Here is a 115,567-nt window from a genome sequence, read left to right on the forward strand (position 1 = left end):
CAGAAGAGCGGAGGCTGTTATAGCAGCAAAGGGGGGCCCATTTTGGATTTTGGAATAAGATGATCAACGAGCAGGTGTCCACATACTTTTGGTCATCAGTGTATGTTGATGTTGGGGTGGTGCATAAGAAGTTGATATAATTGTACAATTTCCCTTTAAGGGTTTCCAAGAAAACACCCATAAATCTAGTTGTTTCAACTAATTATTATGAATTAACTTTTTCCACAGCCATTTTTTCCACTTACTTTTCGGTCCAATTGTTCCAACAACAACAAAAAGAATCCTAAATAATAATTTATAGTATGAGACAAGTTGAGCAAACATTGTTTTCAATTGACTGAGTTTTTGCCAAAGTTCTCTCAAGTTTGGGCCAACTAAAAGTTTAGGTAACACTGGGACCAAAATATTTTAGAAACAAAAAAAGTCTGTAGAACCAGTTAATTAATAATATTTAGTCGAAACAACTAGATTTTCTTCACAATGTTGTGCGTATGACTTTGTCAGTGGTGGGAATGGCTGGTCTCATCTTTCAACGTCAATTTGCCAGACGGTTTTGATATCCGTTCATCATGATCCATTACACCTCAAACCTTTTCAGTCGTGAGTTCCAAATATCTCTAACCATCACCCCTGCGGCAGTTGTTTCACGATGTCAGAATGTTCTCATTGTTGCGGATACTTTATGTTTGAGGCTTTACTGAGCTGGACAAACACTTCCCCAGAGGTTCCCAAGATCACGTATGAAGACATTGCTCATCTCTAGTCAGAACAGGCACAAATATGTTTTTTCCGAGCACATTTTGTGGCTGGTATGCTGGCCCTCCACTTCATCTCGGGCCTAACAATACCTGTACCAATATATCGTCCAAACACCGGCTTCTTGGGCATTATCACTTAATTAGAATTTTCAAATGTCATGCTTTTTGAGCCCATAAAAAAGGAAGTAAGGTATTCGAATATTGAAGCAGAACCAGATATGTGAAACTCATAGATTTTGGTGGGTAGTCCCTAAATACGTTTTTACAGTGTATAGATGCTGGATCAGTGTTCAATTTGAAACGGTTTAACCCTGGAGAATTTGCTGTGCAGAATCTCATCAGTACCGTGTCATGAAAGCATCCTTCTTTACAATCTTAATATTCTCAGCTGACATTTGTATCACTAATTAAAATGTAATTAAGTAGTGCCTCTCTTCACTTTATTTTGATTTTTATAAAAATTGTACTGAAAAAAATGCAAGATTATAGTCACATAATGTCCTCACTCGCTTCCAGTAAAGAGACACAACAACTTCATTTTGAGTTATGGACAAACTACATCTATTTTAACCTCCCCATGAGGAAAACATCTTTTGATTAGTGAACCAAGGTCGATATTGAATTTTTTAACTCGCTCCCCTCACTTAAAAAAAAAAAATCAATATGTTCAACATTAAATAGAATTTTATGGCCTTATTTAATCTAACTGATTTATGAGGATAACTACAGTACAAAGTATATATATATTTTTAACTAACCCCTTTCAACCTAATATCGGTATGGAATACACAAGACTAGAATCATTACACAAAGCAGATCTCTGACTCCTGCTTGATGGACACACATTGAATATTCTATTACTTGGGTTTCTGCCTCGAACTGCAGTAGAATTGATATCCATCCAATCAGAATAACGCACTTACACTTTAATGATAATTGCCTACAACCTTTACAGTCCTCAAACTCAACTCTGACCCTGGAAGCCAGCTCCACTGCATTTTGAAACTTGTTCCCCTGTAATCAGGGACTGATTTAGACCTGGGACACCAGGTGTGTGCAATTAATTAACAGGTAGAACAGAAAACCAGCAGGCTCCGGACCTCGTAGGGTAAGAGTTGAATACCCCTGCTCTAGAGCAAAAAGCCATCTCATCTGAATATAAATTAACCATGCATCTGGGATTAACATGACATTATTTATGCCTGTGGTTTAGACAAAACCGCAATGCTGTACAAAAGACTTCCTTACATTTGAATTGTATTGATTTGGGCATAGAAGACCCTAGGTGCCAGCAAGCCTGCAAGTGAGTCATGGTTATCCACCATTCAGTAAAGCCTAGTAAGAGGTCGCTCTCACACGTAACAGTAATTGGGGACATCTTCTACAGCCAGAGGCGTCTTTGCGCTACAGGGAGACAGACTTCAGCAGTTGAAGTTTGGAGGCTTGGATGTTTAACACTAGAGCGAGGTGAGCTGTGCATTGAAGTGGGGTGGGCATTCTGGCATAATTTGCATGGTACGGGCGCGCACACACAAACACAGAGTATGCATACACACACACTCTGTTAAAGTGCTTGGAAAACTATGAAGGAGCCTTTACCTAGCAGTAGCTTGGGGAAGTTGGAGGTCTCGATGTTGTGGTAGTAGATGATGGAGGTGATCCCCGCCATGAAGGCCAGGCCTGCAGGCATGTACAGATGCAGGTGGAGGGACTGGGTGAACCTGGGAGTACATACACAGGACAGAAGGGGTTTAATGCACACACAGATGCACACAAACATGCACAGCTGCACACACACACACACACACACACACATCCCAATTGGATAAGTTAAAATCATTCTATACACACACTCAATGCCGTATAAAAGCTGCAAGCAGACATTGTGCTATAGTGAATGGTATTCTAGGGCGAAAGTGCAAGAGGAGAGCTCTTCCAATCAATTCACAAACGCATAGGAGAAGCTCTCAGCGCCGACAGGCAATCCAACAGTAATCATGTGTAGGGGACTATAGGAGACACGCGTGGGCAATCAACGTGAGACGAGGAGAACATACAAGGACACATAGGAGAAGCTCTCAGCGCCGACAGGCAATCCTACAGTAATCATGTGTAGGGGACTATAGGAGACACGCGTGGGCAATCGACGTGACAGGAGGAGAACATACAAGGACACATAGGAGAAGCTCTCAGCGCCGACAGGCAATCCAACAGTAATCATGTGTAGGGGACTATAGGAGGACATACAAGGACAGAAGAGAAAGCGAAGAGGTGAAAGCCAGAGAGAAAGAGAGAGAGAGAGAGACACACACACACACAAGACAAGATGAGAGAGAGAGAGACACACACACAAGACAAGATGAGAGAGAGAAAGACAGAGCGAGAGAAAGAGAGAGAGAGAGAGAGAGAGAGGCAAGGGAATGCAAAGGCTCCGATTGACTTCCTGTAATTATTTAACCTATGACCTACATTTGTGAATCACACACTATTGGATTGTGGAGTGAGAAGAGGGGGAGACCAATAAGTTGAAGACTAAATGGAGAAAGTTGACAGTCCCCATAAGGGTAGGTAAGGCTAGAAGTGCAGAGGAGGAAGAGAACCTAGTGACCTAGGTGGGGGAGAGCGGGGACAGTTATGAAAAGAGTACAGTCTACAGCAGAAGCAGTCATTGAGAGGAGCAGAGGAGTTGAGAAGTCCGATGACACTGCTAGCTTTGCTAAAGATCCACTCTTGTTCAATGTTATGGAGGTGTACGGTCGTTGCAATGTCCTGGGGAGTCGGTGATGTCAAACATGGGCCGTGATTCCAGCGGAAGAGCAGGGGGAACGGACTCACCCATCGGAGACGACGCCCTCTGCGATCTCACAGACCAGGACGAAGAGGAGGACGAAGGTGAGGAGCCAGCGCAGGTTGTGACCAGGGAAGTGCAGCCAGGTGCTGTGGTGGATGTGCACCTTGGAGCTCTGGCTGCCCCAGCCTTTCAGAACACAGCAAACACAACAACAACACAGGAAACAGGATATTAGCTTCAGAGAACAGCGTGACATTTATCTGATCTGTTGGGCCAGTGAGAGTCAATTCCCAACTAAGCATCCGCAATAATATTATACATTTTACTTGTCTATGGCCGGGATTCATTCCGATCAAGCTCTTTCAGAAATGCACATCCTAAAGGTCAATGTTTCATAGTTCGCGTAGGCCTCATTCATGGTAAACACTACAAAATGTTGGCTCAATCAAAATGTACACTTAATTGGCAAGCGTGCGATAAGGTGGATCTACCGCTGATCAGATGAAATACCGGCCTAAAAGAAGACACCACAGGCGGCTGGTGGCACCTTAATTGGGGAGGACGGGCTCGTGGTAATGGCTGGAACGGAATGGTGTCAAATACGTCAGAACCACGGGTTCCACGTGTCTGATGCCACTCCTTTCCAGACATTATTATGAGCCGTCCTCCCCTCAGCAGCCTCCACTGGAAGACAATTCAGACTATTGATTCCCGTAGAGACTATGGAGGGGACACACAAAGTCCACTTCGGGTGTATTACAATTCATGACCTTGGCTTAAGAGCGGATAGGATCAATTCTACAGACTCCCCGGTACAACCTTGAAAAACGGTGAGCCTAACAAGAAAGTTGTCCCTGCGAGTCACAGGAGTAGGACTCGATGAAAAGGTCATCAAAGGGGAGTCAGTGGTGAGTCTGTCAAGGTCCTCACTGTGAGGTGGGTCACCCCCCCAGGGGCCTGCAGCTAGGCGTGTCTAGATAGAGAGAGAGCAAAGCTACTGGACCCTGCCTGAGACCGCCATTCCAGTTAGCTCTGAAAAGCTATAATGAAGTAAATTTACTCACACACCTTACGCGCTGCTAGGTGCACGGAGAAAAATGTAGCTTGATAAAAAGAAACTCCAGCACATTGGTGATCTAGATGTTTCCGACATTTAATGAATCCCAATGTTTCGGTCAAACAACCTGCTTCAGAAGGCATCTAGACCACTGGTGTTGTTGGTTACAGTGAGCTACTAAAACCTCACACCTCTCTCAACCTGCTTCAGGAGGCATCTAGACCACCGGTGTTGTTGGTTACAGTGAGCTACTAAAACCTCACACCTCTCTCAACCTGCTTCAGGAGGCATCTAGACCACCGGTGTTGTTGGTTACAGTGAGCTACTAAAACCTCACACCTCTCTCAACCTGCTTCAGGAGGCATCTAGACCACTGGTGTTGTTGGTTAGTGAGCTACTAAAACCTCACACCTCTCTCAACCTGCTTCAGGAGGCATCTAGACCACCGGTGTTGTTGGTTACAGTGAGCTACTAAAACCTCACACCTCTCTCAACCTGCTTCAGGAGGCATCTAGACCACTGGTGTTGTTGGTTACAGTGAGCTACTAAAACCTCACACCTCTCTCAACCTGCTTCAGGAGGCATCTAGACCACTGGTGTTGTTGGTTACAGTGAGCTACTAAAACCTCACACCTCTCTCAACCTGCTTCAGGAGGCATCTAGACCACTGGTGTTGTTGGTTAGTGAGCTACTAAAACCTCACACCTCTCTCAACCTGCTTCAGGAGGCATCTAGACCACCGGTGTTGTTGGTTACAGTGAGCTACTAAAACCTCACACCTCTCTCAACCTGCTTCAGGAGGCATCTAGACCACTGGTGTTGTTGGTTACAGTGAGCTACTAAAACCTCACACCTCTCTCAACCTGCTTCAGGAGGCATCTAGACCACTGGTGTTGTTGGTTACAGTGAGCTACTAAAACCTCACACCTCTCTCAACCTGCTTCAGGAGGCATCTAGACCACTGGTGTTGTTGGTTACAGTGAGCTACTAAAACCTCACACCTCTCTCAACCTGCTTCAGGAGGCATCTAGACCACCGGTGTTGTTGGTTACAGTGAGCTACTAAAACCTCACACCTCTCTCAACCTGCTTCAGGAGGCATCTAGACCACCGGTGTTGTTGGTTACAGTGAGCTACTAAAACCTCACACCTCTCTCAACCTGCTTCAGGAGGCATCTAGACCACCGGTGTTGTTGGTTACAGTGAGCTACTAAAACCTCACACCTCTCTCAACCTGCTTCAGGAGACATCTAGACCACCGGTGTTGTTGGTTACAGTGAGCTACTAAAACCTCACACCTCTCTCAACCTGCTTCAGGAGGCATCTAGACCACTGGTGTTGTTGGTTACAGTGAGCTACTAAAACCTCACACCTCTCTCAACCTGCTTCAGGAGGCATCTAGACCACTGGTGTTGTTGGTTACAGTGAGCTACTAAAACCTCACACCTCTCTCAACCTGCTTCAGGAGGCATCTAGACCACTGGTGTTGTTGGTTACAGTGAGCTACTAAAATCTCACACCTCTCTCAACCTGCTTCAGGAGGCATCTAGACCACTGGTGTTGTTGGTTACAGTGAGCTACCAAAACCTCACACCTCTCTCAACCTGCTTCAGGAGGCATCTAGACCACTGGTGTTGTTGGTTACAGTGAGCTACTAAAACCTCACACCTCTCTCAACCTGCTTCAGGAGGCATCTAGACCACTGGTGTTGTTGGTTACAGTGAGCTACTAAAACCTCACACCTCTCTCAACCTGCTTCAGGAGGCATCTAGACCACTGGTGTTGTTGGTTACAGTGAGCTACTAAAATCTCACACCTCTCTCAACCTGCTTCAGGAGGCATCTAGACCACTGGTGTTGTTGGTTACAGTGAGCTACTAAAACCTCACACCTCTCTCAACCTGCTTAAGGAGGCATCTAGACCACTGGTGTTGTTGGTTACAGTGAGCTACTAAAACCTCACACCTCTCTCAACCTGCTTCAGGAGGCATCTAGACCACTGGTGTTGTTGGTTACAGTGAGCTACTAAAACCTCACACCTCTCTCAACCTGCTTCAGGAGGCATCTAGACCACTGGTGTTGTTGGTTACAGTGAGCTACTAAAACCTCACACCTCTCTCAACCTGCTTCAGGAGGCATCTAGACCACTGGTGTTGTTGGTTACAGTGAGCTACTAAAACCTCACACCTCTCTCAACCTGCTTCAGGAGGCATCTAGACCACCGGTGTTGTTGGTTACAGTGAGCTACTAAAACCTCACACCTCTCTCAACCTGCTTCAGGAGGCATCTAGACCACTGGTGTTGTTGGTTACAGTGAGCTACTAAAACCTCACACCTCTCTCAACCTGCTTCAGGAGGCATCTAGACCACTGGTGTTGTTGGTTACAGTGAGCTACTAAAACCTCACACCTCTCTCAACCTGCTTCAGGAGGCATCTAGACCACTGGTGTTGTTGGTTACAGTGAGCTACTAAAACCTCACACCTCTCTCAACCTGCTTCAGGAGGCATCTAGACCACTGGTGTTGTTGGTTACAGTGAGCTACTAAAACCTCACACCTCTCTCAACCTGCTTCAGGAGGCATCTAGACCACCGGTGTTGTTGGTTACAGTGAGCTACTAAAACCTCACACCTCTCTCAACCTGCTTCAGGAGGCATCTAGACCACTGGTGTTGTTGGTTACAGTGAGCTACTAAAACCTCACACCTCTCTCAACCTGCTTCAGGAGGCATCTAGACCACTGGTGTTGTTGGTTACAGTGAGCTACTAAAACCTCACACCTCTCTCAACCTGCTTCAGGAGGCATCTAGACCACTGGTGTTGTTGGTTACAGTGAGCTACTAAAACCTCACACCTCTCTCAACCTGCTTCAGGAGGCATCTAGACCACCGGTGTTGTTGGTTACAGTGAGCTACTAAAACCTCACACCTCTCTCAACCTGCTTCAGGAGGCATCTAGACCACCGGTGTTGTTGGTTACAGTGAGCTACTAAAACCTCACACCTCTCTCAACCTGCTTCAGGAGGCATCTAGACCACTGGTGTTGTTGGTTACAGTGAGCTACTAAAACCTCACACCTCTCTCAACCTGCTTCAGGAGGCATCTAGACCACTGGTGTTGTTGGTTACAGTGAGCTACTAAAACCTCACACCTCTCTCAACCTGCTTCAGGAGGCATCTAGACCACTGGTGTTGTTAGAGTATGTATTTTTATTACAGTGAGCTACTACACCTCTCTCAACTGGCTACTGTGGTGTTGAGCCAGGCAGTACCCGCCGGTCAGTTACATCTGCGTTTAAAAAGGAGCGTAACAGCTTATTTCGCTGTCGCCCTGGGTTATTAAACACCACGCCTGGTCCTAACTGACCAAATGCTTATATCCTTAAACTGACATAACAATCTAATTGCTATGGGTTTCCTTAGCAATGCATCCAACTGCTGCTCCCGACAACACCTCCCTACTAATTACATTATAATATCTGTTGGGGAGGTTAAGTTAATTAGTCAGCACTGCTGGCATGCATGCGCGCGCACGCACACACACACACACACATTAGTATTCTGTGTGTGTAACTGAAGCTCTGCAAACATTACGACGCCCATGGCTGAGCGGGAGATTAATCTCTCAGGGTCACTAGGCACCTTCCCTCTGACCTTCTCATCCAATTGGTTTTGAGGAGGTGAGAGGGTGCAAAGGGATCAAGGAAATGCAATTGAGATTCTCCCACAGGCTCAAGGTGACAGGGAGGATGAATGAGGGAGAGGATTTTCTCTTTTAGTCGTCCTTTGGAGCTAATCTTCCAAGAGTCCTTAAACATTCAAATACAATCACATAACACTGTAACAAACAGGCATAATACACGGACATATTGGTTCCTTCATCTGCCATAGTCCTGCACAAACTTCCAATTTATTATATTTAAAATGGTTCTAAAGTACTGTTTGCATTTATATATTGAGATATTTCTGGTTAGCTCAGATAAATTATTCAATTTCTTTATTGCTCCAAGTCTAAATGTTATTTTTTCTGTCTGGATAATACATGCTAATACTTAAATGTCTGTCTCTTACCAACTGAATACTGCTGTGAATAGGGCCGTAATAAATGATGTACTGTATATTGTGAAATAAAATAAGCATGTTTTTTTTCAATTATCTTGTTGAGCATACCTAAAACAGAAGGACCATATCTCCACCTTAAAACAATCCTTTGTTCTGTGCATTCTGCAGCCTCCTAATTTAACATGCTGATGCATTTCCCCAGACCACAGAACAGTAGTTCACCTGACTCTCAATTCATTTTTGGGTTGTTTGCTTAAGAATCTTCCCTGGTAAATATTTAGCTATCCTTCCGATCATGCCATGCCATAGAAAATGTTTTTTTTTTTTACATAGATTATTTATTTGAGGCGACCATGATAAGCAGGTGTCTAGCAGCACTCCTAAGTAGTGTGGTTTCTGCCACTTCCTCAATTTGTACTCCCCCCATACTTAATTGTATCCCATGCTGTGTTGGCCTTTTCCTGGTGGAACAGACCAACATAACCTTGTTTTTTTTGGTGTTTGAAACAAGTTGGTTCAGACAAACCCACTCCTTGATATTTCCCAGATCAACTTGTAGAGCATGCTGTACCTATTGAAACTATTGTCTTGCTGTATAAACTGTAGTATCATCCGCAAATATAGTAGCTTGAGTTTCAGATGAGGGCTAATGAAAGCCGTTGGTATATATTAAGTAAAGAAGTGGCCCAAGGCAGCTGCTCTGCGGTATTCCACAGTTTAACGTATGAAGGGAAGAAAACGACCCATTGATACATACATTGATCATACATACAATACATTGGTACACTGATCCCTGTCAGTTAGATATGACTGTACCCAATTCAATGCTGCCTCCCAAAAAATATTGAATGATCCACTAAATCAAATGCTGCGCTAAAATCTAAAAATAATACAATAGCATTGAGCCACTGGTCAGTCATGTCAACCAAGGCAGTGGTAGTGGAATGCTTTTTAAAATAAGCATGCTGATTGGCTGTGATAAGATCATCATTTTCCATATACTCCCATATTTGTCTACTCATAATACCCTCCAATATCTTACTGAGGGAAGGGAGTAGACTGATTGGTCGACTGTTGGCAGGAGTAATGGGTTCTTTGCGGTCTTGGATTGGATTAGCATGCTTCCATATATTTACAAATGTCCCCTTTTCCAGTGACCAACTAAATATGTATTTCAATGGAGCTGCAATCTGGGGAAGCAGCATAGCGAAGTAAAAAATTGTCCATAAGACCATAACCTGTAGATTTACCATTGGGTAATGACTTCAACAGGTTTAACACCTCCTCTACTGACACCATTTCTAGACGAAAAGAGCAGGTTTCTCACTCATAATATGATCATCAATCCATTGGACAATAGCTTGTTTGGAAGAATGGGTGTTTACAGTATCGCGCAGTAAATAAATGTTCTTGGTTAAAAAAAATACATATATGGAAAATGATTGGCCTGTGGGTATCAAGGATGTGTTATCAACTGGTTTTGTTATTGTTCATCCGTCAACCTCCACACTAGATGGCCATGATGAGATGGATGTACCAAGGAAGCCCTTAACTGTGTTCCATACCTTTTTACAATCATTTTTTGTAAAATAGATATTTTCTTATGATTTAATTTAACTGCATAATTACATAGTGTTCTATAATTCTGTTAATACATTTGTAGTTTAGATTTGGCTGCCGAAAGGTGACCTGACTTCGTAGATGAGCTAGTAGTATCATTAACCATTTGTTTCAAACCACAGCTCTCGGGCATATCTCATTAATTGAGTTATATTTGAATTATTATGATCCTTCCAATTTATATTAAAACCACACATCTCTTTTACTATCTGTGGCCTGGTCAAACCCAGATAGGACACCTTAGAGCTAGGAGGTCTATACACACACCCTACCAATATGGCTGCCTGGTGAGGCAGATGTACTTGAGCCCATAGTGCCTCTATCTGACATACATTAAGGTCATCCCTTCTCTTAAAAGGTATATGATTCTGAATGTACAGTGCTATACCCGCACCATTCCTATTCCTGTCTCTTCTCAGTAGACTATATCCATGAATGTTAATTTGCCCATCATTTACAGATGCATCAAAATGTGTTTCGGTCAAAGCTAAAATATGAATATTATATATGTTGACCATGTTAAAAACCTGATGTGTTTTTGTTAGGAAGGCTACATACATTAACCTGAGCTATATGCAACCCTTCCCTTGTCAAGTGAAGATCAGTAGAGCATGTATTTCTTACAGATTTGAATATTGGATTAAAATAGCCATGGAGTTACTCTAGAGTCCTGATACAGTTGTCCGTTGATATAAAGTTTATCCGTCACCGTGGAGACTCGTTGCTCGGGCAACGCTTTTCCTTCATGATGGGATATGGTTTATTTTCTCCTTTCATTGATCTCCGTGGGGAAGTGATCACTCATTCCAAAATCTCGGCATTTACTTTTGCTTAAAATGTTCAAAACATGCAATAACAGCCTGTGGCCAGAGGTCTTGCCCATTCTATGGACCCCGAGAAAGAGACATTGCGCACGACATCAGTGGGCAGTTTCAGTTGAGTTGATGTAAAGTCTCGGACTGTGTCCTCACAGCCTCCGCTGTTGTCATTCTCCGGTATCCCTGTAAAGATTAGATTGTCCCGCATTGATCGACGTTGTACATCAAGCAAGGTTTATTTGAAGTTGTTTGTTCTCCCTCTGCACCACCTCCACCTTGCCAGGAATAGAGTCTACAGTACCTTTCAGCGCCGTGTTCTCTTTCCTTACGTCATCAATCTGACGTTGGCTGGATTCTAGACTGGCACGTAATGCATTGATGTCCTCTCGTAGTATAACCAAGATATCAAGTTTGGCAAGCCTTTCATTGATGGATTTCAACAAGTCAACATCCATAAACCCCCTTCTCCACGCGTGCCCTCTTGCTTGGAGTTGGTTTGATAGCGCATGGCCAACTTGGTTTTCGTTTGTTTCGTTGATTGGGTTGGGTTGGTTGTCCTTAACACCGCTAGAATCCTCCGAAACCAGCGACATGTTTCCTTGAGTATCTCTCGTTAATCACTTTGGGGCGGCAGGGTAGCCTAGTGGTTAGAGTGTTGGACTAGTAACTGGAAGGTTGCAAGTTCAAACCCCCGAGCTGACAAGGTACAAATCTGTTGTTCTGCTCCTGAACAGGCAGTTAACCCACTGTTCCTAGGCCGTCATTGAAAATAAGAATTGGTTCTTAACTGACTTGCCTAGTTAAATGAAGGAAAAAAATGAATGAATCATTTGAGCTCTTTCTCAGCTCCCCCTCTTATTTATATATTTCTCTCTCTCTCACTTTGTACTAGCTCCATCTTTTATCTTCCTTCTAGCTAATGGGTTTATCCCAGTCCTTAATAGTGTCGGGGTAAATCTGGCATGGCACCCTATTATCTTTAGAATGCACATATTTTTTCCCAGAGCCAGTGTAGCACTGTAAAGGGAATAGGGTTGGATTTCAGATGTAATGTAGCCTCTCTCTAACAGTGTCGCAGGGACGTAGAGACTTGGTCAGTCACACACTGATGACACATGGCCAAGCACGTAAGAGTCACTTCACCAGCAGTCACAGGGACACAAAATGGGTCTAGGAATGATAACAGCTGAAGAAAGTCACCGCACATTACAAAACGGGGATGGGGACACAGTGAACTTGTCACACATTGATGACGCAGAGGTGGCCAGCCGGTCACACGGTGATGATGACACCAGTGGAATTGGAGGGGGTAGCCAGGTGGAACAGACTGGCAGGCGAGCAGGGTTGTGCAACCCGACCCTACAGTAGATTCTGGTTCCAGCTCCTGCTCGCGAGGTCTAAATTCCAGCAGAAAGGTCACATTTGTTTGTCAAAAATAAAAATGCTTCCCACAACGAGGGGTTTCTTGGAATATGTCCCAACCAGCCTCCCACCCCCACCATGCTTCACCTAGGGTCATGTTCCCATTAGAATGTTAATGGTTTGATCATAGGGGACACACTGTTAGTTGATGATGGCGCTTGCAAAGCCAGGATTATAGGTTCAAATCCCGGGGCCACCAATACGTCAAATGTATGCACACATGACTGTAAGTCACTTTGGATAAAAAGCTTCTGCTAAATGGCATTTATTATAAACTGTACCGCGGACTATATATTCCTGTGCAAAATGAATTCATGCATAGTCAGTTAAACAAAGCAAAGTAGCTACAGCTCGGTACACTCCCTCTAGCATATGCTGACACCATCACTGATTACAGATCATTTCATTGCAACATAAAGCACCAAGTAACGGAGTGAATGGCTCAGTAATGAGCTACCATAGGACAGTTATGCTTGAGCGCGCGTGTGCGTGCGTCCGTCAACATATTTTCCCGCTCTTGTGGTTGTGAGGCCGTGTGGCTCTCACCTCGTGGTAACACTCACCGATGAAGAGGATGGGGAAGGTGATGAAGAGCAGGAAGATGTGCGGCACCACGTTGAGAGCGTCCAGGAAGCAGCCGTTGTTGAGAACGCCGCTGTCCACGTTGTACGCCAACGAGTTGTTCTCGTTCCCACAGAACGCCAAGGACATGTTGGAACCGGGACTCTACAGGGGGGAAACTCACCACAGGAATGGAGGAGGAAAAAAGAGGAAAAAGAGGAGGACAACAAGAAAAAAGGAGAGAGAATCTCTCAGAGCATGTTGTTTCTTTTGTAGGACACTGATGTATTTCCAGCGGCAGGTCTCGATGAGTTTGAACGTGAGCTCCGCTCTCGTAGTTCCTCTCTTTCACATCCTGGCTCCCAATACCAGATCCAGAGAGAAAGAAGGGAGAGGGAGAAGAAAGGAGAGAGGAGGAGGGTAATTACACTCCAGTTAAAGGGAAAAAGCTGCACTCTTCGCGTTCCTGAGAAGCAGCATTGCCAGCGGAAAGCTCGCTGGTAACAAATTCCTGCATCCTGTTCCCCTGCGGTCTCCAAAACACATCCTTGATACCCACGTCTGATTGCCAGGCCAGCTTTGTCTGTTCGCTCTCACGTGCAAAACGCTGCACAGCTCCTCTGGAACACACACCACAAAGACACAAAACACACACCGACGCCTCACACACACACACACACACACGCACGCACGAGAGTGGAGTCCTCCTGCGGTGCACCTGCTATTCCTATCTCTGTAAATGAGATTTCAGAGTCGACCTTGCAAGACGACAACTGAGGGTGAATGTGAGACAGTTTGTTCGTACAGAAGAGACGACCTGCTAGAGGTGGCACGGAGAAAGGGAGTGAGAGAGAGCGAGAGATAATGGGAAGGAGAGAGAGCAAGAGAAAGAGAGAGAGAAAGGTGAGGGGTGAACAAGACAGAGGAAAGACAGAGGGGGTAATCAAAGAAGAGGAGGGGTGAACATGAATGAAATAAAGAGAGAGAGAGAGAGACAGACAGACAGAGCGAGAGAGAGGTACCAATGCTGACATTCCAGAGGAGAGTTAGGCTACGTGAGAGGCATCTGGAAGCATGCAAAATCCCAAACCCAATTATTTCCAGGAATTACATAATGATATCCCTTCATTTATTCATTGGCTTTCTACATATTCACCTGTGTTCAAGCACTCAGGGACAGAAAGAACAAAATGGTGACAGAACAACTAGATTGCTGTAGTGGCACAGACATGCAGTACCAGTCAAACGTTTGGACACACCTACTCATTAAAGGTTTTTCTTTACTATGAAATAACACATGGAATCATGTAGCAACCAAAAAAGTGTTATACAAATTAAAATATATTTTATATTTGAGATTCTTCAAAGTAGCCACCCTTTGCCTTGATGACAACTTTTCCTTGTTAAAAGTTCATTTGAGATTTTTGGTTCCAACCGCCGTGTCTTTGTGAGACGCAGAGTAGGTGAACGGATGATCTCCGCATGTGTGGTTCCCACCGTGAAGCATGGAGGAGGAGGTGTGATGGTGCTTTGCTGGTGACACTCAATTATTTATTTAGAATTCAAGGCATACTTAACTAGCATGGCTACCACAGCATTCTGCAGTGATACGCCATACCATCTGGTTTGTGCTTAGTGTTACTATCATTTGTTTTTCAACAGGACAATGACCCAACACACCTCCAGGCTGCGTAAGGGCTATTTGACCAAGGAGAGTGATGGAGTGCTGCATCAGATGACCTGGCCTCCACAATCCCCTGACCGCAACCCAATTGAGATGGTTTAGGATGAATTGGACCGCAGAGTGAAGGAAAAGCAGCCAACAAGACTGTTGGAAAATTATTCCTCATGAAGCTGGTTGAGAGAATGTATTTCATAGTTTTAATGTCGTCACTATTATTCTACAATGTAGAAAATAGTCCAAATAAAGAAAAACCCTTGAATGAGAAGGTGTGTCCAAACTGTTGACTGGTACTGTGTATATTGCTGTAACGAGTACGCTAGGAGTCGGGAGTGAATTTAATAATAAATGAAACATGGAACAAAACAAGAAACAGGAGTAGCGTACAGACATGAAACACAGGAACAGAATCAATATAGCCTGGGGGAAGAACCAAAGGGACCGACAGATATACTGTAGGGGAGGTAATCAGGATATGAAGCACAGGTGCGCGTAACGATGGCGGCAGGTGTGAGTAATAATGAACCAAACTGGCGACAAACGAGCGCCAGAGAGGGGGAGCGGGAGTAGACGTGACAACTGTCTAAAAACACAGGAACATAAAATATGAATGGCATCCTAAAAAAAAAAAGACTACGGTATGTTATGCTGTTTTGTTGTCAGGATTATACTCTATGGATCCCAATGACATTCTGCTCATTCACGCAGGTCATCAACCCAAGGTACAGAATGCACAGAGTAAATTCACACTTTTTTAAAATAATTGATGTGTAGATCAAATACAGTAATCTGGGCGATGCCCAGCTCAGCTGTCAGGGGTGAGAGGTGACAACTGGGCCACGTTCAGTTGCAAAATGTTCCAAATAGAAATACCATGAATAGAGCCGACGTGATTCCTTATTCTACATGTCAGAGAGGCATGTTGGTTCCACATAGCATATTTCTAGCTGAATGATCAAAAACAGCGCGCTCTACTGAACGCACCTCTGATGCTAGAGGGAGGTGCAGGGAGGGAGGGGAACAGAGTGAAGATGCACGGCTGGTCGTCGAGACACGATACCTGATACCTCCCTCGACACCCACGCCGTGTTCAGCAGGATGCAACTTTTTGGAACATGGAGATAGAAATATGCTATGTAGAACAAAACATGCCTTTCTGACGTAGAAGGAATCACGTCAGCTCTATTCATGGAATTTCTATCTGCAACGTTCTAGAACATTTTGGAACTGAACGTGGCCCCCGGGGGAATGCAACATCTGTAACTCTGTACCCTCACTTCCTATCCTGCACCAAAATACCTCTCCACGTGGGAACGAAGAAGTTGGCATGAGGGAGATATCCAGTAGCTTCCACAAACATCTCTAGGAAGAACTTTTAAATACATATACACTAAATGTAGATATTTTCTAGCTTTTCTATATACTGACATATATTGACATGTGCAACAGACATGTTGAATTTGAGTGTTTTCTTTAGTCTCTCTGGAGTGTCACGTTGCCAGGGTTTTGCACTTTTCTGACTTTTCTATTCGTTACGTAGCAACAGGCAAGCTCAATCAAGCACTGATAAAGTATTTGAAATCATTTCAAGAGCATTTGACCTAGGTCTGATGTGCAACAATCAACAATCTCCAACCTACTTGTGTTTTTTCTTTTTAAATTGCTCCTCTGTATTTACGTGTGTGGCCAGCTTTAGCTGTGTTAAACCGTCGTGTCCTCAATTTGAGATTACCACCGTCCATTGTGGGATTATTCCCCAGGGAGAGTTTAAAACGTCAACCGTCAGAATTAAAAGGGGGGGGGGGGGGGGGGGCAGAACAGATGCTTTAACAGCGGCTCAGAGGAACATTTTGATCCTCTCATGTTGGAACGTTCCAGAACGGAACTCACGTCAGAAGTTCTTGAAACCTTCAGTAAAATCACTGACCAGTGGCTACAGAGACCACTGACTGACTGACTTTCCTACCTTTCAGCTGCTCCAGTTGTGCATAGGTATGTAATTGGTTTCAAATCTCTATTGGCAGCCTTTCAGGACCGGAACTAAAGCGTTACGACTAATGGCCATGTGGCCAAAGAGACAGACAGACCTACTCACTGACAGACAACCGTCTCAGCTGTTCACAGTAGTCCACCGCTATGTATTTAGTGTATTCTCTGTGAACCTAAGAGGTATCTGAACATTCATCAGGACCTTTTGAAGAATATCTGACTCCAATGGGTGTATTCTGGGTTACTGTGGTTCAACACAACATGAGAGAAAAGTAGATCGCCTACCTGTGCAGCTAGGGGAGAGCTCTATCACTGGGAAACAACCGTTCGTTTCTGAGTCATTCTCTCACTTAAAATATTGAGATCTGGTGGATAATAGAGAGAGAGAGATCCAACTCGAAATGTACATGGTTTTAGAGTGAAGTACAATGGAAATATCGAAATGTACATGGTTTTAGAGTGAAGTACAATGGAAATATCGAAATGTACATGGTTTTAGAGTGAAGTACATTGGAAATATCGAAATGTACATGGTTTTAGAGTGAAGTACATTGGAAATATCGAAATGTACATGGTTTTAGAGTGAAGTACAATGGAAATATCGAAATGTACATGGTTTTAGAGTGAAGTACAATGGAAATATCGAAATGTACATGGTTTTAGAGTGAAGTACAATGGAAATATCGAAATGTACATGGTTTTAGAGTGAAGTACATTGGAAAAAGCAAACGGAAAACTGCACGACTGAATGGGAGACGAAACAAGCAGCAAACGATGATGAGCTTGTGTAAAAGTATATTTTATATAAAATTGTGCAGTTATCTTAGCTAGCTGGATTGTTACAAGTTGTTATGGACTCTCCTAAAAGAAGCTAGCTAACAAAACATAGCTAGTTAACAACAGAAAGACAAAAGGACAAATGACAAAGGATACCAAAGTAAAACAGTTCTTTAAAGACACTAGGGACAACTGCATTGATACAAGGCAATGATTCTCAAAAGCCTGGAGGCTTGAATGTGTTTGCTACCCTAAAAGTAGAAGCTGACCCCAACAGCCTCTGTGACCCAGCAAGAAGCTCTCTGTGTCCTTCTATCTACCTCACCTGCAGCAGACAGAGCCAAGGACATGCCTACAACACCAAGAACACCTGCTATGCAACGTTTCCACAACACTCTCTCCCTAGTTGAAGCAGAGGTCATAGAGAGAACAAGCTTCAAGTGGAGGACACAGTCCAAAAACTAAAAGAAGAGATGAAACAGTTCAGGGAGGAGAGCAGAGCATCTTTTGCTAAATTAGAAAGCAGAATGGACAAACTGAGTCAGATGATGACCTCCGAGACCATCGGAGCACAACAAGAGAGGATGTAATTATCAATTCAAATGGGACGTTCTTGGTCCAGTAAAGATTACTCCCTTGACACCAGGTGTATAACTTCTGAATAAGATTGACATCCCTGTAACGGCTCTCTTCTATCTCCTCCTCTGACGAAGAGGTAGAACAAGGATCGGACCAAAATACAGCGTGATGATGATTCATGATATATTTTAATGAAGGAAAACCTATACATACAGAAACTACAAAACTAACGAAATGCAATAATGAAAACCGAAACAGCCCTATCTGGTGCAAACACAAAGACAGGAACAATCACCCACAAAAACACTCACAGAATATGGCTGCCTAAATATGGTTCCCAATCAGAGACAACGATAATCACCTGACTCTGATTGAGAACCGCCTCAGGCAGCCCTAGACTACTTAGACACCCCACAAAACCCCTAAGACAAAAACACACCACAATAACCCTAAGACAAAAACACACCACAATAACCCATGTCACACCCTGGCCTGACCAAATAATTAAAGAAAACACAAAATACTAAGACCAATGCGTGACAATCCCCAACAAATGACCTTCGTGCCAAAGGTGAAAATGTATCTGGGGCAGTGAGAAGAGTGGCAGAGCGTTCCCAACAATCAATATGTTGTGTCCACCCTCCTACCAAGAAAACACATCCCGGGACAGTTGATGGACAAAATAAAGCCGATCACTGTGGACTGTGCCTCACTGCTCAACATCACAATGGCATCCCACTCGGACATGCGAACACTTACAATGCCTTTGGATTGACACTGCTGACACTTAAATAATGTGCCATAGATTTCTGTGGCACCCCACAAACTGCGCTGCAGTTCGCCTTTAAAGGAGGAACCACTGTGAGTGTTCAGACCCTTTACTCAGTACTTTGTTGAAGCACCGTTGGCAGCGATTACAGCCTTGAGTCTGCTTGGATATGAAGCTACCTGTTTTCGCATTGTCAGTACGAGTTATTATGTGTAGATTGCTGAGGAAAATGTTTTTATTTAATCGATTTTAGAATATGGCTGTAACGTAATAAAATGTGGAAAAAGCCAAGGGGTCTGAATACTTTCCGAAGGCACTGTATACCATAATGTACACCTTGATCAGGACAGTTTCGGAACCTTTGCTAAGGACCTAAAGGATGCAACACTTCACCCCAGCAGCAGAGGCCCCACGTGGAATCATCCTTTGGCATAAGCAGGACTTGGCACTAAATGTAATTTTAAGAAAGGTACTAACCACACTTGGCTAAAACTTAACAAAAAGGTACAATCTATTGTGACAATGATGTATACATATGTGCAGCTTATGCTCCTTCAGATTCATCATATCATGATGATCAATTTTTTGACAATCTCCATACAGAAATCATTCAATTTCAGGCAGAGTGCTTATTTGTGGAGATTACAATGAACGGGTTCTGAGCCTGACTACACTGCTGTGGGAGGTAACCACTGCATATATTTGGAAACCTCTCCTTGTACACCTCCTTGTACCCCTCCTTGTGCAGAGAGCCACATGAATTCACAGAAATACTAATTAGAAATGTTGATGAAAATACAATTTTTAGACATGGAAATATAGATAGACCTTAAAACCTGTTACGGCTAGACGATCCGCTAGCGGAACACAAGTGCAATACACCAAAATAAAGCTTTAAAAACAGCAAGGGACAGGACATCATAATCCTACTGGGAACATAGTGTCATGGAGACATTGATATTCAGTGTCCCTCAAGGCTATAGAGAAGGTTTTACTACCATCAATCAAACATAGAAATGTTAAACGGGGCCGGGACTCAGGTGGAATCATGACAATGATGTATACATGATGATCAATCTCCATACAGAAATCATTCCATTTCGGACAGAGTGCTTATTTGTGGAGATTACAATGAACAGGTTCTGAGCCTGACTACACTGCTGCGGGAGGTAACCACTGCATATGTTATATATCATTATAAATAATGAGAAACAGTCCTGACCGAATACTGAACAAAAACATGAAGGAGTTAGTGCATCTCTATTGAACCTTAGGCCTGTACATGCTTGTGTAACAGTTTAACTTTAGTCCGTCCCCTCGCCCCTACCCGGGTTCAAACCAGGCACCCTTTGCACACACCGACAACAGTCAGACCTTGCAGAGCAAGGGGAACCACTACTTCAAGGTCTCAGAGTGAGTGACGCCACAGATCGAAACGCTATTAGCGCGCACCACCGCTAACTCGCTAGCCATTTCACATCGGTTACACTTAATGGTCGAATCAGATGGGAATCTTTAGGTCGGTTTACTTACTGCTCAGCTCTCGGGATAAGAGTAGTCGATTATGCCATTACATGGACCCTTCCTCCATTAGTGCATTCACTGTCAGACCACAGCCACCATTGTCAGGTCACAGTCAGATTAACGTGTTTCTGAAGAAATTAACCACCAATAAATGAACCAATCATACAGATGCGCTCCAAAAAGTGCAGAGAAATTCATTGAAACATTGAACTCAAATGAAATGAACTCTATACAGGTCTTCACTCGAAACATCAACTGCATATTCCAAAAAGCAGCATCAAAAGCAAATTTGAGAAAACCAAAGAACAGAAACAAAAAACTAGACGTCTGAAAAATGGTTTGATAACGAATGTTTAAACAATTACAAAACACCTAAATGTCAAATGAAAAAACCAGCAACATGGGAAAGGTTTTCTGTAGCATTTTCAATTCAAGAATCCAAACCTTTCTTCAAGGAAATTTTTTTATAAGTAAATGTCAAATTGGCCCTTGTACTACTGACCATATACAGTGGCTAGCGAAAGTATTCACCCCCCCTTGGCATTTTTCCTATTTTGTTGCCTTACGACCTGGAATTTTTGTATCCTTTGATTTACATAACATGCCTACCACTTTGAAAATGCAATTTTATTTATTTATTGTGAAACAAACAAGACAAACACAGAAAACTTGAGCATGCATAACTATTCACCTCCCCCACAAAGTCAATACTTTGTAGAGCCACTTTTTGCAGCAATTACAGCCGCAAGTCACTAGGATTTTTGCTCATTCTTCAAGACAAAACTCCTCCAGCTCCTTCAAGTTGGATGGGTTCCGCTGGTGTACAGCAATCTTAAAGTCATACCACAGATTCTCAATTGGATTAAGGTCTGGGCTTTGACTAGGCCATTCCAAAACATTTACATGTTTCCCCTTAAACCAATTGAGTGTTGGAAGGTGAACCTCTGTCCCACTCTCAAATCTCTGAAACAGGTTTACCTCAAGAATTTCCCTGTATTCAGCGCAATCCATCATTCCTTCAATTCTGAACAGTTTCCCCGCTGATAAAAAAACATCCCCCCAGCTTGATGCTGCCACCACCATGCTTCACTGTGGGGGTGGTGTTCTCTGGGTGATGGGAGGTGTTGGATTTGCGCCAGACATAGCATTTTCCTTGATGGCCAAAAAGGTCAATTTTACTCTCATCTGACCAGACCACCTTCTTCCATATGTTTGGGGAGTCTCCCACATGCCTTTTGGTGAACACCAAACGTGTTGCTTATTTTATTCTTTAAACAAAGCTTTTTTCTGGCCACTCTTCTGTAAAGCCCAGCTCTGTGGAGTGTACGGCTTAAAGTGGTCCTATGGACAGCCACTCTTCCATAAAGCCCAGCTCTGTGGAGTGTACGGCTTAAAGTGGTCCTATGGACAGATACTCCAATCTCTGCTGTGGAGCTTTGCAGCTCCTTCAGGGTTATGTTTGGTCTCTTTGTTGCCTCTCTGATTAATGCCCTCCTTACCTGGTCTGTGAGTTTTGGTGGGTGGCCCTCTCTTGACAGGTTTGTTATGATGCCATATTTTTTTCTATTTTTTTCTCATGTATTTAATGGTGCTCCGTGGGATGTTCAACGTTTTGGATATTTCTTTATTACCCTGATCTGTTTGGAGAGCTCCTTGGTCTTCATGGTGTCGCTTGCTTGTTGGTGCCCCTTGCTTAGTGGTGTTGCAGACTCTGGGGCCTTTCAGAATAGGTGTGTGTGTATATATATATATATATATATATATATATATATATAGACCCTTTGCTGTTGTTCTGGGATTGATTTGCACTTTATGTTCATCTCTAGGAGACAGAACGTGTCTTCTTCCTGAGCGGTATGACGGCTGTGTGGTCCCATGGTGTTTATACTTGCGTACTATTGTTTGTACAGCTGAACGTGGTACCTTCAGGCGTTTGGAAATTGCTCTCAAGGATGAACCAGACTTGTGGTCTTGGCTGATTTCTTTTGATTTTCCCTTGATGTCAAGCAAAGAGGCATTGAGTTTGAAGGCAGGCCTTGAAATACATCCACAAGTACACCTTCAATTGACTCAAATGATGTCAATTAGCCTATCAGAAGCCTCTAAAGCCATGACATCATTTTCTGGAATTTTCAAGCTGTTTATAGGCACAGTCAACTTAGTGAATGTAAACTTCTGACCCACTGGAATTGTCATACAGTGAATTAGAAGTTAAATAATTGGTCTGTAAACAGTTGTTGGAAAAATGACTTGTGTCATGCACAAAGTAGATGACCTAACCGACTTGCAAAAACTATAGTTTGGTAACAAGAAATTTGTAGAGCGGTTGAAAAACGAGTTTTAATGACTCCAACGTAAGTGTATGTAAACTTCCCGACTTCAACTGTATCTACATTGGGAAACTTTAATATAGCAGTGATTGCCAGCAGAGCATTGTACGCAATAAAAACAACATTATTCAAAATCAACATCCCAATTCGACACTTATTTACAACATTGGAAAAACGAAACAAAATCCCAAAACCGACTAAATTGCTATCTGACCCTAAACAGGGAATATGAATTGGCTGATTATCTCTACTCTGTCAGAGATACGAAGCAGAGACAGATCCTTACCAAGTACAGGCTGAGTGACCACCGATTGGCAATAAAAACCGGCAGACATAAAAAGACATGGTTCCCCAAAGAGGAGCGTGTATGTGGTCACTGCACGACAGGGGAGGTAGAAACAGAGATGCACTTTCTCCTTCACTGTGAGAAATATATCTCACCAAGAGATTCATTATTCACAGAAATTACTATATTTATTTCTAATTTAAATGTATTAAACCCAGAGGAAAAGCCAAAAATACTAATGGGCGAAGGAGCAAGGGCTCCTCTTGCAGCCAAATATGTACAGCACCAGTCAAAGGTTTGGACACACCTACTCATTACCCTTAAAGTACAATACCAGTGTAATACTGTGTATGTACAGCACCAGTCAAAGGTTTGGACACACCTACTCATTACCCTTAAAGTACAATTCCACCACTTTTCAACCTCATTTCCCATCTCCAGCACAATACCAGTGTAATACTGTGTATTACCAGTCAAAGGTTTGGACACACCTACTCATTACCCTTAAAGTACAATTCCACCACTTTTCAACCTCATTTCCCATCTCCAGCACAATACCAGTGTAATACTGTGTATTACCAGTCAAATGTTTGGACACACCTACTCATTACCCTTAAAGTACAATTCCACCACTTTTCAACCTCATTTCCCATTCTCCAGCACAATACCAGTGTAATACTGTGTATTACCAGTCAAAGGTTTGGACACACCTACTCATTACCCTTAAAGTACAATTCCACCACTTTTCAACCTCATTTCCCATTCTCCAGCACAATACCAGTGTAATACTGTGTATTACCAGTCAAAGGTTTGGACACACCTACTCATTACCCTTAAAGTACAATTCCACCACTTTTCAACCTCATTTCCCATCTCCAGCACAATACCAGTGTAATACTGTGTATTACCAGTCAAAGGTTTGGACACACCTACTCATTACCCTTAAAGTACAATTCCACCACTTTTCAACCTCATTTCCCATCTCCAGCACAATACCAGTGTAATACTGTGTATGTACAGCACCAGACAAAGGTTTGGACACACCTACTCATTACCCTTAAAGTACAATTCCACCACTTTTCAACCTCATTTCCCATCTCCAGCACAATACCAGTGTAATACTGTGTATGTACAGCACCAGACAAAGGTTTGGACACACCTACTCATTACCCTTAAAGTACAATTCCACCACTTTTCAACCTCATTTCCCATCTCCAGCACAATACCAGTGTAATACTGTGTATGTACAGCACCAGACAAAGGTTTGGACACATCTACTCATTAAAGGGTTTTCTTTCTTTCTTTTTTTACTATGTTCTACATTGTAGAATAATAATGAAGACATCAAAACTATGAAACAACACATATGGAATCATGTAGTAACCAAAAAAACAAAAAAAAAGTGTTTCAGATTCTTCAAAGTAGCCACCCCTTGCCTTGATGACAGCTTGTGTTGGCTTTGACAATATTGACGCAATGTTTTTCATGCCAATAAAGCAGCTTGAATTTGAGAGAGAAAGACAGAGAAGATTAGAGGCAAAGGCATGTAAAGTGTGTGTCTCGGTAGTACTCTGAATGATGTAGTGATGGTCATACATAATTTAGTGACAGAGAGAGGTCTCTCTCTCCCTGGAAAGCAATAACATATAACACATGTGAAGGAGACATCAAACAAACCATCTTGACACCGAGCACAGTCCAGCGAGATATATAGGCCAGATATATATGACTCAATTGGAGTTGACTACATGGCCCGGCCAAACACTATGCCACGCCCACTCACAGACCCTTCACTGAATGCGAACACATTCGGGCCCGTCTGATTAGTCCAAAAACCGATGGGTTTGGCCAGAGCATAAGCACACACATGCACTCATCATTTGCTGCTTCTACTCTGTTCTTTATTTTACTCCTATTATTATTATTATTATTATTATTATTATTATTATTATTATTATTATTATTATTATTATTATTATTAGGGATGCAATATATATCGGTGAACATATCAGAATCGGCCGACATTAGCTAATAATGCCAACATCAGTATTGGCCGATGTCTGGTTTAACCTCTAGTTTAATTTAGTCAAATTCTAGTCAAATTTGACGTGCATATACGTGCAACTGTCACGACTTCCGCCGAAGTCGGTCCCTCTCCTTGTTCGGGCGGTGTTCGACGTCACCAGCCATCTAGCCATCGCCGATCCACTTTTCATTTTCATTTGGTTTTGTCTTTGTTTTACACACCTGGTTTCCCCAATTACATGTTCATTATTTAACCCTCTGTTTTCCCCATGGTTTTAGGGCGTGATTGTTTTATGTATGTTCGGTCCGTTATTGTGGGCTCGGTATTACGACATGTTATTTGGAATATTTGAGTAAATTTACTTGTTTTACTCATCTCTGCTGTCCTGCGCCTGACTCCTCTGCACCAGCTACACCCAGACACATTGCTAGCTACTGTACTTTACTTACCACAGCCTGCCAAGTCAGCTAGCTACTGTACTTTATTTACCACAGCCAGCCAAGTCAGCTAGCTACTGTACTTTATTTACCACAGCCTGCCAAGTCAGCCAGCTACTGTACTTTATTTACCACAGCCTGCCAAGTCAGCCAGCTACTGTACTTTATTTACCACAGCCTGCCAAGTCAGCCAGCTACTGTACTTTATTTACCACAGCCTGCCAAGTCAGCTAGCTACTGTACTTTATTTACCACAGCCTGCCAAGTCAGCTAGCTACTGTACTTTATTTACCACAGCCTGCCCAGTCAGCCAGCTACTGTACTTTATTTACCACAGCCTGCCAAGTCAGCCAGCTACTGTACTTTATTTACCACAGCCTGCCAAGTCAGCTAGCTACTGTACTTTATTTACCACAGCCAGCCAAGTCAGCTAGTTACTGTACTTTATTTACCACAGCCTGCCAAGTCAGCCAGCTACTGTACTTTATTTACCACAGCCTGCCAAGTCAGCTAGCTACTGTACTTTATTTACCACAGCCTGCCAAGTCAGCCAGCTACTGTACTTTATTTACCACAGCCTGCCAAGTCAGCCAGCTACTGTACTTTATTTACCACAGCCTGCCAAGTCAGCTAGCTACTGTACTTTATTTACCACAGCCTGCCAAGTCAGCCAGCTACTGTACTTTATTTACCACAGCCTGCCAAGTCAGCCAGCTACTGTACTTTATTTACCACAGCCTGCCAAGTCAGCCAGCTACTGTACTTTATTTACCACAGCCTGCCAAGTCAGCTAGCTACTGTACTTTATTTACCACAGCCTGCCAAGTCAGCTAGCTACTGTACTTTATTTACCACAGCCTGCCAAGTCAGCTAGCTACTGTACTTTATTTACCACAGCCTGCCAAGTCAGCTAGCTACTGTACTTTATTTACCACAGCCTGCCAAGTCAGCTAGCTACAGTACTTTATTTACCACAGCCTGCCAAGTCAGCCAGCTACTGTACTTTATTTACCACAGCCTGCCAAGTCAGCTAGCTACTGTACTTTATTTACCACAGCCTGCCAAGTCAGCTAGCTACTGTACTTTATTTACCACAGCCTACCAAGTCAGCTAGCTACTGTACTTTATTTACCACAGTCAGCCAGCTACTGTACTTTATTTACCACAGTCAGCCAGCTACTGTACTTTATTTACCACAGTCAGCCAGCTACTGTACTTTATTTACCACAGCCTGCCAAGTCAGCTAGCTACTGTACTTTATTTACCACAGTCAGTCAGCTAGCTACTGTACTTTATTTACCACAGTCAGCTAGCTACTGTACTTTATTTACCACAGTCAGCTAGCTACTGTACTTTATTTACCACAGCCAGTCAGCTAGCTACTGTACTTTATTTACCACAGCCTGCTAGCTACTGTACTTTATTTACCACAGTCAGTCAGCTAGCTACTGTACTTTATTTACCACAGCCAGCTAGCTACTGTACTTTATTTACCACAGTCAGCCAGCTACTGTACTTTATTTACCACAGCCTGCCAGCTACTGTACTTTATTTACCACAGTCAGCCAGCTACTGTACTTTATTTACCACAGCCTGCCAGCTACTGTACTTTATTTACCACAGCCAGTCAGCTAGCTACTGTACTTTATTTACCACAGTCAGCCAGCTACAGTACTTTATTTACCACAGCCAGTCAGCTACTGTACTTTATTTACCACAGCCAGTCAGCTAGCTACTGTACTTTATTTACCACAGCCAGCCAGCTAGCTACTGTACTTTATTTACCACAGCCAGCCAGCTAGCTACTGTACTTTATTTACCACAGCCAGCCAGCTACTGTACTTTATTTACCACAGCCAGCCAGCTAGCTACTGTACTTTATTTACCACAGCCAGCCAGCTAGCTACTGTACTTTATTTACCACAGCCAGCCAGCTAGCTACTGTACTTTATTTACCACAGCCAGCCAGCTACTGTACTTTATTTACCACAGCCTGCCAAGTCAGCCAGCTACTGTACTTTATTTACCACAGCCAGCCAGCTAGCTACTGTACTTTATTTACCACAGCCAGCCAGCTAGCTACTGTACTTTATTTACCACAGCCTGCCAGCTAGCTACTGTACTTTATTTACCACAGCCAGTCAGCTACTGTACTTTATTTACCACAGCCAGCCAGCTAGCTACTGTACTTTATTTACCACAGCCAGCCAGCTAGCTACTGTACTTTATTTACCACAGCCAGCTAGCTACAGTACTTTATTTACCACAGCCAGCCTGCCAGCTACTGTACTTTATTTACCACAGCCAGTCAGCTACTGTACTTTATTTACCACAGCCAGTCAGCTACTGTACTTTATTTACCACAGCCAGCCAGCTACTGTACTTTATTTACCACAGCCAGCTAGCTACAGTACTTTATTTACCACAGCCAGCCTGCCAGCTACTGTACTTTATTTACCACAGCCAGTCAGCTACTGTACTTTATTTACCACAGCCAGTCAGCTACTGTACTTTATTTACCACAGCCAGCCAGCTACTGTACTTTATTTACCACAGCCAGCCAGCTACTGTACTTTATTTACCACAGCCAGTCAGCTAGCTACTGTACTTTATTTACCACAGCCAGTCAGCTACTGTACTTTATTTACCACAGCCAGCCAGCTACTGTACTTTATTTACCACAGCCAGTCAGCTACTGTACTTTATTTACCACAGCCAGCCAGCTACTGTACTTTATTTACCACAGCCAGTCAGCTACTGTACTTTATTTACCACAGCCAGCCAGCTACTGTACTTTATTTACCACAGCCAGTCAGCTACTGTACTTTATTTACCACAGCCAGTCAGCTAGCTACTGTACTTTATTTACCACAGCCAGTCAGCTACTGTACTTTATTTACCACAGCCAGTCAGCAACTGTACTTTATTTACCACAGCCAGTCAGCTACTGTACTTTATTTACCACAGCCAGCCAGCTACTGTACTTTATTTACCACAGCCAGTCAGCTACTGTACTTTATTTACCACAGCCAGTCAGCTACAGTACTTTATTTACCACAGCCAGCCAGCTAGCTACTGTACTTTATTTACCACAGCCAGCCAGCCAGCTACTGTACTTTATTTACCACAGCCAGCTAGCTACAGTACTTTATTTACCACAGCCAGCCAGCTACTGTACTTTATTTACCACAGCCAGTCAGCTACTGTACTTTATTTACCACAGCCAGCCAGCTACTGTACTTTATTTACCACAGCCAGCTAGCTACAGTACTTTATTTACCACAGCCAGCCTGCCAGCTACTGTACTTTATTTACCACAGCCAGTCAGCTACTGTACTTTATTTACCACAGCCAGTCAGCTAGCTACTGTACTTTATTTACCACAGCCAGTCAGCTACTGTACTTTATTTACCACAGCCAGTCAGCTACTGTACTTTATTTACCACAGCCAGTCAGCTACTGTACTTTATTTACCACAGCCAGCCAGCTACTGTACTTTATTTACCACAGCCAGTCAGCTACTGTACTTTATTTACCACAGCCAGTCAGCTACAGTACTTTATTTACCACAGCCAGCCAGCTAGCTACTGTACTTTATTTACCACAGCCAGCCAGCCAGCTACTGTACTTTATTTACCACAGCCAGTCAGCTACAGTACTTTATTTACCACAGCCAGTCAGCTACTGTACTTTATTTACCACAGCCAGTCAGCTACAGTACTTTATTTACCACAGCCAGTCAGCTACTGTACTTTATTTACCACAGCCAGCCAGCTACTGTACTTTATTTACCACAGCCAGCTAGCTACAGTACTTTATTTACCACAGCCAGCCTGCCAGCTACTGTACTTTATTTACCACAGCCAGTCAGCTACTGTACTTTATTTACCACAGCCAGTCAGCTACTGTACTTTATTTACCACAGCCAGCCAGCTACTGTACTTTATTTACCACAGCCAGCCAGCTACTGTACTTTATTTACCACAGCCAGTCAGCTAGCTACTGTACTTTATTTACCACAGCCAGTCAGCTACTGTACTTTATTTACCACAGCCAGCCAGCTACTGTACTTTATTTACCACAGCCAGTCAGCTACTGTACTTTATTTACCACAGCCAGCCAGCTACTGTACTTTATTTACCACAGCCAGCCAGCTACTGTACTTTATTTACCACAGCCAGCCAGCTACTGTACTTTATTTACCACAGCCAGTCAGCTACTGTACTTTATTTACCACAGCCAGTCAGCTAGCTACTGTACTTTATTTACCACAGCCAGTCAGCTACTGTACTTTATTTACCACAGCCAGTCAGCTACTGTACTTTATTTACCACAGCCAGTCAGCTACTGTACTTTATTTACCACAGCCAGCCAGCTACTGTACTTTATTTACCACAGCCAGTCAGCTACTGTACTTTATTTACCACAGCCAGTCAGCTACAGTACTTTATTTACCACAGCCAGCCAGCTAGCTACTGTACTTTATTTACCACAGCCAGCCAGCCAGCTACTGTACTTTATTTACCACAGCCAGTCAGCTACAGTACTTTATTTACCACAGCCAGTCAGCTACTGTACTTTATTTACCACAGCCAGTCAGCTACAGTACTTTATTTACCACAGCCATTCAGCTACTGTACTTTATTTACCATAGCCAGTCAGCTACTGTACTTTATTTACCACAGCCAGTCAGCTACTGTACTTTATTTACCACAGCCAGCCAGCTACAGTACTTTATTTACCACAGCCAGTCAGCTACTGTACTTTATTTACCACAGCCAGCCAGCTACTGTACTTTATTTACCACAGTCAGCCAGCCAGCTACTGTACTTTATTTACCACAGTCAGCCAGCTAGCTACTGTACTTTATTTACCACAGTCAGCCAGTCAGCTGTAGCTGCTTTTGATGTGTATTATTGTTGAAATAAAAAATACATTTGACAAAAATCCCTCAAAAATAAAAGCTCTTCAATGACATCCCTCAGATGTCCTTTTATCTTTCCAACCAGACGCAGTACTATAAAGGCACCACTGATTTCGACAAGAGGAGCAACAGAGATATTCACAATTATATTAGATAACTGGACAGATTTAGCTATGTACAACCATTTTTCAACAACCATTTTCCATCTAGCTAGTTGGTCAGCTGGTTGCTAGCTATACATATAGTTTAGTGGATGCTGCTGAGGGGATGATGGCTCATAATAATTTCTGGAATGGAGTAAATGGAATGGTATCAAACACGTAGTTTCCATTTAGTTGATACCATTTCATTAACTCCATTCCAGACATTATTATGAACCATCTTCCCCTCAGCAGCCTCAACTGATATAGTTATGTCTGTCAAATTGCGGTATCTAGCTATAAGCTAAACCTGATCAATCAAAGGGTTAGGTGTAAGCAATTATGGTAATTACAAATGCCCTTAACTTGGTGTCTTCCCTTAACAGACACTGAGAAAGAAAGGATGAAAGTGAGAGAGGGAGAGAGAGGTGGGAAGAGAGTGGAAGACAGACAGAGAGATGGAGAGAAAGAAACTGAGAAAGACAGCAGTGCAAATGTACTTAGACTAGAGTATTTCAGCAACTCTTATCTTATCAATCATATGTACCTACGGGGGAAGGATGGCCAGCCACACAGGAGGGTGATTTTTACTAAGGAGGAGGCCGTGCTGACCGAGATGCATGCTGGCCATTTCGGAGTGAAGAGCATGATTGCCAAAATCAACCTACGCTTCTTCTGACGGGGAATTGTGAAGGAGATGGACAGCTGGGCAAGTGAAATAACATTTTGTTTATTAATCATATTCTATTATATCTGAAATTATTATGATTTCAATGAATGTCATATCAGAGAGCACACAATTTTTCAATTTGTCACTTTTTGCTTAAAGATCAGTTCCCGGCCTAGCCTGCCAGAAGTTTGAGAGGTTGAAGACTGTGGCGCCCGGAGTTGAAGCCCATCAAAGTTGTTTCACCACATGATCGGTAAGTGTCACACTGGGGCGGCAGGGTAGCCTAGTGGTTAGAGCGTTGGACTAGTAACCGGAAGGTTGCAAGTTCACCCCCCAAGCTGACAAGGTACAAATCTGTTGTTCTGCCCCTGAACAGGCAGTTAACCCACTGTTCCAAGGCCGTCATTGAAAATAAGAATTTGTTCGTAACTGACTTGCCTAGTTAAATAAAAGGTCAAATAAAAAAAGGGTCCCAATTCAAATTTTGTCCTGATAAGTTGTTTTGTAATGGTTGCTTTATTTGACCACAGCAGAGTTCCATATTGTAGAATTGTGTGTGTCAGTATCCTTACAAAATGTGAAAATCTGCATACTGTGTGACACAGATACGGGTAAGAATGAAGTCATCATCTAAAGTGTTAGAGAGATGTCAGGGGTGGACGTCATCGGTGTCTGACGGCGACCGATCACTTTGCCAAGCGGGTGGAGACAATACCCATTAAGGTCAGTAAATGAAGAGTACGTGCTTAACTCTACATTCCCTTCTGTAACCCATTCAAATGGATGCTTGGAACAAAAATAGATTTTTTTTCGTTTTGTATGATACCCATCAAGGACGAGACTGGCGAGGCCACCTCCCAAGGCGATGATGACACCCACGGTTCTCCCGAGGTCATCTTTGAGTGACTGATGTCATGAACACTGGGACAAGGTACGGATGTTAAGTTATATTCTGTCACCAATGGTTTGTTTAATTTGTTGTTTTACTATTTGTTTTTCACCATGGTACATAAAATCGGACATATTTCAATATCCTACATTGTCAATAGATATCGTTTTTCCAACCCCCTCCTCAAGGTTTGGTGAATGGACCAACCAGACCCTCATCCAGACCCTATAACGTACTTTCAGACCACTGAAACCCCACCTGATGTGGTGGAAGTTGTCGAACCAGATCAGAATGCCTTCGAGGACCACCTTCAAGGACCACCTTCGAGGACCACCTTCAGGCACGGCTTTGACCAGGTAAAAATGGATTGTCCTCTGTTCATATATTTTCTGGCCCTCCAAGGGATATGTAAGAAATGTATTTGTAATGAAATATAAATTGTATTTCTTCCTGTTATTTAATCAAGATGAGACTGAACATCGACAAGGAGAAACAGAAGGACAGCTACTGGAGCAGAATCAAGAAGGGGACCAAGTGCAACGGTATCCGGCCGAATAACTTGTTTTGGAAGAAGGATGAAAGGAAGACGAAACCTGGGAAACCACGCAGCTCTTTTGCTTCTAGCTGGGGTCACCATCTGTTAAGGTGAATTTTTTTATTTTTTATCTCATAACTTTGCATTTGCACACAAAATAACCTGAAGCTAGTTTTAGTTTCCCTAACTCTGATATTTGTCTTCGTAGGGTTACCTCGATGGAAGCTAACAATCTTCTCCAGATGGAGCAGTTGGACAGTCGACCACTGGAAGCACTGACACACTTCACTTCGGTGAAACGGACAAAGTATGTTACGCTTTGGTTGGCATTTGAGGAAGCAAAAAATGGCAGTTAGGCAGAGCTTATAAAAATGGCAGTTAGGCAGAGCTTATAAAAATGGCAGTTAGGCAGAGCTTATAAAAATGGCAGTTAGGCAGAGCTTATAAAAATGGCAGTTAGGCAGAGCTTATAAAAATGGCAGTTAGGCAGAGCTTATAAAAATGGCAGTTAGGCTGAGCTTATAAAAATGGCAGTTAGGCTGAGCTTATAAAAATGGCAGTTAGGCTGAGCTTATAAAAATGGCAGTTAGGCAGAGCTTATAAAAATGGCAGTTAGGCTGAGCTTATAAAAATGGCAGTTAGGCTGAGCTTATAAAAATGGCAGTTAGGCTGAGCTTATAAAAATGGCAGTTAGGCAGAGCTTATAAAAATGGCAGTTAGGCTGAGCTTATAAAAATGTACCTCTTCAATTTACCTCTCTAACTAAATGACTTTAGGACCATCGACTGTCCAAGCCCCCAGGAGGTATCCCATCCACCAGAACCAGTGAGTTCGGATCAGTCTGATTCGCTGCGCTCTTAGTCGGGGGAGGTCCAGCTTGAGGTAGGCTATACCTTCCAAAAGTACATATCTCCCATTTATAACACTGTACTAATCCATCACATTTTCTCACAATAAAGTGTATCCTGTGTGTTTGCTTGTTTACGTCCCTGTCTCCTATTTCCTTTAACTCTGCTCTTGTTCTCCAGGACCTAGGGGTTCTGCCCAACACCCAGACGTGGATCCACCTGATGTCCTACATTACCAACCACCCTCCAAACTTTTCCTTATTTCATATACTGTTATTGTTATTGTCATTATCTGCTAAGAAGGTTTTCTATCATACTGGGCACATAATGTGAGATACACAGACTAACTAAAACACTAGCACTGCAAACACTCAGAAGAGAGCAGCAGTGCCTGGACTTTGCAGTCTCTCTCTTCAAGTCCCCCTTCCAAGACTGGCTGCCTGTTGAGAACAAGTGACAGGCAGAACCTCCCACCCACACAGCAACCACACACCATAATTCAGTATTTTAGTCTGATTGTTTATTTTTGTACACTCACATGGCAATCTGTGAAAATAAATGAATGACATAACTGTACCATAAAATATCACACTTTTTGCCCACAAGGACACGGGGGAACACAAGGACACAGGGGAACATTATTTGGCATGACAGCCCAGATGTATTTTTTTTGTTACCCGAGCTACAGATGGCTACTAATACAGGACTCGTAAAGGCCCAGTGCACTACTACACTACTTTTGTGATTTTTTTAAAGGGGGTGCTGCAGCACCCCTGCTTCCTACGGATAAGCAAGGAATACTTTTATACCCTATAGCTGTGCCCTGGTGATAAACTGTGTAGGCTATTGTACCACTTGGATTATAGGACCTGGCACAGGACTCTAAGGTAACGTGATGTGGGGAGGATGAAGAGAATAAGATGAAGTTGAGACAATGACCTCGGGTCATTTTTTGCATTTGATTTTGCCAGAGGACTACCAGGTGCTGAATGTAAAGGGATGCCTGGCTCTGGCTTAAATTTACTTACCGAGACATCAATAGGCCCATAGTTTTAGAAGGATGGTCACGTTTTTCGATTACTTTCTGACTAAATAATCCACTGGGCAAAAACGCAATGAATCGACGTTATTTGTACGTCATTTCAACCAAAAATAATATATGTGATGACGCTGAAGTAATGTGGAAAACTGATTGGATTTGGGGGGAAAAAGTCATCACCGTAAGGGAATTACGTATTTTTTCCGTAACTTTCCATTTAAATCCAATGACATGGTGACATTGTTTGTTGATTTCACGTTAGTTCACTACTCAACCAAATCATAACTGGACATTGAACTGCTGACATATATGCCCAGTGGGAAACAACTGAATAATAAACTTTTTTGAAAGACAAAAAAAAAATCGATGGTGAGTCATGTTGAACGAAATATAAAAAACACATACCTTTTCACTGGAGTTTTTATTTCTCCAATTGTGCGCACGAGATAACTGTTTCGACCAACAACCAAACAGTAGCACCCACACATGCAAAAAACTTACCGGTTTGTATCGTGAGATCATTACTTTCAAAGAGCGACGGTTGTGGACTCCAGTCCTCGAGTGCAACAAAAAGCCAACATAGACAGATAACAGGTTGATTATTTTACAAGTGGACCACAAAAAAATCTCAGGGACTATGCATCCTCTCTCTTGTTCATCTTGTCTTGACTGAGCATCCAACCAACTAAAAAAATAAAAACACTCGGAAAGAAACAAACAATTAGTCACATCTGTTCTGGTTTTAAACGCAGCTAGAGTCCATCACGTCCGCAAACAAAGGGAACTTGGTTAAACTGACTGAAACGATTGATGGATGCCGTGACCGTCTGGGCAAAGACAGTACACTATAAAGATAGGCAGAAACTGCTTCTCCAATAGAAATTCCCGATCACGCTTGTAGGGGATGTCATAGCGACGTTGGCTAATTAAGCACATGCGCAGAAAAGGTCGCGCGAATTGCGCATGTGCAGGCCGTCAAATGAATGGCACTTCTTCGATATAACGTTGTTTTTGACGAAAATGAAAACGTGTCAGTTTGTTACTTTCACGAGGTTGGAGTAATAACATGTTAACATACTTAAGACATTGGCTCGACTCTAGGTTGTGGCTTTTCGATTTCGAGAAAATGAACAACTAGGGAAGAATGTTTCACTTTTCTTATTGACTTCTCTAACCGCAAACCCCAGCCCGGTCTGCTTCGCAAGCGTTCACGCAAGTCTGTTGCGCCTCTGGGTTTAGCAACTCTGTGATTTGGGAGTCTGACTCTTCTTTTACCAGGATCTGGCCAGTGGCCACATTCCTGAAACTGTGTACAGAGGAAGCAGCGCGAGACACAATTTCAAGGCTACCTTCTGCTTTAGCATGAGCCGTCGACTAATGTACAAAAACCGGTCGATCTGATGCATACACACAAGATGCTCTGCAGTTACGTAGCCTATGCCAGCCCACCACATTTTAGAATAAACTGAACGTCATTGCCTGAGCGTTGCTATTACATCATCGCCTGGTGAGCAAGCATGCAATCCTACATGAACTACTTAATTTGCAGACGCAATTAACTGTAGAAGCGAATTCATATAGCCTACAATAATCATGATGAATACTTTATTAATCAAAATCAGTGGATGATTGAACATTTGCTCATACAATATTTTAACTAAACTACACAGTCTGAATAGACAGATTGAATTAGGTTTAGGCAAGGGTCTGCGTGCTCCCGCATTGTAAATGGCACAAGACAAGTGTTCAATTAATCCATTGAAAGAGACCTTAACAATTAGTCCGACTGTGATTCAATAATGTCAGGAAATCCACTTTAGACGAGAAGACCCTCGCCACGGAACTAGGTCGACCCCGCCTACCACAGGCTTCCCAGACAGACAAGCGATGGGCAGAGCGGGGTTTGTATAGACTTTAGCTCAGTGGGTTCACCTGGACGTGTCCAGTACAAAAACGTTTGGAACGTTGCAGATAGAAATGCCATGAATAGAACTGACATGATTCCTTAAAATCAGAGAAGCATGTTTGTTCTACATAATCAGTGGTGATTCTAGCATGTACATCTTGGTGGGGCAAATTCATTTCTTTTGGTTGATGCATGGCAGCAAAGCCACTACACAACAGAATTCAAGAAACAATACATTAATTGCACTATAACGGTGACCACAAACTGTTAGGGCCTACACAAAGCTGTCCCAACAACAGAGCTTTCTTTTCAGCACCATGGAGTGAGTCCTTACCACTGCTACACCTGGCAATCAGTGGAACCTGGTCTGGCAACATTGCTGATATGGCTGACTTGCTTAAACAAATCTGATTTTGACTGACAATTGGGATGTACAAACTATGGCATAAGGGGACGACGAGCATACAGTTGAAGTCGGAAGTGTACATACACCTTAGCCAAATACATTTAAGGTCCATTTTTCACAATTCCTGACATTTAATCCAAGTAAAAATTCCCTGTCTTAGGTCGGTTAGTATCACCACTTTATTTTAAGAATGTGAAATGTCAGAATAAGAGTTGAGAGAATTATTTATTTCAGCTTTTATTTCTTTCATCACATTCCCAGTGGGTCAGAAGTTTACATAAACTCAATTAGTATTTGGTAGCATTGCCTTTAAATTGTTTAACTTGGGTCAAATGTTTTGGGTAGCCTTCCACAAACTTCCCACAATAAGTTGGGTGAATTTTGGCCCATTCCTCCTGACAGAACAACTACCTAATACACACAAATCTAAAGGGGTGAATGCGAATATGTACATTTATGTATATGAATTAGCGATGGCCGAGCGGCATAGGCAAGGTGCAATATATGGTATAAAATACAGTATATACATGTGATAGGAGTAATGTAAGATATGTAAACATTATTTAAAGTGGCATTATTTAAAGTGGCATTGTTTAAAGTGGCATTATTTAAAGTGGCATTATTTAAAGTGGCATTGTTTAAAGTGACTAGTGATCCATTTATTAAAGGGTCTCAATGTGGGCAGCAGCCTCTCTGAGTTAGTGGTGGCTGTTTAACAGTCTGATGGCCTTGAGATAGAAGCTGTTTTTCAGTCTCTCGGTCCCCGCTTTGATACACCTGTACTGACCTGGCCTTCTGGATGATAGCGGGGTGAACAGGCAGTGGCTCGGGTGGTTGGTGATCTTTTGGACCTTCCTGTGACATCGGGTGCTGTAGGTGTCACATACTACTTGAATAGTATATTGTAGTTCATTTCTTTATCAATTGTTGTATGTTATCATTTTCCATTTTCTATTACAATCCCTACCATGGAAAGTGTTGGGTGATCCATTATTCACACCTTCTATGGGAAGTATTATTTAGAACAGCCATGGAGTAGTCTTAGTGGCTCAGAACAGATGGTTGTCAATGTACAGCATCTAACTGCTTTCATGAAGTGGAAGCTGCATTCATGTAGTTGATGTCGCAATAGTCTAGGACTGATAGGAACACCGACTGAATAATCTGCTTTCTATTTTAGCGAGAGGCAGGACCTATTTCTATAGAAGAAGCCCATTTCTATTTTCAGCTTATTAACTAAAAGACAGATTTTCATCTATCTAGAATCCCAGATATTTGTAAGCAGGGACACTATCAATATGGACACCATCCAAAGTGCATACGCTTAAATCATCACAGTTTTTGCTCTAGAGAACAACATATTCTTTGTTTTACTTGCAATCAATACTAATTTCACTTCTATAGAGTTGTTCTGTAATACCATGAAGGCAGACTGTAGTTCAGAAGGAGCCGGGTCAACAGCATACACAACAGTATAATCAGCAGACAAGTGCAGGTTACAACTTCAATCAATACTAATTTCACTTCTATAGAGTTGTTCTGTAATACCATGAAGGCAGACTGTAGTTCAGAAGGAGCAACAGGTCAACAGCATACACAACAGTATAATCAGCATACAAGTGCAGGTTACAACTTCTTGGGGCTAGGCGTCCCGCTGTCGACAACATCCGGTGAAATTGGAGGGCGCGCAATTCAAATAAATAATCACAAAAATTATGGATATTTAACATTTAGGTACTATACATACTGTACAAGTGTCTTATATCGGTTAAAAGCTTAAATTCTTGTTAATCTAACTGCATTGTCCGATTTACAATGGGTTTTACACGAAAGCAAGCCATGCGATTTTTTGAGTATGGCGCCCCACATCAACATATTTTTCCACCGGCACAGGCTCATAAAATCACAAATAGCAATTAAATATTCACTTACTTTTTGAAAATCTTCCTCTGATTTGTCATCCAAAGGGTCCCAGCTATAACATGCAGTGTCGTTTTGATGGATAAAATCCTTCTTTATATCCCAAAAAGTCTGTTTAGTTGGCGCCATCGATTTGAGTAATCCACTCGTTCAACATGCAGAGAAAGGAATCCAAAAAGCTACGCTAAACTTTGTTAAAACAAGTCAAAATACATTTCTTTAAATCCTTAGGTACCCTATAATGTAATTGAACTTGAATATTTCATTCCATAGAGAAGTATGTTCAATAGGAAAACAATATTAGTAGGTGCGCGCACAGACAGATTTCCAACTCTGAGTCCCAGTACTAAAACTCATAATTCTTCCTCGTTTTGGAAGAAACAAGCCTGAAACCTTGAACAAAGACTGTTGACATCTAGTGGAAGCCATAGGAATTGCAATCTGGGAGCTGGATTTGGATATGCCCCTATACTTTCCATTGCAAGAGCATGGACTCTCAAAAATAAAACATTTCCGGTTGGTTTTCCTTTGGATTTTCTCCTACCATATCTATTGTTTTAATAGTCCCATACATTATTTTAACATTTCTACAAACTTCAAAGTGTTTCCTATCCAATGGTACCAATCATAAGCATATCCTGGCTTCTGGGCCCGTGTAACAGGCAGTTTACTTTGGGCACGTCAGTCAGACAGGAAGTGGAGAAAAATAGACCCTATTATCCTGATTAACAGACAAGTCGATATTGTTAATGTAAATAGTGAAAAGGACAGGACCCAGACTCGACCCCTGCAGGGCACCTTGCGTAATATCCAGGAAACCTGATTTAACACCATCAATACAGTGGTTCCTCCTTTAAAAGTTGTGAGCTTGCACCGTGGGACTTAGAGGTACCCAGTGTCACGGCTTCATTGCTCCAGACCACCACAAGGGGGAGGTAGAGCACTCACTATGCATTTGGGTCCCAAGGTTTTTATATGACCAATACTATAGAGTGGTTCCAATGACACATTTTGACACGAGCCACCCTTGCCTTGTGGCATCAACAAAGATGGCTGACAAAACATTACGGCGGAACCAAATGTAAGTTATTATTACCTCATAACGAGTCAAGCAAAAAAATTACAATTGAGAGGAATATGTTAGTTAATGTAAAGACAAACGTTTGTGCATATTTTTTTGTCATAAAGTTAATTTACGAAAATCGCTATTTAGCAAGTTATCTGACTAGCCAGCTAGCTAGTGTTAGGAGATGTATTTTGTCATTTGTGTTGTTTAATGTTTTAGGGACTCCTCAGAAAACCAGGCTGTCGTCATGTGAAACAGTGGATGTAAAGAATCTAGCTAGCTAAAGCATTTACTGCTAATTGGATGTACAATTGTGTAAGCTTTCCTTGCAATGCAGCTAAAGTAACATAGCTAGCTATCTATTTACTTGCTTATTGTGTAGTGGAGGATAAAAATAACTGTATGCCTATGGATGTGTAGCTAGCTACAGTATGTAGCCGATCTGTGTATGGACCCTAAAACGTTTGGTATGATTATTAGTTCAGAACCTATCTATGATCCCCAGCTATCATAGTTGTATCAACTTCAAGTCTGAATTACATTTTTGTAATTATTTTATTTGTACCTTTATTTAACTAGGCAAGTCAGTTAAGAACAAACTCTTATTTTCAATGACTGCCTAGGAACAGTGGGTTCAGGGGCAGAACGACAGATTTTTACCTTATCAGCTCAGGGATTCGATCTTGCAACCTTCCAGTTACTAGTCCAACGCTCCAACCACTAGGCTACCTACCACATTAATGAAGCCCACGGATAGAGTAGAATATAATAACTTTATTGTGCCAAGGATGCAAGTCCAATATACACATGTACTGTAGTTATTACCACGCATGATATTCCCACATTGTAGCCTGTACATTGAATATGTTCACTGATCATGTACTCTTCCTTGGCAAATAAAGGTGCGGTTCAGGTACGAAACTTGTAGACATTATTTTTCAGTCATTTCAAACTCCATTATTTGAATGATGCCGTGTCTGCATATATGTATTGACAATTATATGGGGCAGCAGGGGAGCCTAGTGGTTAGAGCGTTGGACTAGTAACCGGAAGAGTTCAAACCTCCGAGCTGACAAGGTAAATAAAGGTAATTCTGCCCCTGAACAGGCAGTTAACCCACTGTTCCTAGACCAGTTAACCCACTGTTCCTCTGAACAAGGCAATTAACCCACTGTTCCTAGACCAGTTAACCCACTGTTCCTAGACCAGTTAACCCACTGTTCCTCTGAACAAGGCAATTAACCCACTGTTCCTAGACCAGTTAACCCACTGTTCCTAGACCAGTTAACCCACTGTTCCTAGACCAGTTAACCCACTGTTCCTAGACCAGTTAACCCACTGTTCCTCTGAACAAGGCAGTTAACCCACTGTTCCTAGACCAGTTAACCCACTGTTCCTAGACCAGTTAACCCACTGTTCCTAGACCAGTTAACCCACTGTTCCTAGACCAGTTAACCCACTGTTCCTAGACCAGTTAACCCACTGTTCCTAGACCAGTTAACCCACTGTTCCTAGACCAGTTTAACCCACTGTTCCTCTGAACAAGGCAGTTAACCCACTGTTCCTAGACCAGTTAACCCACTGTTCCTAGACCAGTTAACCCACTGTTCCTCTGAACAGGCAGTTAACCCACTGTTCCTAGACCAGTTAACCCACTGTTCCTAGACCAGTTAACCCACTGTTCCTCTGAACAAGGCAGTTAACCCACTGTTCCTAGACCAGTTAACCCACTGTTCCTAGACCAGTTTAACCCACTGTTCCTCTGAACAAGGCAGTTAACCCACTGTTCCTAGACCAGTTAACCCACTGTTCCTAGACCAGTTAACCCACTGTTCCTCTGAACAGGCAGTTAACCCACTGTTCCTAGACCAGTTAACCCACTGTTCCTAGACCAGTTAACCCACTGTTCCTAGACCAGTTAACCCACTGTTCCTCTGAACAGGCAGTTAACCCACTGTTCCTAGACCAGTTAACCCACTGTTCCTAGACCAGTTAACCCACTGTTCCTCTGAACAGGCAGTTAACCCACTGTTCCTAGACCAGTTAACCCACTGTTCCTAGACCAGTTAACCCACTGTTCCTCTGAACAGGCAGTTAACCCACTGTTCCTAGACCAGTTAACCCACTGTTCCTCTGAACAGGCAGTTAACCCACTGTTCCTAGACCAGTTAACCCACTGTTCCTAGACCAGTTAACCCACTGTTCCTCTGAACAGGCAGTTAACCCACTGTTCCTAGACCAGTTAACCCACTGTTCCTCTGAACAGGCAGTTAACCCACTGTTCCTAGACCAGTTAACCCACTGTTCCTAGACCAGTTAACCCACTGTTCCTCTGAACAGGCAGTTAACCCACTGTTCCTAGGCAGTCATTGAAAATAAGAAAAAAACGATGCATATCTAACTCCCTTCATCTGCATTAATCTGAGGACACAGGATAGTATTTCAATGAGATACTTAATTTCAACCAGTGGGGAATGTGAAACGCTTTAATGAAAGAATTTCATTATCCAGGTGTTATAAATACATATGCATTATAATTATGGTAATTGTAATATATTATAAATACAAGTTCAATCTGTACTTCAATGCACATATGGTGTGCATGATCAAATGAGGAAGAAAGACGAGGTGGGGAGAGAGGTGTAGAAGACAGAAAGAGAAAGAGGTAAGAACAGCGGCAGACAGCATATGATTCATGAATTACAGTGCCACCCTAATATTCTCTCAGTTCATCACAATTGCGGTGTCGCCTAACCAGCCTTGGGCCCCCAGTTGGCCCGAAGGTTATCTTAAGAGCGGGTGAGGTGGCGATGACCGGACTGGCTTCCTCTCTCACATCAAAACACACCTGCAGACGAGTAACAAATGGATAGAGAGAGAGCATGATTAAGCCTTGGTTTTCTATTCTAACACGGTCAGTCATCTTATATCAGGAGGTGAAATGCAAAACTGACCTTGGATCATTAACTCTGGTACTACTACATCTGTCTGTATTTCAATGTAAAGCATCTCTTTAATAATACTTCCTGTTGACCCAACCAAGTGACATCTCACCTATGATCATGCTGTGCCCTCTGTCAGCCAGTTCTGATGCGGGAGGGGTTCACCAGAACAGCTGATATAACCTAGAGGATTTAGGGAGAAGGGGGAGAGGGATGAAGTGAAGAAGAGAGACTGCTATTGTGTGTGTGTGGTCTCACCTGGTGTCCCCACTAAAGTGGCTACAGAGTACTTTATGCTGGAAAACAGACACGTGAGGACAAACAATAGAAGATAATGTCAATAGAAGATACTGTATGTGATGCAGACACGTATCGGAGCGTACCTGAAACATTTAAAAATAGATGGCTATGTGTCTCACCACTTGGTTATTGCAAGGCTAACCCCCAGGGAAATCATGATTTGGCAGCAACAGATAGTCCAGTGAAAATGTCTGGATTTATGTGGTGTAAATCTGAAAATTAGCAGCTGACATCTTATTTTTTTTTATTAATGCATGTGTGACAGGTTCAATGTACTTGGTTTCTCAAATGACTGCCTCGCCTGGTACACCAACTACAGAGTTCAGTGTGTCAAATCTGAAGGCCTGTTGTCCGGACCTCTGGCAGTCACTATGGGGGTGCCACAGGGTTCAATTCTCGGGCCGACTCTTTTCTCTGTATACATCAATGATGTCGCTCTTGCTGCTGGTGATTCTCTGATCCACCTCTACGCAGACGACACCATTCTGTATACCTCTGGCCCTTGTTTGGACACTGTGTTAACTAACCTCCAGACCAGCTTCAATGCCATACAACTTTCCTTCCGTGGCCTCCAACTGCTCTTAAATGCAAGTAAAACTAAATGCACCCTCTTCAGCAAATCGCTACCAGCGCCTGCTCGCCCGTCCAGCATCACTACTCTGGAGGCTTCTGACTTAGAATATGTGGACATATACAAATAGGTGTCTGGTTAGACTGTAAACTCTCCTTCCAGACTCACATTAAGCATCTCCAATCAAAATTAAATCTGCGTCCTATTTCGCAACAAAACATCTTTCACTCATGCTGCCAAACACACCCTTGTAAAACTGACTATCCTACCGATCCTTGACTTCGGCGATGTCATTTACAAAATAGCCTCCAACACTCTACTCACAAAATTGGATGCAGTCTATCACAGTGCCATCCGTTTTGTCACCAAAGCCCCATATACTACCCACCACTACGACCTGTATGCTCTCATTGGCTGGCCCTCGCTTCATATTCGTCGCCAAACCCATTGGCTCCAGGTCATCTATAAGTCTTTGCTAGGTGAAGTCCCGCCTTATCTCAGCTCACTGGTCACCACCCACCCATAGCCTGCACTCCAACAGGTATATTTCACTGGTCACCCCCAAAGCCAATTCCTCCTTTGGCCGCCTTTCCTTCCAGTTCTTTGCTGTCAATGACTGGAACGAATTGCAAAAATCACTGAAGCTGGAAACTCATATCTCCCTCACTAAATTTAAGCACCAGCTGTCAGAGCAGCTCACAGATCACTGCACCTGTACATAGCCCATCTGTAAATAGCCCATCCAACTACCTCATCCCCATACTCTTATTATTATTTTTTGCTCCTTTACACCCCAGTATCTGTACTTGCACATTCATCTTCTGCACATATGTCACTCCAGTGTTTAATTGCTAAATTGTAATTATTTTGCCACTATGGCCTATTTATTGCCTCACCTCCCTTATCTTACCTCATTTGCACATGATGTATATAGACATTTTTCCTACTGTATGTTTGTTTATTCCATGTGTAACACTGTGTTGTTGTATGTGTCGAACTGCTTTGCTTTATCTTGGCCAGATCGTAGTTGTCAATGAGAACTTGTTCTCAACTAGCCTACCTGGTTAAATAAAGGTGAAATAAAAAATAAAAAACAAGACAGGCAGAGATGGAGAAGAACACAGAACAGTTTAATTACTTCTGGTTATGGACACAATAAAGCCAGCAGTAAAGCTTCCACAGCCTGTTCCTCACACAGTGAACATCTGGCAATATCTACATTTTCAACCCCTTGATCAGCTCGCTCTCTGAACGTAAAGAAAACAGCTTATTTTTATTGATATGAAAAACAATAACGGTTATATTACTGTTCAATCTAAAGCAGCAGATGTCATTTTTAGGATACGTAAATACAGCCCAGTGCTGCTTACCTGAGAGGCCATCTTCTTAGGTGTCTGCTTTGACTTCCTTTGTGTTGGAAAAAAGTTGCTTTTCAGAACAATTATTTTTGATTGAAAATAAAAAAAGATCTCCGAGCGAGTGACGTCACCGATTGAAACGCTATTAGCGCGCACCCTGCTAACTAGCTAGCCATTTCACACCGGTTACACCCGACTTGAAAAACATTTGGCAAAATAGACAGACATGCCTATATTTCCCCCATAGGAAACAATGGGAAGACCGCAGAGTTCCAATATTATCTTTGTTGTTTACATTTTAACTATAAAACAATGTGAGCAGGTTTCATTGCCAACAATAGCGAAGCAGGCATTGTGACGTTGAACAATAATCTGGGAATTGAACGTTCGGAAGGCGAGTTGGTGCTCAATAGATCTAATAGGAAGGAGCTGGCAGGGTGAAAAATGCATTAAAACAAGGCCTGTCTTTTTGCGATTACTTCAAAACGACAGTAAGCAGCTGGCAAATATGGTCATATTATGAAACTGGGCTCCAAGGCGGATACAATGAACTAGTTTTTTTATCAGAAAACAACGTTGTTAAAAATGTCATGTGTCCAGCCTACTATCTACACGGATTTCAGAGCACTCTCATCTGAGTGTACCAGAGCGCAGAATAATTACTTTACCAGCGCTCAACACCCATTGAATATGGCCAGTGTCAGTAAACGTCAGAAAAAAAGCATAATTAAATTGTATCCAGCAGCACATTTATAGTCACCAAAGCTCTGATTAACACAAAAACTGCCTTACTAGCTCTGCTAGGGCGAGTAAAATGGTCAGAGTGGTCTCATTTGTGTCTGGAAGTAGCTAGCAAGCTAGCCAACATTAGCTTAGGTGCTTGACTGCCATTGTAAGGCCAGAACTCTGAAATCAACCCTACTCCTTCGGCCCGAACGTCCAGTGTGCGCTCCGAGAGCAAAACGGTCTGAACTTACAAACTGACAATTTTTCTCTGAATGGAAAAAACATAATATTAATCAAATTAATTAAGCCAAATTTCTTCAAATCAATCCGATATACTATGCTATTACATAAAAGGGTTTTACATTTTCTGGTAATGCCAATACGGAATACTATCAAATGCTTCTCAAAGATGCCCTCTGGTGGTCAAACTAGCAATAACTTGCAGTAGTAGAAGAATGAAGTACCACAAAATGACATACCACAGAATGCTACAGCAACACGCAGGCTGTGCCGCAGTATGGGGCAACTTTTAAAGGAGGAACCATTGTAGATACACATTGAGTTCTATCCGTCAAGTCATTTTTACACCAGTTACAAGGAGCCTGGTCTAGGCCAATTGAGGAAAGCCCCTGAATTAGCAGTGAGTGATCAACAGTATCGAAAGCCTTTAACAGGTCAATGAAGAGGGAAGCACAATGTTGCCTTTTATACATACAGTTAACCACATAATTTGGAACTAAGGATGCCACAGCGATAGTGCTATGACCTCGTACCTCTATTACATACCATGGGACAATGATCACTGAGATCACATGAAAGTAATCCACTAGACAAATATTTATGGGGGTTATAAGTAAGAATTATATCAATCAATGAGGAGTTAACCAGGTTGTTCACATTTAGCCGTATCCATTTTAAGACCAATTGAGTCAGATTAAAATCAATGCATATGCTCTTAAATTGATCTGAGGCCGGGGATAGACAATCCAGATTCAAATCCCCTAAAATGACCAACTCCGAGAAAATAAAAAAGGTTAAACACTCAGATATAGCAACCGCCATAGCAGCTGTAAATCCCAGCAACAAATACGTGTGTATTCTGGTTTATGGACACATCTACAACTAGGAGCTCAAACGTCTTGGGAACAAAACATTTTTATTATTGGGACTAATGAGATTGAACATATATCGCCAATTCTTCCCCCTTCTGTAATTGGTCACATCTAAATACATTATAATCATTTACTTCAGTGTTTTTATCAGAGATAGAACCATTTAACCATGTTTCCGAGAGAACCAGAATGTCGGGACATGAGTCCTGTACCCAAATGTCAGTTGTGTCCGTTTTCTAAATCCTACTTCGCACATTAAGGTGCATTAGCCCAAGCCCCCTATGAGATTTCAAGTCGGAGGGGGGGATTCAGCTCACTCCTATAAAAGCTAACAGGCATAAGGTCATCTGCAGCTATTTGTTGAGTGAGCTGAGACTTTCCAAAGATCCCTGGCCAACCACGTGAGAGCATTTGGCAGACCTCCCTCAAGTTGCTGGATGCAGGGGCTCGGGCGTGAACTGGAAGAGCAGTGTTGGCAGAGCTCAATCCACCCGGACGAAGCTACCGCCAAAGGAGTGGAGCTGCTGCAGGGGACTATAGTGGCTGCCAATGCTCCATTCTGGGTGTGGCTCCTGTTGCATGGTTGGGACTGCCATGGGGGGTAGGAGTAGGGAGGTTAACCAAAACTAGCCTGGGAGGGAGGTTGTGGGGGAAATTGAGGAAGCTGGCAAAGCTCCAAACTCTCAGCATATGAGGGCTGATGATGTGAATGATACATGGTGTGGACTGCATCCTGTGGTGCAATACCCTGAAGAGGGTTTTGGCCTAGGGAAGTGGTCGGTGCTGTGTAGAGCTGGGCTGAGTTGATGTGGGCCTGGTCTTGTACAGCTGTGTTGGGCCCGTCTGGTAGATCTATGCTGTGATGGGCCTGGTCTTGTACAGCTGTGTTGGGCCCGTCTGGTAGATCTATGCTGTGATGGGCCTGGTCTTGTACAGCTGTGTTGGGCCCGTCTGGTAGATCTATGCTGTGATGGGCCTGGTATTGTACAGCTGTGTTGGGCCCGTCTGGTAGATCTATGCTGTGATGGGCCGGGTCTGGTAGAGCTGTGCTGATGCGGGCCGGTTCTAGTAGAGCTGTGCTATGATGGGCCAGGTCTTGTTGAGCTATGCTGTGATGGGCCAGGTCTGGTTGAGTTGTGCTGTGATGGGCCGGTTCTGGTAGAGCTGTGTTGATGCGGGCCGGGTCTAGTAGAGCTGTGCTGTGATGGGCCGGCCCTGGTCTGGCAGCATGGGAGGGAGGTTGTAGGGGGAATTGAAGAGGCTGGCGATGCTCCAAACTCTGCGCTGGGCCTCTGTGACTGCGTATGGCATTGCTCAGTGTATCTGCATGCAGTTCCTGGGAGAGAAGTGGTGAAGGGTGGTATGAGGGGTAGCGTTTCTACTTGTTCTCCAGTCTCTTTGAGGCACCACTGGATGCAAGTCTATAGGAGCATCTGATTTGTCTCACAGAGTTGGTGGCTGGTCTGCTGCTCCTGTGGGGTGAGGTGGACTGGCCAACATTCTTTAACGTCCTGGCGAAGGTGGGGACTGTATCTTTGTACAGGTGTACATTGTCGTACAGACTGTCCAGGCTGAGGGTGGGATGGCAGGCCAGGTGTACGTTGAGCCATAACACACAGTCCTGAGAAGCTGGCATTTACCCGATGGATGGTGGCAGGGTGAACATCTCTCCTCTGGAGCAGGGTATACATTACAATCTTTGCAAGGGGGAAGATGGTGGAGGCCCTCTCCATCACTCCCCTTAGTGACGTGGTCACTCTCTCCTGTTGGGCACGCAGGTCATTGGTCCCTGTGTGAATGAGGATATGGCTGGGGGAGCCAAGCTGGGCCACAGTCAAGAGCTCCATACCTCACTCTGTTGTGGGGCACCATTACTTTGCCACCACTTTAAGTAGGAAAAGTTTATTGTATAATACGGTGTCTCTCACTGCTCTAATATAAACTTTCCATTGGAGTCAATCATTAATATAGTGTTTGGTTTCTCATCAGGTTTGTGGAGGATGGCAGGAGTGATGGGAGCAATTACAGGCAGTGAGATCGGGATGGAGGGGTTCAGCTGTGTTGGTGCATTGGTTGGTTGAGTTGGTGCTGATTCAGCTGTTGGCTTGGTCCTGGGTTTTTGTGGGACTCTTTGTAGAGCTAACACACCATAAACATGCATAAAAAGTATTTACAGTCAACAGAAATGATTAACACACAAATAGACTAGATAATAATTATCTTTATAGTTAGACATGACTGTAAACATACGATGGTAGCCAGCTAGCTTAGAGTGGCAAGCTAGCCGATCAGTTACATGTAGGTGCATATGTATCACCACGCTCGTGTCGAGCTGATGAACACGACGTTAATCATTTCACATGGCTGAGTAAGACTTTTCATCTTAATATCCACAACAGTAGCTATGTTTCCATCAACTTGTCCAGTGATATATTTGTCGACATTGTGGAAGTTTGCATAGAAAATAGATGTGACAATTGCCTGAAAGTAATCGTCACACCAATTAAAAAAAATATATAAAATAATTACACAACCTACAGTGTCGAATAAAAATGAAGTATTACCATTACCCATTAGGCAAATTGCACATGAATAAATTGGTGACAGCATGTATGCCAATTTGTTTCATGTCTCAGGTAGTCCACGAAAGCCAGCAGGGTTAGAATGCAATAATTGACCAATATTTGCCATATTTGAATAATTCTCATGTGCCGACATATCACCACTGTCCGTGCCATGGTGAAACTTGTTCTCCTGTAGATCTGAAATTATTGGATGGTGAAAAGCAAGGCCAAGCAATTGAGGTATTCTTGAAAGTCAGGACAGTCCTTGCCCTGCAAAGAAAGTTTATTTTTATTTTTTACAGTTAAGCAGTAGACATTTAGAATTAAATGTGGAGTGGAGCTTCATAGTTACGCAATGACATTACGTGCCCCACGTACCTTCGAAATTATTCGGTAATCATCATTTATTGGGAAAACACAGTTTCCATCATAATTTGTTCCAATAAAGAAAGTTAAACAGAAGAAAGTTCCTCCCTTGTCAAAGGGTTACAATTTTCTCGATTTTTAGAAAATGTCTCCTATATCTGTCCTTTCCATTACACGTCGTGAAGGTTTTGTTTGCGACAGTAAGCTAGGTTTGGCGACAGGTTTTCATGCAAATATTCTAAAATCTGCATAAAGAACATATGTTAATTTCCCCACCAAACTTTTTTGCGGTTGAAATCAGTGTGTGATGATTTGGAACGTACAAATGTATTTTTTCTATTAAAGTTTTCATGTACCGAATACAAATATAATGTTCAATGTGTTCCCATCGCATTTTTTCAATTCTACCAATTCTACCGATAGTTTTAAGCACATACCTTTATTGATTCTGAGAGCATTGATTTCAAATAGGGACATTGATTACATCACAGTGTGCCTGCCTGCATGGCTGCTCCTGCTGCTGATTACATACTCTAACTGAATACAGATAAGCTCTAACACCTTTCATTGGAGATTTAGGAGTGTAATTTCACCTATAACGAGGGGGCTTATGGCATACTAGAAGCTCATTAAGATGCACTTAGCATTTAACTAAACTCAAGAGGATCAAAACATGTTGACACCGATGCGCCTCAGCATCAGAGTTCAGTTTTTCACAACTGTGTTCCTATGCTGTAGTGTACTAGAATGAGACGAATGGGGAACATCGCTATGTAATTAGTTGGGACATTGAGATTTCTGCATTAGGATGCATTTACATGACAAATCAAAATGATATGGCAACCATGTTAGCGACCCATTAAAGTAACTGTCCAGTGAACATCTCACTTTTTAAAGTTCATATTCTGTTTGCTCATACCCAAATAATGTTGTTGACTCATCCTGTACTTGTACGTGGCCAAAGCATAAATTGGAGAAAAAACACAAACTTGTATCTCAAACAGACAGTTTCTAAAATGCTTGCTACTTCCTCATAAAGTATGAGGTCATCCTCCTGAGGAGAATGAGCTGGCCAATCAGCCCTCTACTCACGTTAATATTTTTAATGACAGGTTGGGGTACCTGTTGGGGTACGCCCACACTATTCCAACACAGAAAAGCTGTTTTTTAACATTACCACTTTTTGGAAGGAAAACTATTTCACTCATATTGTAAGTAATTCTAGGTCATATTTCATAGAAATCTGGAAACACTGGACCGTTACTTTAACATTACAAGAGGAATGTTTAAATAATGCTATGGAACTGAATGTCTAGAATTAAAACCATATTTGAAATTGCAAAAGTTGTCTCAACTCTCTAAATATATAGTCCGGGTACCAGTCTTTTCAGCTATAGCTAACATTTCACTACAGTACCAGCTGTGCTTGGATACCCATACTAACATACTGTATACTACATACTAAATACGATTCACTACAGTACCAGCTGTGTTTGGATACCCATACTAACATACTGTATACTACATACTATATACGATTCACTACAGTACCAGCTGTGTTTGGATACCCATACTAACATACTGTATACTACATACTATATACGATTCACTACAGTACCAGCTGTGTTTGGATACCCATACTAACATACTGTATACTACATACTATATACGATTCACTACAGTACCAGCTGTGTTTGGATACCCATACTAACATACTGTAATCTACATACTAAATACGATTCACTACAGTACCAGCTGTGTTTGGATACCCATACTAACATACTGTATACTACATACTATATACGATTAGTTCATTTTAGTATACTGTAAACGAACGGTACCCTTTCACTTGAATGTCATTTTGGCATACTAACTATATCCATACTATGAGCAATTGGCATACTATATACTCAATTTACTTCACAAATAGTACGGAGTAGGCTACAAGGAGTGGAACATTGGCTAAAAAGACGGGTACCCAGGCTACAAAATATATGTCTCTGAGGGGGATAGTCCTGGTGGGTATTAGATAGAACGTTGCGGCCCCGCACACCTTGGGGTAAAACAACTTGTGGCCAAGACCAACAACACAAACAAATGGACTATACAGCGACAAGTAGTGGAGTTACAAACGGACGATACTAAACAATGTCTTACCTGTGAGGAAATGTTCTCTACACACATAGCTACGTGTAGCCTACTTGGACACCGGGTCCCTACATTTCCCACTCTCCTACACCGAAATCCAGAGGGCTCTTCTCGCAGGCACTATTTCCTTACGTGGAAGTATTACAAACCATAGGTCTGGATTTTTGACCTGGTACATTGAGCAACACAGCAGCTTTTCGGCATTTTTTTAATGTATGTATAACAACAACAAAAATTGACGATGAAGTTGTCTCTTTTATAATGAGGTTCAATTGGAAAAAATGTTTTGTTTTTGTGTGTGTGGCCCGAGGTGAATTCCTTCTTATGTCGTGAATATCGGCTCAGAGTATTACGTAGTGATGTCATAACCCTCTAGCTTCTTCAGAAAGTTTCTGTACTGGGATCTAAATGGAACTCAACAGAGGATGAATCAGTCTCTTTCACATTCTAGACAGTTCACATGTAGCACATCACGGCGTGGTTCTGGTTCAAACAGACTAGCTGTCAATAGTGATCAGCATTGCATTGCAACATGTGTAACTCTTTGTTGTATGCTCACACTGCTATGCTTTATCTTGGCCAGGTCGCAGTTGCAAATGAGAACTTGTTCTCAACTAGCCTACCTGGTTAAATAAAGGTGTTCTCAACTAGCCTACCTGGTTAAATAAAGGTGTTCTCAACTAGCCTACCTGGTTAAATAAAGGTGTTCTCAACTAGCCTACCTGGTTAAATAAAGGTGAAATAAAAAAAATAAAAATAAAAACAGTTTGATGCAGGGATTTGATTGTGATGATAAAATAGGTCAAATGTCAGAGGAAATGAGAACGATGGTTCCTGGTTGGTGGGTATGGCTTGTTTGGCAGGCAGGTGGTCAGGTGACTCTCAGAAGAACGTCCTACAGAAAGAAAGAAACAGGGCGAATGACCTGGATATCATCAGTTGAGGAGCCTTAGAATGTATCTTAGGTCATAGAGACGCCACTATGGGTTTCTTCACAGTACCTCAACCCTAAACTGATTTAATGTGTCAATCAGTTATGTATCGAGCAATGTCATCATGGAATGCTCTGCCACCAGAGCTTATTCAGGCAATACAATGTTTCACAGCACCTTTCCTCTTTCTAAAGATCTAATTTAACTATACGGTATTTAAGAATATGAATATATGAGTCACCCAGCTAGCACAGTGGATCTGGGCCAATTCTGGCTGAGAGTCGGGGCACTTCGGCAGCATGACTTATGGCTAGGATGCGGGCATTGTGCTCGGGCCGATTCCGGTGTGAGTTATCTGGCCCAAATGTATTACTTGGGGCTCGGGACGATTGGGACTACTCTCTGGCAGATGATTACACAGGCTGCTTTATGTAATTAATATTTCATGATTTATTTTTCCATATTTTCTAATTGTTTCTGTGATCAAAAAATACAATTAACATTTCAATGAAATTCTTTAAGAGTCTTGTGTAGTATTTCTGTATTTTGATACTTTGTGCGAGGTAATTGATAAGCATTAAAAACGTTGTGGATGGAGCCTCCTGAGTGGCGCAGCGGTCTAAGGCACGGCATCAAAGTACAAAACTGCGTTGCTACAGATGCTGGTTCGAGACCCGTGCCAGTCATGACTGGGAGACCCATGAGGCGACGTACAATTGGCCCAGCACAGCCCGGGGAAGGTTGGGACAAGAATGGGACAAGGCTGTCCTTGTCCCATCGCGCTGTAGTGACTCCTGTGCCGGGCCAGGCGCATGCACGCTGACACGGTCACCAGGTGTATATAGGGTTTCCTCCGACACAATTTTTTTTGTGGATGGGTATAATTTGTACGTATAAAATGTATAATAGTAATATTAAACATTTCTAAATCGAGTAATTTTGTATACATTTATTTAAATTGCATCGGGCTGCTTCTGGGGGGATTCTGGTAAGATGCAAAGTCGGCTGAATTCCAGTAGACAGAAACAGCCCGATGTCCTTGGGCCGAATCTGGGCAGTCAGTCATTTTGATTCCGGGCCGAGTCCTCGGGTGTCGATTCAAACAGTTCCGGCCACCCGGAAGAGGGCCGCTCCTGGGCCGATTCCTCATTGCTAGCTCGGTAGTGAGTAAATATACATGTTTTTGTTGCTTGGTGCCTTGACAATATATTACTTTTCATTTTAATATGAACGTAATAATATCTATTGTTGTTCTTGTCTGTAACTGTTCTGTACTCTGTCATGTGTTTTATGTGGATCCCAGGAAGAGTAGCTGCTGCATGTGCACTAGCTAGTGGGGATCCTAATAAACTAAACTAAACAAGCAAGTTAGAAATAACACACATGCAGATGTGTGGAGAGACCCTATGGCTGTGTAACCCCAAATTGACTGATTGAACCCACTGGATGGTCCCATTGGATTCTATACTGAACAACAATATAAACGCAACATGTAAAGTTTTGGTCCCATGTTTCATGAGCTGTATGCACAAAAAACGTATTTCTCTGAGATTTTATGCACAAATTAGTTTAAATTCCTGTTAGTGAGCATTTATCCTTTGCCAAGCTAATCCATCCACAGGACAGGTGTGCTATATCAAGATGGTGATTAAACAGCATGATCATTTCAAAGGTGCACCTTGTGCTGGGGACAATAAAAAGGCCACTCTAAAATGTGCAGTTTTGTCACACAACACAATGCCACAGATGTCTCAAGTTCTAATGGGGCATGCAATTGGCATGCTGACTGCAGGAATGTCCACCAGAGCTGTTGCCAGATAATTCTATGTTAATTTCTCTACCATAAACTGCCTCCAACGTCGTTTCAGAGAATTTGGCAGTATGTCCAACTGGCCTCACAACCACAGACCACGTGTAACCACACCAGCCCAGGACCTCCACGTCAGGCTTCTTCACCTGCGGGATCGTCTGAGACCTGCCACCCGGACTGCTGATGAAACTGTGGGTTTGCACAACCAAATAATTTATGCACAAACTGTCAGAAACCGTCTCAGGGAATTTAATCTGAGTGCTCGTCGTCCTCACCAGGGTCTTGACCTGATTGCAGTTTGGCCTTGTTATCGACTTCAGTGGGCAAATGCTCACCTTCGATGGCCACTGAAACGTTGGAGAAGTGTCCTCTTCACGGATGAATCCCGGTTTCAACTGTATCGGGCAGATGGCAGACATGTGGGCGGGCAGTTTGCTGATGTCAACTTTGTGAACAGAGTGCCCCATGGTGGCGGTTGGGTTATGGTATGGGCAGGTATAAGCTACATACACAATTGCATTATATCGATGACAATTTTAATGCACAGAGATACCGTGACAAGATCCTGAGGCACATTGTCGTGCCATTCACCCACTGCCATCACCTCATATTGTGTCAGCATGATAATGCACGGCCCCCATGTTGCAAGGATCTGTACACATTTCCTGGAAACTAAAAATGTCCCAGCTCTTCAATGGCCTGCAGACCAACCAGACATGTCACCCATTGAGCATGTTTGGGATGCTCTGGGTCAATATGTACGACAGCGTGTTCCAGTTCACGCCAATATCCAGCAACTTCCCACAGCCATTGAATAGGAGTGGGACAACATTCCACAGGCCACAATCAACAGCCTGATCAACTCTATACAAAGGAGATGTGTTGCGCTGCATGAGACAAATGGTGGTCACACCACATACGGACTGTTTTTCTGATCCACACCCCTACCTTTTTTTAAAGCTATCTGTGACCAACAATGCATATCTGTATTCCCAGTCATGTGAAATCCATAGATTAGGGCCTAATATATTTATTTTAGTTGACTTATAGTTGACACATTTCCTTATATGAACTTGAACTCAGTCAAATCTTTGAGATTGTTGAAGGTTGCGTTTATATGCTTGTTCAGTGTATTTGGGCCATGAATTGTGAAACATTTGTTTCAACTAGGTAGGTCATAACGTGGTGGGTACATAGGTAAAATACCAAAGCTTGTGGTGGGCCACAGCACCAAAACAGTTTGGGGACCGCTGCTATAGTAATCTCCCAGTATAGGTCCAAACATGTTACAGTCCCTTTGACTAACATCAATCAGAACAACTGCTGAAGGCTGGCAGAAGGCTATGTCACTACCTCGGTCATGCTGATTATGGATGTGACCTCTTAGGACAGGCCAGAGCCTTAGAAATGCACTGTATGTGCGGTGTGTCTATTGTTCTAGAAGACAGACACTGCCATTCATTGTGACAGCAAGTGTCTAAAATGAGAGGCATAAAACTGTTTTATACTGTTTACTATTGATGGTGGTGTGTCGTCGTTTCTGATTGACAGAGAGACTGTCACATGAATTAGATGCATACTGCACAAGCACACACAGTCCACCTCCCCCTGGGGCCAAACAGTCATGCCAAACATCCCCTCTGGCAGGGGCACAAGGTAGGGGTGCGTGGGGGTAGGGTTTTTACCCACAGGTGGGGGTGTGCAGGGTGAGAGGTTAGGGCTAAAACTGGAGCCGGTAGCCTTGTCTGTACACTGATGCACTGCCTTCAAACACCTTTCTGTTCACAGTAGGACTGACTGATGTTGACTTCGGGCTGAACACACACACCGACAGACACACAGACATGAACATCGACACATAGACAGTCTAACAGGCATACACAACACACACCACTTTGACTACATGAGAGGCCATTTAGCTATAGTCACATCACAGTCAACACATACAGTGGATTCGGACAGTATTCAGACCACCTGTCCTCTTTTCCACATCGTTACGTTACAGCCTCTAAAATGGGATCAAATAAACAACTGTCCTCATCAATCTACACACAAACCCCCATAATAACAAAGCAAAAAACAGGTTTTTAATTTCTTTTTGCAAATTTATGAAGAATACAAAACAGAAATACCTTATTTACATAGTATTCAGACCCTTTGCTATGAGACTCGAAATGGAGCTGAGGTGCATCCTGTTTCAGTTGATCATCCTTGAGATGCTTCTACAACTTGATTGGAGTCCACCTGTGGTAAATTCAATTGATTGGACATGATTTGGAAAGGCACACACCTGTCGCGGCACTGATCTGGTACCAAAACAATTATGCAGTATTGAAGGTCCCCAAGAACACAGTGGCCTCCATCAATCTTAAATGGAATACGTTTGGAACCACCAAGAGTCTTCCTACAGCTGTCCACCAGGCCAAACTGAGAAATCGGGGGAGAAGGGCCTTGGTCAGGGAGGTGACCAAGAACCCGATGGTCACTCTGACAGAGCTCCAGAGTTCCTCTGTGGAGATGGGAGAACCTTCCAGACGGACAACCATCTTTGCAGCACTCCACCAACCAGGCCTTTATGGTAGATTCTCTGGTCTGATGAAACCAAGATTGAACTCTTTGGCCTGGATGCCAAAGCGTCACGTCTGGAGGAAACCTGGCACCATCCCTACGGTGAAGCATGGTGGTGGCAGCATCATGCGGTGTGGATGTTTTTCAGTAGTAAGGACTAGGAGATTAGTCAGGATCGAGGGAAAGATGAACAGAGTAAAGTACAGATAGATCCTTGCTCCAGAGTGCTAAGGACCTCAGACTGGGGCGAAGGTTCACCTTCCAACAGGACAATGACCTTAAGCACACAGCCAATACAACGCAGGAGTGGCTTCGGGACAAGTCTCTGAATGCCCTTGAGTGGCCCAGCCAGAGCCCGGACTTGAACCTGATTGAACATCTCCGGAGAGACGCTCCCCCCTAACCTGACAGAGCTCGAGAGGATCTGCATAGAAGAATGGGAGGAACTCCCCAAATACAGGTGTGCCAAGTTTGTAGCGTCATACCCAAGAAGACTCAAGGCTGTAATCGCTGCCAAAGGTGCTTCAACAAAGTACTGAGTAAAGGGTCTGAATACTTATGCAAATGTGATGTTTCTGTTTTATTTCTTTATATATTTGCTAACATTTCTTAAAAACATTGCTTTGTCATTATGAGGTATTGAGGGTAGATTGATGAGGGAACAAAAACAATGTGATTATTTTAAAAATAAGACTAACATGAAAAAGTCAAGGCGTCTTGAATACTTCCCGAATGCACTGTAAATAACAAGTCAATTGAAACATTACGCCCTGCATCTACCTTCAACTGAATCATTGTGAGCATTTATAAGCTACGCATTGTGTGTATTCACATACTGCAGAGAGGTGTGTATTCACATACTGCAGAGAGGTGTGTATTCACATACTGCAGAGAGGTGTGTATTCACATACTGCAGAGAGGTGTGTATTCACATACTGCAGAGAGGTGTGTATTCACATACTGCAGAGAGGTGTGTATTCACATACTGCAGAGAGGTGTGTATTCACATACTGCAGAGAGGTGTGTATTCACATACTGCAGAGAGGTGTGTATTCACATACTGCAGAGAGGTGTGTATTCACATACTGCAGAGAGGTGTGTATTCACATACTGCAGAGAGGTGTGTATTCACATACTGCAGAGAGGTGTGTATTCACATACTGCAGAGAGGTGTGTATTCACATACTGCAGAGATTGTACCACATGTGGAGTTGATGGAGAGAATGTACTTACACCTCATCTTCATACTCTTTTGGAGGTGACACTGCTATCACCAGGTCAATCCAATCCTAAAGGCACACATTCAGATAAATAAAAATATCAGTGATGCTTGGCTCATATAACGATGAACTGTCCCTCTTCCACATAGGATTTACAGGGTTAAAAAAATATCACAGAGGAACTATTGATCCAAATAAATCTACCTCCCCCTCACTATAAAACCAACTGTCCCGATTGTCGACATTTTGACCGGGGCTGGTCTTATCAATAAGACTCATGTAAGACAAATTACCGTCAGCACAAAACAACCAGGGTAGTATTCCACAATACAGGAGCAAACTGATAGCCTCGGATATGCTCCCTCGCCTGTTTATTGAGAATAGTAAATGAAAGTTAGCTGCCTAACTCGTTGATTTATGCTGTGAGAAATAACCCCCCAGTATTTCTGATCATAGACATTGTTGTTGCTAGAGTGTAAAAGAGACAGTGAAAATCCTACCCCTCCACTGTTCCAGGCACGGGTCAGAGAGTTTTGTCCTTCTGTCAGTGAGGAGTCCGTCAGGATCTTCCCATTCACAGCCATCACCTCATCTCCTGGCACTATCCCACCTGGGGATTCACACACACAAATTACTTTTGTTTTTACATACAGCAACCTCTGGGTGAATAGTGCTGCCTATACCAACTTGCGTTTAGTAAACAGATCCCACTCAATAGCCTGGGATTCATTTCTACTTATATCGCTCCACGGGGACATAAAGGCTGCATGTACACAGGCCACACAATTCGGATTATTTTTCCACTAATTGGTCTTTTGACCAATCAAATCAACTGTTTTGCCCATAATTGGACAAAATAACAGAACTTTGAACTGTGTAAACACAGCCATAGACTAATAAGAGCAGAATCAGACCATTGAATATCATTCTGAGAGATGGAATAAACCTTTTGACATTCTGTTTGTATGTCAAATATGAAACAAAAACATGCCATTCAATTTCTATTGGTGACAACAGATGGTTGAGAGAAGATATTGATGTTTGTAACCTTTAAATTAAATCAATCCAAGTGTTGACACGTATGAACTCACCATGTTTGTCTGCCGAACCTCCATCATAAATGGCAGATACCACTAGCTTTCCCAGAGGGGAGTCTACTCCCCCCTCCACAGCCAGATCAAGTGGTCCAACCTGAGGTAAGAGAGATACATGGAAATACATGTTATCCATTCATTACATATGATTTAAAAATGCACGGTAAAGAAAATCGCATGTGACAAAACAAGCAAGTATAGTGTAGAGAATCATTGTACCATCTAAACTACTGTGAAATATAGTATTTTCAGTTGTTTGAAGCTGGAAATACATGTTATGCATTCATTAAATATGATTTAAAAATGCACGGTAAAGAAATCGCTCCGCCATTTCCTGGTTGCTAAAATTCTAATAGTTCACCTAATTTCAGTTTATGTGACAAAACAAGCAAGTATAGTGTAGAGAATCATTGTACCATCTAAACTACTGTGAAATATAGTATTTTCAGTTGTTTGAAGCTGGTGTACAAAAAAATCTAGTAAAAGATGGAAAACGCAACTTATGAACGAGAAGTATAGAAATAGCACACATAGAACAGATGTACCGCTTCTTAGACTTGCTTTCAATGAGTATGACAGATATATAACTCACATTGCCATGTGAATTTGGTCTGGTCACCAAAAGAGTTACATATTGCAGCTTTAAAGCCTTAGATGTATCATCATCATCATCATCATCATCATCATCCTACTGTATGTCTGTCTGTCTGAGGAAATAGAGATGATTCTGCAGTGCAGGAATTAACTTTTCGTTTGCCAATTAACTTCATTGTCCCCAAAGGTAAGTTTGTTTGGATCTTTCCTTAATAAAAATGTAACATCCTGAAAAGTCAAAACTGGACAGTTCATCCTGATGGTAATTCTGGTTACCTTTTTGATTCTCAGTAGTCTCACGTCTCGCCCAGCTATCTGTTCCGAGGAGAACTGTTAACACAACCAGCAGAGATGGACGGAGTCAAAACAAAACACATAACATTACAACACTGGATCACAGTGAATAGATATGTATGGATCTATACATTATATCTCTATTATATACAGTGCCTTTGGAAAGTATACAGACCCCTTGACTTTCTCCACATTTTGTTACGTTAGAGCCTTATTCTAAAATGGATTAAATAAATATAAATCCTCATCAATCTACACACAATAACACATAATGACAAAGCCAAAAAAAAACAGAAATATAATTTTTTTACTGAATTTTTTTACATAAGTATTCAGACCCTTTGCTATGAGACTTGAAATTGAGCTCAGGTGCATCCTGTTTCCATTGATCATCCTTGAGATGTTTCTACAACTTGGGAGTCCACCTGTGGTAAATTCAATTTATTGGACATGATTTTGAAAGGCACACACCTGTCTATATCAGATCCCACAGTTGACAGTGCATGTCAGAGCAAAAACCAAGCCATGAGGTCAAAGGAATTGTCCGTAGAGCTCCGAGACAGGCTTGTGTCGAGGCACAGATCTGGGGAAGGGTATCCAAACATTTCTGCAGCATTCAAGGTCCCCAAGAACACAGTGGCCTCCATCATTCTTAAATGGAAGAAGTTTGGAACACTCCTCAGTAAAAGGCACATGACAGCCCAATTAGAGTTTGCCGTTCTCTGGTCTGATGAAACCAAAATTGAACTATTTTGCCTGAATGCCAGGCATCACGTCTGGAGGAAACCTGGCACCATCTCTACGGTGAAGCATGATGGTGGCAACATCATGCTGTGGGGAAGTTTTTCAGGGGGAGTGACTGGGAGACTAGTCAGGATCGAGGCAAAAATGAACAGAGCAAAGTATAGAGAGATCCTTGATGAAAACCTGCTCCAGAGCGCTCAGGACCTCAGACTGGGGCGAAGGTTCACCTTCCAACAGGACAACTACCCTAAGCACACAGCAAAGACAACGCAAGAGTGGCCTCAAGACAAGTCTCTGAATGTCCTTTAGTGGCCCAGCCAGAGCCCAGCCAGAGCACGGACTTGAACCCGGTTGAACATCTGATTTGAACATTTGATTTGATTTGATTTGACATCTCTGGAGAGACCTGAAAATAGCTGTGCAGCAATGCTCCCCATCCAACCTGATAGAGCTTGATCTGCAGAGAAGAATGGGAGAAACTCCCCAAATACAGGTGTGCCAAGCTTGTAGCTTCATACCCAAGAAGACTCAATGCTGTAATCGCTGCCAAAGGGGCTTCAACAAAGTACTGAGTAAATGGCCTGAATACTTATGTAAATGTGTTATTTCAGTCCTTTTTGTAAGACATTTGCAAAAATTTCTAACCCTGTTTTTGCTTCATCATTATAGGATATTGTGTGTGGATTGAGGGAGAGAGAAAAATAACTATTTCATCAATTTAAATATGGCTGTAACGTAACAAAATGTAGAAAAAGTCAAGGGGGTCTGAATACTTTCCGAAGGCAATGTATGGCTTTAGGCATAGAAAACCATTTCCCTGAGGCGCATTGACTATTTCCAAGAAAGATGAGAACACTAGAGGTGTCCCACTGAGGTTTCCAGGAAGGCTATAACACAGAATGACTGTTACAGTGACTCAATGGCCACACGGAACCGAGAAGGTCAACTATGGGATGGCTCACAATGGAGATGACATTTACAAACGGCTTAATAGTCACGGTTAACAGATCTTCGTTGGCACATGTCACACGCCTGTACCCATGACATGATCCTGTACGTCTAAAGGTCTTGCAGCTATAGACAGACATACAGTACCATGGAGTGGGGATCAAAGTCTTCCACGTATTTCTGAAAGCCCTGAAAGACAAAACAACATGTTAGACAGTTCAACATGGCAATGCTGCATTGAGGTTCAGCGCCACTAGGAAGCATGGTCGAACAATAGGCCTATAATACAGGCCCTATATCACCCTGGTCTCTTAACTGATTTATTGCTCAGTAATATGACATCTTACACAGTCTGTGGTAGGAGCAGAAATGACTATCCTTTCCTTTGTTAGTCTACAGCACAGTAAAACTTCATAGGTTCAACCCGAACCAGGGCAATGTAGCGTATTACTTTTCTAAATGACGTTGGCATGTAATGATGTAATTAGGTTCTAACAGAGAACGAGTGTGGTGAGTGTACAAGGGCTAGATTTCCTTTGACAACCACTTCTGCCTTTAAATGGTATTTCAAATTGATGAATGTTATAATACAACAAAAACCAAGGCTGTGGACTCATTTTCCATGTCTTTCCAGCTCTGAAAAATAAAGTGATGACAAGGTCTATGCGACTGTAGAGAGAAGGCTAACTATACACTCGGAGTGTACAAAACATTAGGAACACCCCCCCCCCCCCCTTCCCCCAGAACAGCCTCAGTTCATCGTGGCATGGACTCTACAAGGTGTCGAAAGTGTTCCACAGGGATGCTGGCCCATGTTGACTCCGATGCTTTCCACAGTCGTGTCAAGTTGGCTGGATGTCGTTTGGGTGGTGGACCATTCTTGATACACACAGGAAACTGTTGAGCGTGAAAAACCCAGCAGCGTTACAGTTCTTGACACACTCAAGCCTGGTGTGCCTACAGGGTTGGGGAGTAACGTAAAATGGGGTTACCAAAAACGGTAACTGTAATCCGTTAAATTACCAGCAAAAATATTGTAATCAGATTACAGATACTTTTGAAAAATCTTTGACACTCCTCTGTTTTCTCAATGACATTCAAATCAACGTTGAAAAAAGGCGGAAGTTTACATTTGTTCCACCTGAGCGAGTCTGACCACAAGTCAGAGACCACTATGATAATACACCAAATGGGCTGGATGGAATGCTGGAAAAGAGCAGGCCTTCAAACTCAGTGCCTCTTTGCTTGACATCATGGGAAAATCAAAAGAAATCAGCCAAGACCTCAGAAAAAAAATGTAGACCTTGACAAGTCTGGTTCATCCTTGGGAGCAATTTCCAAACGCCTGAAGGTACCACGTTCATCTGTACAAACAATAGTACGCAAATATAAACACCATGGGACCACGCAGACGTCATACCGCTCAGGAAGGAGACGCATTCTGTCTCCTAGAGATGAACGTACTTTAGTGCGAAAAGTGCAAACCAATCCCAGAACAACAGCAAAGGACCTTGTGAAGACGCTGGAGGAAACTAGAGGTCGACTGATTAATCGGAATGGCCGATTAATTGGGGCCGATTTCAAGTTTTCATAACAATTGGAAATCGGTATTTTTGGACATTGACGATTTGGCCAATTTCTTTTTTTTAACACCTTTATTTAATGTGTATTTAACTTCTTATGGCTGGGGGCAGTATTGATTAGCTTGGATGAATAAGTTGCCCAAAGTAAACGGCCTGCTCCTCAGTCTCAGTTGCTAATATATGCATATTATTATTAGTAGTATTGGATATAAAACACTCTAAAGTTTCTAAAACTGTTTGAATGATGTCTGTGAGTATAACAGAACTCATATGGCAAGGAGAAATCCAAACAGGAAGTGAAAAAGTCTCAGCTTTGTATGTATTCACCAGAGTCTCCAATGAAATCCACTTGAGATATTAATGATGTAAGTGTGTGTGTTATCCTGTTATTATTTAGTTAACTTGTAAATAAATTATTCAACCAATTTGTGTAGTACTGAATCATGAGTAAGGCTGGTGTTTTTGTAGATGCATGAGGTTACGACTGTTCATAATGATAAGAGGTAATGATTAATAAGATGACTGTTTATCGATGTAATAGATATATCTTATAGAGTTTAATTCGGGAGATGGTAACGCTTTAAACAACCTCTTCCGTGGTGCCCCAAATTCCTAATGAGTTAGTTGTTACATGATCAATTTAGTTGGGTAACAATTAAACATAATTAGTGGATTAAATAAATAACAGTCATCAGTTTAATGAAAATAAAGTCATGACAGGTTGATTATAAATACTAGATGGTCAACTATCTGGGGGTATTTCAAGATATGCGGGGGCTTAGGAGGACTGTACTGCTGGAGAGGGCAGGTTAAATATACATTTGTAATATGGATATGGAATGTGTATTGTACTGTGAAATGTGGTTGAGAAGTGGTTTGATGCTATGCAATGCAATTTTTAGCTGCCGGGGGACTCACTGTGGTTACTGTGGTGCTTCAATATAGTGAGGATGGCTTATTAAAGAAATACAAAAAGTCTCTCTCCGTTTCTCTCTTTATGAGTTGCTTCCTCTTTCTTTCAGAGTCTCTGTCTAGGCTCCCTCTGTCTGGGCTCCCTCTGTCTGGGCTCCCTCTGTCTAGGCTCCCTCTGTCTGGGCTCCCTCTGTCTGGGCTCCCTCTGTCTGGGCTCCCTCTGTCTGGGCTCCCTCTGTCTAGGCTCCCTCTGTCTGGGCTCCCTCTGTCTGGGCTCCCTCTGTCTGGGCTCCCTCTGTCTGGGCTCCCTCTGTCTGGGCTCCCTCTGTCTAGGCTCCCTCTGTCTGGGCTCCCTCTGTCTGGGCTCCCTCTGTCTGGGCTCCCTCTGTCTGGGCTCCCTCTGTCTGGGCTCCCTCTGTCTGGGCTCCCTCTGTCTAGGCTCCCTCTGTCTGGGCTCCCTCTGTCTGGGCTCCCTCTGTCTGGGCTTCCTCTGTCTAGGCTCCCTCTGTCTAGGCTCCCTCTGTCTGGGCTCCCTCTGTCTGGGCTCCCTCTGTCTGGGCTCCCTCTGTCTGGGCTCCCTCTGTCTGGGCTCCCTCTGTCTGGGCTCCCTCTGTCTGAGCTCCCTCTGTCTGGGCTCCCTCTGTCTGGGCTCCCTCTGTCTGGGCTCCCTCTGTCTGGGCTCCCTCTGTCTGAGCTCCCTCTGTCTAGGCTCCCGAGTGGCGTAGTGGTCTAAGGCACTGTATCTCAGTGCAAGAGGCATCACTATAGTACCTGATTCAAATCCAAGCTGTATCACATCTGGCTGTGATTGGGAGGGTGGCGCACAATCGGCCCAGCATTGTCCGGGTTTGGCTGGAGTAGGCCGTCATTGTAAATAAGAATTTGTTCTTAACTGACTTGCCTAGTTAAAGTTAAAGATTTCAAGTTTTCATAACAATTGGAAATCGGTATATTTGGACAACCGAGTGGGGCTGGCTAATAAGTCCTTAGTGCTCAGGTAAAACAATTTGGCTAATCTATACTTCCATATTTCCAAATCCTATTCTTGAAGATCAAAGGGTATAACATTTATTGGAATGACTGGTTTTTAATGTAAAGATATAATTTAATTGTATTATTATTATATGCAGTAGAAAGCGATGGATAACAAGCGATTGTTAAAACCAACACATTTCAGTGTTTCAGCACATTGGTTGCTACTATAAAATAGATGTTTTTGAAGTAAACTTCCATTGTCCTACCAAGAGTTTCCAAATATCCGTTTTCTGTTTGCTCCACTGTTCAACAACCTTGTCTTGTAAAGCGGGATAGCAACAGCATTTCTTATTTTCACTTCAAAACATTGTAAAAGGAGGTTCATTGATATACACGCACACAAACACCGTCATTTGTGGCCTTCAAAATCTGAGGGCCACAGCTCCTCAATCTCTATTCAGGAGAAAGAGGACTCATGTCTCAACCACTGCAGCAACAGCTCAGTTAACAAGGCAATCACACTGCACTTTCCATTTCAAAAAGCAGACGTCTCCCGTTTGAAACAAATGCCAATTTAATTGTAAAGCGTCCTTCATGACTGAAGATATCAGTCTGAGGGAGCCAGAATGAATGTTAATTAAATCTGGCTGAATGAGAAGCCAATGACATTGATGCTCTCTGCGGTACAAAAGGCTCTCTGCGGTACAAGTTTGTATCTCAAATAGCATCCTATTCCCTATATAGTGCACTACTTTCCACCAGCTATAGTGCAGAATATGTGCAATAGCAGGGTGCCACAGAGATTATTTTAAGGCAAGGAATGTCAACTCGAGGTTTTTAATGACAATGATCTGTAGGGTCGAGTAAAAACATGGAAGCCCTTCTTCCCATTGCACAGGAAGTTGGTTGTGGTCTCAGTTTGTATCGAACACTCATATGCCATTTACAGCGGGACAATGGACTGTCAGTTCAGGGCAACCTGAACACTAAAAAGAAGACGTACAACCACATATCTACACTACTCAGCATCCACACCATCTGCATATCTACCTTGAGACAAAAGAAGGCCCAATGCATGTGCATAATACTTAACTTCCACAGTCAATTTAGTTGAGCTATCGAATGTGTACAAGGGACTACTGCATCCAACAGAAAGGACAGGTTGGGAACCAGGGAAATAAAGGAGGCAGTCACTCCACACGTCACTCTGAGGAAGAAAGGTGGATTGATTTAGATTAGAAAGAACAAGGGAAAACAGCCACTAAACTAGTGAGAACCACTCAGAGCAGAGGAGAACACAGTCAGGGGGTGATGGATTACTTGTCTCTTGTTGTTGGACCTAAACGAGGTGTTATACGTCACCATCCGTTTCAGCATCTCCGGGGGCTGTAACACAGGAACCAGACAGTAGTCATTAGAGATTGACACTACGACACCTCGCTTTCCCTCCCCCCCCAAGCTCCTTCCCTCCCTCTATGCCTTAGGGTGTGTCATGACTGTTCTGTGAGGATCTGAACGGGTCGGATCAGCTTGGCAATGGATGACAATAACAAGGCCCTCTCTCTCCCACGGGGCTCCTGGGGGGTCGACAGTTCACACCCTGTCATAAATTACAGGAGAAGGAGACTTTCTCTCCCACTCCAGTATTTAACCCAAGGAATGTTCTTTGTTTCACAGTTTTCCGGCCGAAACTCTAGCACATCAGAAGTGAATACTGGAACAATAATTATAACATAAGAATATGGGGAATGGTCAGTGGGGAGCTAAAGAAAACTACAGCCTGGTACGGCAACTTCATCACCCTCAACCGCTAGGCTCTCCAGAGGGTGGTGCAGTCTGCACAACGCATCACCGGGGGCAACCTACCTGCCCTCCATGACAACAACAGCACCCGATGTCACAGGAAGGCCAAAAAGATCATCAAGGACATCAACCACCCGAGCCACAGCCTGTTCACACCACTATCATCCAAAAGGCGAGGTCAATACAGATGCATCAAAGCTGGGACTGAGAGACTGAAAAACAGCTTCTATCTCAAGGCCATCAGACTGCTAAAGAGCAATCACTAACTCAGAGAGGCTGCTGCCTACATTGAGACCCAATCACTGGCCACTTTAATAAATTAATCATTAGTCACTTTATACAATTCACTCTAAATAATGCCACTTTAATAATGTTTACATATCTTACATTACTCATATCACATGTATATACTGTATTTTATACCATCTACTGCACCTTGCCTATGCTGCTCAGCAATCGCTCATCCATATACTTACATGTATATATTCTCATTTAGCCCTTTAGATTTGTGTGTATTAGGTAGTTGTTGGGGAAATGTTCGATATTACTGCACTGTCTGTACTAGAAGCACAAGCATTTCACTACACTCACATTATCATCTGCTAACCATGTGACAAATAAAATGTAATTAAAAACTGTACGGACGTAATACTGTAACTTGGAAAGTATATCCCCTTTATCTGTCAAGTTTCCATCCAATACATTGTGCATATAATATGACATATTAAGAAGGTATTGTTGTTAAGATATGAAAGTTATTTTAGGAGGTATAAGAGAATCTATCTCCTATAAACTGTGCATAAGTAAGTATATAAGTAGGTAGCCACGCCCCGATAAGGTCAGAGAGAGTGTCAGACGGACGGAACCGTCCCCTTCGGCCAGAGGACATAAAAGGTTTGCCAACAGAGATTAACATCAGACCAGGAAACGTGAGGCGGTAGCTACATTTATGAAAAGGTTGTAACTTTGAACCTCAACACGAGGTGAAGAAATAAACTCACCTTCCTTTAGACAAGTGAGACGGCGAGCTGCAGCTTATGTCCATCGTGGTCCAAATGCTGAATAATCAACACGAGGTGTAGATGAGAATCTCACCTCCCAGACAATCACTGAGACAGTTGATTAGCTGTCTTGAGTCAAATATCTAGAAAAGCGAATCTAAGTGAGACTATACTACTACGCTCATCACCAATGGGAACAGTCGACACGGCTGGCTAGCTATCTTCCAGAGTGAACATTAGTCGAAGATGGGAAAGTGGAGACGCCTTTCAGACAATCAGAGCCATACAGCTTAACACTGAAAGGCCAACAACCTTCCTAAGGAGGGTTGATTCCGACCGAACAAAGGCACTCACATGTAAATACATTCATGATCTCTTATTCCAAACGGGCAGTGGTTTGTGTGCAAACTATATGATTAATGTGAGAATAGTTCTGAAATGTATCGACGATAAGTGTCTTTTTCTCTTTCTCTCCCTCTCCATGTCGTTGTGTAAAAAGCCACCATATTGTAGAAGTCCGCCAGGGACCTTTGTCTCATGTATTAAGTGTGTGTGTTATCCTGTTATTATTTAGTTAACTTGTAAATAAATTATTCAACCAATTTGTGTAGTACTGACTCATGAGTAAGGCTGGTGTTTTTGTAGATGCATGAGGTTACGACTGTTCATAATGATAAGAGGTAATGATTAATAAGATGACTGTTTATCGATGTAATAGATATATCTTATAGAGTTTAATTCGGGAGATGGTAACTCTTTAAACAACCTCTTCCGTGGTGCCCCAAATTCCTAATGAGTTAGTTGTTACATGATCAATTTAGTTGGGTAAAAATTAAACATAATTAGTGGATTGAATAAATAACAGTCATCAGTTTAATGAAAATAAAGTCACGACAGGTTGATTATAAATACTAGATGGTCAACTATCTGGGGGTATTTCAAGATATGCGGGGGCTTAGGAGGACTGTACTGCTGGAGAGGGCGGGTTAAATATACATTTGTAATATGGATATGGAATGTGTATTGTACTGTGAAATGTGGTTGAGAAGTGGTTTGATGGTATGCAATGCAATTTTTAGCTGCCGGGGGACTCACTGTGGTTACTGTGGTGCTTCAATATAGTGAGGATGGCTTATTAAAGAAATACAAAAAGTCTCTCTCCGTTTCTCTCTTTATGAGTTGCTTCCTCTTTCTTTCAGAGTCTCTTTCTAGGCTTCCTCTGTCTGGGCTCCCTCTGTCTGGGCTCCCTCTGTCTGGGCTCCCTCTGTCTGGGCTCCCTCTGTCTGGGCTCCCTCTGTCTAGGCTCCCTCTGTCTAGTCTCCCTCTGTCTAGGCTCCCTCTGTCTAGGCTCCCTCTGTCTAGGCTCCCTCTGTCTGGGCTCCCTCTGTCTGGGCTCCCTCTGTCTGGGCTCCCTCTGTCTGGGCTCCCTCTGTCTGGGCTCCCTCTGTCTGAGCTCCCTCTGTCTAGGCTCCCTCTGTCTGGGCTCCCTCTGTCTAGGCTCCCTCTGTCTGGGCTCCCTCTGTCTGGGCTCCCTCTGTCTGGGCTCCCTCTGTCTGGGCTCCCTCTGTCTGGGCTCCCTCTGTCTAGGCTCCCTCTGTCTAGGCTCCCTCTGTCTGGGCTCCCTCTGTCTGGGCTCCCTCTGTCTAGGCTCCCTCTGTCTGGGCTCCCTCTGTCTGGGCTCCCTCTGTCTGGGCTCCCTCTGTCTGGGCTCCCTCTGTCTGAGCTCCCTCTGTCTGGGCTCCCTCTGTCTGGGCTCCCTCTGTCTGGGCTCCCTCTGTCTGAGCTCCCTCTGTCCGGGCTCCCTCTGTCTGGGCTCCCTCTGTCTGGGCTCCCTCTGTCTGGGCTCCCTCTGTCTGAGCTCCCTCTGTCTGGGCTCCCTCTGTCTAGGCTCCCTCTGTCTAGGCTCCCTCTGTCTGAGCTCCCTCTGTCTAGGCTCCCTCTGTCTGGGCTCCCTCTGTCTGAGCTCCCTCTGTCTGGGCTCCCTCTGTCTAGGCTCCCTCTGTCTGGGCTCCCTCTGTCTGGGCTCCCTCTGTCTAGGCTCCCTCTGTCTAGGCTCCCGAGTGGCGTAGTGGTCTAAGGCACTGTATCTCAGTGCAAGAGGCATCACTATAGTACCTGATTCAAATCCAGGCTGTATCACATCTGGCTGTGATTGGGAGGGTGGCGCACAATCGGCCCAGCATTGTCCGGGTTTGGCCGGTGTAGGCCGTCATTGTAAATAAGATTTTGTTCTTAACTGACTTGCCTAGTTAAATAAAGGTGAACTTAAAAACCTTTTTTTTTTAAGTCTGTCTCTCTGTCAACATCAGCAAAACCTTCACCTGGGATCAACTTCACTTTACAAGTGGTAAGGAAATAATCCTCCATGTTGGTACCACACTATCTAATCTGAATCCTAACTAGACTGTAGCTAAATGCTTTGGATCTTCTAGAGCTAACACAGCAGCCAATCAAAAGGGGACCATCGTGCTCTCCCAGAACTTTGGTTGGGGCGTAAAACCTGTAAACTCATATAAGCAAAAAGATGGGTCTGCACTCAAAAAGATGTTGCGTAAGGCTGATATCATTTTTCGATTTGGTTTATTATTTTATTTGCATCAGCAGTAGCGTATACAGATGTTTCTCCTTTTAATGATCAGCATTTACAGGGAACACAGGTGAGCAACTGACGAGCAACAGGTGCTTCTAATCGAGGTTGCCACTCATCTGCCAATCAGATTCTCTGGTCTACACGCATAAAATGCAAAGGAATACCGAATTATAGGGTACTGGAGCGGGCACAAAGAGCAATTGGGGTTATGAGACGTGAACCGTCCGCTCATTTGGATACACTATATACATGTACGAGATAGCTTACCACAAAGGGCATCAGGCTAGATCGTGCTTCTACACCTGCATTGCTTGCTGTTTGGGGTTTTAGGCTGGGTTTCTGTACAGCACTTTGAGATATAAGCTGATGTACGAAGGGCTATATAAATACATTTGATTTGATTTGATTTGATAAATATGTGAATCTAACTCATAAATGATATGCAAAATATGATATGGACAGTGTTCTTGATAAGGACAGGGTTTAAATTGCTCACCTGTGTCCTATAAATTCTGTTTTGAACTAAAAACATTACCTACAGACTTGAAGAAGGCTGCAAAGCCAAAATGTTTGACGCAGTGAAAAGAATAAAACAATTGAAAAAATGGAAAAGTCAACTTTATGCGACATCTTTTTAGTGCTAACACAGCAGTCACCAAACGTCAGAGCCTGAAACGAACTGCACCTAAAACTGTACTGTAGGCTATATCCACGGGTGGTGGCCATCCATTTCATCAACAGGCACTTATGACAGGAGGGAGAGATGGGCTGAGATGGGAATCCTGTTTGGTCTAAATAGCAACAGATAGAGCGTCAGTCTTACAGACGGACAGTGGGGCTTGAGAGGGTCTCAGCATCTATCAAACTGCAGCAGAGCTTCTCCTCTGTTTCTGTGACTCTGACTCATAAGGCAGATAACGGCTTGGGTTGGTCTGGTGATCTAAGCCGCTGCTGCAGGCATTCTGGATAACGGCTTGGGTTGGTCTGGTGATCTAAGCCGCTGCTGCAGGCATTCTGGATAACGGCTTGGGTTGGTCTGGTGATCTACTGCTTCGATTCCGTCCCACCGCTCTTTCAGCAATCGCTCTCCTACCATTCACCTACAGCTCTCTCTCTATCCAATAAACGTCCAAAGATGTATATAGAGAGAGATTTTTGAAACAATCCAAAATAATTAGGTTCCGCCTTTGTAACTTTTGTCTGTGAACTTAAGGGCTTTTCCCCCCTGTGGATCTGTCCCCTTTCAGATGAATAGCATCGCAAAGACTCAGACAACCTATAGACAACCTATCGGGAACATCAATGCATTCCGAATTTCAGACAGGCAAAGAAACAATACACTCTCACTCCTCTCACTATTGACTATATACTCCTCCTGATAAGGAAGTTAGCATCGGTACACTAACCAGCCTTGTCTGGTGCAGCAGAGAAACAGCGTGAACAAACGTAGCACCCCGGCTAGGGAGAGTGACAGGAGAACACAGCAAGCATGCGGAGAGGGGTTGAGGGTGTTTAGGGAGAGGGAGAGAGGAGGAGTAGGCGGACAGTCTGTGTTTCTTACCAAGCCCTCAGCGTGTAGGGCAGGTCGATGGGACTGATTCTGGGACAGCATGACTGGTTTAGACATGACAGGGGCCATCTGACGCCTCTGGTTGGGCGGGCTAGGAGCGATTTGCTATTAGGAACATCCGAGCAGTGGCAGAAAGGACAGCAAACAATGGGGTTACAGTGGGCTTCAGTGAGCAGAGCGCCATGGACATTATTGAAAAGAACACATAGGAATTCTACTGCTAAAACCCAGAGCAAACCGCTCATTATAAAACCACTGACATCAGAGCTTTAACCCTGTGATTTAACCCTATATACACTACCGTTCAAAAGTTTGGGGTCACTTACAAATGTCCTTGTTTTTGAAGCACATTTTTTTGTCCATTAAAATAAAATAAAATTGATCGGAAATACAGTGTAGGCATTGTTAATGTTGTAAATGACTATTGTAGCTGGAAACGGCGGATTTTTTAGGGAATATCTACATAGGTGTACAGAGGCCCATTATCAGCAACCATCACTCCTGTGTTCCAATGGCACGTTGTGTTAGCTAATCCATTTTATGGGCTAATTGATCTTTAGAAAACCCTTTTGCAATTATGTTTGTACAGCTGAAAACTGTTGTGCTGATTAAAGAAGCAATACAACTGGCCTTCTTTAGACTAGTTGAGTATCTGGGACATCAGCATTTGTGGGTTCGATTACAGGCTCAAAATGGCCAGGAACATTCTTCTGAAACTCATCAGCCTATTCTTGTTCTGAGAAATGAAGGCTATTCCATGTGAGAAATTGCCAAGAAACTGAAGATCTGGTACAACGCTGTGGACTACTCCCTTCACAGAACAGCGCAAACTGTCTCTAACCAGAATAGAAAGAGGAGTGGGAGGCCCCGGTGCACAACTGAGCAAGAGGACAAGTACATTAGAGTGTCTAGTTTGAGAAACAGACGCCTCACAATTCCTCAACTGCCAGCTTCATTAAATAGTACCCACACAACACCAGTCTCAACGTCAACAGTGAAGAGGCGACTCTGGGATGCTGGCCTTCTAGGCAGAGTTCCTCTGTCCAGTGTCTGTGTTCTTTTGCCCGTCTTAATCGTTTCTTTTTATTGGCCAGTCTGAGATATGGCTTTTTCTTTGCAACTCTGCCTAGAAGGCCAGCATCCCGGAGTCGCCTCTTCAACATTAACAATGACTACACTGTATTTCTGATCAATTTGATGTTATTTGAATGGACTTTTTTTTCTAAGTGACTCCAAACTTTTGTATATGTGGTATATACTATATATGTTTAACCCCGTAAGATCAGAGCCCTGGGAATGTTCCAGAACTATGAAGAACTCTAAAGTCAACAGCTCTCCAGCTTGTCTAAACATTTGCTGACATCACAGAAGAACTTCCTCCACTACAGGAGCGATCTAGGCAGGCTCTCTCAAAGATCGAATGATGGGGGGGAGCAGACTTACCAGGGAATTGCTTACATTGGAGATGCCACTGATATGGGAAGTATTTCTCATCACCTGAACCAGGAAAACACAGTAGTTTCATGTACTTATCCATGAATGACCATTATAGAACACTACTGGAATTGTAATGTCACACACACACACACACACACACACACACAGTGGTGGTTTCGAATGGAACACACATGTAGGAAAGGAGATATCATGCACTTGAAGAGGAGCTATTCAGTCGTGACTCACAACTTCTCTCGTCTACACACGATCTTACCCACCACGTCACACCATGCAACTCTACACCCACTGCTGTCGAATTCGATAACACAATACAAAATCAGAGCCACCGCAAACAGACCAAATAAAAACCAACAACTGCATCCATGGTTGCACTTCATCGGAGAGGAAGTTGACATTGTTCTTCACAACATTCAGTCAGTAATGTGTTTCCTCTCCCTTTTATGAATGAAATAACCATCTTCCCGGCACAGATCATGCAGAGTACCGTCCTTAAACATTCCCCTGCCCCCTTGATGTTCTGAGATCTGAAGGAACAAGATGTTAGCAGGAATGTAACAGCCTCTCTTCCCTCAACCAATTGGGTGGTTTAGTGGATGCCATCACAGTAGTTGCTCACACCTGTCCGCTCCTATCAGCTCTGCTTAAAACGTTTTTTTTTGGGGGGGGGGGGGGCAAGGGAAACGGGCTAGGGGTTGTTTTCAAACCAAGCCATAGTCACACCAGGGAGGCTACCTTAGGGCTGGAGGGGTAGGACATTTCACTGGCGTTGGACGAGTAGTAACCGCCCCTCGGCATGTACCCGCCCCCTTCCCACTCGCTCCTTGTCTCTGGGGGACTGGTGGGATGGTGGTGGTAGCCTCCATGGGACCCTCCCCCCAACTGCTCCTCAGGGTGCTGTGAGGGTGGGGGCGGAGAGGGTGGGGCAGGAGGAGGGGGAGGCTGAGGGGAGGGACGGGGAGAGGACGGGGGCCTGTAGGACTGGAAGGTAGGGGGATAGTGTGAGGAGGAGGGAGGAAAGTGGGAAATTGGGGTAGGAGGGTAGTGAGAGGAGATGGAGGTAGGAGGGTACTTAGAAAAAGGAGGTGGAGGGGGAGGTGGGGGTGGAGGTGGAGGTGGGGGTGGCGGAGGAGGAGGAGGAGGAGGAGGGGGCTGGCGTCCTCTGGAAGCCGCGGTAGAAGCAGAGGGAGGGGGCTTGCGGGTGGAGGGGGGAGAAGGGGGGAGGCGTTGGGGCGATGGTCGTGGTGAGGCAGGAGAGAAGTTGGGGGTGGTGGGGTTGAGTCTGGAAGAGGGTGGAGGGAGAGGTAGGGGGGGCGGGGGCTGGGAGGAAGAAGGCTGGGTGGGGGCCAGTCTCTTCAGGGGCCCCCTCAGGCTCTGGTCCACCTCATCCAAGTTCAAATCATCAAGGTCAGTGGTGGCCAGCTGGAGACCCCCGGGGAAACGCCTCACCATGGGCCCAGAGGCAGGAGACCGAGGAGGGGACATCTGAAGGACAAGCCCAGCCTCTCAGACACTCACAACCACAGAGCTATCATGGTACACACAGTCACAGAGCATTGTGGCCTACGAAAAAACATTAGCAATGTTGGCCTAATTAGCAACAGAAGGGAAAAAACATGAAATGATTGAAGAACAGTTACTACACATAAAGGTATCAGATGTGATAGGACCACCGGTGTTCCTAGCTGATACACAGATAAGAGAAGGGGTTCTAGATGTACCTCTGGGGACTCGTTCTCCACACAGGAAATCTGTTCCAGGCGTGTCTGACAGAGACGTTCCACCCAGTGCTGCACCTTCTCTGACTCCTCCAGATCCTCCCGCTCTGTCTCTGACACCTGGGGCACGGCACAGCGCAACGCAATACTCAAGCCTGGGTCCCTGACTCCCGTATAGAAAAACATACTGTATAACTCAAGGCTGGGTCCCTGACTCTTGTATAGAACAACATACGGTATAACTCAAGGCTGGGTTAGGGCTTAGTCATACACCAAAGTATAAATGAATAAAGAAGACCCACCCTATTGGCAAGGTCAGTCTACTGATCATTACTCCTACCTCCCGCGCCATTCTACTGATCATTACTCCCACCTCTAGCGCCAGTCTACTGATCATTACTCCTACCTCCCACGCCAGTACTCCTATCACCCGCGCCAGTCTACTGATAATTACTCCTACCTCCCACGCCAGTCTACTGATCATTACTCCTACCTCCGGCGCCAGTCTGCTGATCATTACTCCTACCTCCTGTGTCAGTCTACTGATCGTTACTCCTAACTCCCGCACCAGTCTACTGATCATTACTCCTACCTCCCGCGCCAGTCTACTGATCATTAATCATACCTCCTACGCCAGTCTACTGATCCTTACTCCGACCTCCTGCGCCAGTCTACTGATCATTACTCCTACCTCCCGCGCCAGTCTACCGATCATTACTCCGACCTCCTGCGTCAGTCTACTGATCATTACCCCTACCTCCTGTGCCAGTCTACTGATCATTAATCCTACCTCCTACGCCAGTCTACTGATCATTACTCCTACCTCCCGCGTCAGTCTGCTGATCATTACTCCTACCTCCCGCGCCAGTATACTGATCATTACTCCTACCTCCCGCGCCAGTCTACTGATCATTACTCCTACCTCCCGCGCCAGTCTGCTGATCATTACCCCTACCTCCTGCGTCAGTCTACTGATCGTTACTCCTACCTCCCGCGCAAGTCTACTGATCATTACTCCTACCTCCCGCGCCAGTCTGCTGATCATTACTCCTACCTCCTGCGTCAGTCTACTGATCGTTACTCCTACCTCCCGCGCCAGTCTACTGATCATTACTTCTACCTCCCGCGCCAGTCTACTGATCGTTACTCCTACCTCCTGCGCCAGTCTACTAATCATTACTCCTACCTCCCGAGCCAGTCTACTGATCATTACTCCTACCACCCACGCCAGTCTACTGATCATTACTCCTACCTCCCACGCCAGTCTACTGATCGTTACTCCTACCTCCCACGCCAGTCTACTGATCATTACTCCTACCTCCCACGCCAGTCTACTGATCATTACTTCTACCTCCCACGCCAGTCTACCGATCACAATTCCTACCTCCTGCACCAGTCTACTGATCTTCAGCTGCTTCTCTCGTTCATACATCTCCTCCTTCTCTGCAGCCAGCTTGAGCTCAAACTCCATCTCCTTCTTGTTTTTCCTCTGTTCCTGCAGGGTGTCTGTGTTGGACACCTTCTTCTTCTTCCTCTTCTTCTCTCCTTTCTGAGATATCATTCATATTCATCGTTACAGAAACCAGGGAGAAACCAGAACCCATTCCACCCCAAACTGTCCAAACCGTACAAGGACCAAGACTAGAAACTGCACAGTAAGGTTCGACAATAATATATTATAGAACCGCCACGGCACTGTGGTGACAGAACCAGTGAACGAGTGATGTTATTTTAAGTTAAAAATGTCCGTTAACTTTGACAGAACACATCTCACAGCACACCAAACCGCGACCGTACAGAATACCTTGCGGAGCGTGGGCAGCTTCCCTTCGTAGCGATAAAACCATCCGAAAGCTAGAGAGAGAGAAAAAACAACGCCAAACAGAGTCACTCGGATGCCGAGGCAGGAATTAGCCTGGTCCCAGATTTGTTTGTGCTTTCGCCTACTCCACTGTCATTGTCAAGCCAAACCTGCATTGCATGACAATTCCATGACGAGAGCAGGAACAGACTGACACTCAGGCTAAGGAGGACTCAGAGCAGAACTTTCAGCAACTATGGAGAACAGCTCAAGGGGTTGTATTGAGAAAGATGGCACCGTGTTAAGAGGAATGCTCGGCAGTTTCTGAAATACATGAACAGCTAGCTAAAGCAGAAACAGCCTAGCATCCAGGCTATCCCTACTAAGGTGTGGGAGCCTGTCAGTGGGTTTTGATTGTCAAAGGAAATCGAGCATGTAGTGCGTGTTATTGTAGTGCATCTCTGACACTGCGATCTGTGGGTACACTGTGAGACCCGTCACTCACTTCACTCCCCTCTTCCTCCTCCTCCTGCTGCTCTTCATCGTCGTCGTCAGCCTGAAAAGAGCTTGCTGCAACGTCTGGCAGTGGAGGAAGTCAGAGAAGCACGGCACACAGTGGAGGAAGAGAGGAGACAGACAGCATGCAAAGAGGTGAAACACAACTGTAAGTCTAGGCCCTTACAGTTTCTGCTGATCTACACGGCCTTCCTTGGATCTATTCATTCATCTGTAGCCCTCAAACGCAGCTCTGTACCTCGAAGTTCCACTGCATTTTTTCATTGTTCCCCTCGAGTCAGGGGCGCTCCTGTAGTCAGGAAGCGTCAAGTCTAAGTCCAAGAGGTTTCTAAACCGCTTCTACCCCCAAGCCATAAGACTCCTGAACATATAATCAAATGGCTAACGAGACTATTCACATTACCCCCCCTACTCTCTGTTGTTATCATCTACAACTAACCGGTGACCCCCGCACATGGACTCTGTACCGGTACCCCCCTGTATATGGTCTCGCTATTGTTATTTTGCTGCTGCTCTTTAATTACTTGTTACTTTTATTTCTTATTCTTCTTATTTTTTTTCTACTGGATTGTTGGTTAGGGGCTCGTAAGTAAGCATTTCACTGTAAGGTCTACTACACCTGTTGTATTCAGCGCACGTGACTAATAAAATATGATTTTATTTAGACCTGTGACACCAGGTGTGTGCAATTAATTATCAGGTAGAAAAGAAAACCAGCAGGCTCCGGACCTTCTGGGGTCAGAGTTGAGTACCCCTGCTCTACAGATTCATTAGACACTATCAGAGGTACCACCTGACCTACTGTTCTTACCAGAGTTCTTGGACTTGGGGGGTGCGGTGTTGATTTCAGGCGGGGCCGGGGAGGGACTCTTGGTTTTGGGTTTCTCTCTAGGTGCCCAGTCCTCCTCCCACTCCCTGTGATGCTTCCTCTCCGCAGCCTCGATCCTACGCGCACACAGGCACGCACACAAACGCATGCATCCACACAAGCGCGCGCACATGAACACACACAGGTCAGGAGGTCACTGGGTCATCCCAACTAAACATTCTCTGATATAGTTGTGAACACACAAGAGAACTGAAGCTCTCTGAGCTCAACTACACGGTCTGTGAAGTTTTGATAGATCCTGGGTTCCCTTCATGCAATACTCCCAGTCCCTGACTGATCTGCCTGTTTGACTGCGGAAACAATTAGCCATATGCGTAACATTACGTACGTAACATACATACATACGTAACATTACGTACGTAACATACATACATACGTAACATTACGTACGTAACATACATACATACGTAACATTACGTACGTAACATACATACATACGTAACATTACGTACGTAACATACATACATATGTAACATTACGTACGTAACACGATACACAGACTACAGAAAGAGCTATGAATTTGCAAAGCGGGGGTGAAAACCCACTTCTCCATCTCCTTCCGATAGCGTTCCTCTTCCTCGGCAGTCTTCTGAGAAATCTCCATCTTTCTCCTGTTCGCAACACAAAGAAACATTTAAATGTATTTATATGTGCGGTATGGATGACTAAAATCAAATTTTATGGGAAATAACAACATATTCTGAAATTGTATAGGACTGAGATACTGTATATTATACAGCCTATTCGTCTGGAGATAGCGTCTGAGAACACCTGCTCTTTCTATGACAAACTGACCAGGTGAATCCAGGTGAAAGCTATGATCCCTTATTGATGTCACTTGTTAAATCCACTTCAATCAGTGTAGATGAAGGGGGCGGAGACAGGTTAAAGAATGACGTTTAAGCCTTGAGACATGGATTGTGTGTGTGCGCCATTCAGATGGCAACAGGGCAAAATATTGAAGTGCCTTTGAACGGGGTTTGCAACACTGCTGGGTTTTTCACGCTCAACAGTTTCCCTTGTGTATCAAGAACGGTCCACCACCCAAACGACATCCGGCCAACTTGACACAACTGTGGGAAGCATCGGGGTCAACATCGGCCAGCATCCCCGTGGAAAGCCTTCAGACACCTTGTAGGGTCCATGCCCAGACGAATTGAGGCTGTTCTGAATATTAGGATATACACTGGCATACTCAGTGGTATATCTCATTTGTCAATCAGGAAAAAAAACTAATATTTTGTTTTGCTTGTCTCTGATTGCTACCACTGCGAGTGAAACGCCTGTTATTTTCTAGTGTACAGGGCCAAGAGATAAAGTCTCTGTGCTCTATGGCTGTCAGCACCTGACTATTTTGGCAAACTGAACGTGGGTTATCAAGTGAAAACCAACATACAGTATGTTTCAGTCCTCACGCATTGTCTGTGCTCTCCCTCTCTCTCTCTGGGTGTGTCAAGAGAGGCATCTGTTTATAAAGCATATGCACAGACAACAATAACTTTTAGCAAAAATACATCATGATCAGTTTATGAATTCCCAATTGCCAAAGCTCCAGCTTTCTGAATAAAATAATCATTTATAGTCATCAATTGCTGGTTTTGATGCTTTATCTGTCCAACCTTCCCATCATTATTTGGGCTGCCTATTTCCGTACAATAGTTCAGTACAATAGTTTTCCCTTCAAAGGGCCTTATCTATTCTGATAAAGCCCCAGCCACATTGGAAATATGTCTTTGAGTTGCCCTTGATGATTTTAAATGCCATACATCCAATGATGTGGTTTAAATTGGGTTTTAAATCTCAAAACAAATCAACCGATCAATCAGTCCACTGATATCCACTCACTGCCTCTCTTTCTCCTGCTGCTCCTTGACCATCTTGTTAGTCTCCAGGGCAACCCTTTTCTGGTGCATCAACTCTCGTCTGTCCAGCTCCCTGCGAGCCTCCACCGCCAGACGCTCCTCGTCTGTCATAAACAACTCACTGCCCTGTGGGGGGGGGGGGGGGGGGGTCAGAGGATTCAAATATCTCAATTTTTAAACATTTGGTGTGCCTTAGAATTAAAAACCTCCTATCGATTACCAAACGGTGTATATATAATGTATGCCTCTGGGGTTGGACACCCAAACATTTGATACGGCTGACAGCCTGTTCTGAACTGGAGCAACTCGTGCGACAAGAAGTTGCCCCTCCCCCCCATCCCTCCCGCTGATTGGGGCGTCAGGTAGCCTAGTGGTTAGAGCGTTGGGCCAGTAACTGAAAGGTTGCTAGATTAAATCCCGGACCTGACAAGGTCAAAATCTATCGTTCTGCCCCTGAACAAGGCAGTTAACCCACTGTTCCTAGGCCGTCATTGTAAATAAGCATTTGTTCTTAACTGACTTGCCTAGTTAAATAAATAAATTAACTGTTGTGTGATTTGACCTTTGACCTAATCATTTTGTATTTGTATTTATGTATTAACCTTTATTTAACTAGGCAAGTCAGTTAAGCACAAATTCTTATTTAAGAACAAATCCTTATGTTCCCATAATCTCCAAACTGTTCCCTTTCAATTACTAGCATGGTTATGCGTATACCTTTCATATCTCTTCTGTAAGAAACATTTCAATTTAGCCCTAACCACATAGGCCCATTCCCACGAGTGTAATTAACTCCAGACCTGTGTGGAAGCACCTGCTTTCAAGACTTTGTATCCCTCTTTAACTGAAGCATTTCCTTTATTTTGGCAGTTAACTGTATGTCACCGGTGTTAACTCGCTCAAGTATATGGACGAATCAATAAGAGGCACTCCGCACTTGTTTGCACACAAAGCAACAGAACATTTACACAGGAACAATTCTCAATTGAACGGTACCTCCTCTGCTAGCAGTAAATGAGAGGAGACGTCGTGTCGCAAGCACACAGCCCTGTAACCGAGGCCTGATGACAACCACCTTGGTAAATGACTTTCCTCCAGAAGCAGACTTTGTCTGTGTAAATGTAACATGTTCGAAAGATAGACAAACACATTATCCTACTCTGTAGGTGGATATAATGCAGATCACAGGAGGTTGGTGGCACCTTAATTGGGGAGGAGGGGCTCGTGGTAATGGCTGGAGCGGAATGAGTGGAATGGTATCAGATACGTCAAACACGCGGTTTCCATGGTTTCCACGTGTCTGATGTTTCCATGGTTTCCACGTGTCTGATGCCATTCCATTTGCTCCGTTCCAGCCATTATTATGAGCCGTCCTCCCCGCAGCAGCCTCCACTGATGCAGATGTTGTTGTCTTCTGCATTACCTGTGTAAACTGTGGTGCAGGTATAAAGCTTACTTGGCTCTAGTGTAAATTTGGATAAAAGATTGCTAAAAATCTAAGTTATTCACATTTTCCAAAATTGTCAAAACTGCTAGGGGTATGCGAGACTCCAGTAGGAGCTAACATGCTGAACACACCGCTCATGTTGCAAAATAATGCATACATGTTATTCAATCATTTAATCCAAACTGCTCGAGGGCGCCAACGAGCATCTGCGTAGCCAGGTGCTAAAGTAGAACTTGGTTCTATTTTTTATGCTTGACGCGCTGCAAGTCCCGCCCGTCCCATCTCCACATTGGCTTTTAGGAGCATATACCCACGTGGGTGATTAAAAGATGAACTGAGGGCCACACTCCAGTCCAGTTGGTGGAGGTAATGCACCTTAAAGTTGGTTGCCAACCTCCATATAAAGTCCACAGAAGAAGAAGAACAGGACCGAAGGAGGAGAGATTACTGGAAACGAACTAGGTTTCCCCTTTTATCTATGGAATAATTGTCGGACTAGAGAACACATGATTTTGTGACTCAAAATGAGTCAAAATTCTACAAAGATCCAGAAGAAAAGGACATTGTGCATTTCAGGTAAAATAACAACCCAATGTTTATATCCCAGGACAAATTAGCTAGCAACAGCAAAGACTCGGCTGCAGATAAATTGGGGAAATGTTAAGGACGCACTATTCATAGAGCCGGCCCTAAGCATAAGTGACATAAGCAACCTCTTAGGGTCCCGCGGCCGCCAGAGGGTCCCCTGAACCCCCCCCCCCCAAATTTAGTTGGAGTCTCAATTTAGTGTTGAGAGTTAGAGTAGTAGAACACACAAGGCGCAGTTTCGAAATGTGTTTGTGCATAAGCAGGTTTTCTTTTGTTATGTCAGTCCCTGGAAGTCACTCATTTAGCCTATGTCAGTAAAACATTTTTAGATTGGTAAATCAGTCTAGCCAGCTATAAAAACTTGTAGTAATCACGGTCGGATTACAGACTGAGCACGCAGGACACGTGCAAAACTGTATCTCTGCCCTATGGCAAAATGAGTCGAGTTGCATGCAATTAGTTCTAAAATTGCTAAATCTTCTCTCCGCTCCATGGCAAAATGTGTATAATTGCAGCAAACTTGCTTCAAAACTGCAACATTTTCTCTAAGCCCTATGGCAAAACGTGCAGAATTGCAGGAAGTGTACTTACATTTTTTCTCTCCGATGTCAAGCGGGGGGTCACTAAAATGTTATGGGGGTGGGGGAGGCCCTGGCGGTGTACTTACTGCGCCGGTGAGAACTGTGATGGTTAGACTCCTGCTACTCTTCAGAACTCTTACAGCCTGCAGACGCAATAAAGACAAAACTGAGCAATAAAAAACGAAACTTTCCAAAGAAAATTCATTATTTACCAAAACAGTTTTCTAGATCAAACCTCTAGTATCAAACCTTTGTCTGCATTTCATGTGTCCTACCTCTTTGTGGTCCAGATTGGTGAATTCCACCCCGTTCACCTCCACGATCTGGTCACCAATCTACCAACACAAAACACAATACAATCCACAATACCAACCATGTAAAAACACACACACATTTCAGTACTTTATTTGGTTCCACATTGGGACATTGTGGCATACTAGGACCCAAATACAGTGCCTTCATTAAAACTTCTTAGGGATAGCCTCCAGTTTTCAATTTTCACCTAAAATGACATACCCAAATCTAACTGCCTGTAGCTCAGGTCCTGAAGTGGGGATATGCATAGTCTTGGTATCATTTGAAAGGAAACACTTTGCAGTTTGTGGAAATGTGCATTGAATGTAGGAGAATATAACACAATAGATCTGGTAGAAGAGAATACAAAGAAAAAAACAACTTATTTTCTACCACCACTTCTTTGAAATGCAACAGAAAGGTCCCAAATCTAGCCATCACTCTGGTTGTAATTCCGATGGTGTCCACAAGAGGCCAGCAGTGTATGTGCAAAGTTTCAGACTGATAACTTGAAGTATGAGCAAGCTACATGACATTTAGTGTGAAGTCACCCAGGTACATTTGGGCAAATCGTGAAGGACGCATTTAAAAAAATATATATATATTTGTTTAACTAGGCAAGTCAGTTAAGAACAAATTCATATTTTCAATGACGGCCTAGGAACAGTGGGTTACCTGCCTGTTCAGGGGCAGAACGACAGATTTGTACCTTGTCAGCTCGGGGGTTTGAACTCGCAACCTTCCGGTTACTAGTCCAACGCTCTAACCACTAGGCTACCTCTGCAAAAAATATAATCAAATCTGTATACTTGGACTTTGATTTAGCTTTTCCAGTATTAGTGACCAAATTTGGTGTCTTATAGGATATACTACACTCCTAATGATATAGTGAAGTCTGGTTACGTTCTAGGATCTCTGAGGAATACATTTGAATGTAATTTGACTGGTTGAAACAACATTTAGGGTTAGATTTTCACAGATTCCTTTCTTTGCTAATTGAACGAGTGGAAATACAAAATCGATCGTGCATGCTATATGGACATTTTTGGGATATGAAAAAGGATTTTATCTAACAAAACAACACTTCATGTTATCTCTGGGACCCTTTGGATGATAAATCAGAACAAGATTTCAGAATGTAAGTACACATTTCACCTTCAGAGGTGAATTTATCAAACCTATCGCGGTGATAAAAAAAGTGTTTTGCTGTTAGGAGCTCTCCTCAAACGATAGCATGGCATTTTTTCTCAGCAGTAATAGCTACTGTAAATTGGACAGTCTGGTTATATTAACAAGAATTGAAGCTTTCAACCGATATAAGACACATATATGTACAGAAATGTGTTGTTTCTCTAAAATCTGCGATCGTGACACAGGGTGCTGCATGGTTTACAACTGCCCCGTTGACGGCACGTCTATCCCTAAAAAGTTCATTAAATATATTTTTTCTCACCCATCTACACACAATACCCCATAATGACAAAGTGAAAACATGTTTTTAGACATTTTTGCAAATGTATTGAAAACGAACTAAAGAAATATTTTATACAAATAAGTATTCACACCCCTTTGCTATGATACTCCAAATTGAGATAAGGTGCATCCAATTTCCAATGGTCATCCTTGAGATGTCACTACAACTTGATTGGAGTCCACCTGGGGCCAATTCAATTGTTTGGACATGATTTAGAAAGAAACACGCCTGTGTATAGTATATAAAGTCCCATAGTTGACATGTGCATGTTAGAGCAGAAACTATAAACTCCTTGGCTGAGATTGGAAAGCTGCCGCAGTCATCCACCTCTTCAAAGGGGGAGACACTCCAGAACAAAACTGTTACAGGCCTATATCCATCCTGCCCTGCCCTTTTAAAGTCTTCGAAAGCCAGGTTAACAAACAGATCACCGACCATTTCGAATCCCACCGTACCTTCTCCGTTATGCAATCTGGTTTCCGAGCTGGTCATGGGTGCACGTCAGCCACACTCAAGGTCCTAAACGATGTCATAACCGCCATCGATAAAAGACATTACTGAAAGCCAAGGCTTTCAAATCTGTCAATCAGCACATTCTTATCGGCAGCCAAGGCTTTCAAACCAAGGCTTTCAAATCTGTCAATCAGCACATTCTTATCGGCAGACGCAATAGCCTTGGTTTCTCAAATGACTGCCTCGCCTGGTTCACCAACTACTTCTCAGACAGAGTTCAGTGTGTCAAATCGGAGGGCCTGTTGTCCGGACCTCTGGCAGTCTCTATGGGGGTGGCATAGGGTTCAATTCTCGGGCCGACTCTTTTCTCTGTATATGTCAATGATGTCGCTCTTTGCTGCTGGTGATTCTCTGATCCACCTCTATGCAGACGACTCCATTCTGTATACATCTGGCCCTTATTTGGACACTGTGTTAACAAATCTACAGGCAAGCTTCAATGCCATACAACACTCCCTCCATGGCCTCCAACTGCTCTTAAACACTAGTAAAAATAAATGCATGCTCTTCAACCGATCGCTGCCCGCACCCGCCCGCCTGACTAGCATCACTACTCTGGACGGTTCTGACTTCTGAATATGTGGACAACTACAAATACCTAGGTGTCTGGTTAGACTGTAAACTCTCCTTCCAGTCTCATATTAAGCATCTCCAATCAAAATTAAATCTAGAATCGGCTTCCTATTTCGCAACAAAGCATCCTTCACTCATGCCGCCAAACATACCCTCGTAAAACTGACTATCCTACCGATCCTTGACTTCGGCGATGTCATTTACAAAATAGCCTCCAACACTCTACTCAGCAAATTGGATGTAGTCTATCACAGTGCCATCCGTTTTGTCACTAAAGCTCCATATACTACCCATTACTGCAACCTGTATGCTCTCGTTGGCTGGCCCTCGCTACATATTCGTCGCCAAACCCACTGGCTCCAGGTCATCTATAAGTCTTTGCTAGGTAAAGCCCCGCCTTATCTCAGCTCACTGGTCACCATAGCAACACCCACCCGTAGCCTGCACTCCATCAGGTATATTTCACTGGTCATCCACAAGGCCAACACCTCCTTTGGCCGCCTTTCCTTCCAGTTCTCTGCTGCCAATGACTGGAACGAACTGCAAAAGTCACTGAAGCTGGAGACTTATATCTCCCTCACTAACTATAAGCATCAGCTGTCAGAGCAGCTTACCAATCACTGCACCTGTACACAGCCCATCTGTAAATAGCCCACCCAACTACCTCATCCCAATACTGTTATTATTATTTTATTTTTTGCACCCCAGTATCTCTACTTGCACATCATCATCTGCACATCTGTTTACAGTTTAACTGTTTACTGTTTACAGTGTTTAATTGTAATTATTTCGCCACTATGGCCTATTTATTGCCTTACCTCCCTAATCTTACTACATTTGCATGCACTGTATATAGATTTTTCTATTGTGTTATTGACTGTACATTTGTCTATCCCATGTGTAACTCTGTGTTGTTGTTTTTGTCGCACTGCTTTATCTTGGCCAGGTCGCAGTTGTAAATGAGAACTTGTTCTCAACTGGCCTACCTGGTTAAATAAAGGTGAAATATATACATGAATAAAATGGGTAAGAAATTATATTTAATCTATTTTGAATTCAGGCTGTAACACAACAAAATGTGGAATAAGTCAAGGGGTATGAATACTTTCTGAAGGCACTGTAGATGGAATCTTGACACAAACACTCACACAATATTGAGACATGGTTCAGAAAAAGGTTTCCAATCGAGTGAAGATTTCTCATTGATCAAAACACTATGGGTCCATACTTTTCAGTTGAAACTTTTTCTCTGTCTCAAAATGCGCATCGGCCAATGAAAATTGTTGATGTAGTTGCACATGGCACATTCTGTCAACCGTGGGAGCTTACATAGACAGATGCACTGAGGGTCTGAATACTTGTGTAAATAAGGTATTTATGTTTTTTATGTTTAATATAGTTGCTTTCTAAAAATCTGTTTTTGCTTTGTCATTATTGGTTATTGTGTGTAGATTGATGAGGAAAAACATTCATTTAATCCATTTTAGAATAAAGCTTTAACGTAACAATGTGCAAAACGTGAAGGGGTCTGAATACTTTCCGAATGCACTGTACATCTCCTTTGAATGTTGATATTTGGTTGCGTTGTCAACCAAACACATTTCAATATTACTTTTATAAGACAGCTGGTCACTGCCAGCTGGTCAGGCTAGCATAGGGCTAAATGTGCCAAGTTGTCTAATGGGAACAGCTAATATCTAGCGTTTTATCACGAGCAACTACATCAATGATTTGAATTGGCTGATGCACAAAAAAAATTTTAAATTATGTTCGCAAGTATGGTCCCAACAAGTTGACTGGTTGTCATCGTGATACATTTCTACATGTTCATTACAAAGTGGTTTACAGTACGCTAGACAGGGCCAAACTCTTACCTGCAGTCCTACTTCAGCAGCGAGGGATCCAGATTTGACGTTACTGATGTAGATGCCAGGCTTCTGTGTGGGGCCACTGGAGATGCTGACGCCCATGCCCTTGGTGCCCACCAGGCTCAGGAACACCTTCTTCTCCTTGATCTCCTTCCCTCCCATGGATGCCAGGCCTGCCACACTGCTCTTCTTCTCCTGAGAGAGAGAGAGAGAGGGGAGGGGGGGCAGAGAGAGAAAAGAGAGCGAGAGAGGGAGAGAGAGAGAGAGAGAGAGAGAGAGAGGGGAGGGGGGGCAGAGAGAGAAAAGAGAGAGAGAGACAGAGAGAGAGACAGAGAGAGAGAGACAGAGAGAGAGAGGGGAGGGGGGGCAGAGAGAGAGAAAAGAGAGATTGTACAATTCCGTGGTTGCATTATGAAGGGCCAAAGGGTGTTACACTTCAAAGAATATGAGAGAATATTTCATCTCAAAGAAAAATGAATCTCATTCTCACCCCAGAACCAGACACAAATTGGTCCACGAACTGCCACTTCAGAGGCTCCTCTGTGGAACTAGAGAAGAACAGAAAGCGTGGGATAAATCCGATTCTATATTCATTCATGTATTTATTTCAGTTTTATTTAATCAGGAAGATCCCTTGAGTAAGATTTTGTGAGCAACACCTGGCACAGGAAATACATCAATCAATAATCTAGCTACCATCTCAGTGCTCACCAGATACCTCTTGCCCAGGACAGGATTTCTTGTTTTATTTTGATCACAGTCTTTTCTAAAGCAGAAAGGTGTCAAATACAATACCAACAAAGAGAGAAACAGCCCTACCTCTTCACTGGTATCATCCCAACCTCTGCACAAATAAAAGAATCAAAATTGAAGTAAGTTATGAATATTCACTTTTGCATTTGACATGAGGGTGAGTGCGTATATTGGTTGGGTGGATTTCGTTTAACTTACGCCGGACTTTGAGCGACACTATTTTCTTGGTCTTGATGAGGTTGATGACTTCCTCGTGGATACAGGAAGAGATGGCGTATCCATTGATGCGGACAATCTCATCTCCCATCTGGAGGTCACACAGAGGTCAGGCGATACGACCAGCACTTTTTATGTAGTGTGACAGTGTGTGGCTACTTTTCTGAGTGTTATGTTTCACAGTGTATGTTTGCCTTTCTTTAGATATTTGACCACATCCCATCTACCCTCCATACTGGTACTATATGACGTTGAAAAAACGTATTTTGGTTTGAAAATAAGTCAACGTCTTGTGCTCACTGGGTAAGGATGAGTCTCAGAAGTGTTTTTTTTCTTCTCCTAGGTGCCAGACAGGATGGCTGTGTCACCTCGGCTGTAGCTGTGTGTCAATTTGTGTCACCGGTTATTGAGCTAATGGAAGTGTGTGACATCTTGTCACGCCGGTTGAGGGGAATAACTACAGCAGACTGACGGAAAAGCAGATCCAATCAGTCTGAGTCGTGACTCAGGAGCAGATTGCTTCAGGAAGAGGTGAAGGACAGGAAGATACTTAAAAAGTTCCTGGGTGTTTTTACCAAAGCGGTTTGTTCCTCGGGTTGCCTTTATTCGATGCATGAACAAGTGCTGCACACACAAACACGCACACACCCACACACCTGCAGGCCACTGTTTCCAGCCTGTCCATCCTTGACGATCTGTGAGATGAAGAGTCCACAGCCGAACTCCAGGCCCCCTCTCACGCTCAGACCCAGACCCTCAGGATGAGTACGATCCAGACGCACCTCCTTCAGCTTACTGCACCACCCGGATGGAGAGAGGGAGGAGGAAAGGGAAGACAGGAGGGGAGAGGGAGAAGGGGTTAGATGGAGGATGACAGTAAAAGGTGGAGGAAGGGGTTATCAGTTGTACATTCTCGTTGCCTATAAGTACTAAGAGAGTAATTACATGGTATAAGACAAGTGCATCTTATTGAAAGTCTATGGGCTCCAGCCTGGTGGGTGGCAGCGACCCCTCCACTCACCGTGACCTCTTGGGGGTGAGCAGGTCGTACTCCACCTGGTGTTTGAGGGGAATGAGGGGCCGGATGGCATCAAACAGCGGCAGGCGGCTGGGCTCGTTGATGACCAGCTTCAGGTCCCCCACCAACACGGGCAGCTCCATGGACCTGAGGGAGAGGGTCAAAGGACAGCTTCAACACGCGCGCACACGCGCACACGCGCACAATGCACAGCCATTCAGGGGAGAGCGAGATGGTTTGAATGTCTTTCTTTATCATTCCTATCGTTGACATACGTGATTATGAGGACAAAGGGACTCAAAGCAGCACACAGAATGACTAGTTCAGAACGGTATGATAAACGCCAAATGGCCTTATGGGCCATCCAGGATTCCAAGAATGTGCAATCAACCTACCAATTCCAACGGGAACGTAAGACCTATGACTATGAATTATTAACGTTTGCCATTTCACTCCTTACTCGTGTATGAACGAGTAAAGGGCTTTAGTGAATAGCTGGCCAGGCTTGGCGGAGCACGGCGGAAAACTGATCATGGGTCTAACCAATGGGGTCTCAGGTCTCTGGCTCCATACAAAGAGCGCATGGAAACCAGCACCGCTAAGTCCTCTTCACCCCCATTCAGTCCACATTATCGTCATAGTCCTGAATGAAATCCTATCTCCCACCATACACCTGTATACGCACACACAAGCATGCACGCACGCACACACACACACACACACACACACAAACACACACACACACACACACACACAGGAGACTTAATCCTCCTATACATAAATCTGCAATTGGAGAGAAATCAAGGCGTTTGCTTGACCATTTTCCATTTTTTTGTTGAAGTAGAAGTGACAGAAAAAAAGTCCATCTTCGTTTTGTTCAAGTACTGGCAGACCCACTAACAATCCACTTCCCCAAATAAAGGATCAGCAAATCAGTTGAGGAAGGTTAAATTGTCAGAAAATTGGTCATCCTGAAAAAAAAAAGAATAGGTCAATAATTGATCACTAAACTGAAGTGAAAGTCAAACAGAGATGGTGGTACTCACCAGTGGTGGAAAAAGTACCCAAGTGTCCTACTTGAGTAAAAGTAAAGATACCTTAATAGAAAATGACTCAAGTAAAAGTGAAAGTCACCCGGTAAAATACTACTTGAGTAAAAGTCTAAAAGTGTTTTGGTTTTAAAATATACATAAGTATCAAAAGTAAATAGAATTGCTCAAATATACTTAAGTATCACAAGTAAAAGTATGAATAATTTCAAATGATTTTATATTAAGCAAACCAGACGGCACAATTGTTTAAGGTTTTTACAAGTATGAATAGCCATGGGTACACTCCAACATAATTCACAAACTAAGCATTTGTGTTGAGTGAGTCTGCCAGATCAGAGGCATTAGGGATGACCAGGGATACTCTCTTGATAAGTGTGTGAATTGGACCATTTTCTATCCTGTTCAGCATTTAAAATGTAACGAGTACTTTTGGGTGACAGGGAGTAAAACGTTTTTTTAGGAATGTAGTGAAGTAAAAGTTGTGACAAATATAAATAGCAAAGCTAAGTACAGATACCCCCAAAAAAACTACTTAAGTAGTACTTTAAAGTATTTTTACTGAAGTACTTTACACCACTGGTACTCACTGGTGATACATCCGCAGGACATCGTACAGGTAATCCTTTTCAGCCTCACTGTCAATGAGCAGCTCCACCTAAACAGCAAAGGCATCTTTAGTCTCACTCTCATCTCCATCATCACAGACAAGATAGCAGCTGCCAGGGAAGGCTGCAGGCTCTACACTGACACATCCCTCTCTACGGTGGTCCTTTCAGCGTAACAGGGGGCATTCCCCTTAGCCCTAGGTGTGTGTGCGTGTGTGCGCACAGCAGTGTGTGCATCTTACCTTGTAGCGACTGAACTGCTGCAGAAAAGTTTTGAGGAAGCGCTTAGGCCAGTCATTAATATACCCCATCTCCTTCATTAAGGAAGGTTGTCTATCCGGCTGTGTGTGAGTGCCTCAGTGTGTGTGCGCGTGTGGGCACCAACCTGTGTATACGTTTGTCAGTGCTGCGTTTTGTGTGCCTGTGCCTGTAAAGCGTTAGCATCAATAGCATCTCTATTGTGTGTTGCTGGAGGTAGAAGGCCAGGTAGCTTTCCTGTTTTCTAGATCCCTTCCCCTTACTAGGACTGTGGGCTGGTACACACACTTATGCCATCGGACTAGGGAGGGGGAGTAAGGGAGCGATAAGGAGGGGTGGAGGTTGGAGGGCGGTTTGGAATAGTGAGGTGAGCAGTGTCACCTTACAGTACATCCCAGTGACAAGCAGTCCACCACCATAATTTCTTACAATTAGGGGTGACTCAAGGAACCATTGCAGTCAATAGGTTCATATTTGCACCTTTGGTTAGTTGATGGGTTATGGGGGAACCTTTAATGTTTCCTGGAGGAACCCTCTCGCCTAGAAGTGTGCGGAGCACTCTGAATTTATTTTGATGTTGGATTTGTTGCGCTGCCAAACTCGGAAGAAGATGAAAATATGTGGTTTTAAGGGATGGCGATCAACTTGTAAAACATTACCCATTCCTATATGAGTACTATTTTAATATCAATGTTGAAAAATACAACATTGGCTGTCAAGCCCATTATATTATATGACTGTATTGAATTGAATTTAATGTATTTTTGGGTAACAGACATAAACAACAAAATGTACAATGTGAAACCAGAGGATATCACTTAAAATTATTAATTAAAATCCTTGTTTCCAAAGTGGTCCTGTTTGTTTTAATAATAATGTTTATTTTTGATGGTAATGACGTTTGTTTATGATGATAATTATTAAGTGTTGGCTAAGTTTGCTAGTTACCTACAGTATCTTCAACCTAGCCTACACTCTTAAAAATGCTTGGTTGTTTGGATGGCCCAACTGCTGGGTTGCAGGCATTGGGTCACTTAGTCAGGTGGTTTTCTTTAAAAAAAAAAGAAACACGTTTGGTTGTTGATGCTGGGTTATTAAGAAATGACCCAGGCGGTCAGCTAAGATGACCGGGGGCGTGGCTTAGTAGGGTCCTGGCTTGCAATATAGTTATTTTTGGCCCAGTGGGTCAGATAAGACGATTGGGGTTGTCTCTTTCAGATAGTTATTTCTGGCCCCCGTATTGTTAAGGTTGAAAACTGAGTTCCTCAAGAGCCTATGCAAATCCTAACGTTGGAAGAGCTACCACTTTCCTACTATGTAATCAGCCATGTTAGTATTACAATATGTAATATGCATGTATTGTGTACAAACAGGAATGACATTTAACCCTCACAGCTGGCAATCTTTTCCCCAAAAAAAGTTTATTTGGGGCTGCTTTTCCTTCCAAGAGTGTACAAAGAAAAGGCTCAGAGATACACACTACACGCACACGCAGACACCTAGGCACACATTACTACACACAAGCTCAACCATGCAGGTTCCTGGGTGTATGACAGTGTATTTATGGTTTGGTAAAGTTCTCGGACATAAAGAGACAGGGTAAGCAACGATGACTAAGTGCAGACTTCAGCACCCTGAACGGTTGAAGCTATTGTCATAAAGAGCCAGCCAGATACCTCCGCTTATGTTATACAGTACATGAAGACCTCTTGTGTTCTCTAAACCCTTAAACTCCCTTTTTCTCAAAACATCCAACAAAGGCACCGAGGTGAATACAACACATACAACAAATAAACTGTAAGAGAAGTTAAGGGCCCACTTCAATCTAACTGTAGCCTATATTCACCTGTCAAAGACATATTGTCACCACATATTCATTGTCACAAACATGACCAAAAACGCATGCTGTTCTGTGGTCAATCAATCAAATGTATTTATAAAGCCCTTTTTAGAGCCTTATCTAAATGTGTTGTTGTTGTTGCTCATGCCTTCCTGCCTGGCAGTCCCTGTTATGGGTGTAAGATGGCATTCAAACAGTCCCCTCTCTGTCTCTAATTGCTGCTGTAAATCGTCCCATCCTGTTCCGCTCGGCTGGACATCCCTGACACGGTCTAAATTATCTAATGGGGAGCGACCTAGTGAGAGCCTACAGCATAGAGGACAGATGGCTCTGGGTCCACATTACAGAGGACGGAAAACACCCAAACGTATCACGTTGCCTTTACACAGCTTCTCTCTTCTTTTTTTTTTACATAATTATCCGAATACTGTCACCGTGAGTATCCGTGAACAATTGTATGGCTAAATACAAAATGCATCATCGGTATCTTTGTGTTGGGTCTAGAATGACCAACAGACGAAAATATGTTGGAAACACCAGGTGAACGTTTTGCAATACACACAGTTCACCTGACAAATGACCAGGATAACCAATCAGGAAAGCTGACACACAGGCCATAGGTACTCATGATAATAGCCTAGTTTACCTGTACACACTCTCCCTATAATCGACATTGTTATTGTATAGACTATACACACTAGTGGTATTAAAAATGAATGTATTAAATTAAATATCCTCACAAGAGGGGGAAACTTTTTAATCCTACAGAGGATTCACTTGTTGTATAACAGTTGTATAACACAACCGTCTATTTTCACAATTGTGAAATAAAGGATGAAACAATTCAATTAAAATCCCAGCCAAAACATGTTAGTCCTACATGAACATTTTCTACACCTATGAAGACATTATAAACGCATCTAAAGGCACCTGTGCAAAAGCATTACCCCAACAGAGTTCAGAGTACATCATAGGACTTTGATAACAGCCAAAACAAAATGAAACACAAATTAAGTTCTTACCTTGTGCCTAAATTCTCGAGCTACTTTTCGTTCCATTTTCGACAAAAGAATAACGCTGACACCGACCGATGTTCTATCTTCCTGTTAGCGACAGTACCCTCTCAACAGTGGCGCTACCGACAGTGAACGCTGGGTGGTAGACATAAAGAATGATAGAGGCCTGTAGTGGCCCAAAGCTGTTTTAACATGGGCAGCGCCAATGAGTGCTTCCGCCATTTAAAAGTAGTCAAAGGTGTCGACCGGGTGGGGATTCCTATAGAGTACCACAGTAAGAGTCATAATACCCTGGCATGACGTGTTGATAACCGTGTAAATCTCTCTAGGACAAGGTGACTTTTATCAATATATTTGTCTGTATTCCCCCCCCCCCAAAAAAATAGCAATTAATTAAATGCTAATTAGCTGCTAATATGGCAATAAAGAACTGGAAATGCTATGATGATTTGGATGAGACTGCCGAATCAAGGCAAAGGTAAGAATCTCTGGATTAACTATCTAATGTTAGTTAAATGTAGTAAAGAGTAAATAAACTCAATTTCTTTAAAGTTCTGAATTGAGACAATACCTGTTAGCAAAGAGATTTACATGCAGGAGCTTGCAGGGATTTGTAGTTTTGCATGATGTCTACGTTGATGCTGATTAGCATTTTTGTGACAGAGTAAATAGAGCCGAATATATTGTTAAGTCACCTTGTCCGAGAGAGATTTAAATGGTTATCAAAATGTCAGGGTAGGTCTACATGAAACACGGCACCTTTTTTGAAGTGTTTCTAAAATTCCCTGTGGAAAAAAAAGATTGGAACCATTTCCCTGTTTGACCGCTAGGTTTTATGGGTATTATGACACCCACACTGCAGGGCTCTATGGGTTGTAGCCTCAATGGCACTATTATGACACCCACACTGCAGGGCTCTATGGGTTGTAGCCTCAATGGCACTATTATGACACCCACACTGCAGGGCTCTATGGGTTGTAGCCTCAATGGCACTATTATGACACCCACACTGCATGGCTCTATGGTTTGTAGCCTCAATGGCACTATTATGACACCCACACTGCAGGGCTCTATGGGTTGTACCTCAATGGCACTATTATGACACCCATACTGCAGGGCTCTATGGGTTGTAGCCTCAATGGCACTATTATGACACCCACACTGCAGGGCTCTATGGGTTGTAGCCTCAATGGCACTTGGGGCGGCAGGGTAGCCTAGTGGTTAGAGCGTTGGACTAGTAACCGCAAGGTTGCAAACCCCTGAGCTGACAAGGTACAAATCTGTCGTTCTGCCCCTGAACAGGCAGTTAACCTACTGTTCCTAGGCCATCATTGAAAATAAGAATTTGTTCTTAACTGACTTGCCTGGTTAAATAAATGTAAAGTGTTGGGTGTCACAGACACTATGTCATAGATGAGTCCTCTATCTATCTCTATGGTGGTAGATCCCAGTAGTGGCCCCATTCAGAGAATAGCTCCTGGTATTCAGTTGCTGAGGCACTGCTGGGCTGGGGAAAGGCGGATGTTTCCGGTTTTCAGGATACAGTATTTACAATTCAGGAAGCTTCATAATTTAGTTGGTGGGAAAACAACGGTGCAAAGCTAAATATACTGAGCAAAAATATAAACTCAACATGCAGCAATTTCAGAAAGTTGACTGATTTACATTTCATATAAGGAAATCTGTCAATTGAAATAAATTCATTAGGCCCTAATCTATGGATTGGGCAGGGGCGCAACCATGGGTTGGTCTGAGAGGGCAGAGGCCCACCCACAGAGGAGCCAGGCCCAGCCATTCAGAATGAGTTTATCCCCAAAAAAGGGCTTTATTACAGACATAAATACTCAGATTTAACAGCTGCCCGGGTGGAAGGTCTCAGACGATCCTACATGTGAAGAAGCCGGAAGTGGAGGTCCTGGGCTGGCGTGGTTACACTTGGTCTGCAGTTGTGAGTCTGGTTGGACGTACTGCCAAATTCTATAAAACAACATTGGAGTCGGCTTATGGTAGAGAAATTAACATGACCTTTTCTGGCAACAGCTCTGGTGGACATTCCTGCAGTCAGCATGCCAATTGCACTCTCCCTCAAAACTTGAGACATCTGTGGCATTGTGTTGTGTGAAAAAACTTAACATTTTAGAGTGGCCTTTTATTGTCCCCAACACAAGGTGCACCTGTGTAATGATCATGCTGTTTAATCAGCTTCTTGATATGCCACACCTATCAGGTGGATGGATTATCTTGGCAAAAGATAAATGCTCACTAACAGGGATGTAAACAAGTGTGTGCACATTTAAGAGAAATACGTTTTTTGTGCTGAACATTTCTGGGATCTTTTATGTCAGCTCATGAAACATGGGACCAACACTTTACACTTTACGTTTATATTTTTGTTACATATAAATATAAACACTCAGTTGTATCTATTTTTCCATGTTTCTTGTTAGTCTGTATGTCCCACTCATGTCCAAATCAAATTTATTTATATAGCCCTTCGTACATCAGCTGATATCTCAAAGTGCTGAACAGAAACCCAGCCTAAAACCCCAAACAGCAAGCAATGCAGGTGTTGAAGCACGTTGGCTAGGAAAAACTCCCTAGAAAGGCCAAAACCTAGGAAGAAACCAGGCTATGAGGGGTGGCCAGTCCTCTTCTGGCTGTGCTGGGTGGAGATTATAACAGAACATGGCCAAGATGTTCAAATGTTCATAAATGACCAGCATGGTCAAATAATAGGTCTGGGACAGGTAGCACGTCCGGTGAACAGGTCAGGATTCCATAGCCGCAGGCAGAACAGTTGAAACTGGAGCAGCGGCACGGCTAGGTGGACTGGGGACAGCAAGGAGTCATCATGCCAGGTAGTCCTGAGGCATGGTCCTAGGGCTCAGATCCTCCGAGAGAGAGAAAGAAAGAGAGAATTAGAGAGAGCATACTTAAATTCACACAGGACACCGGATAAGACAGGAGAAGTACTCCAGATATAACAGACTGACCCTATCCCCCCAACACATAAACTACTGCAGCATAAATACTGGAGGCTGAGACAGGAGGGGTCAGGAGACACTGTGGCCCCATCCGAGGACACCCCCGGACAGGGCCAAACAGGAAGGATATAACCCCACCCACTTTGCCAAAGCACAGCCCCCACACCACTAGAGGGATATCTTCAACCACCAACTTACCATCCTGAGACAAGGCTGAGTATAGCCCACAAAGATCCCCGCCACGGCACAACCCAAGGGGGAGCGCCAACCCAGACAGGAAGATCACATCAGTGACTCAACCCACTCAAGTGACGCACCCCTCCTAGGGACGGCATGAAAGAGCACCAGTAAGCCAGTGACTCAGCCCCTGTAATAGGGTTAGAGGCAGAGAATCCCAGTGGAAAGAGGGGAACCGGCCAGGCAGAGACAGCAAGGGTGGTTCGTTGCTCCCGAGCCTTTCCATTCACCTTCACACTCCTGGGCCAGACTACACTCAATCATATGAACCACTGAAGAGATGAGTCTTCAGTAAAGACTTAAAGGTTGAGACCGAGTCTGCGTCTCTCACATGGGTATGCAGACCATTCCATAAAAATTGAGCTCTATAGGAGAAAGCCCTGCCTGCAGGACAATTAGGAGGCCTGCGTCTTGTGACCGTAGTGTACGTGTAGGTATGTATGGCAGGACCAAATCAGAGAGAGATAGGTAGGAGCAAGCCCATGTAATGCTTTGTAGGTTAGCAGTAAAACCTTGAAATCAGCCCTTGCCTTGACAGGAAGCCAGTGTAGGGAGGCAAGCACTGGAGTTATATGATCACATGTTTTGGTTCTAGTCAGGATTCTAGCAGCCGTATTTAGCACTAACTGAAGTTTATTTAGTGCTTTATCCGGGTAGCCGGAAAGTAGAGCATTGCAGTAGTCTAACCTAGAAGTAACAAAAGCATGGATGAATTAATCTGCATCATTTTTGGACAGAAAGTTTCTGATTTTTGCAATGTTACGAAGATGGAAAAAAGCTGTCCTTGAAACAGTCTGGATATGTTTGTCAAAAGAGAGATCAGGGTCCAGAGTAACGCTGAGGTCCTTCACAGTTTTATTTGAGACGACCATTAAGATTCATTGTCAGATTCAACAGAAAATCTCTTTGTTTCTTGGGACCTATAACAAGCATCTCTGTTTTGTCCGAGTCTAAAAGTAGAACGTTTGCAGCCATCCACTTCCTTATGTCTGAAACACAGGCTTCTAGCGAGGGCAATTTTGGGATTTCACCATGTTTCATTGAAATGTACAGCTGTGTGTCATCCGCATAGCAGTGAAAGTTAACAGTATGTTTTCGAATGACATCACCAAGAGGTAAAATATATAGAGAAAACAATAGTGGTCCTAAAACGTCCACCCTGTTAGGCTAAATTATTAAATTAAATGAACATTTCAAAATGTTAAAATATGTTTGATAGAGAACTTTAAAATCCTGTTCACCCTAATGCTAGTTCAATCTTGCTCACTCACAGAGCTATGGCTAATTTAGGCTCCAAATGTCCACCTGTTAGGTTCCACCCTGTTAGGGTTATGCGCTGAACAGGTTGGAAAATGCCTGAGCATGAACAATATGTTTTTCTGAATGTCAAACATGTCCTTTTTCTGACAGAATACAAAACATAAATAAAGATATAGGCTACTTTTTTTTCTAAAGTTATGAGGACCAAAAGACACCGGCCAGTAGGAATATAGATCCTAGGTGCAGGTCTAGGATCAGCGCACACTACTCAAATCATAACATTAAGGCAAATAAAGTGTAGCTACTATTTCTATCGTTATTGTCACCATCTATACTACTACATTTAGGCTATTGTAACACATGGAAAATGTGTGCTTTTGGTACTGATGACTTAGGCATATTGTCTATGAAAATAAAATGTAAAAACACACAGGTAGTATATTAAACTATTTAATTATTTATACTTACCTACCTGTACTACCTGTATGTTTATTTTATAAGGCTTATATTTAACTATTTCATTATTTATGCTTTAATCATTATTTAATTTTTTTATTTTTATTATGCTTTAATTTCATTATGTTGGGCACCTTAAAAATAAGTTATTTCGCTACATCAAATGATATGCAGTTAAATAATGTTCTCCCCAACGTTTGTGCCGAAGTCCAGACAGTCACACAGTGTTTCAATTCACCAGAACAGTAGGTAGCAGTGGAGCATCGCTAATCAAATCACAGTGCAATGTTAGGGCCTACATAAAGCTGTCCCAACAGCAGAGTCCGGGCAGCAGTCACAACACCTTTTGTTAGGAGAATTATGTTCTCCATCACCCAATTTAATTATATTACTCTCAGTCTGTAAACCAGAATTTGTAGGATCCTGGTCGAATGAAACAGACGGAGGCCCAGCTAAATAGTCAAAAGGTTTTATTCACGGAACGTTCTGGAGTCAAGAATACAAAACAATTCACTTTATACTGACTTCTCACGCCCACAAATACACACAAACATACGCACACACATACACACGCCCACACAAACATACACCCACACATACACACAAACATATGCCCACACATACACACAAACATGTCCTGCTACGCACACACGGTCTGTCTCACTTCCCAGCCGACAGAGATAGTGACCTTGTCCTTGAGACGTACTCCCCCAAATCTCTAGTCAGGTCGGCACTGAGCTCAGACAGTCTGTGTTTAAATACCATAAAGACATATTGTTTTACCCTAATTCTGACTAGGGCTACACATTTATTGATTATGATTTAATACATTCTAATCCATTCCATACAATTATATGTTTCAGGGCGGAATATTCTAATCATTCAATTAACAGACAATTCTCACCTGGTTTAAATGCTACCACACCCGTTTCAAGTCCTAGGACTCGCACATTGAATACAATGAATTTACGGGAATGATGAGAGATTCTGTTTTCTTTTTGAGGAGATTGATTTCCCCTTCTAACTTAGTTCACTCTTTCCAGGTCATGGAGTCACCCCTCTGTCACATTGGCCACTGTTTTCAAACTTCCAACTTTAGCTGAGTGGGTATCCACTTTAGAAGTGAGCAGTGCAAGAGATTTATCGGTTTCAATTGCAACTTTCTGTTATCGGGTGTTGAGAGCCACCATGTTCCCACAGGTGAATTGTGAATGGACAGAATATGCCAGCTGTTGGCACGAAATAGACCTGCTATTGTTCCTTGTAATATAGTGAACGTCCCACACCATAAGGTTATGTTATATGATGACAGTTATTTGAAAATAAGTATGTTAATTCATAGTTATTTTTCTTAAAGAAAGCCACGAGAGAGCCGCATGTTTCAATGCATTCCACCGGAACCCTTGGGTACAAAAGGCTGCAGTCCAAACACATTGTTTTTTGACCTTTTTACCCCCTCAGTTACTTAGTTACTTTCCCTTGGGAGAATCCCCATCAAAATCGGATGAAGTTTCATTGCCATCTTAAATAGAGGTCCAATTCACTAACGTTGCCCTCGATTTAGTTTGAGGGAGCGAGTGAACAACCATGGGCTGCGTTTCAAACTCATAAAAGACACACCCTCGTCCACTTACACCATTTGGCGAATCCCAGTCACCATCTTGGTCGTAGGTCCAAACAATTAGCAAAACAAGGGAAGTTCGCAACCTAAGCCCCTCAGCCCTCGTTTTTGATCGAGTTTGCGAGTGTACAATTATGTTCACCTCGGGGCCTGAAATGCCCCATAATTCAATTTGTAAAACCTCAACATCAATATGGAGAAATGCCCCATAATTCAATTCGTAAAACCTCAACATCAATATGGAGAAGTCGCGGCCCCGTCTGTTTTCTCTCGTTCACTCCTGTGCCTTCTGTACTGAACAAAAAAATAGAAACGCAACAATTTCTAAGATTTGACTGATTTACAGTTCATATAAGGAAATCTTTCAATTAAAATAAATTCATTAGGCCCTAATCTATGGATTTCATATGACCGGGAATACCGATACCTTAAAATTACCATCGATAAAATGCTATTGTGTTCATTGTCCGTAGCTTATGCCTGCCCATACCATAACCCCTCCGCCACCATGGGGCACTCTGTTCGCACCGGTGACATCAGAAAACCGCTCGCCCACGACACCATACACTTGGTTTGCGGTTGTGAGGCCGGGTTGGATGTACTGACAAATTCTCTAGAATAATTATTTTAGAGAAATGAACATTACGTTCTCTGGCGACAGCTCTGGTGGACATTCCTGCAGTCCTCGTGCCAATTGCACGCTCCCTCAACTTGAGACTTCTGTGGCGTTGTGTTTATTGTGTGACGACAACTACACATTTGTGGGTGTTTTTTGGCCCCATCAGAAAAGGCCCCTGTGTAACGATCATGCTCTTTTTAATCAGCTACTTGATATGTCACACATGTCAGGTGGCTGGATTATCTTGGCAAAGGAGAATTGCTCACTAACAGGGATGTAAACAAATTTGTGCACAATTTGATAGAATTAAGCTTCAGGGATGTTTTATTTCAGTTCATGAAACATTGGACCAAGACTTTACATGTTTATTTTTGTTCTGTGTAATTCCAGCCCTTTTACGCAGAGAACATTTTTTTAAACGGTTTTTGTTTGCTTTGGGCTTTAATCCCCGTCTCTCCCTGCCCTCCAACAGAAGCTGCAGTGGGAGGTGGGGGTCTCTGAATTGCAGAAGGCTCAGAGAGAGAGGGAACAGGCACTGCGCCTGTACTCGGAGAACAACATACTCAAGATCAGGTGAGCTCTCATTTGATTCACAATTACACTTAACAATTGCAATTGACATTTCCAGCTTTACAGTTGAGACTTTTTCAAAAAATAATGTTCTCAAACTACTTAGCTGAGTTACACAATTTTGCTTACTTAAGATAAACCGAAGCCCAAGGAGGGGAGCTACTAAAGTCTCATTAAGTAGGATTACAGTGGGCTCTTAGCACACATCAGTTTACAGAAATGTGGAATAATCTGTGTTTGGAGTGCAATATTTCTCTGTGCCGACTTCTGCCTGTGAGCAGAGGGTAACCAGAAATCTAGATCAGAGGGAGTGGTGAATGGAGGAAGCTCAGAGCAGTACAGAAGTGCCAACCAGACCTTAGTACTACAGGTAGACACACACACACACACAAAACAACTAATTTAGCTTTGAACACTTGCTGTAAGTTGAATTGGTGTAATGTGCCTACCTGTGGAGGTGCTGCCGGCTCAGGTGGAGGAGCAGACAGGTCTGTCCAAAGAGAAGGTGGAGTCTCTGCTGGAGGACGGGAGGATCCACGTGGAGGAGGGACAGGTCCAGCACCAGAGAGACCAGGACCCCATCACTGACAAGTATGTATGTTCACTATCTACTATACTCCTCCACATGCCACTTTTGCCTCATATTTCTGTGAACTGTCAATAAATAGTTTTCCAGAAATGATTGTTGAATGGATTTCCTCCTGATTCCGGGAATCACATGCGCCAAATACAACAGGTATAGATAGACCTTTACAGTGAAGTGCTTACAAGCCCTTGACCAACAATACCGTTAAGAAAATAATACAAAAAAAAGTACAAATAATTAAAGCGTAGCAGTAAAATAATAATAGTGAGGCTATGTACAGGGGGTACCGGTGCAGAGGCTATATACAGGGGGTACTGGTACAGAGTCAGTGTGGAGGCTATGTACAGGGGGTACCGGTGCAGAGGCTATATACAGGGGGTACTGGTACAGAGTCAGTGTGGAGGCTATGTACAGGGGGTACCGGTGCAGAGGCTATATACAGGGGGTACTGGTACAGAGTCAGTGTGGAGGCTATGTACAGGGGGTACCGGTGCAGAGGCTATATACAGGGGGTACTGGTACAGAGTCAGTGTGGAGGCTATGTACAGGGGGTACCGGTGCAGAGGCTATATACAGGGGGTACTGGTACAGAGTCAGTGTGGAGGCTATGTACAGGGGGTACCGGTGCAGAGGCTATATACAGGGGGTACTGGTACAGAGTCAGTGTGGAGGCTATGTACAGGGGGTACCGGTGCAGAGGCTATATACAGGGGGTACTGGTACAGAGTCAGTGTGGAGGCTATGTACAGGGGGTACCGGTGCAGAGGCTATATACAGGGGGTACTGGTACAGAGTCAGTGTGGAGGCTATGTACAGGGGGTACCGGTGTGGGGTCACCGGTTAGTTGGGGTAATTAAGATATGTACATGTGGGTTAGTGACTCTGCATAGATGATAACAGAGTAGCAGCAGTGCAAAAGTGTGTGTATGTGTGTGGGGGGGGGGGGGGCAGCAGCAGCCATTTAATTAGCTGTTCAGGAGTCTTATGGCTTGGGGGTAGAAGTTGTTAAGAAGCCTCTTGGACCTAGACTTGGTGTTCCAGTACCGCTTGCCGTGCGGTAGAAGAGAGAACAGTCTGACTAGGGTAGCTGGAATCTGGATGGCAGGAAGCTTGGCCCCAGTGATGTCCTGGGCCGTAACGCACTACCCTCTGTAGTACCTTGCGGTTGGGGGCCGAGCAGTTGCCATACCAGGCAGTGATGCAACCAGGATGCTCTCTGGTGCAGCTGTACAACCTTTTAAGGATCTGAGGACCCATGCCAAATCTTTTCAGTCTCCTGAGGGGAAATAGGTTTAGGCATGCCCTCTTCACAACTGTCTTTGTGTGCTTGGACCATGTTAGTTGGTGATGTGGACACAAAAGGACTTGAAGCACTCAACCTACTCCACTACAGCCCTGTCAATGAGAATGGGGGTGTCCTCGGTCTTCCTTTACCTGTAGTCCACAATCATCTCCTTTTGTCTTGATCACGTTGAGGGAGTTGTTGTTGTCCTGGCACCACATGGACTGGTCTCTGACCTCCCTATAGGCTGTCTTGTCAGGGATCACTTGTCACCGGTAAACTTAATAATGGTGTTGTAGTCGTGCCTGGCCATGCAGTCTTGAGTGAACAGGGAGTACAGGAGGGGACTGAGCATGCACCCCTGAGGGGCCCCCGTGTTGTGGATCAGCATGGCAGCTGTTACCTACCCTTACCAGCTGGGGGCGGCCTTCAGGAAGTCCAGTTACAGAGGGAGGTGTTTAGTCCCAGGGTCCTTAGCTTAGTGATGAGCTTTTAAGGGCACTATGGTGTTAAATGCTGAGCTGTAGTCAATGAATAGCATTCTCGCATAGGTGTTCCTGTTGTCCATGTGTGAAAGGGCAGTGTGGAGTGCAATAGAGATTACATGATCAGTTGGGGCGGTATGCAAATTGGAGTGGGTCCAGGGTTTCTGGGATAATGGTGTTGATGAGACCCATGACCAGCCTTTCAATGCGTTTCATGGCTACAGAGTGTTACGGGTCAGTAGTCATTTAGGCAGGCTACCTTAGTGTTCTTGGGGACAGGGACTATGGTGGTCTGCTTGAAACATGTTGGTATTAGACTTTGTCAGGGACAGGTTGAAAATGTCAGTGAAGACACCTGCCAGTTGGTCAGTACACGTCCTGGTAATCCGTCTGGCCCTGCGACCTTATGAATGTTGACCTGTTTTAAAGGTCTTACTCACATCGGAGAGCATGGTCACACAGTCGTCCGGAACAGCTGATGCGCTCATGCATGTTTCAGTGTTATTTGCCTCGACGCGAGCATAGAAGTAATTTAGCTTGTCTGGAAGGCTCGTGTTACTGGGCAGCTCTCGGCTGTGCTTCCCTTTTGTAGTCTATAGTTCTCAAGCCCTACCACATCCGAGTGTCAGAGCCGGTGTACTACGATTAGATCTTAGTCCTGTGATGCTTTGCCTGTTTGATAATTCATCGGCGGGCATAGCGGGATTTCTTATAAGCTTCTGGTTTGGAGTCCTTTTCCTTGAAAGCGGCAGCTCTACCTTTTACCTCGGTGCAGATGTTGCCTGTAATCCATGGCTTCTGGTTGAGATATGTACGTACAGTCACTGTGGGGACAACGTCCTCGATACACTTATTGATGAAGCCAGTGACTGATGTGGTGTACTCCTCAATGCCATCGGAGGAATCCCAGAACATATTCCAGTCTGTACTAGCAAAACAGTCCTGTAGCTTAGCATCTGCTTCATCTGACCACTTTGTTATTGACCAAGTCACTGGTGCTTCCTGCTTTAATTTGAGCTTATAAGCAGGAATTAGGAGAATACAATTAAGTTCAAATTTTCCAAATGGAGGGAGAGTTTGGTACGCGTAAAGGTGGTCTAGAGTTGATTTATTTAAGTTTCACTGCATTAAAGTCCCCAGCCACTGTGCCTCAACCAGGATTTTTGGGGGAAAATGGGTAAGTTATTGAAAGTTCCAGGAATTTTGCAACCCTACATGCTACTATCCAGCCTTTATCATTTTCTTACTCTGTCCCTTCTCCCTCAGGCTGGAGGGGACCCAGAACTTGACGGATGAGAGCTCCAGGGACTTCCTAAAGCTGAAGTTTGAGACGCAGGCCCGCGAGAGGGTGGAGAAGGACCGGCTGCTGCGGGAGCTGGACACGAACCAGGACCGATTGAGGGAGGCCAGAGACAGCCACGGGAGGGAGCAACCAGGATCCAGAGGACCCAGCAGTGTGGCCCAGCCTGACACCCAGCACGTCCAAAGGGAAGAGCTCCGGGTGGGTAGTGGTGCACACGCTTCAGATCAGGGGTCTTACAACATCGGGATCATACTCATCAAATCAGAGTTTATTTGTCACGTGTGCTGAATACAACAGGTGTAACCTTACAGTTAAATGCTTAGTTACAGGCTCTAACCAATAATGTAAAAAAGGGCACACAATGCAAATAGTCTGGGTAGCCATTTGATTACCTGTTCAGGAGTCTTATGACTTGGGGGTAAAAACTGTTGAGAATCACTATTAGCGGTGATTGGGGATCACCATGAGCCAAGGCAGCAGCTACTCTTCCTGGGGTCCAAACACATTAAGATAGGTGTGTTGTGGTGATTGGGGATCACCATTAGCCAAGGCAGCAGCTACTCTTCCTGGGGTCCAAACACATTAAGATAGGTGTGTTGTGGTGATTGGGGATCACCATTAGCCAAGGCAGCAGCTACTCTTCCTGGGGTCCAAACACATTAAGATAGGTGTGTTGTGGTGATTGGGGATCACCATTAGCCAAGGCAGCAGCTACTCTTCCTGGGGTCCAAACACATTAAGATAGGTGTGTTGTGGTGATTGGGGATCACCATGAGCCAAGGCAGCAGCTACTTTTCCTGGGGTCCAAACACATTAAGATAGGTGTGTTGTGGTGATTGGGGATCACCATGAGCCAAGGCAGCAGCTACTCTTCCTGGGGTCCAAACACATTAAGATAGGTGTGTTGTGGTGGTTGGGGATCACCATTAGCCAAGGCAGCAGCTACTCTTCCTGGGGTCCAAACACATTAAGATAGGTGTGTTGTGGTGATTGGGGATCACCATGAGCCAAGGCAGCAGCTACTCTTCCTGGGGTCCAAACACATTAACGCACTTACATATAAGATAGGTGTGTTGTTATACCTTGTGTTTATGTTGTATTTGTGTGCAAGTTTACGCCACTGTGTTTTGCCTACCTTTGTGTGTAGGACCGGTCTGACAAGATGGCAAAGCGTCTTCAGATGATGACCCAGCGGTACGAGGCCCTGAAGAAGAGGGCGGCCATGGAGGTGGAGGGCTTCAAGAGCGACATCAAACATCTCAAACAGAAACTCAAAGACGTGGAGAAACAGCTCTTTAAGGTGAGCATGGGACAAATGTTGTACGCCTGTGTGTTATCTGTTGTATGTTTTTGTGTGTGTGTGTGTGTTAAAGGTGACCCTGAACGTGGGTCCTGACCATCCTACACGAGGTGCGTCAGACCAACGTTCGGACCAGGAAGGTCCAGGGGGAGCTGAAGGCCAAGATCTACGGGCTGGAGAAAGACCTCCACTACAGCTGAGATACAGCCCAGACTGGCCCACTGGAGACCTGGGTACCATTCAGTAGGTGCCAGACAACCTTTTTCAAAACCTATTTAATGTCTACTGATCGCAACCTTGTATTCCCATTTGACATGCTCTGTTTGAATTTCTGACACCTGATATGAGACTCATTTGCAATGTCTCACGAATCAGTTTGTCAGGTTTTAGGCCAAGAAGATCTGGGTGTGTATGGTCATTGGCAGACAAGTTGTGTATGACATTAATGTCATTTTACATTAATACTCTAATCAAATACAAACAGAACAAATTGAACATTGTGCGTAGGTCATGGACATGCATCCTAGACGCAGTTGTTTTCTACTTCTGATTTGTCTATTGTGTGTTGCTGTGAAAAAACTAGTGGTTTCATTTATCAATGGATGAATCATTAATTAACTGGTTGTTATAACTAGATATAAAAATGCACAATTGCGTGGGCTAGTTACATAAATGTTTGTTTCCTCTGAACAGAAATGGATCAACATTTCTGTAAATCTAAAATATTGTTTAGGAAAAAGAGGCCATTGACTCAAATCGACGTAGACATCATCCCGTAGATGATAGGTATGCTGTCTTTTTTACTCTGCCATAGAGCAGCTGGACCCCAGGAAGATGCCAGCGCGAGGTCACTGTCCACCTGGCTGGGGAATTAAGTCTCCCCTCCAGTTATGGCAGACAAGGATGGTGGTTTTATCCAAAGCTGTGCCCTGTGGATCTGGTTTCTGCATCCCAAGTGTTAATTTAGGGAAATTTCTGTCTGGTCATCAGGCTTGAGAAACCAAAAAACCACCTCTGGAACGCAGATGAACCAGAATCTTGTTTGGTTGTTGCACACTGGCTGGTTTCTGCTGCTGTCTTTATTAACCTTATTTGAAGGGGTTAGTCAGTGACTTGATTTGAATATTACATTAACAGTACAAAAATGTATGCAGTCGTGTAAGTTGCTCTGGATAAGTGTGCTAAATGTCTGATGTAAATACACATGTAAAATGTATGCAGTCGTGTAAGTTGCTCTGGATAAGTGTGCTAAATGTCTGATGTAAATAAACATGTAAAATGTATGCATTACTTCATTTTCCTCTCTTTCTGTCAGGTGAAAGTAATTGACTAGTCTAAAGTAAATAAATAAAATAAAAATTGGCTTCGTTTAAACACAGGCAAGAGTTTCCTTCCTTATTTTTCTACCAGTCGAGGTGCTTTAAATCCTTTCAATCCAAGTGACATTAAGATTGAGTTATAATTGAAACCAAACCCATGGTGTTGAATAGAGTCCTCTTGTGGCCAAAAGACTGATAGCTTGGGCGATGCCATTGAGGACTTGGGTGAAGCTTCCAACTTCATTGGCTGATCTCTCCTGATGACCCGGTTGACCTGATTACCAGTTTGGAGTCTTGACAGCCAGGTCTTCAGGAGGGATCAGCCAAGGAATTTTACTTGTGAAGAAGTAAAATGGACTATTTGAAGATGGCGATGTCCTCAATGGTGCAGCCCATGCTCACAGACACCATCTTTGATTTGATTAGGATCCCCATTAGCCGACGCCAATAGTGACGGCTCGTCTTACTGGGGTCCGACACACAACGAAAAAGACTACAATTTACATCCATTTAAAAACGTGAATACATGTCAGTACATACACAGAAGTAGGTCACGTGGGAGAGACATTGTGCCGCTTAATTTTTTTAAAGACCCCTGGTGGCATGTCTGGGGGAGTAAGTGTCTGTCAGTACTGTGCGTAAGTTGACTATGCAAACAATTTGGAATTTCCAACACATGTTTCTTATAAAAATAAGAAGTGACGCAGTCAGCCTTTCCTCAACGCTCAGCCAAGAGACTGGCATGCATAATATTAATATTAGCCTCTGATTACAGTGACGAGCAAGACGTGCCACTCTGTTCCGGGCCAGCTGCAGCTTAACTAGGTCTTTCTTTGCAGCACTTAACCACACGACTGGACAATAATCAAGATAAGATAAAACTAGAGCTGGCAGGACTTAAAGAGCATCTCTTTAGCACGGACACTCACAATATTTACAACCATTGAATCTATATGTTTTAACCATGAGTCTAAGGCAACACCAAGTAATTTTGTTTCCTCAACTTGTTCAACAGCCACACCATTCATTACCAGATTCAGCTGAGGTCTAGAATTTAGGGAAGGATTTGTACCAAATACAATGCTCTTAGCTTAAGAGATCGTTCATTATTACACAGATACAGAGATGTTATGTCTACCCAAGTCTATGGTCCTGGTCTATCACCTTATGTATTACTGCCCCCTAGTGGAAAGAAGTGACATCCCAAAATAATCTATAGGCCTGAAGGCACATACAGTGCCTTCAGAAAGTATTTACACCCCTCGAATTTTTCCACATTTTGTTGTGTTACAGCCTGAATTCAAAATAGATTAAATGGAAATGTGTCACTGGCTTACACACAATAGCCCATAATGCCAAAATTGAATTGTTATTAGACATTTTTGCAAATGAATAAAAACATTCAAAGCTGAAATGTCTTGAGTCAATAAGTATTCAATGCCTTTGTTATGGCAAGCCTAAATACGTTTCAGGAGTAGAAATCTGCTTAACAAGTCACATAATACATTGCATGGACTCACTCTGTGTGCAATAATAGTATTTAACATGATTTTTGAATGACCACCTCCACTCTGTACCCCACACATACAGTAAAATCATCTGTAAAGTCCCTCAGTGGAGCATTGAATTTCAAACACAGATTCAACCACAAAGACCAGGGAGGTTTTCCAATGCCTCGCAAATAAGGGACCTAGATGGGTAAACAAATAAAAAAGCAGACATTGAATATCCCTTTGAGCATGGTGAAGTTGTTAATTACACTTTGGATGGTGTATCAATACACCCAGTCACTACAAAGATACAGGCGTCCTTCCTAACTCAGTTGCCGGAGAGGAAGGAAACCGCTCAGGGATTTCACCATGAGGCTAATGGTGACTTTAAAACAGTTACAGAGTTTAATGGCTGTGATAGGAGAAAACTGAGGATTGATAAACAACATTGTAGTTACTCCACAATACTAACCTAAATGACAGAGTGAAAAGAAGGAAACCTGTACAGAATACAAATATTCAGAAACATCCTGTTTGCAACAGGACACTAAAGTAAAACTGCAAAAAATGTGGCAAAGAAACACATTTTATGTCCTGAATACAAAGTGTTATGTTTGGCGCAAACTCAACACATCACTGAGTTCCACTCTTCATGCATTGTTGGTGGCTGCATCATGTTGAGTAATGGTGACATGACGCTTGTCATCGGCAAGGAGTGGTTCAGTCTGCTTTCCAACAGACACTGGGAGGCAAATTCACCTTTCAGCAGGACAATAACCTAAAACACAAGGCCAAATATACACTGGAGTTGCTTACCAAGAAGACATTTAATGTTCTTTAGTGGCCTGGTTACAGTTTTGACTTAAATTGGCTTCAAATCTATGGCAAGACTTGAAAATGCCTGTCTATGAATGATCAACAAACCACTTGACACAGCTTGAATATTTTTTGTGAAAGAATAATGTACATATATTGTACAATCCAGGTGTGCAAAACTTAGAGACTTATCCAGAAAGAATCACAGATGTAATCGCTGCCAATGGGGATTCTAACATGTATTGACTCGGTTGTGAATACTTATGTAAATGAGATATTTCTGTATTTCATTTTCAATACATTTGCTAAAATGTTAAAAAACATATTTTCACTTTGTCATTATGGGGTATTGTGTGTAGATGGGTGAGAAAAAACTATTATTGAATCCATTTTGAATTCAGGCTGTAACACAACAAAATGTACAATAGGTCAAGGGGTACTAATAATATCACTGTTAATGGCTTTCCACGCATAGGCTACTTTCTGTCCCTAAAACTAAAACTGAAACTAAATCATATAAAAACTGGGTATAAATGTTTTTATCAAACTGAAAATAAATAAAACTAGAAAATCAAGTCTGAAAACTGAAACTAAACTAAACTGATTATTATTATTTAATATGTAAAAACAAACAGAAACAAAAACTCACATTCAATCACAAAACTATAATAACCTTGATGTCACCTTTACACTAAAATGACCAATGCCCACTGGCTGAAACTTGAAAGAGCTGGGTGGGTGTAGTTTGATAATGATTGACAGGGACAGAACATAGAGCATGTAGTAGACACCACCATGATACTGTATGCACTGTGTGTACCTTGGCTTGGACAAGCCCCTCTACTCACACAGAATGGACTGTTTGAGTTGTGTGACTGGTCAGGTCATTATCAATGCAGACTAATTCTTAATGATGGAATCGACATTAGGGGAAACAGTGTTTGAAGTATCTTCTTTGTTGTTGTGTTATCCCAAATGGACATGGCAGTTTCACCAGCTTTAACGGCCTACCACAAAGAAAAGAAGGGTGGTCTGGCATGAAGGCATACAGATATAAGGTCTACAGATTATACATATTTTCTGAATGTTAAAACAACCCTTTTACACAAAAATGAGTGGCATATTAGACAAATGCAATCTGTAACATGTTGCAATCTTGTTGCTAGCAAGTAGCAACTAACGTCAGCTAGCATAGCTAGCTAGCTAGCAATGTTTAGCCCAAAGTCAGCCAGCTATAACTTTAGCTTGCTATCAACTTGAAATCAAGTAGCTAATCAAATGTACAGTTGAAATCGGAAGTTTACATACACTTAAGTTGGAGTCATTAAATCTTGTTTTTCAACCACTCCACAAATTTCTTTGTGCATGACACAAGTAATTTTTCCAACAATTGTTTAAAGACAGATTATTTCATTTATAATTCAGTGTGTCACAATTCCAGTGGGTCAGAAGATTACATACTAAATTGACTGTGCTTTAAGCAGCTTGGAAAATTCCCAAAAATGATGTCATGGCTTTAGAAGCCTCTGATAGGCTAATTGACATCATTTGAGTCAATTGGAGGTGTACCTGTGGATGTATTTCAAGGCCTACCTTCAAACTCAGTACGTCTTTGCTTGAAATCATGGGAAAATCTAAAGAAATCAGCCAAGACCTCAGAATAAAAATTGTAGACCTCCACAAGTCTGGTTCACCCCTGGGAGCAATTTCCAAATTCCTGAAGGTACCACGTTCATCTGTACAAACAATAGTACTCAAGTATAAACACCATGGGACCACGCAGCCGTCATACCACTCAGGAAGGAGACGCGTTCTGTCTCTTAGAGATGAACGTACTTCGGTGCGAAAAGTGCTTTGCTGCAGGAGGAACTGGTGCACTTCACAAAATGGATGGCATCATGAGGGAGGAAAATTATGTGGATATATTGAAGCAACATCTCAAGACATCAGTCATGAAGTTAATGCTTGGTCGCAAAATGGGTCTTCCAAATGGACAATGACTCCAAGCATACTTTCAAAGTTGTGGCAAAATGGCTTAAGAACAACAAAGTCAAGGTATTGGAGTGGCCATCACAATCCTCAATCCTATAGAACATTTGTGGGCAGAACTGAAAAAGCATGTGCGAGCAAGGAGGCCTACAAACCTGACTCAGTTACACCAGCTCTGTCAGGAGGAATGGGACAAAATCCCAACTTATTGTGGGAAGCTTGTGGAAGGCTACCTGAAATGTTTGACCCAAGTTAAACAATTTAAAGGCAATGCTACCAAATACTAACTGAGTGTAGGTAAACTTCTGACCCACTGGGAATGTGATGAAAGAAATAAAAGCTGAAATTAATCATTCTCTCTACTATTATTCTGACATTTCACATTCTTAAAATAAAGTGGTGATCCTAACTGACCTAAAACAGGGAATTTTCACTATGAATTAATGTCAGGAATTGTGAAAAACTGACTTTAAATGTATTTGGCTAAGGTGTATGTAAACTTCCGACTTCAACTGTATGTTTTAGTCATACCACAGAGTATATAAGCCCAGAGGCGCAACATCTTGATAATTCCGGGAACGCTTGCGAAACAGATCAAGCAGATCAGGACGAGGTTTGGGGTTTGAGATGTCAATTAGTGAAGTGAAAACGTATTCCTTAGTTACTTATTTTCTCTAAATCTAAAGGAACAAACTTCAATCGAGACAATGTTTTAAGTTATTACTCCAACCTCATGAAAACTGACAGGTTTTATTTATTATTATTTTTTACCCCCTTTATCTCCCCAATTTCGTGATTACGAACTTGTCTCATCGCTGCAACTCCCCAACGGGCTCGGGAGAGTCGAAGGTCAAGTCATGCGTCCTCCAAAACATGGCCTTTTCATTAGAGTTAATAACAACTTTATAGCGAAGAAGTGACTTTGATTTGAAGGCCTGCATATGCGCAGTTAGGCGCGTTTCCGCATGAGCTTAGCTAGCCAAAGTCACCCTGACATTGCCTACAAGTGTGATCGGGAATTTCTATTAGAGAAGTAGTTTCTGCCTATCTTCATACTGTACTATCTCTGGATATACATTTACTAGTTAGCTAATTACAGGCTGAACATTACCCCACTGAAGGTATTAATTTTCCTTCTTGGATGTCCTCTGTTTACATAGTACAATGTGAATCACTCATGTATTGAGTGAATGTACTGCTGTAGCATGTTTCCTCCCTGCTCCCTCGCTATGGCAATGCATGTAGTAACCTAAACATTAATAGATCACAGTCTGGCCCACAAAGATCAGACGACAGCAAGTATGACCAACACAACCTAAATAGATACGAATCATCTTTCATCAAGTCAAGAAAAAATGTCTAATGCAACATTTACTAATGTAATTATAAAGAAAACAGAGAGCATGTACAAAATTCACTTTATTTTAGAGGGTGATATAAGGCATGAAGCAAATGTGGAATGACTTTGTGGTTTAGACCCGGTGAAGATGTAGAGTGAAGGTATCTTTTAACCCTCTCTGTACCCAGGTGCTGTGGAACAATTATCTTTCAGCCTCAGAGCAGCATGACTGGTTCTGATTCTGGATAGCTGTATAACGTTCGTCGTAGGTGGAAGAAGAGGAGGACCAATGCGCAGCGTGGTAAGTGTCCATATTCTTTAATAAAGTAATTGCACACTGAAACAATAAATAAAACGACAAACGAACAGTCCTGAATGGTGCTGGAAAAACACTAAACAGAAAAGAATCACCCACAACTCAAGGGTGAAAACAGGCTACCTAAGTATGGTTCTCAATCAGGGACAACGATTGACAGCTACCGCTGATTGAGAACCATACCAGGCCAAACACAGAAATCTCAAATCATAGAAAAAAGAACATAGACTGCCCACCCCAACTCACGCCCTGACCATACTAAAACAAAGACAAAACAAAGGAACTAAGGTCAGAACGTGGCAGTACCACAAAACCTGAACCTATAGGGGAGGGTCTGGGTGGTCGTCTGTCCACGGTGGTCGCTCTGGCGTGGCACATGGACCCCACTCTACCATAGTCTTTGTCCGCCTCTTAACCCGCCTCCGTGGCCTCTTTAGAGCGGCGACCCTCGGACTAGGGCCCTAGCAACGGGTCCCGAATGGACGGGAGATTCTGGCACCACCTGACAGGCGGGAGACTCCGGCAGCTCCGGAGTGAAGGGCGATTCTGGTATCTCTGTAGTGAAGGGCGATTCCGGCAGCACCGGAGTAACGGACCGCTCTGGCAGCTCCTGACTGACAGGCGGCTCTGGCAGCTCAGGACAGATGGGAGACTCTGGCAGCTCAGGACAGACGGGAGACTCTGGCAGCTCAGGACAGACGGGAGCAC

The 115,567-nt window shown here is 43.3% G+C and overlaps 3 protein-coding genes across 10 annotated transcripts in view; 1 reads left to right on the forward strand and 2 right to left on the reverse strand.

Annotated features, from left to right (window-relative positions):
* The window catches only part of LOC109867182 (ATP-binding cassette sub-family C member 8-like), a 148,089-nt gene extending 112,727 nt beyond the window's left edge, over nt 1-35,362 (reverse strand). For 5 of the 6 annotated variants that reach the window (XM_031801713.1, XM_020456174.2, XM_031801715.1 and 2 more), the window contains exons 1-4: nt 35,029-35,362; nt 13,087-13,249; nt 3,594-3,735; nt 2,358-2,479 (exon numbers count right to left, since the gene is read on the reverse strand). In XM_031801713.1, coding sequence (XP_031657573.1) covers nt 2,358-2,479; nt 3,594-3,735; nt 13,087-13,249; nt 35,029-35,049 — 448 coding nt within the window. In that variant the 5' untranslated portion in view covers nt 35,050-35,362. Of the gene's footprint in view, nt 1-2,357; nt 2,480-3,593; nt 3,736-13,086; nt 13,440-35,028 lie in introns of all 6 variants that reach the window. The other variant, XM_031801716.1, reaches the window with a different exon arrangement.
* A 12,835-nt stretch (nt 35,363-48,197) lies between these two features.
* Nucleotides 48,198-95,022, reverse strand: LOC109867672 (harmonin). 3 transcript variants are annotated; one of them, XR_004204870.1, is made up of 21 exons: nt 94,894-95,022; nt 91,756-91,823; nt 90,120-90,263; nt 89,755-89,893; nt 89,081-89,189; nt 88,949-88,973; nt 88,620-88,677; nt 88,136-88,324; nt 83,683-83,742; nt 83,494-83,550; nt 80,775-80,917; nt 79,475-79,540; nt 78,852-78,985; nt 78,030-78,103; nt 62,264-62,305; nt 60,407-60,460; nt 59,534-59,633; nt 58,943-59,052; nt 58,456-58,511; nt 49,777-52,807; nt 49,036-49,668 (listed from the first exon to the last, which is right to left on the reverse strand). XR_004204870.1 is itself a non-coding variant. In XM_031801928.1 (20 exons), exons 1-20 carry the CDS (start codon nt 94,927-94,929, stop codon nt 48,928-48,930), a joined length of 1,710 nt encoding a protein of 569 aa, XP_031657788.1. In that variant the 5' UTR covers nt 94,930-95,022; the 3' UTR covers nt 48,198-48,927. The 3 variants fall into 3 exon arrangements, 2 of the variants coding, with proteins under 2 accessions (XP_031657788.1, XP_031657789.1); XM_031801928.1 differs by lacking the exons at nt 49,036-49,668; nt 49,777-52,807 and adding an exon at nt 48,198-48,973; XM_031801929.1 differs by having other exon boundaries at nt 49,036-52,807.
* Nucleotides 95,023-95,079: 57 nt separating this feature from the next.
* Nucleotides 95,080-108,084, forward strand: LOC109866942 (coiled-coil domain-containing protein 77-like). The gene is made up of 5 exons (XM_031802179.1): nt 95,080-95,161; nt 102,913-103,004; nt 103,092-103,225; nt 106,254-106,488; nt 107,438-108,084. The coding sequence occupies exons 1-5, from the start codon at nt 95,080-95,082 to the stop codon at nt 107,684-107,686; spliced, it is 792 nt and encodes a 263-aa protein (XP_031658039.1). The 3' UTR covers nt 107,687-108,084.
* Nucleotides 108,085-115,567: the final 7,483 nt, after the last annotated feature.

The sequence above is a fragment of the Oncorhynchus kisutch genome, linkage group LG22, assembly GCF_002021735.2.
Source record: "Oncorhynchus kisutch isolate 150728-3 linkage group LG22, Okis_V2, whole genome shotgun sequence".
Lineage (NCBI taxonomy): Eukaryota > Metazoa > Chordata > Actinopteri > Salmoniformes > Salmonidae > Oncorhynchus > Oncorhynchus kisutch.

Coding starts and splice junctions, on each gene's coding strand:
- LOC109866942 (XM_031802179.1), top strand. CDS start 95,080: ATGGGCAGCGCCAATGAGTGCTTCCGCCATTTAAAAGTAGTCAAAGGT. Junction 95,162..102,912: donor GATTCCTATAGAGTACCACA/GTAAGAGTCATA, acceptor TCTGCCTGTGAG/CAGAGGGTAACCAGAAATCT. Junction 103,226..106,253: donor CAGGACCCCATCACTGACAA/GTATGTATGTTC, acceptor CTTCTCCCTCAG/GCTGGAGGGGACCCAGAACT.
- LOC109867672 (XM_031801928.1), bottom strand. CDS start 94,929: ATGGAACGAAAAGTAGCTCGAGAATTTAGGCACAAG. Junction 83,743..88,135: donor CTGCTGAAGTAGGACTGCAG/GTAAGAGTTTGG, acceptor TTGTGTTGGTAG/ATTGGTGACCAGATCGTGGA. Junction 60,461..62,263: donor ACTTTGATCCCCACTCCATG/GTACTGTATGTC, acceptor TTGTGTTAACAG/TTCTCCTCGGAACAGATAGC.